Consider the following 144,179-nt stretch of genomic DNA (forward strand, 5'->3'; position numbering starts at 1 on the left):
AATCCTTCATGTATTCAATCAACTCTGATCCTGCTGTTTCTTACTCAGACACTTTCAGTGCTTTTTGAATTAAGCACAAGTCTCCGGCTGGGCGTACAAGAACTTCTACAAATCTAATCCCAAACCTCCTTTCTAGCACTTTCTCCCGCTCACCTACCCCCAAACCACTGTGTGTCCAAGTTGCTATATTCCTCTCTCTCTTTTGTTTTTTTGGCCTCACCGTGTGGCTTGCGGGACCTTAATTTCCCAACGAGCCCCTGCAGTGGAAGCGCAGAGTCCTAACCACTGGACGGCCAGGGAAGTCCCTATTTGCTATATTCTCTACTGCTGTTTCAATGGCGCCTGTGCTTTCAACCCAGGTGGCTCTTCTCCTGTTCCCCCTTGTCTGGAGATGCCTCCTACTTCTACCAGGGTAGGACTTCCATCTCGGCCTGGTGAAATTCTACCTAACCTTTTAAGGCACATCTTAAATGCCAGGAATCCCACGCAGCTTTTCCTAATACCCCTAACCAATTGCAATCTCTTCCCTTTCTAAATAAATTGTGATTTTTCTCAGATTACCAAAAACAAAAAACAAAAAACACCCACCACCACACGCACACACTACAACCCACATGCGTTCTACGTTGGCACACGGATCGACTACTGGGTGCTTTCCCTCACAACACGGACAAAATAAAAGCTCCTAAAGTTAAGGATGGCTTTTATTTTATTTTTTTAACGTGTATTATGAAAAATTTCAAACATATACAAAGTCAACAGAAGGCCCTGTTTATTTTTGCATCTCCTTTGGGACCTATCATAGTGTTTTGCATGTAGCAGAAGTAAATTTAAGTAATTAGGGCCTTAGGCAAATAGAGCTGTCTGTCTGCATATCTGACTCCATGGTTGCTGGATGGTTAAGCTTTTCCTTTCCACACACCAGCACATACAACCAACACACCTGTAGGATCACAGTCAACATGGGTTAAACCCATTTACCAACTTTCAAAATTCAGGGAAAGTGCTTATTCTCAGGGTTACGTCAGAGAGTCAGCAAAGCGAACTGTGTCTGAGAGGATGAGGAGAAAAACTCATTAATATTAAGAACATTTTCTAAGAGAATTCTAATCTGGTTGTGTATCTGTGTGACTTTCCAGGTGAGGCACATTTCTTGTAAATGTGAAATATTTGACCGATAACCTACAAGTGTTAGGGCTCTCTCCACATATCAGAGTCTTAGCCTTTCTTTACCTTGCGTTATTAACTGACACAAAATATCATTTTGAAGAAGCCTCCCTCTTCCAAACCCTCACCTCAGACCCTTAATTCTACTATTTGAGACAGACTTCTAAGGAAATTTTGTGCCTACTTAGCCCATTGTTTTGCTATTACTGTGCGTGTGTGTGTGTGTTTGGGGGAGCAACGAAATCCTTCAAGCAAACCAGAATTCTAGAGTGATAGCTTACATGCCCATGCTGTGTCATCTCCAGTTAACTCAAACTGACTGTACACTTTGCTCTTCTGTGAGTGCACGGAAGATCAATAAATACGGGGAAACTCCAGCCCAGCTCCCCCACTTTCCCATCCGATGCGAGTAGGTCTGAGGCGGTCATGCTCCTGTGACGTGTGTGCCACAGCTCAGGCAGGCAGGTGGTGCGGACCCAGCTCCCCACTTTCCCATCCGATGCGAGTAGATCTAGGCGGATCATGCTCCTGCGATGTGTGTGCCACAGCTCAGGCAGGCAGGTGGTGCGGGGACACCACTCAAGCTTGGCCTATTCAATCCCGAGTCCTGTACCGCGCATTCATGCATAGCAAAACACCATCTGGTCCTATTTTGCCTTTAGCAATCACAGCTGACCAAGAACGATAATAACAGCTGTTGCAAAACAAAAGCCAGACAAAGGGGGTGGGGACGGGGGCGAAGGAAAGGTTAGATGGAAGTCCAGTGCTGAAAAATGCTCCATGAAGTGAGAAATGGGAAAGAAACCATTCAGATGTCTGAATGGACACAGCAGAGGACTGCTACTTAAACTTGAGATATTAATCCATCTGTCTAGAACGCTTTCAACCCTCCGTCGGGTGGTAATATATTGCAGAAATTATGCTGCACGAAGGCATTTAAGCTTCTGTTCTTTGAGTTGGGAGCTAATGACCCCGTGTCAGCTAAAAACGAAAACTCCTTATCTTCTTTCATCATAAGGCAGGACAGGTTAATGCAAAAAAGAGAGTCTGTTTAGCCAGAGTAATAAAATAGTGTGCACATGGCAGGGGAGAGAAAAGGTGTGTGGTGGAGGACCGGGTGAGGGGGGGAGCCTCGTTAATGTCTGTGGACCACTTAAGAGGGAAAGCAGTTAGGCCGTTTAGGTGTCCCGCTAATCAGATACCACATTGCTCATGCCTATTTTTCATTACCCTGATTCATTTCTGACCTGTAAAAGTACACCACGTACTTACTTATGTCTCAGAAATAGGAACCAATCCTGTGTACAAAGTGAAATACAAGTTGACTCATAATGCGCTTATCGGATCCTGAGAATAATATGGTAACAAGGTTGGGGAATTCTTTTCACAATTCAAGCTTTTTGACATTTTCAAGACATAGTTTTGCCTGGTGATTAATGCTTTAAACTGTAGTAATTAAGCTGTTTTTTTTTCCTTGAAATTGACCATCAATGGCTTAGCAGTATTTAATCAGATGTGATAAAACCCAAGATTTATAAAAATCATTTAATAGATGATACAACACCTGCTTCTAACTGCAAACAGTTGAAAACAGACTTCATTTGCAATTCAGTCTTATCACTAGTGACATTTTTTTTCCGAGCAATACTTCATGGGTTTTCAAAATGACAATTACAGAACTAATACACAATTACTGTCACATGTAGTTTAGCAATTAATTTTGAAGACATTTGTCTAAAGGTTTCACAACAGAATATAAAATGGTTCTTATTGTTATGTAATGTTAGTTTCAATTCACAGAAAATCTTTTACCATCAGCTCTGCTTCTGATGGGTTTGATGCAAGCAGCTCATTTCTTTGTGGAATACAATTGCTCCCTTGTAGATGCGATTAGGCATCATTCTTAGACTGTTTGAACACTGATACCTGTCAACTAATACATCTTACGAAAAGCTTCAATTTAGACATAAATTTTCCTACAGCCAGAAATCTATAAATTTATAATTAGAATCTCTTGCTGTTCAATATTTGTACATAATGCAGGGGATGAGAAGATTATGAAATATTGAAAGCTGAATTCATTATTCATAGCCCACAACATACAGTAAATATTCTTTGAAATACAACAACTTTGAGGAATCCATATTCCATTATTTTTTGAATGTCTTGCACACAGTAGCCATGGATACCACTACTCACACCCTAATTTTTTCCAGATTAGGATTCTGGTCAGGGTTAACACTTGCTGTTTTTAATTTTCATTTTATCATAAGCAGTTGAAGACTGTTGCCAGTGGTAATTTGCAATTTTTATCAAGACCTCTTCATTATAGCTTCTGACAGGACAGATGCTGTAATTAATCATGCAGGACAACTGGGGATAGTGGTCACACTGTTCTCAAAGAGGAGTCACTACAGAGCAGGAAAAGGGGGGAAGAAATGGGCACTGAAATAATTATTTTGGCTTAAGAATTAGCATTCACCATCTATTTTAACAGCAATAAAAACACAGTGCCAGCTAGTCCAAGCCCCAAATAGAAGACAAGTGCTTCTTCCTCTATATTTACCTTGCCCTTGCATCTTAACAAAATGATAATCATAAAAAACTTCTAATGGTTCTATTTCTTTTCCTTTTTTCCCCTTTTTTGGCCGCACTGTGCAGCTTGCGGAATCTTAGTTCCCTGACGAGGGATCGAACCTGCGCCCTCGGCAGTGAAAGCGAGGAGTCCTAACCACTGGGCCGCCAGGGAATTCCACTAATGGTTCCGTTTCTAACGGTTTATTTGTTTTTTTACAGGCTCTGGTTTGGGGCCATGCAATCCACATTCCTGGCTATGAATCTCTTATTTCCAGTTGGAAATGGAAGAAGGTGCTTGGGCTCAAACACAGGTTGGTATGGGACCTATTCCCCCCATCTTCTACATATTCAAGGAACCCAAAGTGAAATTTGACATATTTTATTTTGAAAAGTGAACAGTAGTTGCCTGGTTGTTGCATCAAAATACAGTCTGCAGTTTTTACTGAAATGTGTTTATTCTATAGCAAGATAAAAGCATTTTTGTTTTAGTTAAGCAAAATACAAACAACTTAATTGCTGCTATCATAACTCATAAAAAAGTATAAAACAGCATAAAAACACAATAAGCAACGTAGCAATGAATGGTTTATGTCACCAGTGTTTACGTTAAAGCCTTGTTTATGAAAACTTTACAACACATGATATGAAAACTTACAACTTTGAAAGAAAATATTTACATTGATTATTCAGATGTGGTGCGCCTTTTAAATATTCTACCGGTATTACATCATAATAAAAACTCTTGCTCTTTTTTTTTTTAAATCTTAACTTTTGTAATAACTGTCTCCATTTAAGTGCATTTCCCTTTTAAAAATACAGTGTTTTTCATTTTCGAAACTTGTCACTCAAAACACAGAATATAATATTCACATTCTTTTCTTCTAATTGGAATGAATATAATGGGCTAACAGTGGTCATAGATATTGTTACAACATATACTGTGGTTTGATTTGGAGAAGTCATGGGTAAAAAGTGAAAAGGAGTCAATAATTGAAACTAATCACTTGCATTTTTTTTTTTTTCTTCTGGAGAGATTTAAGGAAAAAAAATAAGAGCTTTGGCAAAAGTCTGTGATTTACATTATGTTTTTCATGACAAAAAAATGCCATCAACGATTGACGTCATACAAATGTTTGTATGAAACTGGATTTTCGTATTTCAGGTAGTTACGACTGTGCTTTTTATTTTTAGGGCTTCGGAAGTTCCAATCGCCTTGAAGTGTGGTTTCTTCACTTCGGGAGAAATAAGGCCATTTGCTATGACTCAGAGAGGCCAGTTTATTATAATCATCAGTATGTCCCAGGATTCATTAAACGGTTTGATTCACATATTGTAGGTAGAGCCTGAATAAATAAAAAAAGGCATCACATAAAAGAGCACAGCTTTTCTTGTTTAAAAACAAAGTGGTTTAGAGTCAGCTAGAAGATGATTTTCAGCTACACTGTAGTTCTTATTGCCTATCTAATAGACACTTGAGAGGACCGCGTGATCTTTTACACATTTCTGCATAACCAACACCGACTCAAGAGTTGCAGCCACACATGGTTTACTCTCGGACGCCACTCTCCTCCAGAGGCGCAAATCCGCCTGCCACGTGCGTCTTCAGAAAATACTGACCTGCGATAATACTTGAGTCTGTGTCTGAGACTGTATCTGTGACTGGTGCTGCTGAGAAGCTGGCTGGGGGCTCCCGATGGCGGGGATGGGGGATGTAATCTGGGAGGTGACAGGGGAGTGCTGCCGAGGAGAAGGCTGGGACTGATGCTGCATGTGCTGCAGCTGCTGCAGCTGGAGATGCTGCTGCAGCTGCTGCTGCAGCTGCTGTTGGTTGATTTGCTGCTGGAGGTGCTGCTGCTGCTGCAGGTGCTGCTGCATGTGGTGCTGAAAATGCTGCTGCTGCATCTGCTGCTGGATCTGCTGATGCATCTGGTGCTGCTGGAGCTGCTGCTGCTGCATCTGTTGCATCTGTTGTTGTTGCTGCTGCTGCTGCTGCTGCAGCTGCATCTGATGCTGCTGGGTCTGCACTGAAGGGCTCACTTGGGTGGAAGACGCCGAGCCCACCATGGAGCTGATCAGTGGAGCCCCAATGTTCGATGGCATGTTGGCTGCGATGGTGACTGAAGTGACGATCTGGTTCATGGGGAGTCTCATGGTTAAGGGTTTGGGAGCGATTGACCTAGGGAGCGATTGTTGGAGAGTCTGAGGGGAGGCCGACACCGTTCCGTGCTGAGACAGCGGAGGGCTGAGAAGGAGGGAGGAGGTCAAATTGGTGGACGCCAGGGTCTGCTGAACAGAACGAATGGTCTGGGCTTCTGCTGATTCGGCAGCAGCCTGCATTTTGGGGGAGAAGGTTGGGGTATTTTTAGTATTGTAAATTGATGTCAAAAATGGCCACCATTATTCATGCTTCCCTGAACCCAAGCACTTTGTCATGTGACTTTAAAGCTCCTTCCAGAGGTGGAGTGACACCCCCCACCCTTTGAATCTGGGCTGGCCTGGCACCTTTGCTCTGGTCAACAGAATGTGATGGAAGTGAGGCTTCATATTCTGTCTGTCTGTGTCTGTCAGAACCTACCACCTCGTGATGACAGCCATGTGGCCCAGTTACCCACTCAAGAGCCAGCTCACTGCCAGCCAACTGCCACATAGGTGTATGAGTCCAGCACCAACCCCCTGAGGTTGACTGCACACAGACGAGCAGGACTAGCTGATCCTGCCGAGTCTTGGTTGAGATTTAAAGACCCAGCTAGTTAACTGGCACTTTCTGGGATAAATGCTTATCTTTTTAAGTCATTGGGCTTGGGGCTGGTTGTTACACAGCACTATTGTAGTAAAAGATGACTGATACATATATTTAAGAGTAACAATTCTTTAGCATTTAAGTCTGAACTAATGTCACCAGCAAGAACCATTTTGAAAGACAACAGAGTATAGACTGCCTGAGTTCAAATCTAGCTCTACTACTCAACAACTTTGTGGCTTGGGGCAAGTTAATTCACTCATCTGTTCCTCAGTTTCCTCATCTATAAAATAGTGTTATATGGTATTCACCTTGTATAGAGGTTGTGAGAATTAAACTAACTCATATTTATTAAGCATTTAGAACAGTGCCCGGCCTACAAAAAGCACTTCGTAAATGTTAGCTATTTTCATTAATTAACAATTACTACTACCAGAAAACAACTGTTACCAGAAAACTTCAAAGCCCCGTATATAATAATCAAAGCCACGATTATTTATAACAGTGCTCACTTGAGTATAAGAAAAACATAACTGAATTCTTTAGAGACACTAAATTGAAGTACTTTACAACTTTAGAAATATTTTTAGTTTACCAAATATTTTCAAAGATTTCCAAAATTTAGCAAAGGAGTCATACACAAAGGGAGAAAGTTCAGCACTCATGTGACTGCGTAACCTGTTATAAGATAAACAAATGACCTGGGGCTCAACATGGAGAGAAACTGCCTCATATATTTTGTACTAAAAACACATAATTACCTCCACAAAAATAAATTATTTTAAATGCAACTGGGATTGGAGTAATTCCTCTTAAAGACTATTTTTTCCTCTTATTCTTCATAAAATTTGGTTTTTTTGTAGGGGGTTGTGTATGGGGGGGACCTTGGCGGCATCAAGCTGCCATCCACTCTCTTTAATGATTCTGAATATTTATTTCTAGATTTTTACTACTCACATTTATAAAATCTACTATTAGAAGAAACCTGAGGAGTGACCTTACATGGAGAATCACTCAAGGTAGGAAAAGCCATGGCCGATGGCTTCTGTTTGAACACCTGATCAGCGTAAAGCTCCGTCCATCGGTGGACAGTTCTCTGGTTTTGTACAAAAGCTCAGGGGGCGCTGCATATTACTGGAGGCTCGTGTTCTGAAGCCTTTGGGTAAGAAGAAACCTGCAAATACTCATAATTATCTTTAAAAACAACCATTAAATCACCCACAAAGTAGAATACACACAGTCTTCTACATATAAACATGAACATTATTTTATATACTCTAATATTAAAAAATTGCCAAGCCAGTCTTAAGGAAAAACTACAAGAAGAGTCTATATTTAAACACCTGGGCAATCACACCATTATGCCTATGAGATGCTCCCCTAGTGCAGAATGGAAAAGGGTGGATGGCTGTGAAGAGCTCCTGCTCGTCTGCCGGGTCTACTCCCTCATGGTTGAAAATTAAGTTTCTATTAATTTTGTTGGTTGTTGTGAAGATTAAAAGTGAGAGTAGGGCTTCCCTGGTGGCGCAGTGGTTGGGAGTCCGCCTGCCGATGCAGGGGACACGGGTTCGTGCCCCAGTCCGGGAGGATCCCACATGCCACGGAGCGGCTGGGCCCGTGAGCCATGGCCACTGAGCCTGTGCGTCCGGAGCCTGTGCTCCGCAACGGGAGAGGCCACAACAGTGAGAGGCCCACGTACCGCAAAAAAAAAAAAAGTGAGAGTAGAGTCACATCTTAAGGGAAAGTCGCGGGCTCTGATTGTAGAGACTTAAGTTAAATGCACATGTGATGTTTATTATTTCTAACGTTGAGGCTGAAATCTCGCTCACTTGTAACCTCACTCCTTGGATGAGTTCTTCCGTCCAGGGCACAGAGATCAAGCTTAGGCTTCCCTTCCATGATGGCTCTTATATTTGAGGACCAAAATCATACTGCTCCAAATCTTTGCTTCCATGATTCTTTCAATTATTTAAGTATTATTGGATTTTCGGTCCTTACCATCATGGAGGCAACCTGCTAGAGGGCCTTCAATTGGTCAACCACTGGGAACCAATTCTTTAGACGTGATCTAATCAGCAAGTTGTACAGTCAGATGCTGCTTCCTGTGAGATCACCATATTAGCAGCTATTTCACACTTTGGGTTCAGGTTGAAATTATTCTAAATTTAGACCTTAAGGACTATTTTAGTTGCCTGTCATGTCTCTGACTATAAATTTAGGGTGCTCTCAACTGCACTGACCTAATGAAAAAACAAAACAAAAACACCCTTCCCCCAAACAATTTGGATTTATTCTTTTCAAATTCCATCCTATTGAATAGTTTTTTAGAATCAATGTAATCAATCAATCCATTTGGAAACATTTCCGAATCGGATTTTAGTATCCAATGTAAAACGTTTAAGTTATCCCTTCTAAGTCGGTCACAGACCTGATCAGCCCAATCATGGAGGCTATTTCCAGAACGCCTTTTGAGTTACTGGCTCTTGGCTTAAATCCATGTATGATCAATTATTCATGCTCTAATGCACAAAGATCACCTGCACCTGCTTCTAGGTAAATGAATGAATAAACGATCCACGCGAGAAGTACATGCACATTGTTACTCTATTCATGTCACTCCGTCTAATTAGCCACCAAGTACACCTCAATTCTTAACATCTGTGGCCCACACAGTCTACCAATGTGCAAATCCCCATCCAGAATAGGTATATCTCTCAATGTGCACCTTCCAGAGTCTCAGAAAAAACTTTTGCTACGGACCTGATGAATGTTTTCTCTTTCTAATGAGGTGGGAAGAGTCCTAAGAGCTATACCTATGAGGTATAGGAGTACCTCTCTTGATCTGGTTCTGAGCAGCTGCCAGCGGTGGATCTTACAATTCTGGTGAAGACGAGAAAAGAGGGCTAAACCCTTTTTAAATGGCTCTGCCCGGCAACACTGACCATGCCCTGAGGCCCTATGTGGTACTCGGAGGCAACAACAATGACAATGAAATGGAATCTCTGCTTGCCAGGGGAAATACATCACGAGCAAAAACATTAGTTCACATTATCCTCCCCAAAGCCTCTCTAAATTCTAGAAAGGCTAAGGACAAAGTTAATTAAATGTTAAACATATAAGGTAACAGCTCATGCTCCTTTTGGATCAAGGTAACAGTAATCCAGAGTGACATTTGCTTTGGACTACTGTTGCATTTTATAATACATCAGGGCCCAGTGTATATTCTATGTATAATACATGTATACATGTCTTTTTTAAAGTACTTGGAGCATAATTTTATCTTAAATAAGCATGAGGCTTATTTATTTATATGATGTGGAACAGTTTGGTCAAAAACGCAACATCCTCTATCATATTATATCCTCTACAATGCAACCATGGAAGAATTGATGATCTGATGTCCAAAAATGCCTAACATACTTCTCAGTTTAAATAGAGGACATCAACACAGATCTCAGTCCCTGATGGGAAGAAAGGGGCTGTTTGAAATCTGTCTAAATAGCTTCAACATACATATATAGAGATCAGTGACTCCCGGAAACATCAGCTTGAATGAACATTTATTTTCCATGCCATCCTTGGGGTGATCTCTAATGGGAACAAATAAGTTTATGAGTTGTTCGAGATGCTTTTTTTTTTTTTTTATCAACTCGAAGAGGAGTTGCATTTATGATTTCAATCCTCCAGGGCTCCTAACTCTCTCAGAGACTGGCCGTCCCGGTCTGGGTTTACCTTAGAAACGAGGCTGGCCCTATACGCAGCCAGGGCCTTCAGGTATTCTTTTTTGGCGGCTTCCGTTTTCCTTTTATAGACCTATTAAAAGACCACAATTAGCACCACCTTTAGCACACACATTCTCAGCCATAAAATAACTGCTGGGCAAATTACGTCGCAACAGAACTCACATAAAAAGTTGGTCTCCCTGGCTTTGATTTTTAAATGTAGAAACACACACACAGATATTAAAACAAAATGAAACCCTGCCACCCCCACTGGGGCACAACTCTGACATTTACTATGGCAAACAGAAAAAGATTTCCGGTTGCAGCATAGAATTCATGAGAGTAACAGCTAAGGGCCTTCTGTTCGGGCAGTAAATAAGGTAACAAGGATGAAATTTGCAGCAAATGGTTTAAATTATAGAAAGTTAAGGAACTTCTCCATCCATGTCTTCTTTCCCTCACACCCATTTCTAAGCTGAAACAAACCAGAGGATGAAAAACCAACAATAATAGGGAAAGTGTGTGAAGACAGAAGAGGTAAGATGGAGGCCTTTCAACCTGGGTTTTCTTTTGGAGAAAAAACAAGAAAAATCAGAGATCGTGAAAGATGAAATATTTCCATTAGTGAGACCAGTGAGTTACATAAATATATTCCAGTATATTAAACCTCATTTGGGCTTCCTTTTCTTAAACTGTGCTGTCTGATGGCTGGCTGTTATACCAAAGTGCAACTCTCCTTTTCTCCAGAATTTAAAAGTTAGATGCAGCAGTTTGCCAGCCCCCTTAGGATTACATTTCTAGGGTAGAAAATCAGTCTGCCGCATAGAGCATGAAGCTCAGTGCCAACAAACAGGCAGATTCTACAGCTGCACCATCCCAAGGTAACCAGTTGGTAGGAATGAGGAGGAAGGAAGAAAGAAAGAAAGAGAGAGAGAGAGAGAGAGAGAGAGAGGAAGGAAGGAGGGAAGGAAGAAAGAAAGAAAAAGAAAATCAAGGGTTTTCCACTCCTTATTCCTGAAACAATTATTCTGGTTTATTACTAATAGGGGTCTATTCTTGTGAGGATATGGAAAATCAACGCCCATGAATGGTCACTGGAGCTCATGCAAGGAGCCAGGGGAGGACTGAGCCCCAAGGAAACCATTCTTCTCTCCATTTGTGTGGAGGACTTGCACGGGGGAAGATGGGAAGCGGGACCTTAAGGAAGTGTCTCCCACCAGCATGGCTAATCTCTCAATGCCTCTCATATAGCCACGCTTTCAAATGAACTTGGAATAAAATTTCAAATGCCCGATGACAATAATGAGACACGCAGAGTCAGCTTCAAAGTTTGGAAACCCCCCAGGAGAGCACAAGAGTTCAGAAAGATGATCAAAAAAAAGGCAAGCAGGATGGACCTAATCCCTTTGTAGTGCCTTTTTTTTAACAAAGGGGGGAAAAATTCCACATTATTTAAAATGAAAAGATGATCATCAAAAGTTTATGCTTGCAGGATACTGCCTGGATCTCCTCCAACTCTCTTCTGAATGGGTTCTGAACACACACCCTTAAGGGAACTGAGAAATCCATATAACTGCAGAGTGTTTTGGATTTATGTGTGTGTGTTTTTTAATTCCATAGCTTAGAAAGGCTTTCATGAGAAGCAGTCATATTAAGTGGATGTATTCACTCAGAAAAGGTGTAAAGAATCATCTTGCAATGACCATGATGGATCTTTGCCTCACCTGCTTTTGTTCTTCTCCAAGGCTGTCCCACATAGATGCTACGATTTTTGAGACCTCTCCAAAGGTTGCATTAGGGTTTTGACCTTTAATTGCAGCCTGTGTGTCTCTGAAAAACAGGGCATATGCTGACACTGGCTTCTGTGGCTCATTGGGATCTTTCTTTTTCTTTTTCTTTGGAGTCTTGGGCTTCTTGCCAGAATCTGGAGCAGCTCTTTTCTCTCCAATGGCCTGCAAAGCAGGAAGAAAATTCACTGCCTAGAATGTACTTGCAGAGAATGCAGAAAGACTTACTCAGGTCCCCAATCGTTCTTTTAAAGTTTTGTTAAACATCATCAACAGATGAATCACCACGAAGTGTGGGGGAGGGGTAAGCTTGCTTAGAGTTAACTGGACAGCAGAGATTAGCATTTAGAACATTGATTAATGAGACCCAGAAGTATCTTCAATACATTCGCAACATATGCTCTAAATAGCAATTATGAATAATGAAAAACAGAACGCTCTGTACCGAGTAATGCCATATATATATATGGGCTACACATGTACCCATAAACAAAATATTTTACATTTTCAAAGGTTTTAGAAGTAAACCTAAATACTATTGAGGATGTTGATCATATTCAGATATTTTATATGAGGTTCCTTAGCCATAGAGGCATACCATACGTATGATCGGTCTGAATTGATTTTTTTGAGGCTTGGTCTTTTATTTTACCAGAATATTACTTTGCTAATGGTCTCCGGAAACTCAAATGGAAATTAGCTCTAATCCCTAAGCTCGCACAATAAGGGAAAGGTCACTTTTATTTTCTAAAACAATAAAAACTTCCTAAAGAATAGGATAACAAGAAATGTAAAAATGTCAAAACTCTTAAGTAGAGCTAGAAAGGAAATGGACACTCTTCATAAAATTAAAAACCTGTGAAAGAGCAGCAACAGTAGATACTTAAAATCACCAAGGCTAAAAAGAAGACTAATAAGGCGATGTTTATTATTACATATAGTAAGTAACCCTGCCCACAAGAATACTGGCCTAGAGACGCTCACACATATTCACAATGAACTCTGAAACTGAAACTATAGAGATGATATGGGTACAGTTCCCCTCATTTATATACCACTGAGCTCCAGTATTCACCTGCTACCATCATCTAATTTCAACAGTCATATAACATACTCATCAGAGAAGCAGGGGAAATGATTTATCAACCTTGTTTTATCTCCCCCTAGATTATGATATGACTATATTGGAGATAATTTTGCCGTTAACTTCATCAAGAATGCTGAAGTGTTTGACAGAATCTGTTTTAAAAGCCAGCCTTGGGCAAGATCAACAGAGATAGATTCAAGTAGTAACAGATTGGCTTTTAATGGCCTTGAGTCTTGAATCTTAATTCAAATTTTCCAAGAGTATCATTACTTTCTGAAAGAGGGTCATTGGGAACTTAATCCAATTACTAGCATTCTTAGGGAGGAAATGGATAAGTAACTTTTCTTTGAGAGCTCTGAACCCTCAAGGTGTTAGGAAACCAAGAGCCTACTTGTTGGTGGGCCTGTTGTTTGTACTGAGTGATAACCACACCCATACTTTATACCAGTAGCTTATGTACTTCAGTAGGTGTTAAGCTAGATCTCACCTCTCCTCCAAAATGCCATATTTCATAACTCACACGATTAATTCAATAAAATTCTGTAGACCTCAGAGTCTTTTTTCTAAATCCTCAGAATAAGTGCAACTTGTTTAATCTAGTTAATGAATCTGAACTTGCAAGGGAGTCAGATGTCTGTTCAGTTAGAGCTTCAATTGGAGCCAAGTTTTCCTTCAATGAAAAAATATTACGTAAGCCACATGAAAAAAAATATATACACAGATTTTTCTGAGTCAAACAACTCTATTCTTTCCTTGGAAGAGAATTTGGCACCGTTTCCGCCAACAATACCCTGACCAATGGCAAGATGAAAGTTATTTCCAGTAAAGCTTTTTCTAAATAAGAAGAGTTCTATTTCATTCTTTGTGAAAAAACATTCAAGTGTTGACAACCTTTGACGTCTTTCTTGGACAACCATGACTTGCCTTAATCATCATTAGCTTTTGAGAATAAACCCAAAATGAAGAACCTCACAGTGTAAATAAAAGCTCAGAATTAATTCTCCTAAAGAAACTTCTGCATAGTTGACTCAAAGAGCTGTGAAAAAATGGAGAAATAGCTTTGCCCAAAAGACATAATCAACAATAACGTTAATCTTCCTTTTTCAGCTAAGTTGCTTAAGAGATATACTGGATTCCTTGTCTTTACACAAAACCTAGACCCTGGCTTAAAATGGAACAAGCTAAGAGTCACATAAAAGGTTCTCTTTAGAGGTGACAATTTCAGATTGATACAGAGGTAATTATTAAGGTCAGTAGAAATGTGAGACAAATGAAAGGACTCCATTTGAATTGTGTAATAGCCAGTTATAACTCAGCTGTATCTTATACACATCCCTCGAGTTTCTTTATTACTTTCCACTTCATCCCGCTGAAGTCCTTGTGAGTGTGAACACAGACTGCTAAGTGCATTTCCCCACCTTGTGTCCAGTGGGGAGTTAACATAATGGGATAGACCAAGTCCTCTTTCTTAAAATCCCTGCAACATTTCTCCTCTTTTCAGGTAAACTCCCTCCTCTTTTCATCACCCACAATCTTTTCTAGCTCCTCTTCTTCCATTTCTATTTAAACGTAAATGATGCTCAAGGTAAAAATCAGTGATGCTCAATATTCTGGCCTTGTCTCGCTCCTTGCGCACTCTGAGAAATCCTGATTACTTCTATGTGCTCACATCTACGTGCAGATGGTCCCCAAATCTATAGCTCCATCTCCAACAGACTGAGTTCTAGACTCACACGGAAGCAACTCAAATTCAACCCCTACCATGTCAAACTCTCATCTTCCCCGTGGGGAAAAAAAATAACACTCCTCTCTTCCTAGGTTGAGCCTCTCCATTTACTGATAGCTACGCTGGCTCTCAAACTAAAACCCCGTGTACCTTTTATTCCTTCAAATTCCAGGGGATCACCAAACCTTAATAGATGATTCTTTCTCTTGAATGTCTCACTAAACTGGTACCTCCTGTCCATGCGTTCCTTTGCTAAAATAAAAGCAAACACTTCATAACAAAAGGACGTTTCAATTGAGTTCCTTCTCTCTGGTCCCTCTCTTTATAACACATTCTATATACAGCCCAAGTTATCTTTCTAAAGCATAAATTTGCTTATGCCATTCCTCTATGCAAATAATTAATCAGCTCTCAACTACCAACAGGGGAAAGGCTACCACATTTCAGCCATTTCTTTCTTCAACTCATTTCTTTCTTCCCCCATGTCACACTGCTCATGATACCCATAAATGGACATGTAATTTCATTGCTCTTTCTACCAGAATGCTGGCCTCTGTCTTCTGCCTCACAAACTTTTATGTATCCTCTTAGACCTAATTCAAACATCACCTTCTCAATAAAGCCTTCCTCATATCAATCTCCTAAGCAGAATCGATGACCATCTCAGCACACCAAATACATCAATTATACCTCTAATCACATCTGGAGCTAGTTTTAAACATTGCTATTTGTTCCCAGTGCGAAGTCCCAGGGGCAATAACTCTCTTAGAAATCTTTGTATCACCAAAACACAGTAAAACGCCAAGCACAGAGTAAGTGTACCACACATAATTAATAAATGAGGAACGAGTAATTGTGTACCTACAAGTAAGTTCAGTGAAACAGAATACTTTTCTAGGCATTCAGAAAAGTCATACCTGCAACTAAGTTTTTACTTCACACTGTGCATATTTGAATCACGTGTCATTTCCCTGACAAAAGCAAAGATGTAAAACGATTGGAACTCACTACGTGATAAACCTCATCAAAGGTGCAAGACTGTCCAATGGGGCAGCAGTTCAGCCAACTAACCAGATGAAACTTGCCTACCTGGACATTAACTTAGAACCAGAGCAGTTCAGAATTTCTGGAAAGTCTAGTGCAAGCCTTCCCTTTTGCTGATTTAGGAAAATTAAGCCTACAAGAGTTAAGTGACTTACTCAATGCCTTACAACTAATAGGAGAAGCCAGATCTTCCAATTTTCAGTTGAATACACTTTCCACAGAAAATAAGTAAACATAAAAGAGTGAAGAAAAAAAATTAAACCACCATAAATTCAAATGCTACTCCAAATCCATGAAGCAAAAGAAGGTACTACTGTGAATGAAATTCAAAGACATGCGCATGGGGTGATTCCCAATTCTCTGGTAGGCTATATACTAAAGGCAATTAACTCACTCTGTTGGATTCATCAGCATCCTCTTCATTGATGGAGCTAGAAGGGGAGGGAGTCGCCGATTTGCTCGCTGGAGGTGAAGGAGACGTGTGGGGCACACTGGCACCTCCCAAATTCAACCCCAACTGGGCGCTGAGCTGAGACTGGTTGATGGTGGTGAGCTGGGCAGGAGGCATGATCCCAGAGCGAGCAGCATCCGTCATGTGGATGATGGACCTCATGATCAGGGAGGGATCCTGACGGTATTGTGAAACTTGGGTGTGGCTCTGATCCTAAAGGGGCAACAGCAAGGGGGGGAATTCTTAGTTTTCCCAAACATCAGTGAGCTTACAGGGGTTGGGAACGAAATGGGGAAAGGGGATCAAAAGGTACCAACTGTCAGTTACAAAATAAGTACATCATAAGGATGTAATACACAGCATGGTGGCTGTAGGTCACAGGACTGTATTGCATATTGGAAAGCTGCTAAGAGAATAGATCATAAAAGTCCTCTTCACAATAAAAAAAACATCTTTTTTGTAACTGTATGATGACAAATGTTAACTAGACTTACTGTGGTGATAATTTCGCAATATATACAAATATCCGATCATTACACTGTACACCTGAAACTAATGTAATATTAGATGTCAATTATACCTCAATTAAAAAAAACAATGAACTTATAATGTCAGCAGTTCCTTAGATAGGTTTGACTTGTAATTTTGATAGATCTGACTTATCTCAGGATAGCTATTAATTGTCTAGTTATTAATTTATTAATTAGAAGGACTCATGCCAGAAAGCTGAAAGGTCAAAAGCACAAAGCCCAAATTATCCAGCCTAGTCTGCTGCACCAGAGAACTATCACTGGATGACTTAACTAAGTGATAACAAAACACTACCAGCAAAGGGAAGAGAAACAGCCACCTCTTGCTTCGTACTGAGGAAACTGATGACAAGGAAAGGGTGGAAACAGAGGTCTAACCCTTTCAGGCTCACCAGTTGGTTTGCCATCCTTCTCCTGCACAGTTCTGGTTCTACTACCCTTTCCCCAGCTCTGCAAAAGGGGAGAATCAGTTCTCTATTTTATCCTCCCAGGCATGCATATGCCATATAGAGAGGATGGGCTAGAGAAGCACAGAGCAAGCATCTGTTTGCTTCAGGGCACCCTCTCTGTAAAACCCTCTGTGGTTAACCAGAGGGTCATTCCAATTCTGAATTACATTGTCAACGACACTTGGAAGTCATTCCATGTCCTCAGGATTGGATATCACTTTTTTCATCTTAAACCTGCTTTGTTTTCTTCTGTTCAACCCATCTGATTTAATATACTAATGAATTTTAAAAAATATGTATAAGGAGGAGGTAAAGACAATCAGAATTAGCTTCTCTGAAAGTTACTGCTGTCACTTGAAATGTAGCCTTCTCTGTATTGGGCAGTCATGTAAAAGGCTTTAGAGTTGCTTCTTCTTCTTCTTTTAATTCCAAAAAATCAAAAAATGAAGACATGCTTTTCAAATGACTTACTTTAAGACTTGTCATCTAGAGTGAGTCTGTGATTTTCTTGAAACCAAATTCTCCTGACTCACAGTGACCCAGAATCTAATTTTATACACAAGCCTATGAATTCCTCTTTTGAATCTTTCTGATAAGGCTTATTTTGCTCTTTAAAGAAACAAATGAATTGTAACTTGGAGCGTTTGATCTCTTGATATTAAATATTATAATGCCACTAAATAAGAAGCCAGAGCTATCAGTAGGAAACTAGTTGAATCAATCATGATCGACCATACTACAAAGTATTATGAAGCTTTTTAAAATAATGAATTAGATTTATGTGTATTGACCTAGAGAAATGATTCTCAATTTTGGATCTAATGACATTTTGGACCAGATAATTCTTTGCTGTGGGAGCTGTCCTTTGCATTGCAGGATGTTAACAGTAAACTTGGCCTCCACCTACTAGATGCCAGTAGCAACCTCCCTCCCCTCACCAGTCATGACAATCAAAAATGTCTCCAGACATTGCCCCCTGGAGGGCAAAACTGCTCCCAGTTCTAGAAAACCACTAATCTAGAGTGAAATGCAAGATATAGCAAGTGAAAAAGCAAGTTGCAAAACAGAGTACAGACCCTTTTTGTTTAAAAAAAAAAGTGTATAAACAATGGTTACATTATATCGGATTGGATTGGAGGGGCAAGGAGGGAAGCATCTTAACTTTTTCCATTTAACAAAACAAAAGAAGCAAAAACTAAAACACTCTAGTTAGGAAAAACTAAAACGAGGAGACACAAGTAGTTAAAATAGTCTGTAGCTAATTGCTAGGGTTTAATATTAAACATATAAATTTTCCACTTCTTAATGATTTCTGAGTTATCAAATTCCTGTGGAATCCTGGAGAAATGTGTCACTCATATCAGAAGAACCCCAACTCTTCTTTGTCTCACTGACAATATCCTCTTCCACTACTCCTAAAATATTACCTTCTCCGGGCAGGCATCCTTCTGCAGACTTGTATGGCAAAAGTGGATTTTACGCTACCAGTTTGTCCTAATTTCTTTTTATTAGCATTCTTCACACATTTAGCTATTTCTCTTCAAAAATCTGAGCTGACTGTCCACTCTTCCGCATTCTTTTAAAGTTCCACCATTTCTTGCTTACGTCACTTCCAGTCCCCGACTCCTGGGATTTAAGCTATCTTATTCTTTTCTTTTTATTGTTTTTTAACATCTTTATTGGATTATAATTGCTTTACGAGGGTGTGTTAGTTACTGCTGTATAACAAAGTGAATCAGCTATATGTATACCTATATCCCCATATCCCCTCCCTCTTGCATCTCCCTCCCACCCTCCCTATCCCACCCCTCTAGGTGGTCACAAAGCACCGAGCTGATCTCCCTGTGCTAGGCGGCTGCTTCCCCCTAGCTATCTATTTTACATTTGGTAGTGTATATATGTCCATGCCTCTCTCTCACTTCGTCCCAGTTTACCCTTCCCCCTCCCCGTGCCCTCAACTTCATTCTCTACATCTGCGTCTTTATTCCTGTCCTACCCCTAGGTTCTTCAGAACCATTTTTTTGTTTAGATTCCATATAGATGTGTTAGCATACGGTATTTGTTTTTCTCTTTCTGACTTACTTCACTCTGTATGACAGACTCTAGGTCCATCCACCTCACTACAAATAACTCAGTTTCGTTTCTTTTTATGGCTGAGTAATATTCCATTGTATATATGTGCCACATCTTCTTTATCCATTGTATACATGTGCCACATCTTCTTTATCCATTGTATATATGTGCCACATCTTCTTTATCCATTCATCTGTTGATGGACACTTAGGTTGCTTCCATGTCCTGCCTATTGTAAACAGAGCTGCAATGAACATTTTGGTACATGACTCTTTTTTGAATTATGGTTTTCTCAGGGTATATGCCCAGTAGTGGGATTGCTGGGTCATATGGTAGTTCTATTTTTAGTTTTTTAAGGAACCTCCATACTGTTCTCCATAGTGGCTGTATCAATTTACATTCCCACTAACAGTGCAAGAGGGATCCCTTTTCTCCACACCCTCTCCAGCATTTATTGTTTGTAGATTTTTTTGATGATGGCCATTCTGACTGGTGTAAGGTGATACCTCACTATAGTTTTGATTTGCATTTCTCTAATGATTAGTGATGTTGAGCATCCTTTCATGTGTTTGTTGGCAGTCTGTATATCTTCTTTTGAGAAATGTCTATTTAGGTCTTCTGCCCATCTTTGGATTGGGTTTTTGGGTTATTTTTGATATTGAGCTGCCTGAGCTTAAGCTATCTTATTCTTAATTTTAGTCTCTAAATACATCTTTCAGAAGACTTTTTAAAAGTCCTTTCAGACTTCTTTAAATCTAAGTATTTTAAAATATCTACAGGCCACTCTAGAGTATTTTAATTCTGACTGAATAATAATAAATTAGTTAACTGGCATGGCCATGACATATGAGGATACGACTTACACAGTTTTCTCATTAACTGAGGAGTCACTTTGTTTTCTTTACTTCTATGCCCATGAACATCAGCACGTATAGGTACTTGACTGATGCATCCCAGACCTACAGTATTTCAGAGGAATCTCATGGTCACACAGAAGGCCAAGGAGTTAGTTTTCTTGGCTTTATCAGCTCTTCCTGAATTCCACCTGCAATTTATGCCTTTATGATGGACCTGGTTGCCTGAGAGTTCCTGTTGACAAAGAGCCAAGGTTCACAAACAAGGAACATTGACTGTATGTTTACTCGGGGCCAGGATTTGTGCTAAGCTTAATATGCATTTTCCAATTCAATCCTCTAACTTTCTGAATTAGATACTATTATACCTATTCTTGGCTAAGAGTGATTCCCTAGGCTACCGAGCTAGCTGGTGACTGCTTGATGGAGAAACTGTGCTCTAGGGAGCCACGGTGCCACCACAGTGGAAGCACGTACTGACGGAAAGAGAGAAGAATGGGGCTCTGAGTTCTGCACTGCCACCATCCATCCCCCTTTAACAAAAGCAACTCAGTTTTCGTTTGCTTTATAAATTGAGATTCCTCACAACATTTCACCAAGAAAAAATGGGTTTTCCTGAAGCAGGGACAGTGTATAAACCACTCCTGAACCATACTGGTGGTGGGGCTAAGGTCTTGCCAAAACTTAGAGCCATCTGCATGGTCTTCAGATCCAAAAAATGCTGGCGCACCTTTTCTAATCTCCCACAGGACCATACACCAAGGACCGTTAAAATATTGTCAAGTAACCTCTGAACCACATAATCAATGCATCAAATTGTGCTAGCATTTACCACGGTACACAGCTCTCCAATAATAACTTCCTATATGTAAGGATTACAGTATAAGATTAATGGTGAAAGTTATCTCTTTAGAGAGTCAAGTTCCTTTAGGGCCACCAATTATTAACAGCTTCCTTGGGGAAGCTGACGATCCTGAAACTCTCCAATCATTTTCTATTTTTAAAAAAAGGTAACCTTTAAAAGACACTTCCTTGCATCTTAGGATTTCTACCTAAAAAGAGAAAGATGTCAGCTCAGTTGAAAAGTGTTTATTGAGCACTTACTATGTGCCAGGCCAGATATCTTTGAAAACTAGAAAATTACCATATGATTCTTTTAAACATGACTCTAATTTAGAAGGGACTGATGAATTTACTATAACAAAGTATAAGCAAGAATAATTCATATATACTCCTCCAAAATAGCTCACCATTTTTCCTAGTAGTACTGACATGAGAAGAAAATGTATAACCATGGATATAGCTCTAAGAAATTTAATGCATTTTTGAGACTTCCCTGGTGGCGCAGGGGTTAAGAATCCACCTACCAATACAGGGGACACGGGTTCAAGCCCTGGTCTGGGAAGATCCCACATGCTGCGGAGCAACTAAGCCCATGTGCCACAACTACAGAGCCTGCACTCTAGAGCCCGCGAGCCACAACTACTGAGCCCACGTGCCACAACCACTGAAGCCCGTGTGCCTAGAGTCCGTGCTCCACAACAGGAGAAGCCACCGCAATGAGAAGCCCGTGCACCCCAACGAAGATTAGCTCCTGCTCGCCGCAACTAGAGAAAGCCTGCGTGGCAACAAGACCCAACGCAGCCAAAAATAAATAAATTAATTTTTAAAAATGGTATTACACAGATATAGACTGTATTTCCCCACACTGTACATTAAAAAAAAAGAAATTTAATGCATTTTTGTAAATCATTACGTTTCACTTATTAAAATTAAGCCTTGAAATATTTACCAATGATCACTGAAAGGCAAAGCAACTAGTGGGTTATAAGAGATTGCTATTAGCGCATCCAACAATAAGGACTGAATGCTGGTAGCTTCTTCAACTCCTTTCACAATTATGTTTCATGTGGAGAGTTTACTTGTATCACTTGCTAAACTGTTCATCATTTGGAAACAACTCATTCTCTCTTCTTATCTCACTCTGTCTTCTAATTGATAATATTAGATAAGAGCTTCTCAACCTCTGCAGTATTGACATTTTGGTCTGGGTAATTCTTTGTTGGGAGAACGCATCATATTCTTTGTTTACAATGCACCTTGAGCATTGTAAATGCTTAACAGCATCTCTGGTCTCTACCCACTAGGTGCCAGTAGCCTCCCCTGCCCCACAGGTTGTGACAACCATATGTCTCCAGACATTGGCAAATGTCCCCTGATGGGCAAAATCCCCCCCTTTCCTGTTTGAGAATGACTTTATTAGACAAATATAATGGAAATCATCTTCTTGAGGGGGAGGAGGAGGGAGTGTCCAAAGATTAGGTTCTGTCTGTGAAAACAGAACACATGTGCATAAACAATATTCAAACTGTGATACTGTGAAAAAAATAAGCTAGACAAAAAAAAATTATTCTGGGGAGGGTAGCTACATTTGATTAAGTCAGCAAGAAAGGCCTCTCCAAGATGACTTTTGAGCTGATACCTAAAGAATGAGGAGAAGCTAATCAGGAAATGAGGAGAAAGTATGTTCCTGGCAGAGGGAAGAGCATATGCAAAGTCTGAGGTGGGAGAGGGCTTGGCACTCTTAAGAAATGGAAAGGAGACCCGCAGAGGTGGGAGCCAGGTAGGCAAGATAAACAGCGAAATGCAATGGGATCGGAGAGATGGGAATGGGCCAGATCATGCAAGGTGGGGAAATCAGGGGATGCTTCCCTGCAGAGGTGACCCACCGGGGTGAGGTGTAAAGGAAGAGAAGAAGCTAACTGAGCTAGAAAAGAGGGAAGAGCATCGTATGCAGAGAAGAAGAACTTGTACAAAGTCACATAGCATAAGGAAGCGCATCACGGATAAGTAAGGGAGAGGTCAGCGTTACTGGCCAGGGAAAGCGAGGCTCGCTGTGAAGCTGGAGAGGCAAGTAATGGCCAAAAGTAACAGGCCTTGTAATCCATCCTAGATTTTGTTCACGATGTAGAAGGATGCCACTCAAAGTTTAAAGGCTTGGTACCTATCCAGTGATGTTACTCATTCCAATAAGTATTAACTGATCAGGGGACTTCCCTGGTGGTCCAGTGGTTACGACTCTGCCTTCCAGTGCAGGGGGTGCGGGTTCCATCCCTGGTCGGGGAGCTAAGATCCCAGATGCTTTGCAGCCAAAACACCAAAACATAAAACAGAAGCAATATTGTAACAAATTCAATTAAAACTTTAAAAATGGTCCACATCAAAAAAAAAAATCCTATCAACGGACAAAGGATTAATCTCCAAAATATATAAACAGCTCATTCAGCTCAATATTAAAAAAACAAACAACCCAATCCAAAAATGGACAGAAGACCTAAACAGACATTTCTCCAAAGAAGACATGCAGGTGGCCAAGAAGCACATGAAAAGCTGCTCAACATCACTAATTATTAGAGAAATGCAAATCAAAACTACAGTGAGGTATCACCTCACACCAGTTAGAATGGGCATCATCAGAAAATCTACAAACAACAAATGCTGGAGAGGGTGTGGAGAAAAGGCAACCCTCTTGCACTGTTGGTGGGAATGTAAATTGATACAGCTACTATGGAGAACAGTATGGAGGTTCCGTAAAAAACTAAAAATAGAATTACCATATGATGCAGCAATCCCACTACTGGGCATATACCCAGAGAAAACCATAATTCCAAAAGACACACGCACCCCAATGTTCACTGCAGCACTATTTACAATAGCCAGGTCATGGAAGCAACCTAAATGCCCATCGACAGATGAATGGATAAAGAAGATGTGGTACATATATACAATGGAATATTTCTCAGCCATAAAAAGGAACGAAACTGGGTCATTTGTAGAGACGTGGATGGACCTAGAGACTGTCATACAGAATGAAGTATGTCAGAAAGAGAAAAACGGATATCGTATATTAACGCATATATGTGGAACCTCGAAAAATGGTACAGATGAACTGGTTTGCAGGGCAGAAATAGAGACACAGATGCAGAGAACAAACGTATAGATGACACCAAGGGGGGAAAGTGGCAGGGGCTGGGGGTTGTGGTGTGATGAATTGGGCGATTGGGATTGACATGTATACACTAATATGTATAAAATAGATCACTAATAAGAACCTGCTGTGTAAAAAATAAATAAAATAAAATTCAAAAAAGAAAGTATTAACTGATCGTACTTCATGGGCATCCATCAATTGTGGACAACTTGGATTTAATTATAAATAGTATAAATATATAGCCTAACACCTCAACTTATGTTTTGGAGAGTACTCAGGATTAGTTTTTGCAGTCAGAAAGGTCATTCGGAATGGGCAGGCCATGGACTTCTAACAGGAAGCACATTGCCTTCTATCTATAAGTACAATTCAACGAAGCCTTTGCGCAACAATGCCTTGATGGTTTGTCCCTGTCTTGGTAGGGGGAGTGCTCAGCTGAGGCTTGCTTCTCTCTCTACCTGATGAAAGAGCCTCTTTGTCTTTTGTTTTTTCTAAAACAGGAAACCAAGGAACGGGAAATTTGGGGTAGAGGTCCCCCGTTTTCTTAAATTGCCTGAAATCCAGTCTATTATTGAACGTTAATCATTTGAGTGAACGGTTAAATATCTGAATAATTTTATATTCAAAAGGAAACTTTAAATCACTAGCATAAATTAAAAACTGGAATCACCATAATCAACGGAATGCCAGATAAATACTAAGTAAAGGAAATACTGAATAATTCCATTACAGTCCATCTAAATATGCAGACCTGCCTAAGGTTCTGAGCCAGAGTTCTGCTCTCTTTTTTAAAAAGGATGAGAGAGAGACGTGAAAGACTCATTAGCCCCAAACTGAGACTTCCTTCTTGACTTAAGATTGAAAGAGAACGGAAAGGGGAAGAAACGTCCCTACTGTGCAAATCACCGTGTTATATTACCATGTCCATACTTCATATAAAATATGTGGGGTTTGGGGGGATGGGAATGGTTTGCTCTTATTTCTTTAGCCAAGAAAACTCTCCCTCCTCTACATATTCAAATCTTTTTCACTCCTACTTTCGGGCCTGTCCCTCCACGAAGTCCCCTCAGAATGAATTTCCCTTTCCTTCCCATGCCGGAATTTATCTTTGTGATGCATACTTGGTGACACATAATCACACATCCTCCTGTTTTGCGTTTTTGTTTCTTTTACAAATGTAAGATATAAGCTTTAGAATAGATTTTAAAATTTTAAGTACCACCCCTTATTCTATTTTATCTATTGATATTTTTACTCAGTTCAATGATACTTACTTCCGTCTGAGTCGATTTTATCACAAAGGATTTTTAAAAATCTAACATGCAAATGTATTTAATGCACCTTCCGTCTACATTTACAAGTAAATATTCTCTGTAACAATGTAATATCAGATTTTTATAATAAAGGGTAACATCTAATTAAGAAGCAAATAACCCAAATATATTAGAAAGTGCGACTAAATACATTTTCACTATGTGGTTTTTTAATCAATATTTCTTGAGAAATGGAGTAATTAATTATCAGTAATAAAAACTGCTTTGTATTAATAGATATCAGAGAACTACAAATAGGAAATCCAGTAATTTTATGCTCCATTATTTAGTTATGTCCTATAGCGAGGTTAAAATTTTATTTCCAAATAAACAATCAATCAACATTTACGCATAGCGAGTGCATTCCTAACCCAAATAGAAACTGAAACAAACACAGTCGTGCCAAATATACCAATGATAATTACAGACCTACATACCCTAAAGGTTATATTTATCAAAATATCTGCACCGAAATAGATACTTTTTACTTAATAACTACTCTCAGGGTTATAATCAAACATACCTACACATGAAAATTTTGTGAAAACCAGTCTTCCCCAAAGTTAATAGTTTCTTAGCAAAATAAAAATTTCAAGTTTATCATAAAACAATGGTATTTTCTTATGTACCCTCTAACTCCTTTGTTTTACCAAGAAGTCAGCTCTGTGTTGATTTTATTCAATCCTAAATTAAAATTTTAAAGAGGAATTCCATTTTTACAGCTGTTGATACTTTAAACCTCCTCCCCACCTCCATTTTTATTTAGTATTAAGGTACGTTCTTAATAACAACTAAATATTCTTTCATTATCCTTTCATTCATTCATATATTCCACAAATATAATATTTATTGAGAGCCTCGTGTATTCCAGCCCAGACACTGTTCCAGGCCTGAGGATGACAGTAGCAAACGAGACAGATGAGGGGACAGGACAGGCCGTAAACGAGCAAAGGAGACCGTTTCTAAGGGTGACAAGTGAGGCCACAGTACAGGAGTAACTCTCATCCCTCTAAAAACTGTTTGACCCATCAAGCCAGTTTTATTTGGGAATCTGAGTGATGTAGAATGGTGTGTCTTCTGTCCCTAACCCACAGGGAAATACTGCCAACGCTACAGAAGATTATAACTGTAGAGTATATATATGTTAAAAACAAGATACAGGGAAATAAACCATAGCCTAAAACTTTTTAATAACATGTTTCCTTGAATGGGATAAATCAACCAAGTAATCACGTGTTGCCCTTCACAAGAGCTAATTGGGTTTTGTAGAAGTTTGGAACACGCCCCTCCTTTAATACATGATCCTGAAGTTAACTCAACCTTAAAGACAACACTCATACGTTTGGGGTCAGTAGGCCTCTCCAGGCAGAGAATAAAGGATATTTCTTTTAAGCCGTGTATGGTACAAGGTTATTTGCTCTACCAAAAAAGGCAGCTCGTAAAATGTCTGTGGCTTGGGTATTTGGGGTAGACGATTGTCCAGGTGTAGCAACAGTTAATTAAGGTGGACTTTGGACAGCATGCCTCTTTGAAGCAGTCATCAGACTCCGAAGTTTTGTATTACATGGAAGAGACACTGCTGACCGAGAACTCAGTTTGATAAATGATCGGTCTCTAATGATTAAGAACAATATATAGCACCTAGTAAGTGCTCAGCAAATGTCTGCTGGAGTTAATATGGTTTTAATTATATACTTTGGGCTTGGCACAGATAGGTCCCGTTCCACTCAAAGTGAGTTATTTTACTTATGTAAGATGTGCCTTTTCTATTGTTAATTTACAATAAGAATACGTTTCGACCATGACCTGACCAAAAATAAACATTACTGAGTTAATCATTCAATTTGTATGAGAACTTGTTGGTCGCCCCAATGGCTAAATGGTAATCGTCCTGTGGAATTTAGCACTGCCGCCTCTATTGACAATGGCAATGAACCTGTCCATAACAATAATAAGGGCTTGTTTTAATAGAACGTTCCATGCATTAAACACATTAATGACCCATGAAATAACTGTTTTATCTGTAACACATTAAGCTACATTGCTAAAACGATGTATTAATTGAAAAGTCTGCGATTTCTCTTAACGTAAGATTTTGGATAGTACAAAAATGGCATGAAAGTTATTTTGTGAAAATAAAAATAATTCAGAATTAGACCCCTACTAAATGACTGTACAAAAAAATCAAAACTTCTAAAATAAGCCTGGTAATTTTAGGAGTATTATTTTGATACATTCTTATTTTTCTGATCAAAAATGATGTCTGTCTGGATTATGACATAAGAGCTTTGTGAATATTTTAAAAGCTGGTACTTTTCTTCTCTGTGTGCATACCTTCTGTAGGACTTTTTTCTCTCTCATTCTCTTTCCTTAACGGGTACAGAGACTGCCATACCCAAATTTAGCTCCCTTACTTCCATCTTTGTCAATTTTCTAGTACTATGTTTGATATTATCAGAGCACCAGTAGTGTTCTCTATAAACATGTGCTATCGCAATTAAGTCCAAAGCAACATCAAACAGAAAACGTCGCTCTTCCAAACACGAAACATAATGCACGAAGAAAAAATATGTGAATTATCAGTGTGTTTTATAAATTCTCTTTTGGGGGGCATACAAAATATCAGACTAGAGACAATTATGTTACTGTCTGTTTCTTGGATATCAAAGAGAATTTTGAAATTCATCAAAGCTAACCTTCTGTTATGTACAACAGGCTAAGCTGAAAAGAATGTTAACAAGTTCAATTTTCATTCAATCAGCACTACTGCTCTCTGAAATGTTTCATTGCAGGAAAGAAATAAAAATAATCTATATGGTAATTATGAGGATGAATCCCCCAGTAACTTTCAGCTACATGAAAGGTCAGTTCTATTCAAGATATTTTATCAGTCCCCTGCACATACTCCTGTCCTGTCATTTTAAATCTGAACAGCATTTTATTTTCCCATTTACTGCTACCTGCAGAATTAAGTACTTAAGCCAAATAAGAAAAAAAAAAAAAGAAATGTTGAATGCTGGCAAAGGCTATAATAGCATAGAGATAAATCGTTCAGCTGCTCTCTCAAGCCTCTAGGGCTGCAGATTTTTCTTCTCCTGGTGCACTGTGGGTATTCAAAACTTGTTCAACATGATTTCATTTCATTTCAGGCACTGCCTGAGAAAACTAAATTACAGAATCAATCATACAGAAGGTCAGAGTGAGACTTCATTACAAGTATTGCATGCTTGCATGAATATCTTTCATTTATGACTGACCCAATATGTCACAATAGCTGTCTAGTAAAAATAATCCACTTTCTGAAATTGATGTACTACTGATGTCAATGCTACTCAGCAGGCTGGGCAGATTATAGAGAGGTGTTAAAAAAAAAAAAAAAGAAAGAAACCTTTTGGAGCGCACGTTGTAGATTTTTAGGATTGCAATCTTTTGTAGATTAAAATAATTTCCAGATGATCATCTAAACTGACAATAATGCTTAGAGGTAACCAAACTATGACTGTTGATTTCAACTTGCCAGCGACACCCTGTGTGAAAATACACATATCCACAACAAGCAAATCAAGGTTGTTCTTTGAAGTCACAAATGCATCGACTTTCAATTTTTTCAACAATTCGCTTTTGAATACCAGGGCATTATTTGCATATTTTGAAATGGGAATGCTAATCATTAGACTCTTTTTAATCCCCCCTTTTCTTTTTTGTTCCTGCTTTCTGTTTTTTAAATATAATGGCAGAAACTTAAGGAAGATAAACATGTTGTGCTGGTTGCCAACAAAAATGCAGCTAATCAGTAATGTGACAAACTGTCACTCTTTCTAAAGGAAAACCAGTGAAGCTCTGAAGAAAAGCTGGTTCAATACCCCATAAACAAGCTGGCTTTTCTTCTTATATGAAAGTCTTAATTCACCATAGCAATCCTTAACAGACAGCCATATTCATTTGGATAATAAAACTTCTTACTTGCATAAGGTATGATAGCCGGTGCACACTGGGAAGCCGAGTGCATGATGTATAAAGTATTATTTATTATTTTTCTGGTGACCTTCCTAAGGGAAATCTCCGAGGAGCTGCTGTGGAGCATTATGATGTCGCCAGCCACCTCGGTACCCGGAGGGAAATATAGAAGAACCTTGACATAACCTATTTTTAACCATGCCTCTGGCGATTCTGAATTCAAGTTTATAGGTGAACATGTCAGGTAGTACATAGAACAAAGCCAACGACACATTGTATTCATCATAATTCTGTCCTGGTACATTTTATTTTTTCCAACATTTGTGATTTAAAATCCCATGACATTTCTTCAAGGTGAAATTCTACTAGAATTTTCAACAAGATTAGTTTGTTTCCAGCCAAAATAAATATCATTTGGGTTCAGCAAAACTTCAGAAAGGCTCCAATAAATGTGATGAGGTCCATGTAAATACCATGACAACAATTTGCACTTGGCTAAAGTACTCATACTTTTAAAAATCAATGAAATAATTCAATGGCTTGAGTGATTAGCAATACATTACAAAAGAAGCATTAAAAATTGAGTCCTCTTTTCCAATGCCAGCCCGTGAAAGCACTGTTCTTTAAGTGTATGTGAATATCATAATTATTTTATGATTCCATCTTTAGTTCTTTCCAATATAGTAAATTCAATTGACCATGAAATGAAATTTCATAGTCAAAATGCCTCCTTTACACTTTTTTTATAGCAGCAATAACAGTTTTATAGCTTTAAGGCAAGGTAATTCATCAGATGTTTAATTTAAAGGCAGATTCTTATATTATTAATAAATATTTACCAATTTAATAAAGCACACATTTTAGCATGCATTATATGGTCTTTTACCTATTTCCCTAACTCAAATGAGCCTCGCTGAGCATCTATGAATAATGGTGAACCCTGGGCAAACTCTCTTGGTGACTAAACACCCTTTTTATTTTTATTATTTTCCAGGCACAACATTGCAAGCCTCATTATAGAGGAACAGAGGACAGAACCCTCCCTTCCAGTGTCAAAGGGACAAAAATGTAAGAAAGTTCACAGGAAACAATTATTTGTGATGGCGAAGAACGTTTATGAATACTTAATGACCATTTCCCGACTGTTCCCTGCATTCTTTTCTGACAAAAAAGTAAAAATAAAAACCCTGATGTTCAGCTCAGACACAAAAGATCACAGGCAAAGAAAATTATGTTGCCGCAATCCTATTTGGGAAAGTAATCTTATATTTCAGAGAGCACGCTGAATCTTTGCACTGCTAATCCACTACATATTCGGCAATCATCTGTTGTTATCTGGGGAATTAACAATGAAACCAATAAACATCGCTGGCATGGTCATAATGTGCACAGAAATATGTAAACAAGCAATAGGAATTGTTTTTTGTTATACCAACACATCTGTTTCATTTTATCAGGGTTAAAAAAAAAGCCCTATAAACTATTAATCTTGTTTTAAAATGTCTGCCTAGTACCTCACCTAGATAGACACAAATGCACTACATACTATGGTAGAGAAAAAAAAAAACAATCCCAGCAGATGAGCTTAAAATACTTAAGCAGATTTACTCTGGTGATTGCTAACTATAATTGCACACTAAGAAAAACAGAACCAAAATTATTGCATTAGTAACCTTGGCTCTCTGGAGGGCCTTACTCGATGTTTACGACAATAAATACCACAATTAGGCATACTTCACACAATAACCTGCTCTATATTTTTCTCTGCTGGTTATAAGCAATTATTCTTTCTCCCTTTCTCTGTACCACTGTTTGATATTTCATCTCAGGTAGGAGCAAATCATGTATCATAAACGTGATGCTTTGATCCAACAAATGCAAAAGACCCGGGCACTTGATAAGGGCTTCCATTTCTAAAAACTCTCCTGGGCAAACTTTCGACTCAAGTACACCTCTCTGTCAAACCAAAGGCAAGGGGAGATGGGCTGCTTTCAAACCAATGAATCAGACTTCTCAGAAACTCATTTCAAACCAGAAGGATCTTGTTGGGTCCTCCTCTTTCAAGTCAACCAACCCAGCGCGCTCTTGTCCCACACCAGGGATTAATCCACTACCTGCATTTAAACGGCATTGGGAGGAACAATCCACACGTCCTCCGGTGGATAGGCACGAGCATGTTATGACACATGGGCTCTCAGATCTTTACCCTGAGAAGGACAAACGATAACTAAAACACTTTCAAGCAGTAAATTTGCTGCCTACCATATGCAACCCACTGCTATGAAGCACGCCATCTTGTTCCACGAGATTTCTTGAGATTGTAATGGAAGGAAGATCCAGGCTTTGAGGGGGAAACTGGGGCGTGAATTCACTTCCCTGGGAAGGCAACGGATCGCTGAGGCCTTGAAAAGGTAGAAGGACATCAGGCATGCCCAGAGCGGGGTCCGACTCTGGAGGTGGCGTGATCGGGGGTATTTCAAACTCCTCATCTCCGAGGCTTGGTGTATGGAACGTCTGCTAAAGGAAACAAAATACAGATATCTTCATATTCTCTTCCTATATCTTATTTCTCCTTGGAGGGAAAACGAAAGATTTCGCATGAAAATACTACAGAGCTAGGCCAAATATTGATTTCTCAAATGAAAATACCTTAAACACAGATTTCCATATATAAAGTTTTGCTGATCATTCTGATTAAAGATTTGAGTCTCATTATCATATGATTTTAATGGAGTATCAGTATTAACAGTTTTTTAATGCGTACTTAATTAGCAACATCTGTCTTTGTTGTTAGTTGGAGCACCAAGCGACATTAGATTTGGCTATATAACAAATTACCACTTTATTGATATGTTAGTGAAACGGTTCAAACGCTTACATTATCCACATGCTTCATCAAATGCTGACGATTTTGTGGAGCACACATACGACATTAATCCAGAAGTGAACATTACACATATTTACTTTCTGCCACAACATATAAAACAAGTGATATTGAATGTATGGTTTGCTTTTTAAATTTCCTTATTGGTATATCCTCAAGTGCATGGATGCTTCCACGGAAATTGTTACTGTTTGTAATAAAGCATTTCATATAAGGATTATCAGAGTACATATATCCACGGCTTTTATTTAAATTGTAAGGAGAGTTATTTTCTTTTATAGGAAGATTTTGATATGTATTTATCAGAACACTTTTCTTCCAGTCTTCAGCTTTTTTTTTTTTTTTTTTTTTTTGCGGTACGCGGGCCTCTCACCGTTATGGCCTCTCCCGTTGCGGAGCACAGGCTCCGGACGCGCAGGCTCAGCGGCCATGGCTCACGGGCCCAGCCGCTCCGCGGCATGTGGGATCTTCCCGGACCGGGGCACGAACCCGTGTCCCCAGCATCGGCAGGCGGATTCCCAACCACTGTGCCACCAGGGAAGCCCCAGTCTTCAGCTTTTAAAGACCATAGAACGAGCATAGAGATATATTGATAGAAATGTTCTAATTCCATGGATGTTGCTCAATTACCTAGACATGTGTTACTTCTCAAGACCTAAGTAAATAATGCATTGTTTTCTTCACGGCTACTTAGATTCTCAAAGATAGTGTTTTCACATAGGGCCTTGGGATGCAAATCAGGGCTGCCTTGCTGAACCCCATGAATTGTCTTTCTTAAAATAGAACTTGGATTTTGTAGGGAGAAGGGTCAAGGTCTAGAATATTTTTTTTGTAGGGTGAAGGGCTTCAGGGACAGCTCAGATACTTTTTATTCCTAGCTCAGAGGGTCAACATTATAGTTCATTCATTACTAATAGCATTTTTTGAAGAATGAATTGGTACCACATAATTTGAATCTGTTGTAACTGGTTAAAAGAACTAATTAAGAGCTGAAAATCATCCTTCTTCAAGCTATCAATGATGATGTAACCTAAGAACCATCTGAGAGAAAATAGAAACAAACGCAAGGGGAAAAAAAAAACATTTCTTGCCTATAGAACCTGTCAACTACTATTTGTATCTCACCAGAAATAGAGGTCACAAGCTATGGGAGTTTATGGCAGACAATTGAACATCTTGAGGTTCTTAGCAGATTCAATAGATGCAAAACATTAGAGCATAATAACACATTTGAAAGCTAGAATGAAATATTAGATTTTCTGACATATTTATTCCAATAATGACCCCCCCAAGGATGTCAATTTCTGACTGCGGTACCCCGAGTTCTCAAACACAAAGGGATGAATTGGCCACAAGCGTGGTTGGCTAATGAATGTAACCCTATGGCTGCATTTGCCGTTATTTTGGCACTAATGTGGTCTAGTAACAGATGCAACTGTAATTTGTGACTCATTTGCTACCCCATTACTGCTTAATGAAATCTAACATATCACATTAACAATACGGATAAACACTCATTCTTGATATGTGGCATTTGGCTGTTTTCATTACCACTGTAATTAACACTTGAAATATTATTTCAATAAATATTTAAAGTACTTTAAAAATGGTCAGGGTAATCATGACACAGACAGAAAACATAAAGCAAATGTGTGAATTTCAAACTCAGAGCATCCTGGTCCCCGTAGTGTTATCTACAGGGCGATACCTATGGGAAGGGGATCGGTTTCAGGCACAATTTCGACTTTACAGCATCAAACCTAAAGTCTTCCTGAATTAGTCTGTACTCGTTAAAATGTTAAAAAAAACAAATAAATTTACTTTTAATGCAGTGATTGGGAAATCAGGCACATACTATAACATAGTGCATTAACATTTACTTGGGCTTTATTTTTTGTTCAAGAAAAGATGTACAGTGAAATAATTATATAAGATTACTTCTTAAATTCTAACATGTCTTAAGTGAGGCAGTTAAAATTAAGGAGGTTGTCATTTTTATTTCTGCTAAGGAATAAAGAGAGATCTTACATATTATGTGTTCCTCCAGTATATTTTTTAAAAGACAAATTAATTCTGAGCTAGAATTTAATATATTACTATTTCATAACCGAATAAAATAATACCATAATATTACATTATATAACTAAGAAAATGCTAAAATTTTAAATGACTTTTAAAGAGGGGTAATCCATTAAATATAAAGTTAAACATTCCTTAGAGAAAAGAGTCATCGCAACATTGGTTATCTGAGATAATAAAAATAACCAAGAATGGCAGCAACCAAAGAAAAAGACATTGACTTTTGCAACTGGGCCATATGACCAATATCAGATTAATCAGTTAGAGTTTATATGATTACTTTTTGCAGATATTGACTTTCCAGTGTTTACCTTGTACATGTTAAAGTAGTATGTACATGATTAAATACCATCTGTACCGAAATGTTCAAAACATTTGTTCCTTTTGATAAAAATGCAAATCTGGAGAACTGTTGTATCAACATATAACAGCCAATGTCTGACACGGTGAATTATCACAGCTGGAATTAAATTGTCTCTGAACAGCTGCTGGCAGTAGAGCTTTCATCAATGTTCGATTCAAATGGAGGGAAAAAAATCCTGCAGAATGAAACATCATGTTGTCCTTACAGATGGGGTTTGTGCTCATTATCACAAACAACACAGCAGCCCGTGCCAAACAATATTCCCTTATCCAGGCAGCATCCTTGGTTAGAGAGATGATGGTCACCGCAAAAATGATTTATCTACGGATACCCTTAGTCCTCGATTCCCCAACTTTTTCTACTAATTTCTCCAAGTTAATTTCTTCCATACCACTTGCTTCCCTGTAACTGAGATCATTTACGAAGCCATTATGATTTTCATTCTCTGGGGTCAAGCTGGTCCAGTTTCCTACAGTTGAATGTATTTGGAAAATGAAGACTTTTTATTACAGGAATCACAAGAGGAAATGTTCCATTTGGACCAATTTCACTTCTGCTTGTGCTTGTTTTAAAATCTTAAATCTCACAGTCTACCATTTTTAAGAAACCATTTCTTTTTTTTAAAATTTGTATTGGAGTATAGCTGATTCACAATGTTGTGTTACGTTCTGCTACACAGCAAAGTGAGGCAGTTATACATATATATATGTCGCTCTTTCTTGATCTAATCAAGATGGAGGCTGTTCTGGAGGGCAGGCCAATGAGACCAAGACAGCAGCCTTAAGTCACTAAGTAGGGAAGGGCAGTGAAAACAGCAACAAAAATATGTTTGTTCCATGGGCACTGGTAAACTGCAGACAAACTCAGAGCCACCATGGTGTTGCATTTCAAATCCATCGACTGATTTTCCTAGCTATAGCCGAGTCTTGGAGCATGCCCATTCATTCATTCATTCATTCAGTACATATTTATTGAGCAACTACTATGTGCCAGGCACCGTACTCGGGTGTGGGAATCTAACAAAAACACTCATTTTACACCACTCTCACTGAAGACCCCAGAAATTGTAATACTGTTCTGCCACACTGTTCCTAAACCATGTCAACTTAATGAAATTATCCCCAGAGCTGTGTGAAGTTTAAATATTTTCTATTAGGAGTCTCTTCCATCCTAGTTTCCAAATATAGTTTGGATAGATATTCTATCCTTTCTTATATACTTACTTTTGCTTGCATCTATACTCTTTTCATCAAGAGATGTGTATGTGAATTACTAACGTTCCTAACAGCCTATGAACGAGTGATAAAGACTTGTCAGGTTATTTTCTTTTCCAATAGGTTTTTCTCGTTTTTCCTCCAAAGTCGTTACCTCGTGCCACGTAATAACAAGATAAATTCAATACTTGGCTTTTTCCTTCAAGCCTGTTAAATGATCTAAATAACACACAAAACATGAACAGATACATTAAGGCAGACACCTACCTCGCTGGCTGCAAAGAAAGCGTTGTTTGCTTCAGCCATATTCATGTAGTTATTGTTATTTCCAAACTGAAAGAAAACAGATCGTTTTATGTTAATATGCAACATCATAAAGAATTCTGGGGGTTTACTTACTGCTTAGATGGGATTTGGAAAGAATGTTGGTGTTGTGAGATAAAAGGGTGGTTTCACTCGGACCCAATGTGAACTGTGACAGATTTCAGAGCACTATGCTATATGCTGTCGGCTGGTTCCCTCAGAAAATAAAGCACCGAGTTAAGCTAACGCGATAATTCTAGAAAATAGTGTTGTTTCTCAACGAGACTAATAGCAAAGGGAGACAATTGTAAACATTTGGCCAACTGGTCACTAGTGGGTGTTGTTTATCGAACTGGCATTTGTCAGAGGTTAGCAGGAAAAGAGTTTCCAAGAAAATCACCCTGACACATTTTTAAAGCATGTTGGGATTTCATAGCTTACTTTTCAAGAACAGATGTCACAAGTGTGGGTAGGTTAAAATGTGAATTAGAGTGAATAGAATTCAATTCCCAGGACTCAAATTCTATTTTCCCGTGAATGGGGTGTGGCATGAATATAAATAAATAATAAGACTAAAGAGTATTTTTTAAATCTCCAGGGTTTAAAACGATATCTATATCCATCAGAGCTGTTGAAAACAGTGGTATTTAATCTCTCAATGTAACATTAAGTGCAAAGAGGTTTAACATATAAGCGGGATCCTATGAACACAGCAATTTTTATTTAATTCCCTAACACAATAGCCCATTCAGGCCATCACAAATAAGACTGTATCAGCATTTCAGACATAAGCTCTTTCCTTCTAGAGACCTGTTATCAAAATATAAAACTTGGATTTTGGCAGAAACGTATTTTCAGGTTCAGATGGTCTAAGTAGGAACGTTTTGTTGCTTTAAACATTCTCTTATCAGTCTGGCAATGTGGAAAGGCTCTGTGAGCATAATTATCCGGAGCTATATTATTTTCATGATTTTTAAATGGTAAAAGAATGCCCTTCTTTTTATAAAGTGTATTATTTCCTTCCTTTCATGCATCAAATAACACATAGGTTTGGTCTCCACAGGGTGAAATGTATATCCATTCTCTATTATAAATAGAGCTAGTAATTATTTAAAGTAAAAGGCACAATTTTCCCAAAGAGATAGGTACACAGATAGATACAAACACACAGATAAATACAGAGAATAAATATAGATACAGACACATAGATATGAAAGACCCACATAATCTTCCTCCCAATAAACCCACAAGCACTTATTTCTGGGAGGCTCTCATCCTCTGACTCTGAACCTGTAGGATTCGTTCACAGAAGCGGGACTGACACGCTGCACTTTCTCATATCAGGGATCCAAGAACCAAGCAGGATTTATACGGAAGGCTCTAAGGGTTCCAGAACGCTGTTATGGTCTGCAGAAGCCAAATCCCACCCTGTAAAATCCCACCTAAATACATCCTCACACAATGAGCCCTCAGATTCATTTGGATAAGTATCTTTATAAGGATTTATGAAAGATGTATTTGTGGCGCTTAAGAAAGCCCTTTATCTAGTTTCTCTGAAGGCACGTGATATCAAAAACACATGGCGATGGCTTCACAAATGTATACTTATCTCCAAACTCATCAAGTTGTATACATGAAATATGTACAGTTTTTTTGTAGGTCCATGATACCTCAATAAAGTGTTTTAAAAATCATTTTAAAAGTAAAAAGAAACACGTGAGCAGGAGCATGAACACACACACACAGAGTTTTCCCCCATTTTTTTTTTTTTTTTTTTTTTTGCGGTACACGGGCCTCTCACTGCTGTGGCCTCTTCCGTTGCAGAGCACAGGCTCCGGAAGCGCAGGCTCAGCGGCCATGGCTCATGGGCCCAGCCGCTCGGCGGCACGTGGGATCTTCCCGGACAGGGGCACGAACCCGCGTACCCTGCATCGGCAGGCGGACTCTCAACCACTGCGCCACCAGGGAAGCCTGATCTTGGAATTTTTGATGAATGAATGATTTTAGAATTACGATCTCGGGCCTCCATTTAGAATGTTCTTTTTGGAGATTTATGAGAACTTGGGCCACGATGTATATTCCGCATACCAATTCCTGACTCAAACCTCGGGAAAGCCTGTATCACAACTTTACTGTTATTTAAATGTAGGTTTTGTTGGGGAATTAGAAATCCATTTAAGGCAAACAGCTCATTATCAGCGAGCATTTTTTTTAAAGATTAAACTCACTTATTATCTAATAGCACCTAAAACAACAAAGAAAAATAAAATGGCTATTTAACGAAGGGCCTAAACAATTCAAAAAACAAATTAAGCTTAGAGTGAAATAAGAACTGGGTTAGAAATCCTCTTCTGAACAGTTAGTATGCGAATGTAATTACTGAAGAAACCACAGCTAATCAGCTGTGAATTGTATCCATTAATTAGTATTTGCCCTGGAGAAATGAGAAAAATCAGTAACAACGCTGGCACGGTGGCGCACTGATGAGCCACGAGACGGCTCCCACCGTGGTTCCTCAAGCAGGTGGCTCCAGTGGTCCACGTAATTTGAAAAGCTCTCACCTGAAGTACTGAGCTGGAATTACAAAGCACTCCTCGAATATCTTTTGTATCTATATAAGGCCTTAATTAATGGCTTTTAATTTGGAAACACTCGGCGATCAGGCGGGAACAGCTATAAATCATTTCAAATGGAAGCAAAAGTTCCTATTTTGTTTGGGGTAAAATATCTCCTCTGCACAGATGGATTCAAACGTTGACTTGTTGCAATCATCTTTCTTCTGCGCAGTGGGCTGGGCCCCTGGTTTAGAGAGGAAGGGTGGTCAGAAGAAAAAAAAAATACAGGATGCCCAGTTAAATTTCATTTTTAAATATACCACTTTTTATTTTAGTATAAGTATGTCCCTTGCAGTATTGGGATTTACTTATAGAAAAAAAATTATTCTTTATTTATGGGGGATTCAAATATAACTGCATGTTGTATGTTTTTATTTGCTAAATCTGGCCACCCAACTGCCATGGTGGACCTGATCGGGAAGAAAGGGATCCCACGTTTCCCTGGCTTTACCTTATCGAGTAATGCTAGCTTAATTTTATTTATTTTCTTTTAAAACATGACCTCTGAATCTTGTGTTGCTTGTTTCATGTAAGAACAGGTCCAATTCTGAGAGAAAAAGTGATCCTTTGGGGCAGATCTCTAATATAATGACCTCAGAACAGTTAACTTTAACTGAATTGTGTACAATTAAATTTATGTTCTAAGAGACCATGACATCGGTAAACACATTATATTACAAAAACCCTAGGTCCACGAGGGAAGGGGCCTTAATTGCGTTCACTGCTGTCTCCCTCAGAACTAACAACAATGCCTGGCATATGAGAAGCCCTCCACTATTTGTTGAAGGAAGGGAGAGAGGGAGAAAGGTCGATCGCATTTTAACTTCAATGTATCATAACCAACTAACTATCATAACCAACTAAATGGAGCGATTTTATCCCTTACTTTTTTTTTTTCGGTACGTGGGCCTCTCACTGTAGTGGCCTCTCCCGTTGCGGAGCACAGGCTCCGGACGCGCAGGCTCAGCGGCCATGGCTCACAGGCCCAGCCGCTCCGCGGCATGTGGGATCTTCCCGGACTGGGGCATGAACCCGTGTCCCCTGCATCGGCAGGTGGACTCTCAACCATTGCGCCACCAGGGAAGGCCTATCCCTTAGTTTTTTATGATGATAATGATAATAAGGGTTTACGCAGTGAAGTCCTCTACATAGTTTCATTTAACTTTCCAGAGTGGGACCAAATGTAATTTATTTTCCCAAGAACCAGTTAGAAAAACATAATTACTATCCCTATTTTACAGATGAACACACTGAGGCTTTTCGGGGTCAGGCAACTTGCCCAAAATCACAGATACAAGCAATGAAGTCTGACATCCCTCCTGCTGCATAATCTGTATCATTTAGGTTCCAATCGCAGCAAAGAACTTGAATATTTCACTCAGTGATCAATTTCAAAACTTTATTTTTAACGATCTTACTCAAATCTTGAATTTCCCAGAGGGTATCTCATTTACTAAGTCTAGTAAAACGTTCCTCAAGAAAAGGGTTCCAAAGTCAATAAGTTTGGGAAAGGCTGCGGATCACCGCCCTCTCTTGGAATGAGTCACAGTGCTTGCTGTAAAGTTAAAGGCTCTGAGAAGTCCTGCAGTTCACTCTTCAGCAAATATTCTATGCCTACAACATGCAAGACACTGGAGACAAAATGACACAAAAGACAGCAACGTTCCTACTTGGACACACCTGACTCTTCTTTAAGTGGGAGACGGTAAACTTCCTTCCCAGGTTCGCTGTGGAGCGCTTCCTTTTCGTTTCCCCCACGACACCTTGCGGGAACACACTCTGGGAAACCTTGTTCCAAATCCTTTATTGACAGTACTTTCTTACTCTCCCTGGATCCTTCTTATAAAAGCTAATATCGTAATTTTGCACCATGGTAAAATTTACGCATTTTGCGAATCAACTAAATGCGAATTCCAACATTATGTGATTCTAAGTCACCTAAATTTGGCCTATTTCCAAACTTTTTCGATGGTAGCTCTCCACTGATGTTCCTTCCAGGATCCCCTACACGATGATATAAGGTTCTTCTATGCGATTTCAAGAGTCAGAACAAAATATTTCAAATAAATTAAATGAAACTCAGGTGAAACAGAGAGTTAACCACTCTAAAGAGCATTTAAAAACATTATGAAAGAAATAGGTCAATTCCAAGTGTTTTAAAGACCTCATATATATTGGGAAATGGTCACTGTGAGGCAGGGGCATTTATGAGGTGCTCTGGTGATGATCGGTCCTTTCCAATTTGATAGGCTCTAATAGGTGTGATTCCCAAAGATACATTCCCAAAAGATATAATTATAAAGCAGTGCTAAAACAATTACTCTGCGTGTCGAACTTCTGTATCTTAATAATTTCACAAAAGAACATCTTCATTGTACTTGGAGGTAGGTTTGCTTTCACTGCTTGATGAGTAATTATAGCTTTGGCAAATACAATTTATGAAGTACATCAATTAAAAAGGAGCATTGCAGGATTAAAAAAAAATTATTAAAGACCATCGTGTTTGTGGCCTGACAAGCCATGTGAAATGCCAAAGTAAATTAATGGAGATTGTTAAGTCTAGCTCGTCCAGCAAAAGGCTTGGAAGACAGTGAAACAGCAGACAATAACCCATCTGTAATCACAAGACGAAGACTTCAGCCTGATGAGTCCACACAACATCATTTTCACTGAAATTATTTTGACACCCATGTGAAGAATTGTATGGGCTTCTAAAAAAGCAGCATTAACTACAGGGTATCAAACAGCTAAACGGCACAAATTTAATCCTAAAAAAAAAAAAAAAAGATAATCCTTTGAATTCTCTTTTCTTTTTTCCCATTAGATTTGTTAGCAGACACCATCCAATTTGATGCCTCAGTAAGGACATCTGTCAAGTTGCTTACACGAATGAACTGTGCCATCATGGATCAAGTGTGCCAAGCATGGTCACATGATAGAGAAGGCTGCACTGCTAAGCTCACACACTCTCGAAGCCTCTGTTAACTGCCCCGCGGAAAAGAACTTACCAGACGTAACCAAGTTTTAACCATTTTCAGCAGTGGTAATCTGTTTCAAGATAGAAAGCCCAGAAGAGTGAACACAAGCCCAATATGGTGAATGATAATACTACTGATGATGATCAGAGGTAAATGTGGAGGGCCATACCAGGAAACGGAGAATGACTCGGTCAATAAAGTCAGTCTGTACCAAAGGTTAGGGGGTCAACAATAGGCTAGAAACAAAAAACTGCAAACAATGGACTATGAGGTATAATTAGCAGAAGAACAGACATACATATACACACATAATTCTGCTAATTATACAATTATATATTGAGAGAATTATGCACACACATATATACAATTATACACACTTACATATATACATATGCACACATACGTTAACAAGTTCAACTACAAAGCAAGTTTTTTTTTTAAAGAAATAAACTTTCAAAAATATTATTTACCTTTGCATACACTAGAAACTCCTAGATAATTATCTCCCAAGCACCGGACTCACATATACAATTGCCCACAGCACTTCCCCTTGGTTGTCAATAGGCATCTCAATCATGTGAGCAAAACTGAATTCCTCATCCTCTCCCCCAACCACTCCACCCGCAGCCTCTCCTCATCTCCTTTGATGGGGAAGTGACTCAGTTCCGGTGATTCAGGCCAAAAATCATCCTTGAATCTAGTCTTTCTCTCTCCCTTCCCTCATCAAGTCATCAAAGGACTCTGTTGGCTCATCTTTCCAATTATATCCAAAGCTGACCGCTTGCCACCCCTCCGCAGGATTCAGGCAGGCCCCAGCCGTCCGTTCCCTCCTGCATCCCTGCTGCAGCCTCCTGGCAGGTCCCGCTGGCTCTGCCATGCTCCCACCACAGTCTATTCTCAGCACAGAGCCAAAGAAATCCTTTGAAAATCCAAGGCAGATCACATCGCTTCTCTGCTCAAAACTCTGCAATGGCTGCTCATTCACCCAAGGGAAGAAGCCCAAGTCAGTACAATGGCCCCATTTCTTCTCTGACCTTTGCCAGTGTTCTCCCCCCTTGATTATCCTACCCTAGCCCTGCCGGCCTCCTTGCTGTTGCTTCAAGACCCGGACACATTCCTGTCTCAGGGCCTTTGCACTGGCTGTTTCCTGTGCCCAGACTGTTGTCCTTCCAAGTGTCCCCATGGCTTGCTCACTTCCCTCCTTTTGAGTCTTTTCTCAAATGTCACCTTCTCTCTGACCACGTATAAAATTTCTTTGCAGCCCTCCTCCACCTCTAGAACTCTACCCTTCTTTCCCTACTTGATTTTTTCCATAACACTTTTCAACATATTTCTTGTCTTTCTCCCCCACTAGATTGTAAACTTAATAAGAATGTGTTATCTGTTGTTTACACTGATGTCCCAGTGCCAAGAAGAGTGTTTGATAAATAGTAGGTGTTCAATAAATCTCAGTTGAATGAACAGACAGATGAATTAATTTCTAGATGTGAAATGATGGTATGTAGAATTGTCCTCCAAGCCAAGCAGGGCACAGAATAAGCACCTGAAATTCAAATAAAGAGGATAAACCAAGCATCTGTTACCACAGGTCCCTCCAAAAACCACGCTTATGGGGAAAAAGTGGTAATAGGAAGAATTATACATTCTAATAAAATGAATATTTGAAACACTAGAGATACTTAGCTTGAAAAAAATGCTTTATTCTAGCAAATGCACTTACCCTTTTCTAGAAAAGATAAAGAGGCCTTGGAGTGGTAAGGATGGATGCCTTCAGTGGCCAAAAACAAGCTGCAGTGAAAAAAGGGGCAAAAAGAAAAGAGAAAGCCAACAATCTAACATCACTGGGGCAAGAATCTGAGCATTAAATTTGATAGTTGACTTTTTTCTCATTGAAAAAAATCCTGGTTTTTGAAATTTTTGCTTTGTAGTCTAGGTCAGAGTTTCTCAAAGTGTGGTGCTAGGGACCACGGAATAAGCAGATGTCTGGTAACGGTGCAGATGACCTGATCCCCACCGTGGATTTACTATATCAGAATCTCTAGGCAGCAGGAACTTAAAAATCTGTATTTTTTTTTTACGGGCTTCTCAGGAACTCTAAAATACACTCATACTTGAAAACGATGAGCCTGATTAATTTTAGGCTAATGGGTAGAAATTTCTTTTTTAAAAAAACCTTTCCGTATACTGCATGTTGATCTTCCCGAAATGCTGATATAGCACAGGATGTAGTGTTTAGAGTAATAAAGGCTTCGTTCAATTATTTACAATCTCTTATTACCTTTCTTGCTTAGAGGAAAAAGTAATCACTTGTGAGGTGACCCCCCCCCCTCCCCTCCCCTCATGACCAGAAGGACTGAAACATCCTAACTTGGACCAAGTAGGAAATGCAAGTTCCACTGTTAGATTTTTCAACACGTTCTGTGGACCCACACAAGAAACAACAATGCTTAAACATATGGACTCTACCCAAACAGGGAGGCCTTTGGATTTTCATGATCTGGACACATTTGAGTCTGTGAATTGCATAGCCATCTGGACTAATTAGAAGTAGCAAGAAAAAAAAAAGAAAGAAAAAAAAGTCCCAACAACTTCTGAAACCCAACTGCACTTGTTTAATATCAGAAAAACAAATATAAGTAGGGGAGAGGGTATTAAGCTTCTCAAATCAAGTTTTCTTTTTAGCAAATATGGAGCAATCTTTGGGACTGGCCCAGCAACCGAGCATCACCAATGTTCAGAAAATAGGAAAAGGGCTGATTTTCCTTAAATACACACCAAAAGGGGCCAAATATGCTGTGGCGTGACCGTGCCTTTTGTGTAATTATAGTTTATCTCACTTCCTCCCAAAAGCCTTACCAACACTTCAGTGAGTACCTATTAGATGCTAACTAAAAGGATATGGTTGGGGCTAAAAATAGTTATCAACCGAAGGGCCAGGTCAGTGAGTGACACGGACAAATGGTCTGCAAGTTTAGGAGACGAATCAAAAGGGAATGGCCTTTCTGAGGAACACGTCTCGAACCAAGGAAGAAGGCATTAGGAGGGGGTGTCCCAGGCAGAAAGGATGGGGTGAGCGAAGCTGCAGACCTCAGTGTGTACTGGCTTCTTTCCAGGAACAAACAGAGACCTTTCTGGCTGCAGGGGAGGGGTAGGTATGGAGGGAAGGTGGGGTCAGCTGGGAGAGACGGTCTGCAGCCAGGCTCTGGAGGGCCCTGAAGGACAGTCTAAGTATGTTGAAATGCACTGAACAGGAAGGTCCAGGAAGGATTTTGTTGGAGGGAAGAGGTAGCGAGAGAGATGTAAAGCCCGCCCCCGAGCACATAGCTAGTGGGAGGTATGCAAGATTGGTATCAGGAAAGACAGAAGCTGGGAGACCAGTTAACACGGCAAGCCTGGCGCAAAGTTGCAGATGCCAAGACTGGGCAGAGGCAATAGAAGGAAGAATGAAATACAGACAGCACTTTGAGATCACGAGTCAGACTAACCGGCTTTGTGCTCCAATCCTGCTGAGCTAGTTATGGGATGGTAGGCAAGTTACCGAGCTCATCTTAAGGACAAGTTCAAACCCCAGCTGGGCTACTTGCTAGCCATGTAATTGTGCACAAGCTAGTTAGCCTCTGTGGACTTCAGTTTTTCCATCTCTACTGCTGGGATAAGAATACCATTTGCCTCATCCGGGTTTTTTTTTTTTTTTTTGCGGTACAAGGGTCTCTCCCGTTGCAGAGCACAGGCTCCGGACGCACAGGCTCAGCGGCCATGGCTCACGGGCCCAGCCGCTCCGCGGCATATGGGATCTTCCCAGACCGGGGCACGAACCCGTATCCGCTGCATCGGCAGGCGGACTCTGAACCACTGCACCACCAGGGAAGCCCATCCGGGGGGTTTTGAGAACTAAATGGGTTAAAGCACAAAAAGCCCCCTTTTCTATCTGTACTCTGGGCTAAGGTGACATTTCAAAGAGTCTTGCAGAAACCAAAACAGACCAAGCATAGCTGTTTTACAAACTGCTGTGGCTTATATGACAGCACATGAGGGTGTTACTACCTAAAGAACTCCAGTGGCTTCACAGTGATATTCAGAGTAAAATCCTTACTCCTCCTGTCCATGGGCTACAAGTTCCCACATGATCTGGCTGCTGGTTCCTTCTCCAAACTCCCGCCTAAGAGGGTCACTCTCGCCCGCTCAGCTCCAGGCGCTCTGCCCCAGCTGTTCCTCACTCCCTTCTCCAGGCCAGTGCCTGCTGCCCTTCCTGCCTGGACTGCTCTCCCCTCTGTCACTAGTTTATGTAGGTTTCTGCTTAATGTCCCTCCCCAGGTCAGTTTAGCTACAATGGCACATACACCCCCATCCTCGGTCTTTTGTCTATTCCCTTGCTTTATGTCCCTTCACAGGATGTGTCACTGCCTGACTTCACCCCATTTGGTCGTCTGTCTCTCATCTTACTAGAACGGAGTCCGTGGTGACAAGGAATTCGTCTGGTTCCACGTGGTTTCCTCTGGTCCCAGTGTAAGTATGGCTGCCCCCAGTAAGTATCAGTATTATCAGTGGAATGCATGAGTCAATGAATGAGCCAGAAAGATCCAAGTTCAAGTCCCAGCTTTACCACTTACATGCTGGGTATCATCAGGTATATTGCTTCATGTTACCTCTCTGAGCTTCTGCTTCCCCATTTTTTTTTTTTTTTTTTGCAGTACGCGGGCCTCTCACTGTTGTGGCCTCTCCCGTTGCGGAGCACAGGCTCTGGACGTGCAGGCTCAGCGGCCATGGCTCACGGGCCCAGCCGCTCCGCGGCATGTGGGATCTTCCCGGACCGGGGCACGAACCCGTGTCCCCTGCATCGGCAGGTGGACTCTCAACCACTGCGCCACCAGGGAAGCCCCGTTTCCTCATTTCTAAGGAGGAAAGGATACAACTTCGTGGGACTGGGCTACGTAAGGAGAAGTAACGTAAGACAAAGCCCCCAGCAAAGGGTCTTATATGGAAGAGACACATGATTTAAAAAAAAAACACACAAAAAAGTTGAGAGTGAAGAGCCTAGAAAGGTAGGAATTTGGTAATGTGGGAAAAATAAATGGATCATTGAAACATTTCATGCAATATTTATTAAGTGCCTACAATATAAAAGACAGTAGATATTGGGTAAAAAATATGTGAATAAGACTCAGTTTCTACCCAAGAACAGCTTTAATGGAAAAGATAGGTAGGACGCCACATGACAGGTGCTGCACTCCCCCTCTGGAAAGTCAGCAGAAGTTTTCAAATAAGAGGAGCCATTTAAATGGGGGTCATGAAGGATGTGTAGGCACTTGCCTATGAGACAAGAGCATTCTGGTAGAGAAAACTACTTGTCATAAAGTTGGCCTGGCAGACAAAGAAACGGGGATGCATGCATTCTTGGCAGAGAGGACAGAGGGAGAGTAGATATGGGAACCAGTAAGTACAGACTGCTCTCTGGAGAGGTTTAGCTCAGACATGCTGTATGGATAAAAGGCCACTTGCAGATGTTTGCAAGTAGAGGAAAGACTGAAGACAGAGGAGAAGGAATATCAGCCGACAATAAGCAGAAGAAAAGTTTCAGAGTGTAACTTGCAGAAGGTAAGAATAATGTTTTTTCTGTGTGTCTTCCATTGTATTTGACAAACTGTGGGCATCTTTTATATCATGATAGCAACTTGTAAATTAGACGTGCTTGGTCTGTTTTGGTTTCTTGAAAAGTACTGAAATGAGAGCTAAGAATAGCCATTAATCCGGAGAGAAAAAGTGGCTACTTTCTTTGATGTCACTGTAAGAACCAGAAAGATCCCTGCCCTGTCCCCCAAAGATCTGACATTCACATGCAAATTTCCGTTACCGGTAGTGCATCGGCTGGGTTTAGAAAGGGCTGTGTCTCGTAATAAATTCTAATATCCCTGGGAGGAAGAACAACTTAGTTCTCATCTGTCATGGGCACTTTAGTGTGGATTCGTTTATAATAAGTAGATCCACTGATGCACACAGTAGGTATCATCTACAAGGATGCTCAGGAAACACCACCTTGGAATGCGGAGAAAAGGAAGGGAACCCTTCTGCACTGTTGATGGGAATGTAAGTTGGTGCAGCCACTATGGAAAACAGTATGGAGATTCCTCAAAAAATTAAAAATAGAACTACCATAAGATCCAGTAATTCCACTCCTGGATATTTATCTGAAGAAAACAAAAACACTAATTTGAAAACATATATGCACCCTGATGTTCATTGCAGCATTATTCACAATAGCCAAGATATGGAAACAAGCTAAATGTCCATCAACAGGTGAATGGATAAAGAAGATGTGTATGTAGTAGTATACAACGGAATACTACTCAGCCATAAAAAAGAAAGAAATCTTGCCTTTTGCAACAACATGGGTGGACCTAGAGGGTATTGTGATAAGTGTAGTAAGTCAAACAGGGAAAGACAAATACCATATGATTTCATTTATATGTGAATCTAAAAAACAAACAACAAAAAAGAACAAACATAACAAAACAGACTCACAGATACAGAGAACAGAAGGCTGCTAGAGGGGAGGTGGTGGGGGGAGGATAGAAATAGGTTTCTGGGAGTAAAAGGTACAAACTTCCAGTTGCAAAACAAAGGAAATGAGGCACAGATACGAAATGTACAGTGTGGGGAATACAGTCAATAACTAGGTAGCATCTTTGTATGGTGACATCGTAGTGATCATTTTGAAATGCATAGAAATGTCGAATCGCTATGCTGTGTAACAGGAAATAACATAGTGCTGTAGGTCAGTTATACTTCAAATACAAACAAATTCATGGAGAAAGAGATCAGATTTGTGGTTGCGGGGGCGGGGGGGAGGGGGAGAAGGAATTGAATAAAGGTGGTCAAAAGGTACGAAATTCCAGTGTAAGATAAATAAGTACTAGGGATGTAGCATACAACATGATAATTAACACTGCTGCATGTTATATATGAAACTCATTAAGAGAATAAATCCTAAGAGTTCTCATCGCTCGGAAAAAATTTGTTTTCTATTTCTTTAATTTTGTATCTGAATGAGATGATGAATGTTCCCGAAACTTATTGTGGTAATCATTTCATAATGTAAGTCAAATCATTATACTGCACACCTTAAACTTATACCATGCTGTACGTCAATTATATCTCAATAAAACCGAAAGAAAAAAAAAGAAAACAACACCTTGGAAAAGCCTTCCTTGGCACCACCTTGCCCACCCCTGGCTGCACTGGATTCTCTTCTTCCAAGCTCTGAGGCAACCTGTACATCACTGTGCTAAAATGATCCATTTTCATATCTCCCTCGAGGGCAGGGGCTGTATGTGACCCACTGGCCATTGCAGCACCACGGCCTGGCCCACAGGAAATACTCAACTGATATGGCCTCAGTATCAACTCAGGGGTCCTTGCAATTGGCAGCTTCGGTGTGTAGCTAAGCCATTATATTTTTGGGCACATGACTCAGTCCACTTCAAATTCAGGTGAACCACTGTGAGGGTTTGTCAAAGCACTGCCAAGTCTTAAAACAAAATAGAAATGGAAAGTCATCTAAGATAAAATCTGAGTTATTTTCCTTGTACTGCCAGACTTTGTAGTTCACGCTGCAATCAAAAGACTAAGGACCTCAGAGACTTTCCACTGAAAGCAAACTTTCAGGTCTCTAATGACATGACATATTTATACTGAATACCTTCAATCAGTCTCCCGGGCCTTGCTTCTCACACAACCCTATGAAATTTCAAATGTAAAAACGGAACCACACATTAAGCAAAATGTTCCTCAGTATTTTTAAATGAAAACATTTCAACTAATTACAGCATTTCTCTAGTTCAGTAACCAAACTCTACCAACCAAAGGTAAAACAACGTGTTCTCTAATTTCAATCAATCCCTCTAATTATGAGTTAGTATGAATTCCGTCAAAACATCAATGATTTTCTACATTGTCTTCCACTCTTTGATCGCTAAAGTATAAAATTTAATGCTCCTAAACTGTGTCATATCATGTCTGGGTGCCTAAAACAAATATACTCATATAGAGATGCAGATAAAGCTATAGATATACAGATACAAATACACAGATATACGGATCAGTGGTTCCCAACCAGGGGCAATTTTGCCCCCCAGGGGATATGTGATCCTGACTGGAGAGAGTTTTTATTGTCGTGACCAGAGTGTTCTGGCATCTAGTGGGTAAAAGCCAGGGATGTTGCTAAACATCCTGCAATGCACTGAGCAGCTCCTGCATCAAAAAATTATCCCATCCAAAAGGCTAAGAGTGCCAAGACTGAGAAATCCTGATACAGATCAGTTCATACGTTAAGCATAAACAAAAGCTATTTAAAGTATTTTAAAATACGTATTACAGGATTATTGCTTCTACACTCTCCAAACACAATCAGTGTTCTTTCTTCAAGTGGGCATTATGCTGATTTTGGATATATCTACTTATAAGATTATTGACTGCAATTAAGGATTATCTTAAATGTGTTTCAAATATGTATCAACTAGTTGCTTGTCAACTCTGAAGCTTTCCATTTATATAAATACTCAGTTGCGTGTTTCTTCCCTGTTTTGAATAAGTCAAGAAGTAGAAATAGTTTAAGACGTTTTTCTAAGGCTAACATTTTAAAAAGAGCAATAAACCTCTAAATTCTTCCCGAAGAATGATAAGTGACTTAATGTGTTTATTTTCCAGTCTCAGTCATATTTGTTACACCAAATACTGGAAGCCCGCTTAACTCAAAAATCACCAATGATAAGAGTGGGCCAGCACACATAATACATAATCATTTAAATCAAACAGGATTACATATGATGTCTATAAATGTCTATTAATTCACATCTATCCTTTCCAAAAGCTTAAGAACAAGTCTCAGATACTTGATAAGAAATTATAAGAGTGTACGAGAACCCTGTTTCTGTTCTGGCTACGGAAGCATGTCAAGGCTAGTGCTTTACAGTGTAGGGTTGGGAGTTTTCGCTCACACTGCAAGAATATCTTGATTACATACATTTTTCTGTGATTTTATGATTGCCTGAATTCTGCAGGGACAACTTTTTACCAGATGGGCGATCGTATAGCTTTCATTAGTTCTCTGTATCTTACCAGTTATGTTTGCTTATTTATCTAAAACCTTTTACTAGGAAAGGGCTCACACGAGACTCTAAATCCCACTTCTGATAAGGTCTTGGGGCAGGAGGGAGGGAAATTACATTCCTCCCAAACAGCTATCCCGAAATCCTTAACTTAAGATTTTATACCTTATATTTATTTTTAAAGGAGGTTCCCCCCCACTTCTAGGCCTATATTTCAATTCGTTTGAGTATGAGGCTAATGGATTTTTAAACATAATCATAAAATAAAATCCCTTCAAAGTAGGAACTGTTGGCTTTCATCTTGAAGACAAATAATGGAATTCAGTCAAGATGTCAGTGTTAATCTGGTGTATAACTCAAACTTATTTTAGCATTTTACATAAAATAACCATGAATTTAAGTATCCCTAAATAAGGGAAGCATTTTATTCTTGGAATCCCAAACAGTCGTTGTACACCAGTACATTCAAGATTACCTTAACATTTCTTTGCATGAATTTAAAAAGATGTGATTATACAGCAATTTATAAGCAGCTATTCTTAAATCATATATCAAATTTTACTCACTTCAGCAAAATCCAAATTCTATTCCAGAAGAGTGACTCAACTATATGAAGGCAAATTATATCAAGTTGTAAAGGCAAAAGTTACCCCAAGGGAGGTAAGACATGTAAAAATCTTAAAACAATCACAAAGGGCTATTAGCTAGGCTGCATGTTAAACTAAAAACAGTATGTGCATCCTATCTAAAAATGTACTCATTCTCCTGCTAGCCACAGTTAAAATGCAACCTATTAGGGGAGGAAATTTTTGCTCAGAAACTTCTTAAAAAAGACAAGCTAGGGGGCTTCCCTGGTGGCGCAGTGGTTGAGAGTCTGCCTGCCGATGCAGGGGACACGGGTTCGTGCCCCGGTCCGGGAGGATCCCACATGCCGTGGAGCGGCTGGGCCCGTGAGCCATGGCCGCTGAGCCTGCGCGTCCAGAGCCTGTGCTCCGCAACGGGAGAGGCCACAACAGTGAGAGGCCCGCGTACCGCAAAAAAAAAAAGAAAAAAAAAGGTTAATGTTGAAAATAAACCCTGTATAATAGGGCCCCTGGGATAAGGAACAGATTCCGTGAGGGATGTCCATCTGGCACTGGCCACGAGCTGTTCCCTTCACTGTGCTGTCTAAACACTCCATACACAAAATAAGTGCTCACAGAAAGACCATGCCCCCCAAAACTACACCTACCGCCCAAACTGTTTCACTTTCATCATGTTTTAATGACTTTCATCAGATTATAAAGAGGTGAAGCTGAATATCCTAATGAACAACTAGGGGGGAAAGGTACATATAAAAGGGAAACTCTCAACATAAAAGATGATGCTTCTACATGGGAAAATAAACCCTCCAGAGATAACAGGAAACGTATTCTATTAAGTCAAAGTTCTTGACCCCTGCACTGACCAGAAAAGAAGGGCTGACAAAACACCAAGTGTTCATCTCATTCTGGCATTGAACAACTATCAACTCCCTGCACGTGCCTTTTGAAAACAAGAGCTACAAGGAAACCCTCACCTGCTTTCTCTCCACTGTTGGGCAAAAGTTTTTAAAGTTGCTTCCCCTACTAGTCAGGGCACTTTTTAATACAAGGAAGGTAACTTTACCAAAGAGACAAGATTTAATTTCTAATGGCAGAACCTGAAGTGGATGCTGTAGATGGCCATCTGGAACTATATCAAGTGTTGATTTGGGACAGATATTAACCACGGAATGCTCACCCTGGTCTTGAGAAATCTGAATGATGGAAGGTCCAGATAACAACATGGAGTTTTACAAAGTAGCAGTTGTACTGAAGTAGAAAACATATCTTTGACGATAAGCACAACGTCACATATTTTAAATGGAGCCTAACAGTCATTAAACCTTACGAACTCCAACAGTTCATAACTCCATTAGCTAAACAAGGTCTTCCCAAGAATGATACTGCATCAAATATAAACATTCTAGAAAGGCTGTATGTCGTGGATTTTATTTTAAACAATTCTCAAGTGGTTTTAATGTCGTAGGATAATGGTCCTGGTTTAATAGAAAACCATGCTTCAAAACCATATACAGTGTGAAATAATTTTTTCTTTTTTTTGTGCTTTCTAAAGTTAGCACCTACTAGTTCTGTAATCAGAGAAACTGTATATTTTCAATGGAACTGCTCCCAAGAAGGATTTCTTTAATCTCTATCAGCACAAAGCACATAATAAATAAAAATATTGAAAAACAGAAACAGCAATAATCAATTTTTACTGTTCATTCATTTACTCATTCTTGCAACAAATATATTCTGAGAACATCTATGTGCCAGGGAGTTTGCTTAAATACTGAGAATATGACATGAGCCAAAAATGATGGTTCCTGACTCCGTGGAACATATAGTCTGGAGAAGAGAGATAAGATAGCAATTAAATGATTACAGAAATATTTGGTGAGACTTCACCTGGGAAGTATGCCTTGAAGAAGGACACAGGGTACAGAATGGATTACAATAGATGCTGGTAGACCAGAAGGAAGACACTGCAACAGACGAGATGAGAGGTGATAGTAGCATTAACTAAGGTGGGAATGGTGGGGGTAGGGAAGTGAAGATGGGGAAAGTTGAGGAGTGGATGGAATCCAGGGATTTCCCCTGGACTCCATAATGAGTTGAGAGGGGTGAGGGAGAAGGGGCTGCTATCAAGGAAGATGGCTAGGTTTGGGGCTCGTGTAACTGGAGGGTTGGCAGTGCCATTCATCCAAACAGAGGAAGCGGAACAGAATCAGACTTGGGGATGGGGGGTGGGCTGAATCATGGGTGCATTTTAAATGTGTTGAGATTGAGGGACCCAGAAACATCTGTAGTTTTATAATAGGCAAGAACAAGCGACTCCATATTAGATCTGTTCTACTGCCTGTGCTTCGTCATGCTGGCTCTGCACCTTTTGTAAAAAAAAAGTTGCCTACAGCCTGCAATATACAGGATAGCCTAGTCTCAGGGCTCTGACCTTTAAGAGTCCATTCATATAGAGATAAAAAGTTGCAGAACAGAGAATAGCATTTGGTCTGTTGGAGGTTTACAGGAACATGTGACCTGACCTGTATGGACAGCTACAAGAACAAAGGATTCCGAAACCAAGAAGTCTGCAACAACTAATCACACCTCTCCCTCACCTTGCCTTTAAAAGTGCTTTGCTGAAACCCTTAGAGGAGTGCAAGGTTTTTGGGGCACAAGCCACCTGTCTCCTTGCATGGCCCTGCAATAAACCTTTTCCTGCTCTAAACTCCGATGTTTAGGTATCGTTTGGCCTCACTGTGCATTGGGCACACGAACTTGTGTTTGGTAACAACTGGGATTGAGGGACCAAGAAACATCTGTAGTTCATGGGAAAGGTCTGGAATAGAGAGAATTTTTTGTGAGAATCTTTGTAAGACTCACAGGTGCAGATGTTCAGTGAAGCCATGAACATGAATAGCACTGGGAAGAGAAGAGGCCTAGAACAGAACCTTGAGCAACTCCAATATTTAAAGTCCAGGATGTTGACTCAGCAAAGGAGCCTGTGAAAGGGTGGCGAGGGTTGTAGAAGTGCAGCCTAGAGAGAGTGGCATTCCCAACGTCAAGAGAAACTACAGTAAGAAGAGAGGAATTGGCCCTGTTAAATACGGCGAAAACTTAATTTCAACGTCTGTTGGATTTAGTGACACCAAGACACTTTGCTGTTCACAAAAGGCACTTAGCAGAAAGATGAGGAAGGGGTAGTACCAGCTGCCCTCAAGGGGTTGTGAAGACAATATAGACACGCAGGCAATGACATGGAACCACGTCCAAAAGAAACTCTAATACTCAACTCCAGTTTGGGTGGGAGAAGAGGAAAGTGGAGAAGCAAGAGGGAAGGTTGTGGCTACAGAAAATTTTACTTATATAAAGAAAATATGATGAAACTTATTTAATGTTTTAAATCAATGTTGTAATAAACAAATGAACAAATAAGTAAATAAATGTGACGAACGCCTACCCTGCAATCTTGATTTATTATGGGAGGAAAAATAATAAGCATTATGCTCTTAGCATATAAATTATCCCTCAATAGATAAACAGAGTCCAAAAACATCTTTAAAGGAAAAACCCTTAGAACAAAGGGACAAAAAAGATTTTCTTATAATAAAGCAGAAGATGTATTTTCTGGGATTAGTGAAAAAGCCTTGTTTGCCAATGATCTGGAAGAGCTGTATGGCCCAGAAACTGTTGGTTTCGGGCCATGATAAGCACACGGCAGTGCCATGCCTTACCTCTCCACCTCACATCCCTCCCCACCGGAGCAGCTGAGTCATAGATGAAAGAAAAGGAAAAGGGAAGACATCCGCTTCATCACGAGTGGTGGCAAAAGGGAGAAAAATGAGCTTTCCCAATACCCTTTCACAGCTACGAAATGTCATATGTTAAAAGGTATTGTAGATTGATTTCACCGCAGTACTTAATTCTAAAATAGGGGTAGCTCAAAATTAAACATACATGTAATGGAGCAAGAAATACTTCCTCTCTCCAGTTTTATTCACCCACACCCTTTAAAGATGAGGAATTATCCAGATGTGTTCAGAAGGAAAGGACATCTAGAAGACACAGGGTTAAAGGGATTGCTTCTATCTCTAGGACAACAAGTTTGGAAGCCTGAAACTGCCACTGTCACATTATCTTCTCAATATTGTTTTAAAAACAAGAGAATCAGACTAGATTTTGTAGTTGAAGTTAAGGAATGAAATATTAACTGGAAATTGGAGGAAATTTCTAATAAATATGAAACCACTTCTCACAAAGCAATTTGGTTGTGATAAATGTGGATGTTGGGGCCCTTTACAACTCACAGTTTGCCTATGAAGCCATCAATATGAATTCTTACAAGTCTGTAATTTTTGGAATCAAAAACTTAGCGACTAATAGAGAAAAGTAAAATTTCCTCCAGATTCTGATATGTATAGCGAAATTCAGAAAGAATGCCATTTGCAGCAACATGGATGGACCTAGAGATGATCATATCAAGTGAAGTAAGTCAGACAGAGGAAGACAAATATTATAGGATATCACTATATGTGGAATCTAAAAAATAGTACAAATGAACTATTTACGAAACAGAAACACCCTCACAGACATAGAAAACAAACTTATGGTCACCAAAGGGGAAGGAGTGGGGGAGGGATAAATTGGGAGTATGGGATTAACAGATGCACACTACCATATATAAAACAGATAAACGATAAGGGTTTACTATAAAGCACAGGGAACTATATTCACTATCTTGTAATAAACTATAATGGAAAAGAATTGAAAAAAATGTAGATATATACATGTGTGTGTGTAACTGAATCACTTTGCTATACACCTGAAATTAACACTATACTCCAATAATTAAAAAGAAAAAGAATGAAATTCATCCACCTTGAATCTTCCGCCCTTCATCTGAGGTCCTGTGAGCTCTATTAAGCAAGCAAAAGATAAACTTCCAGGTCCCCGAACTTGAAAATGAGTAACTAACTGTACTTTCTCCATCTGTAGCCTCCTGGTATATATTTTCTTTCTTGAATACATCCCACTCTTTCCCAGCTTCAGGCCACCTCCTCCATTTGAAACGCTGCTTCACTCCCATCCCAACATAACCCTGCCCCCAGCTAATGGCCTCCTGTTGAAATTCCATGCTTTCATCAAGATGCAGTGCAAACACCTCCTCTCCTGCAGGATTCTTCCCAGCTCAGGCTACCAGAGTTGCTGTCTCTTTCTTTGGAATCTTCAAAGCCCTTCCTTCCCATCTCTTTTATGATGCTCAGCATGTGCTGATAATGACGAATTCTTCCTATGCTTTATCCCACCACCCACATCTCCTACCACACTGGAAGGTCCTTAAGGGCAAGGACCATCTTGTCCCCTCTGACTCTTTTGCAAGACAAGCTGCCTACAATGCGTTATCCATAGAAGAGACACAATAAGTATTTGGATTTACTTTTTCACTCTGACATGAACTTTTTTTTTTTTTTTCCAGTGGAAGAGAAAATATCAACTGAAGAGAAAGAAAACCAGGGTCATAAAAGTAAAGCATAACAAGGAAAAGGGATTCAAATCTTGACATGTTACTTGGGTCCCAAGAAATAGACTCCCCCAAATTGTCTGCAGATCTACAAAGACTGACTCATTTATTCAACAAATATGTACAGAGCCTTCATTACAGAATACACACACACAAAGGACTATGGGAACACAAGCACCAAAAATATGTATCTCCCAATAGGTATGATCTCTATATTATTAGGTTTCTGATCTCAGCAGAGCCCCTGCAAACACTCAGCAATCCCTTGTAACTGCTGATCCATTTCCCAGAGCATTTCTGCTGAACCTCTCCCCTCCCCTCCAGCTCTCAGCCAGTCCTCACCTACTCCTCCACTAGAGAACTTTGTCCCTTACCAAAGAAAGCAGAGGTCCTCAACTGAATTCTTCAACTGTCTACGCCAAACCAGCACCTCAAATCATCCTTTTCCTTCCTTTGCCAAGGAGAACGTGTTCTTCTGCCTCTACTCTACGTCCCATTCCCATCTAGACTGACTCTATCAATTTACCTCTCGTTTGATTCTTAACTTTTCCCACTTCACTGCTTCCTCCCTAGACTTATAAAAATATTCAAATCCTTGGGGGGAAGGGGAACCAAAGACCACTGAGACCACTGAGCCCCTCTCAAATTAATCTCCTCCCCTCCCCGCCATCCCCACCAACCCAGATTCCACCTCCACACTTTGATCTTTCATTCACTCCTAAGGCTTCAATCTGTCTTCTTTTATTTAATGAACTGCTGTTGTTGAGTCTACTACCATGGACTCCTGGCCACTTCCCTGTAGTATCTCTGTCTCAAATAATCACTTTTCCTCCTCTGACACTTTCAACCATTCCCTTTATGAAAGAGTATTTTTCATTTGGAAACTGTGACTCTCCGCCAGTTTTCTTATCCCTCTGAAGATTTCTCAGTTTCTTAACACATGCTCTGATAATTCATCACGTCCAATGCATCAGCCACCACCAACACTCTCCAAGCTAAATATCTATCATTGTACTGAGTTGCAGTTTTCCAATTCCTACTGAATATTGCAATGGATGTCTTATCAACTCAAATTCAACACATGCAGTGCAGAACTAATCTTGACCAATCTCGGCCATATTTCTCCCAAGTAACCATCCCAAACAACAACTTTGATCTTCTCTCTCATCTTCCACATAAGGTCTGCAGCTCTGCCAACATCTTTCACATCGCTGCTTCTAATGGCACTGCTAACCCTCACCAACCCTCAGACTCCAGTTTCTCTCTTTCTAATCCATCCTCCACATGACATCTAGAGTTACCTTTCTCTCAATGTATCTTCTTCTTTCTTTTTTTTTTTTTTGCGGTACGTGGGCCTCACTGTTGTGGCCTCTCCCGTTGCGGGGCACAGGCTCCGGACGCGCAGGCTCAGTGGCCATGGCTCACAGGCCCAGCCGCTCCGCGGCATGTGGGATCTTCCCGGACCGGGGCACGAACCCGTGTCCCCTGCATCGGCAGGCGGACTCTCAACCACTGCGTCACCAGGGAAGCCCCTCAATTTATCTTCTAAACAGCATTTTTATTACATTATTTTTAAAAAATGGAAGATACTGAAAAGCATGACAAACAGAAAAAGCCTTTCTCATAACAACATGATCATTCAATCTTTTGGTGTAATACTTTCCCAATCTTTTCTGGTTTTCCTTTCCACAATATACATAATCTTTAAAACAAGATCAGGATCAAGGTGTATATTTAATACACTTTTTAAACTTAAAGATATTCCACAACCATTTTCCTCACTGTTACCATCTAGGAGGGGATTCTTCACAGCCACGCTGGATGCCAAGTCGTGGCTTCAGTATCATTTACTTCACCCATTCTCAGTGGGGTTAGCCTTCCAGAATGGAACTCTGATCGCGCATGCCCCTGTGGGGCTTAAAATCCTTCAAGGCTGCCCACAGCTTACCGATTACAAACTTTCATCAGTAGGGACAAGAGGCCATTCACAAGTCCACACCACCTTATCTATACAGCCTCATTCCCTTCTGCTTCTCTTCTCTGCTGGCTACCTCACCCTCTTTATTTCTATGATCTTTCACTTCTTTGGTTCTGCCAGTCTCTCTCCTAGAAGTGCCCTTTCCTCTTACCATCCAACTATCCCATCCATGCCCGGCTGTCTTTCACACTAAGTATGACTGCTTCCTTCAACCTTCTCCCTAATTAGGCTTTAAAGCCCTCCAGAAGACATATCATCTTATCGCACAGCTAAAGACTTACAGCAGCCCCTCGAGTTTGTGTTAAACACGTGGGGACAAAGGCTTTTCATGGGGGTCCGTCACCAGCGTAGGACTTAGTATGTAGTATTTATAATAAGAGCTCAATTTACTGAATGCTAAGTATGTGCCATGTCAGCTGTTGTTTGAGCTTCAGAGTTGCAATTGTATATGTATTTGGATAATTATTTGATGGACGTGCTTCACCCGCCCATTGACTGTAAATGTCACATAGGAACTGCATCCCTTTTTGCTATTTTGTTTTGAGTACTGGATACACTGTGTGGGACTAGACAGCTGCTAAATAAATATTTCCTGAAAAAATGAATAAATGACTCCATGAGGTCACTGACAGTGTGATCGCCATCCTTAGAGAGTGGAAATGGAAGTACAGACACTTTAATTGAGGTTTCATATAAAAAATCAGAAGATGACACATCAGTATGCTCGAGTGTCCCATAATAATTTTTCGGAAGGTTTCTTGTTTCTTGTGAAAGAAGGCACTTTCAGCCATGCGCCAAGCTGCTTTCAGGGCTACATGCCACGTTGCTGGGTGCAAGAGGAAGTTTGGCTTTTGAAGGGCTCCAATCTGACCAGTTCTGCGGGGCCCCCTTGACACGACAAAGCCTGACTTTGAAATATTATTCCCTCAGTTGTTCCAGGCTTTATAAATTACATCTCTTTCTCAAAATGGATCTGTATAATGAATCTTGGTATCGAATTACTTTGGCAATATTTTTAAAACTTTTTAATGGCGCTGCTGTTGTCAGTCACTTTTAAAGCTACACAAAAATTCCTTAATTTTCCTTTATGTAGAACATTCATGAGCAACCGAATTTTCACACACTGTATCTGGGACCTAAGACAGATGGCCAATCAAAATAAAGTCACTCTTCCTCTTCCCTATTGAGTCAGGGCTCCAAACGTTACCAGGTGTTATCGGATATGACGAGAAAAATGAAAGGCCATATCTTTGCTTCTGATTTGCAGAATGATGAAAAGCGTCTTTATTTTTTTCCTCAGGAGTCGACTCTTTCAACTCCCAATTTTGTTTTCATGAGAGGCACAAGGTAGATCAGACAACCCAACTAAAAAAAAAAAGTTCACCCCAGCTTTCTTTCTGAGAACAGTCAGATGAAAAGAATTTTTCTAAAGGCAAAACAGGTGGATTTTTCCCCTTTATACTTACAAGTGAAACAAACATGTACTTTGTACTTTCACTGAACACAGAACAAGTGGACAGAAGCAAGCTTCCCTCTGCTTCGTTAATACTCACACCTGCAAAGGATTCCTTTCCTGCAAAAGGCAGAGGCATGTGAAACTAGTGACTTAAAACTGGAGCAAAGGAAACAGGATCTCAGTGCAGTATTCCAGACAACATGTGAAGAATAATGTACAGGGGAGAAATAAACGTGAGGTAATGTTAAGAAATATTTAAACTTGGACACACAGTCCCCTCCCACTGCGCCCCCCTCCCAAATAAAAAACACACACTTATACGCCCACATGCACATCCACCCTCTTTTTCTCAGTAAATAGCTCTCTGGAAAAGTGAGAGCTACAGTCTTTATTCAAGTTACGCATATTCATAAATTGGACCGTAACCTAAAAGTAGTAACGGTGAGTTCTCAGGAGAGGTTAAAAAATAAATGCACAAATAAACTACACGGTGATGAGAAGCCATAAAGCCCATTTTATACCAAATATCATCTGAAGAGAATTACTTACTGGCAAGAAGACAGGCAATCGGTTATAAATATTTGACCCCCCCCTGAAGAGTCTCTTTTGCCCTTCCCAACCTCTCTTTTTCTCACGAGAAAATTTCCTCAATTTCTTTATTTTCACCCCAGGCCATTTCAGAATCTTCTTAAAAACTGTGTCTTGTTTAGAGAAGATGCCTTTTCATCCAAATACTCAGCACCTTTGCTTCTATCTCTTGAAACCCCACCTTTCCTACAAAGTGTCCCCCTTCGTATGGAAGAAAGATGGTAATTATTTCCCAAAGTCCTAGCCATTTAAGCCCACAATCATCCAGACAGCTCTTCTGTCATTGCCACACTTCCTATCTTCAATGTCAATACTTCAGATGCTTTTTCAGTGTTTATAACTCTCCCTGTGTTTAAATGCTCTTTAAACATTTATCTTCACCAATATTGAAAGGCTTGAATTTTATACCTTAGGAGAACAGATATTTATTTTCTGACTGATAATCCAAAACTCCCCTACAACCCTTCCACCCACAATTTTAAGAATAATTTTATAATCTTTTCTTCCAACTCCCCAAAGAATCCTCTAATACTAGCAAACAAATCTGCTTGTCATGTGTGGCAGCTCCAGCTAATTATTTTCTAAAAGTCAGGCTCCTCTCTCCATGGTATAGAATTACTGGCTGTTTCTAAACCCCTTTTGGCCGGGCCGTGCAACTAGCTCTCACCAATGCTCTCACCGCTGCAGAAGGAATGAATGTGTGTCACTTCTGGAAGAAAACAGTTGAGAAGTAAGTGTGTGGCTTCTCCACCTACTTTCCTTTCTATCCCAGCTGGTTGCTGGCACTCAAAAGAAGACGACAGAATCTCCACCAGCCTAGCTTCCCTGCCAACGGGACCAAACTTGAACTGCATGGGTGAACAAGAACTACACCTCTATGATGAGTACCTCGTTACATATTTGGGGCTATTTGTTAGAGCTGTTAGGCTAGTCTGACTGTATCACCATCTCCTATTTGCGCATTTCTGATCTCGTAACTTTTGAGGCCATCTCGATGGTCCTCCATGACTCATTCAGTGTCCATCTTGACCTGCAAAGCTCTGATCAAATCCATCTGTCTAATAAAAAGTTCCACCAAAGACCACCCTCTCAACACTTGTATATTGTTTGTATTACACTCACTCGCATCTGGTCAAATGACTCTTTCAGTCCCTCCATCAATAAATATTTATTTAGTACTCTTACATCAGATGCAAAGTTATTTGTCAACCTGATGATATCATACTGGAGGAGAGAGGAAGTTTTTTTTAGTTTGCTTGCTTTCCTGTGACAAACCGTTTACCTGTGTGATACACCAGCGGGTTCAAGAGTTTATGTCAAATGGCCAACAGTGTGTCATTAGCTCATTGACGACAACACCCTGCTCAGCACCATATAGGGAGGGCTGGTTAATAGATCTCCCATAAAGAAGTTTTTCTCCTAACAATAGGATGACTGCCTGCTGTAGCTGAAGACGGCATGCGTTTGTAGCCCGCAGCACCTGGATTCAAATCCGACCCACCAGCTGGGGTGATATAAACTCCTTATAAGTTCCTTAAATCCTCTAAGCTCCTGTTTCCTCATCCAGAGGACAGAGATAACACTGACCCAGACCTTGCAGGACTGTCGACCATCTGCTGATAAGAGATGTGAAGAAACCCCTTTTACCTTTAAGACTTTAATATATATTGTGATTTTTAAAAATTTTTATTGGAGTATAGAGTTGTTTTACAATGTTGTGTTAGTTTCAGGTGTACAGGGAAGTGAATCAGTTATACATATATCCACTTTGTTTTTTTAAGATTCTTTTCCCATAGAGGCCATTACAGAAGTATTGAGTAGAGTTCCCTGTGCTATACAGCAGGTTATTAGTTATCTATTTTCCTTTAAGACACCTTTACCTTTACATTACCTTCAAAGAAGTCAGGAGTTCAGAAAGTACTTTTGGAAGCAGAGATCTTCCTATCTCCTCAAAATGCAATTCCCTGATACCTAATTTTTGTCTTCCAAACACACTTCTTCAGAAGATATGAAGAATCGCCATGTGACCTTCCTAATAATGATCAGGAAATGAAAGTACGTACTAACCACTCTGGACCCGCTTTCCCAAATCTCACTAGTTCTAAAACATCTCACAGATAGACCACACTAACAGTAACATTTCTTGGCATTGCCGTACATTTCACGTGGATCACAACCTTAAATAAGGGAAGTATTATTGTCTCCTCTGCTTGCAGATGCAGAAGCTGATGCTCAGAGGAGTTAAGCATCTTGTTCAAAAGTCACACGGTGCGTGCACGTGTGGTGGACACACGATTTGAAGCCAGGCTAGATCCTGCCAGATGGCGTGCTCTCAGCGACCACCACAGTGCTTATGCACACCCCTGTCCTTCCACTACATGCTGGCCCGTTGATAATCTCCAAATTCTTGCAGCAAGGCACTTGATCCTGAAATCCCCCACCCCAAATTCATCTAGAAATGCTCGAACTGACCATGTTGGGAGGGTAAAAGAGGATCTGTAAACGTCTATTTGAGTAGAGTGATACCCGAGTATTACATTTTCTTCCAGTTATTCTCACTAGAAGTTTGGTCTGAGAAACTTTGAAAACGACCTCCACCACAACAATCAAACCTTGTCACCACAAACCGCAGGCCGTAGAAAGAGGTGCTATATCCAGTTTTACTAAATGCTGTTCACAGAAGAGTATGGAATTCTACTCGTGAGATTCTTGCATTCTTTTCTAACTAAAGACTAAAAAGCCTGCACAAAATAGTAACTGGGAGCTTTAAAAAAAAAAAAAACCTGTAAAATACCATATAATCAAGATTGTTTAAATGTATAAAACTGTCACGTAGATTATCCTTTATGCAATTCAAATGAGCCTTTGGGAGACAGAATTAACTGAGGGCAAACAAGAGCTTAACTTTAAAAGACAAAGGCTTGGCTTATATCAAGTTGACAATTCCAGATAAGATACTGCATTATACCAGGTTATATACTCGCAATAATAATTTTTGATTGGCATATCATTTGCCACTAACTACTGCTTGGCTTCCACGGAGCACACGCAACATACTATAAACTGTTATGAGAGATGTCTTTGTATTGTTCAATATTTACAGGGTGCGTTATTTTATAAATGCTCGAGTTGGCATAAGCAAAAAAAAAAAAAAAAGGCATTAAAACATTTCAGATCAAAACGATCCCCTTCGCCTTTCAAAAGAAGTACTTTCTAAAGACAGGTGACAATTCTGTTCAGAAATTTTCACACCAAGGCTAAGTAAATGTTCAGCAGTAAAAACAGAATTGCTTTGTTCAGCTGCACAAACAGATTTCTCTATCGCCTCTATTTGCGTATTCCTGAATATCCTCTTTCAGATCCCACTTTTATGGGAAGCAAAATCAATTTTCTTTTGGACAAAAAAAAAGTGAGATCTGGTCTAATGATTTTAATCTTTTAAATAAACATGAACTGAACTTGGAGCACAAGCTTTTCTCTTAAGAAAAGATCTTTGTTGTCCAGAAAGATCTCTTTCAACCTATGAACAGTTAATGCCAGTGACAGTCTAACCTGGGAAAAAAAAAGGAAAACACGTATTTATACCCCTGTTCTTTTAAAAGAAATAGCGAACGTTTAAAAACACACACACAAAAACCCTGCAACCAAATGATCCTGCCCCAAATGTAGACTGATGTTAAGTTTAATTTTTGAAACAAATTAGGTTCCCCAATTCAATTTTAAACAAATAGAAAATGAGAAACAGAAAACTATAACATAAAACTTTTATTGCTACTTTGCTAAAAAAGCACACTCATGTTTATGAAATAGAGTCTCCCTCAGCCTCCAAAGGGGAATTATTCTAAAATTCGGCAATACTTCGAGATCCTCACAAACACCCGCCCAGAGTAGCTTTTCCAGGCCTGTTTCAGCCCTGCTAATAGTTATTGTTTGTACAACTGTAACTAAGTACATTACCAACCAGTTGTTCAATCTATATAAATTTAAGAAACACACATTGCCAAGGAGTGACTCATATATCAGTCTATTATATGCTACAGGGCTGACTGTTTTAAACAAATCACTCTGCCTACAGCTGAAGAATAGAAGCTATATACAGAGCAGAGGTTATTGTCTAATTTAAATCTTGGCTCGCTTCCCAGTGCTGTACAAGATTCCAATTTGTGGAAATGTTGCTCTTTGCTACTGCCAGAAAGGCTGCAGAAAATGGTATTGGGAGCCTTCCAGAAATATGTCTGCAAAATGCCAATCAACAAGTCACTAAAGATTAACAGTACGACTGTACCAAATTAATTTAAATTATAGAAACATATGGCTAGGATGTTTGCTTTGCACTTAAGACAACACCAACCTCACAAAGAGCTAGGTTTCTTCCACAGTATAAAATAATATCCCAATGTTCAGATTCCTGCAAAATGTATCAGCTAATAAATCGGGATGTCCTTGCAGAGCCAATCTTTTCGAATGTTTGGGGTTTTATCTTTAATATATTCAAAACATATGAGAAAATAATTTGTGTAACAAGGTATTTTTCTCCCACAAAGATAGAAAGGAAAAAATCAACATTATTCAGTGACTGAAAACAATTTGCTCTATAATGTGACGAAAATTCTAGCTTTATTGAGATTCGCCGTAGAACCCAGAGGATGATGCGATCTATTGCACATTATTCCCAATTCTAAAATATGATATTGGGCTAAGAATTTAATATATAGCCAAGAGAAATTCACCAATTATATGACCAAATCAGGAAAATCAAAAGACAACACAATTTATACCCCGCCAGCTGCTCTCAATATATATTATAGTCATGCCGCTTCCCCATTATTTTCATGGGAATCTCTAATATATACAATCATGTCATCAACCAAAAGGGGGGAAATCAATGGCACTTTAAGCCGTAGTTATACATTAGTGTACGCTGTATCTCAACTGAATAGGAAGGGAACTGTTTTATGTTTCTCTCCACTGCTTTTCTATTATTGCCTAGCTAATGGAAATACATCAAACAAATGTTCTACAAGAGCAATAAATATTAACGTTGACCTATCCATCTGGGAGAAATGAGAACAATACTGCTCACTTTTAGCCCAAATATGACACTGATAAATGAAGCGATGAGATTCCATCACACTTTCAACAACCTGGGCTGGAAGCCCCCGCGTGATCCTGGTACTGGCAATTTTCTTCATTCATCTTCATTAGGCAGTCACTTGACCTGCCTCCCAACATCCCTGTCAAATCAGAACCTTTGGGGGGCTTGTTGTACTTTCTAACAATGTAGCCTAAAAGTGTTCTTCAAGTTGGCTTTTTTTTTTTTAAGCCAGAGGAAGGCCTGGATGAGCATGAAAGAGGGCGCAAACAATTCCTCTGGAAGCAAAGAGACATCAAATGTCACTCATGATTAAAAGGGAAGCCGCGGTATAAAACTGGTCATGCAGCCTCTGGCTCGCCAGCCGGAGCATCACCCTGGTGGCAGGAAGGCCTCCGAGTGTGCAGACCAGCACTCCCTGAGCCATAAAAAGACAATTATGTATTCAAATGAAGAATATATGTGGGACCTTATCACAGATGTAGAAATGCTTTCCATTTCCTTCCTCAATCACAGTTTCAAGTGAGCTGGAACAAGAAAGGAGGACATTCTTACCCTAACACAATGAGCGAGTTTCATCACATTAGCGGTTTTACATTACAGTCCATTATTTTCTATTTCAACAGCATAACAAGAGAGGTGCTGATTTGATTATTCCGTAATAGTGAAAATGAATACCAATGCAATATAAAATTGCTATTATAACACAAAGCTACTAATATGATTCACAAGACCCCCTGGAAATTAGGTTTTATAACTATGTTCACAGGGGAAAAATTAGAAAGCCAGTAGGCAAGAAGGGGATTAGGTGCTCCCACACCAGTCTTAGCGATGCAGAGAGCTGCTCAAAGGAAGCCAGGCGGCATTTACGTGGGAACGACACGCAACACCCCATCCTTGTGAATTATTTGAAAGGTATTCCTTCGTTTTTCTTCATGGTGTGTGTTCCAAATACTCATGATATTAACTAAAGCTGTGTTCGCCTATACTATTGATGTAAAGTTTCTGATTCAAGAAAAAAAGAAACCCAAAAACCATAAGATAACCAACAAGGGATCTACTGTACAGCACAAGAACTATACTCAATATTTTGTAATAACCTATAAGGGAAAAGAAGCTGAAAAAGAATAGATGTATAGATGTATAACTGAATCACCGTGCTGTAACTAACTAACACGATATGGCAAATTGACTGTACTCCAATAAAAATTTTAAAAATTAAAAAAAAATTAAAAACCATAAACGAGAGGATTCTAAACAAAGGATGAAGAATCCATCACTTCTGGAATCAAATTTTTTAAGACCAGGGTGATTCTAAAAATCCATGATAAACAAAATGATGAAGTAAAACTGCCTGAAGGCTTTTGGGCAAAGGCCCTCTTTTCTCCCTGTCCCCCAGCCCAAATTAAAAGGATATAAACTTCGCTGGATTATTTATTTCTAAACCAATCTCCTCTCTAGCAGTCTGGAAGGATCTAAGACCCACCTCAGGATACTCCTGGCGTATGGCAGGGCGCACACCTGGACTGGTGGTTCTAGCGAGCTGAAAATGTGCTTTCCCTATGGTCTCAAATATATACCTGCCCAGACAGGTAGAGGGTGAGCAGAGAAGCACTGAACAGCAACTCTAGCATCACCCTAGGTACGAGGTAAGGATGCATGGCCCTTCACAAAAGCTTTTTCCAAGTCAGTTCTCTGTCAGTTTCTAAGAGTGTATAAGATGTCTGAGACAAACAGAAAACCATGGGAGGCATCCATCTTTGGTTTAACCATAAAAGTCACTGGCTTCAAAGTGATAACTATGAATTTCTGCTCTGGCTCCATGTAAGAATAGATACTATAATGTAGGCCAGACGTTTTCCATCTTTGCAAAGACAGGGCATTCTAGAACTGGAAAAGGGTTTGCAGACCATGGTTTTCCTCTCCAAATAAAAGAGAGTATGCTATATTTAAGAGATTTAAAATAAGTAACTCACTAGTTGGCCTAGAAAGTCACATTGTGTCAAATTGTACCCTGTATCTGCACGTGTCCTTCTTGTGTTTAAACATCTCAGTTATTGGAGGAGGTGGCAATATGACACGAACAAACACCAAAGAGTATGTAAATAAAACGTGTACATCCCGTGCATATCAGCTCCTCAGCATAGGCCATAACTCCTGACACAGCCTTATATTCAACAAATACCCAGCTAACTGACCAGTACTGGTACTACCTCATCAGCATTTGATCACATGAACCAATAGTATCACACAGGATGTTTCACAAAGATTTCTGGAGAACATTAAAATGCTGCCACATTTCTCAAGCTGGGTACCACAGAAGCATTTCCAAGTGTGTGAAGGCTGAAATCTATACTCCCACTAGGTATCAAGAGCTGATCTCTAAAAACCTTCCAACGACTGTCATTGCATTTTGCTTTCTCACCTCCCTTTTAGAAGAATCCATATGCCAATGTGTCTTAATAACAACAGTTAATATTTATTGAGCACCTTCTGTATGTTAGGCATTCTGCTAATCACTTCCCATTAATTATCTAATTCATCCTTCACAACATCTTTACGAGGTAAAAAAAGATCATATTTTATAAAATCTAGGACACCACTGATTGTAAAGTACAATCCAACTACAGACATGTTAAAATGTGAATAAATGTGTGCCTCAGTCAATGAAATATGGTATTTTTATTATTACTATCCCCATTTATAGCTAAGGAGGCAAAGCTCAGAGAGGTTAAGTAACTTGTCCACAATTGCACAGCAAGAAAACCTGGACTCAAACTAAGAACAGTCTGATTCTGAAACCTTATATTCTAATTAAGTAGTCTCCAATTATTTTTTATTACACACCTCTACTAAAAATATTCTCATAAACAATAATAATTAACCCTTTCATTTACTTACCAAGTTACCAGGCACAGTTCAAAGCCCTTTCCATATGTTAATTCATTACTTCCTCACAACAACCTCTGAGAAAGGTACCATGACTATACCCATCCTACGAACTGAGGACCTTGACCAAGGCAACCTGGTGGTGCAGAAAGCAGGCTCCACACTCTTGAGTCACTGAACTGTCTCCCTAAAACCACTGGCATCCACTGGCAACATAAGCAGGTTTATTTAGTTATAATGTACACACCTAATTACCACCATTCTGACATATTATGCATATTTTAAAACATATCAAAAATTGTAATTAAAAAGGATGAGAAACACAGAATTACTAATATTTTCTTCTCCAATCCTAAAGTCACTCCCTGAGCTACGTGAGACCATACTGGGGAAACTCCTGCAAAAAATTCCTTTTGACAACCTTCCTTATCTAGAATGATCTATAAGAGACAACCACACCACCAACTAAGGCTCCCTCTGCCTTCCTTCCTGGGGTGGCACGGACTTGTCTCACCATCCTGCAATTACTTGAGGGAAGGAAGCAACAGAAAAGGGAAGGAAGATATCAGTTTCCTGTAATTTGAATACCCACCAAACAAAACGTGGGTATGTCAGTGAGTCCTGTCAGTAAAGTGGCCATATCTTCCCAGGTGGCTTATCAATGCATGGTTTTCTGGGACACTGCAACTCCACTTTTTCCTGAAAGTTCCTTCTAACCCAACAATAAGACAAACAGTCAAGCATTTCCTGAGCGCCTACTGTTTGCCAGCCCGTGTGCAGTACCAGGAACACACACACACAAGCTGCAGCCATAAAAAACAGGAAGAAAATCTAACATGTCTAGAAAAAGCTACACTCTTTCATGCTTCAAGTTTAACTCTTACTTCTAAAATGTCTTCTCTTGTATATTGGCCAGGCCAGTTTCCCACAGGATAAGCAGTAGTAAATATTATGCAGATCAAACCTACAAGAATGGGTCTTCAAGAAAAGAAAATAATTTTCAGTTAAAATGTAGAAGGCTATTCTCAACAAAAAGGACAGATTGAGAAACTATTTCAGTAGCAAAGAAGGAAAATTACTATTGATCCTGGCTGCCACGTCTAACGAACACACTGAGGTTTTTAAGGGTAATCTTTAGTAGTGAAGTTCAACCACATAAATTGATTATGCTGTAGTCAAACTGAAGAATTCCAGAATGAGATCTTAAATATCACTCTTAACAAAACTAAAAGCAGAGGAAGTGTTTCACAATTATTACAAAATTTTCTGGAGAGACTAAGATAAGAATTCCATAATATCCTAATGAAGACTGAACCTTGGTAACTCAGTTTCTGGGAATTTCAAAATATTATCAAACAGTACTGCTTCTTGCTTTAAGTATAACATTGGCTTGCTGGTATAATATTAATATGAATAATAACAATAACAGTGCATTTTTATATGTTACAGAGATCAGCAAACTTTTTCTTAAAGGACCAGATAGTAAATATTTTAGGCTCTATGAGCTATCTGGTCTGTATTGCAACTACTCAGCTCTGCCTGATGGAGCATGAAAGCAGCCACAGAAGACAGACTTAACATAAATGAATGAGTGTGGCTGTGTTCCAATAAAACTTTATTTACAAAAGCAGGTGACCAGCCCACAGGCCACAGTTTGCTTACCTCTGGTTTTAAATTATTACTTGTATCTATTTAATTTTTTTAAGCTTGATGTTTATTGGGATCATTCCACCATAAAAATTATGTTTGCTCATTAAAGAAATTTAGAAAGTATAAAAATGCAGAATGAAGAAAGAGCCTTGGGCTATGACGTCAAACAGGGTTGGGTTCCAGGACAGCTGTATGACTCTGGGCAAGTGACCTACCATAACAAGGTGTCAGTTTCCTCACCTGTAAAATGGAGATGATGACGGTCCTGACCTCATACTGTCATTCCTTGTGAGGACCAGAAAATGAATATATGTAAAGCACATTCCTTCTACCCACCCTATCACAACTGTTGCTATCAACTTTCTTCCAGCTTATCTCTAATGATATTAAAAACCCAGCACAATGCCAACATACCTAGTTACTCATATTGAATGCACGAGCAAATGAAACCAATGAAAGGGAAGGAGAGGGCAAAATGTTACCTTAGTTTCCAAATCAAAGTATAACCTGGATCTTCTAATGTTTTACAAGAGAGAAAGGCAACAGAAAATAATAGTTAATATTTCAACTGTATTGATAGATTTTCCAGAGCAAATTCTATATAATTTGTTTCTCTCCAACTTTCAAAGAATAAGAAACAAAAAGTAAATGAAAAGAGCTGTTATTTTACAACATTACTTGAACCAAGGGATGCATTTATGGGAACAACACACATATTGTAAATTAACCAGTTTCAACACTACAAAACAATACTCCAAGGACAAAAGTGTGAGATAAGTGATTGCACATCACTCCAAAGCCTGATTTATTGTTGTTCTTGAAATCAAGTGGTCATATTCTGGTATTTGTTCTCTACTACAGAATCACTACTTTCATATTCACTACAGCGTGAGATGAGATATTTAATAAATAATAGGTCTTGAAAGTCCAGGGATTAAGTAGTTTTTTTAAGCAAAATTGAACATCAGGGCAGCATATGCCAACGATTCCTAGTTGTGCAACAATTTTTGTGGTTGGGAAAGGACAAAAAGGCCCGGCGTATTCCCTTAAGATGCTCATGTTCTAAAATGAAGAGAATGAGAAATGTCTGTGTGTACACAGGGCTACACACACACACGCATGTGCACATATGCGCGCGCGCGCGCACACACACACACACACACACACACACACACACACACTGGTTGGAAGGCACAGTCATGGCTACATTCTTTCCCGCTCACATGACAACACTGCAAAGCACAGGTGAGATTCAAAGGATGGAAGGGATGTTGTTTGTTACACTGTTGGGATAAAGGAGCCTCTTAAAGACCTATTGGGATGGACAAGCAGAGGATCAAGCATGAGAGACAGAAAGGCAAGGCAAGGGACTCGATCTAGGGAAATGGACAGTGGAGATGAAAGAAGTCTGACAGAACAGCAGTGATATATTAAAAGGAGAGAAACTTTTAAAGAAGCAGGATAAATAATGAAGATCAGGTAAGGAGACCAATACATGGGAAAGAAAAAGCCTGGCTAGTCATCCTTGAATCTTACCTTTTCGCTACTCTCATTTTAGTCATCAATGCAGTTAAGATGTAATGATTAATTTATGCCACCAATAGTTCTGATTTATTAACTTCTCATTCAAATAACAACAACTGGCTAAGCCATTTTTTTCAGAGGGATTACTTGTTTGCTTGTTTCTTTAGCTATAATAAATTCTGAATGCCAGGGTCTCCAAACTAAACATTAAACAAACTGATTGACAATTTGGAAGCACAGGAATAATTACAGATTATGCTAGACAATGTAACTAAATTGAGTTTTCATAAAGCTGATGACTGGATTTTGCCACAAAAATCACCAACTGCTTTGGCGTCCAGAGAACGGCCTCATGGATAAGCCCCAAGTTCCTTCTGGAGAATGCAAAACAGTCAGAATCACAATCAACTAGCTAATAATTTTATATCACAAGAAGAATTAAGAATCTCTAGGAGAATCTCAATTTTTATCTAAATCTATTTGAGACCTCAATGATGAATTTTATTAACTTAGCCCTGAATTGACACTCCCAGTCAGAATTACAATCACCAGAGGAGAAGGGTCTCAATATTAAATTCCAAGTCTATTTTATCTCCATCCAAGAATTATGGGAGCAATGCAATTAAAACTCTTCTCACGCTAAAAACAACGCACCAAGTGCCTCTGGTTTCAAGTCTTAGCAGGCACATGCCTGAAACACACAAACTGCTCAAGCTTCATTACCCATGTGCCCAAAGGTCTAACTACCGAAAGACATGAACAAATACAACAGATGAAGAGGAGCATTTTCTCCAACTGCTAGAAGCCAGGTCCAAGGCGAGAAAAGAGGAAAGAACAAGAAGGTAAACAACCTCCCGTAAGTAAGAATTCAAAACACATAGTCATCAGAGACTTCATCTCAACCCAACTCACCACGGGATGCATCAGATTGAATGGTAGACAGATTAGAGGCATTATGAAAGGGCTACAGTGCATGACTCAAGGGTCTCGTGGATTCTTGGCCTTTCTTTTGAAGCTCACAGGGTCATGGTAGCCAGCCCCCTACCATAAGTTGTTTACCACAAACATATCGGTCAGGTTCATAAAGTAATCAGAGACTGAAGGCAAGGTGCAGGTAAGAGAACTTTCATGGGGGGTAAGGGGGATGGAATTATTGTGGAGGCCTCCAATGATGAGATACCACTTATAATCATTTAAAAGATACAAAAACATGATTAAATCACATGTTAACGTTCTCCTCCTTAGAACTCTGACTTCCCTTAGGATGTCCTTCTAAATCTACTTCATCTAAGAAGTGCTGCCATTTATAATGTAGAATTGTTTGAGTCAAGTTCTCAAAGAGGTCATCATGGAGACTAATGGATTTAAGTGGTTGGAACCTGTGATTAGAGTCCTCCACAGAGATCTGAATTTTCCTCACACTGTTCAAAGGCTTCCAACAAAGTGGTCATTGGCTCTCAAGATGATGAGATTCACATAGTTCATATTTAATGCTAAAATGTGTGGCACCCCACTATTTAACTGGGGTACACAGCAGACACGTAGGATATACATAATAATGTTTTCAGAGTTACAGAATGAAGTTGGCAGCTTTCCAGATAACCAATTTTACTCAAAGACTGTGGTGGAGGGAGGAGTCATGACTTTTGTATTACAGCAAACGTGGAGAAACTACGTTAAAAAATTGCAAAAACTGTGTTAAAAATAAAACAAGAGACTTTAAAGAATTGCTGGCAGCTAAGTGACCTTGAAGAATGTGAGTTCTCTGCCTTCTTTTCCATCGGGGGGCTTCTGTGATAAAGTGTTAGGAAGGTGAACCTTATAGGAGTCATGAAGTCTTCATTTCAACATTTATGCTTAATTATTTGCACACAATTCAGTAAGCAAAAGAAGCCACAAATAAGAAAAGAACTATTTAGGAAAACATTATGTCAAAAATAGAAAATGATGTATACAATTATTTCCATATTAATAGAGCAAAGAAATGCCATAGGTGACCCAAAGTATCAGTTCATCCAGAACTGGTACTAAAGTCCAGAAGTTACACACTGAGGATTGGATTTATACATTAGATCATTTTTACAGTTTATCTAAGATCTTAATTACATTTTACTAGGGCTAATACTATCTTTTTTCCTTTCTTTTTGGTATCTAGATTATATTACTTGAAAATAGTGACTTTCAATCATGTTAGGTGGTAGAAGAAAGCCCAGGAAGGAGTGAAAGTAAATCAGAGGACTCAACTCTATCACAACTAAGCTATGGAGTTTGCATAACTATAACAATATTATGAATGAGTTTCAGGCTTGTTTCTGAACATATTTAATATTTGATCGAAACTACTGAGCACTTTTGACTAAGCACAATAATCAAAGAATTATGCTAACATAGCAGAACTCCTGTAAGTTTCCATTATATAGGAAAAGTTTCCCTTTGATTTAATTAGATAATTAATCATACAAGTATCTGATGACATCAATACAAAAGCTGTTTTGGAGGAGACGTCTAACATCTTGGGTGGGAGTGTAAATTAGTACAATCACTCCGGAAAACAGTTCAACATCATCTAGTCAAGCACAAACCCTACCCTAAAACCCATGAGTTCCACTTCTAAGCAAACACATGGGAGAAACTCTTGTATGCTGCACTTCGGTACAGATACAAGATGTGTGCAGTGATACTGTTCGTAATAGCAAAATGTTGGTAATAAAGTCAAGTGTCCACTGACAGAAATGGTATATCCATACAATGGAATAGTGTACAGCAGTGAATACCAGAAAAGTACAGCCACATGCATCAACTTAGATGATGCACAGTATAATTCCATTGATTTAGAAATAATCAATTATTATAAAATAAATAAAATATATTATAAAATAAATAAATAAAATAAATATAAAATAAATAAAAATATTATAAAATAAATAAATCAATTCCATTGATTTAGAAATATGCAAAATTAAACAATATGTTGTTGAGAGATAACTAGATGTGTGGTAAAACTATAAAGAAAAAACAAGGGAATGATAAATGTAAAACTCAAGAAAGTGACTGTCTCTGGGGGTGGGGATGGAGGGAGCTGCAATTGAGAATGACATGGAAGAGGCTTCAATGTTATTGATAACTTCCCATTGAGTTGGGTGTTGGGCAGATAGGTGATGGCTTTATTATTATTCTTGAAACATACTCATTAATTATACTCTTGTATGTGAAATATATTAACTTAAATTCACACATATAGTCATATATACACACATATATCATATATATATATATAACAATTAAGAGGCTTACGATGCACTAAAAGAGTGAATAAGCCCAAATCTCTTGCACACTGACAATCAAAAGATGATTGTTATTGAGGAAGTAATTCAAAAGGAAGCCTTAGAGTATTTCCAGAAATACTGGTTCTTGTGATGTTCTTTCAACCCAAATAATAAAGTTTAGGAAAGTTCCACTTTGTGTATCTTTCTTATAAGCTGAAAATATGAATAAATGTTTACTTGGAATTATCTCTATAACTATGCTTGAAGCTAATGTTGCAAGTAAAGCTATTTATATAGCCTCATCATTGGTCTGAACGCTTATCACTGCAGTTTTATTATAAAGAACATCTAATAGACTTCTTTCCAAGCTAAGAAAAAAACAGTACTATAATAAGGTATCGTACATTCGTGGGTAAAAATACTCCTTTTAGAGAACATAACATAATTAGTTTCTATTCCAAGTCTGTCAGTGTGCACTGTTAACCTCTGACAACTATACACGAACCTTTTAATTAGTATGTTATCTTTGGTGCAATGAATAACTTGTACCTCACGTTCTAGGCAAATTAAAGATTTCCCACTAAAGCCAAATTCTTCAGTGCAGTTCTAAAAGTGTTTTGCCATTTAAATGAAATTTTACCATTCCGACTTCTTACTCCCAAAACACATAAGCCATTTTTTCCGAAGCTAGACAGCTTTTCGCTATCAACGTTCTTTCAAATATTTTACTTAAGACAGAGAATCTCATATTAAATTCAATTTCACACTTGCCAATCACACACACCCACTCACAATTCCTCTAGATGATGCAATGTGGCCTAACGTGTATGTGTGTGTATGTGTGCAAACACACAATGCTTAAATACGTATAAACACATTAACTGCTAGGTATTGGTTAAAACAGATTTTAGCCTATTACCTTATTATATATTGAACATAATGGTTGATGTTAGCAGTTCTACTAAGATAATTAACTTTTAAACAGGAATTGGCAAGTTCAAAGTCTATGATCCACAGCAGTAGTTCTCAAGCTGGTGCTATAACAGCCCAGTCATGATATTTGCGAGATGCATCTAAAAGGATCCCCAGTCCCACCTCCACCCCCAGAAACCAGAGCTATTTCCTGCTGATAATGGTGAGGAGGGAGCATCTAAGTACAAAGTCAGCTATATTCCTCCGATGCCTTGAAATCCATCCCCCCTTATACTCAAAAAAATATCTGTTGCGTTTCCAAGAGAAACAACAAAGACATAAGCCTTGGTAAAAATGATGCCACTTACAAGATAAAATGCGAGGCTCTTTTTCACGTGTCTTTCCCTTTTCTCTTATGACAAGCATGGATAATCTCAAAATATTTGTGTCAGTAAACTGATTACAATAAAGTGATGGCAAGACATTAAAGATTAAAGAAGAGAAAGGAATAAAATTACATAATACTTAGAGGACAAGGGCCTTAAAAATCTAGACTAGGTCTGTTGAGCAGAAATATATACAAAAATTATATATTAGAACAAAATAAAGATGGATTTAGTAATGCTGGATTTAAACTGGAAATAGCTATTTGAACTCCTGACCTTGACCTTTTCAGCACTCACCCTAAAATGACCTAGCAGGGGAGTCATTTCTTCTTTCCAGAGGCACTTGAATGGCACAGCATACAAATTTTAGACTCTAATACTATTCTCGACTAAAAGGATTCAGAACTCCTTGGAGAATAGCTGATTCCATGTGTTGGGATAGGAAAAAAAATCAAGGTCAACTGGAACTCGTGGCTCTCAGAAAATAAAAGTGCTTTCAGGAATGCCTGGGGTGATGCTGACAGGACCAAGAAGGAAGCTTAAGAAGACTCCCACAGTTCATGCTGCGACCATCTGAGCATCAACCTGAGAATACGAATCATAATTAATTAGAACAAGTACAGCCTATAAAAAGCTCTGAGTTCAGGATGCTAGAATAGAAAAGTTAATGTAAAGTATACCCAAAAGAAAGATATTTGTAATACAAAAGAAGAGTATGTGAAGATATCTTAAAATCAATTGTAATAGGTGGTGAAGTGTTCGCAGATTTGGATGTTCTGTTTCTCCTATTAGGCATGTGCTTCCGTATAAAGTACGGGTCTGCATTTTTCATTATGTGTGTTTGTAGGAAAGAATGAATACGGGAACTCTGAGTAACCCAAATAGTCCTAGAAAAATACGAACTATTCCAAGGAAACATGAAGAATCCCAGCAACAGCTGGGAGAGTGAGTCTTAAGGTCTGAAGAAGTTCGAGACTTTTTTTTTTTTTTTTTTTTTGCGGTACGCGGGCCTCTCACTGTTGTGGCCTCTCCCGTTGCGGAGCACAGGCTCCGGACGCGCAGGCTCAGCGGCCATGGCTCACGGGCCCAGCCGCTCCGCAGCATGTGGGATCTTCCCGGACCGGGGCACAAACCCGTGTCCCCTGTATCGGCAGGCGGACTCTCAACCACTGCGCCACCAGGGAAGCACCCCCCCAACCAAAAAAAAAAAAAAAAAAAAAAGAGGAAGTTTGAGAACTATTAGCCCATACTCCAAAGACTCAAAAATTGAGTGTACTTGAAAAAAAAACCTCTTCAGTGTAAAACTGTGTTTGACTGTATAATTTCAAAGAATGCTTAAAACCAAGCAAGATAGTTAAGGCCTAACTGGATACATTCAGGACTCCTGAGGAAGGCAGCAGAACACACGGAGAAGTGAACCTGGAATCGGAGAGTCCAGGTTCAAGTACCACTTCGCCTATTTTCCATTGTTTTCAAACGTTAATACCTGTCAGACCTCCCTCCAGGGTAAACATGAGGATCAAATGTAAGATAATATATGCAAAGTGACCATCCCTGTATCTTGTGTTTGTTTGTTCATATATACAGAACCATCTGTATTTGGTGGTTCATCTTTAAGACAGTTTGACTATGAAAAGAGTAAGATATTTTTTATTACTCTACCCCAGAAATCAGGACACATTCTGGAAAAGACACAGAAATACGGGCTCCAACTGATTTTCCTTCAACTGAGTCAAGGGAATAAAAATTTGCCTCAGAAATAGTTGCCAAAACACCATGAAGGTTTTTGAAGGAAAAACTACAAAAGCTGATGGATTGTGTTCAACCCTCTCAAAAACGATCCCAACCCCCAATGCTCTATAACCCAGAACTTTACTCCAGGGATATTCCACCCAACATGAGCCTCTGTTTCCTATTTACCCAGAGCATAGTTACTGCTCAGTACATCTATTTATGCATCAAATGCCATATTGATTATCACTATGCTATGTGCTTAAGATGCAGCTAGCAGTGAAAGAGACCAAGGTCCCTGCCCCTGATGAGGGGCGACAGACAAAGATAGGTGACAATAAGTAAGAATTTCAGGAAGAAAATAAAATAAGATTATGTTACTAAAAAGGCCTTGTGGGAAGGATACTTTTGAGCGGGGGAAGAGGAAAGGCTTCTGGGAGGAGGTGACATTTGGGGCTAAGACATCAACAATGAGAAGGAGCCAGCCTTACCAAGAGCTGGAAAAAGATCCCTTGCAGAAGAAAGAACAAGCAGAAAAGCCTTGAATTAGGAATGTGCCTGGCATGAGGCTGGAAGGAAGGAGAGAAGAGAAGAGAAAAAGGAAGAAAAGAAAGAGAAAAAAGAGATAAGAAAAAAAAGGTAAGATGCCTTAAGCAAAGGGAATGCTAGGGAGGATTATGACATGAGCTTGGACAGGATGGAAAGGACTATAGAAAATGGTGTGAGCGAGGTAAGCAAAAAGAATAAATAGTACCCCTCATAACAGTCAATAGTAGATCAATTCTCTTTCTGCAATTCCGAAAACTATATACGTACATAACGCCATATTGTGCACCATAGCAGTGGATCACAAGGAAAGAACAGCTATAATGCAAACAGACAGCAACTGATTCTTTGGGGAGCTTAAGAAAAATGAAGTGGACATACCAACACGAAAGGCTGAGTAAATCACAGCTTTTCCCAAAGCACAATATTAAGGCTGTATGCTGTAGAAAAGGCAACTGGATCTCCATTTTCATTCCTGCCCACTGAGAGCCATCACTACCGGTAGCACCATCTTCCAAACAACTGGAAATACAATGTTACCTGTGTTCCAGAAACATTTTGTGTTATGATACCTGGTGATGTATGATATATTTATCACAAAGAGATGATAAATAACCATTTCCTCTTTGCATATTCAATGTACAGAAATAGCTAGGACCAGGCCCACACTTCACAAACATTCACATAATTAGAACTGTTACAAGGGTAAAGGCATGAGTTAAAATTACAGAAGCCTAGATGAGAGAGAAATTGGAAACATACTGAAAACTATTTCTTTCATCATTAAAATGGTATAAGAAATGCCAAGGTCCTAGCAGAGTACCTAGGGTCCTATAAGGGCTCAGTAAATGTTGGTTTCCTCTCCAAAATAAAAGTGACATGATTTTTCTGTGTTGCTTCTATTCTAGTTCTAAAACTAAAATTCTACTGAGTAAAAGCAGAGTGACCTAGAATTGGGATGGAAAGGCCAATCTAAAATTGAAAAATCTAAAACACAGAACTTTTACTATGTTCACTACTCATAAAATACTTAAAAGGAGGGCAGGGAATTTACATATATTCTACACGCTTTACATTCATTAAGACTTACAATGGTCCTGAGGTAGGTATTACTATCCCCTTATTTCTGAAGAAATCATGGTTCAGAGATATAAATAATATAAACAAAGGAACCAAGCTAATAAATGGTAATCATGGGAGTCAAACCGAGGGCTATTAGGCCCCAAATCTATGTTTTTCCACTATATCAGACTGTTTCTCAAATATAATACAAGTTTAGCAAATTCCAAATTACTGAGGCCTAAATAGATACCTTTTTAATTAAACATTGTACGTCTTCTCTTCTGTTTCTGCGTATCATTTCAGCCATAATTCAAGAGCCAATGCTTACAAATTTAACTCCACATGACTGGTTTTGAGTAAGATCCCAACTGGTACTTAACCACTAAACTACTCAGAGCACCCTTCATTCATCTTTAGAAGAACCATTTAAAAACAAGGAAAATAGGTACTGTTTTCTCAAAATGGTTGTAAAAGCTGAGATAAGAACAGTACTCACACGTTCAATTACGCCCGAAACAGAAGGCTTGCGAAAACTAGGGGAGGGTGAGTATAGTGGACGAAGGCCCGTGAGTTGAGAATCTAAGAGGGGATATTTATATGGAAGATAGGAATTACCTTGGAGGACGAGCTAAGCCCCAGAAGAAAAGGGGCATATAACTTTAATAGAAGAGCTAACTTTATAGAAGGACCCAAGAGAATACAAGTTCCATGAGACTGGGGCTCTGCTCTGTCTTGTTTTGTCACATAGTAGATACTCAATAGGTTACTGCTGAATGAGTAAGCGAAGCAAATGGATAACTTAAAAGCACAGCTATGAAGAGTTTACCAAAAAAAAAAGTTTCAAGAGGGAAGAGTCATGCCTGTGTCCCTGTCCTTGGTGCTGAATAACTGTGTTTGGCTAGGTATGACGGTATCCTGAACCCACTTCACTGGTGTCCAAATTCTACTCATGTTTCTTTGTTTGAATTCTCAACTTTATTAAATTTTAGAAAGAGTCTGTTTTTTGAGCTGCAGAACAAATCATTTCATGACTTCTGTTCGGAGTTGGCATAGCTGACTGCGTGTACTTTCGACAGTTCTACCATGTTTGACACTTATATTTTCCCTACTCCCACTGGGAAGTTAAGCGTTATGTGTTTCTCATCCTCCCCTGATGTTATACTTTAGTTTAAAAATAACAGTCATTATCACTCAATTATTCAGTGATCAAGTGTAACACCAGGTGCAAACAAAAGTTCTGACAACACTAAAACATGCCCTTGTTACTGCAAAGGATTTGAGAGCTTGGCATTTATGAAGCTAGTGATCATGTTACTCTAAATTTGAAGAAGGTGAAACAGAAGAACAGAATAAGCTGATTTTTTTTTCTTTTTGCCCTTTTAACTTCCTTTTTCTTGACAGTAAGGGTACCTATAGCAAAATGTTACTCTTGTAAATCAACTATACTCCAATTAAAAAAAAAGTTACTCAGCTTTACTTCATCACTGTTCTCATTGGTATAATCAACATATAGAATGTTTATTTTAATGATCTTTACAATCTTCTGAACATGATAGCTCTAAAATAGCTACAGCTCAATCACTTTGGTTTTTCTCTTTTCTTTCCATTTATAATCCATGTGTGTGTGAATCTGTATACACACACTTATACAGATACACCTATACACACCCACATAAATCAAACATGCACACATATATATGTAAAAAAAAAAACTCAAAGAGTTATATATTTCAGAACTGAAAAGTCATTTGAGCTCATCTGATTAAAGCCTTGGTACTACTGCAGATGACCTCAAATAACTTTCAAATTCCACACAGATATCCAACACGGTCATGGATATGATACCTAAGAAAATCAACCAAAGATGAACATCAATGTACTTAGATTTAAAAATCACCTCATTTAATATTTTTAATTAATTCTCAAATTTCAGGAAGGAGGTCTATATAGCCCTGTGGATCTAACTAACATTATCAAAGAAAAATTACGATATTTTTCCCATGTAGAAATAGACACACAAGTGAAAAAATTTAATTGCTGGAGAAAGGGATCTGGATGCATCACTTACATGTTTTTAGAAAAATCTGTCTCATTCATCAGCAAGAATGAAGCAGAAAAGTTGGCAACAGAGTCAATTATATTATTTTCTAAGTAACATATAATTTGGGGCTTTTAAAAATCCTTTTTCCTATAATTGATATAAAGTTTTTACTCAAATTCTGACATTTCCTCTTTCTGGTAATGACTCAACATTACCAAAATGTAGCAAAAGACTGAAAAGACAGAACATTTATGCTAACCATAAAGGTTTGCCAATATGGATATATCTAAACATTTACATACCTATTGATTTAACCTAGTTCTCTTAAACATAAATGTGTATCATAAACAACATGCGGACAGAGAGTGGACCAGTGGTTGGGAGTACGTTGTGCTAAAGGGCACGAAGAAACCTTTGTGGTGATGTCAATGTTCTATGATCACGGTGATGGTTGTTCACAACTGCATATATTCGTCAAAATTTAAACTGTGCACTTAAAATTAGCATATTTTATTGTATGTAAATTATATCTCAATAAATCTGACAAAATAAGACCCCAAACCCTAAATGTACCATGATGCCTAAAGAATAATTTCTATCGAGTACCTGCCAGGTACAAATATTAATTATGACCCAACATAATACCAAGAATGCATTAAGTAAATAGTGATTCTCCTATTAAATACACACACACAGATTATATGTTAAGGAATAGTAAGTACAAAAATTAGGTTAGACACTGTTAACACAGAACAGAAAATGGATTTCCTACCCCCTGCCCTAACCATTCCTTACCAGTGCTCAGTCTAATTTAGGATAGAGCTGGGGGAACTTCCAGCAGTGTCTTAACTCACTTCCTCTAGACACCACCACTCAAAGCTTCCCTTGGACACTTCAGTCTAGTCTCATTGACAGTCATCATTATTTTGACCAGGAAAGAAGAGTGGCCCACCTCCAGCTATGCCTCTGCCCCTACACTGAAAGAATTAGAGAAAGAGACTCAAATCCTGCAGAAGGAGGTAGTGGCAAGCTAGGGTAGTCTGCTGTGGCAAAATCTTCTCCTCTTGTCACGCTGAGAGCTCCCTTCACCTTGGCGGTGCCCTAGCCAGCCCCCGAGAGTGTCTATAAATATGCAGGAGAAGAGAAAAGCACTAATAATGATGAATGTTACATAATTAAATAATTTATGAAGGATAAAATATTGGAGCCACGGGAGCTGTGAAGGAACAGATAGGCTACATGTATCTTATCTGCAAGTTCAGTATTTAAGTTCTGACTGTCCTCTGCTGTCACACCAAAAAAAAAAAAAAAAAAAATTTGGGAACCACCCAATCTTTTCCATCAGGTTAAACACACCAAGACCGCTTTGGAAATATATAGGAAAACATACAATTAAGAAGAAAAATGATATTTAAAAATATAAACTATGAAGAGTATGAAAAAAGTTTCTATTTATTCCACCCGTGATCCTTCTCCCAAACCCCTAAGCAAAGGAGACGCAGATTTCTGCTTCCAAAAAATGATTTCTTGCAAACCATATAATACCTATGCTTTCAATTTTATTTAATTAAAAGTAGGGCAAAGTAAAAAACAGGTGCCTCTGCAGATGGAGTATGCTAAACACATGTAACACCTCTGATAATGCGGAATCCCACCCTCCCTTTGGAATTTAAAACATCCCTAAAAACCTGCATGTCAAATATTACCAAATATTTAGAGTCTAAAAGGATGAAGTTCGTTATTTTGCACGGTAACGCATCTTCAAATAATATTTCAGTCTCATTTTGAAGAACTGCAATTGATATCTTTTCCATATATATTTAACCTCCTACAGATTTATTTGATTCTCAATAATTACTATTCTCTGGTAAAAGGCATATGTTATTACAGTACCCTACGCTCCCACAAGCTGTCCATTCAGTGTATTTTAATAAATCTCTGCCAGAGCTGTATAAATTTGATCCTGTTTAAATTTAATAAGGATCAGAATATATCAAAGCACAAATACCCATGGGAGAAATAGATATTTTGCATAGTTATTGAATGGCCTATTCAGGGATACAATATGTAAGACCCAGACCATCAACCTTGAATTAAAAAGAGAGATTAATGCGCTTAAAGCCGGCTACTTGTTAAATAACATATGAAATTAGTATTTAATAAAACATCTTCTCTATATTGCTGCTAATGGTATCAGTCCTAATACAGCTTTAATATCAATATTCCCGTACAGAACTCTAATATTTACAAGAATTGCCAGCAACATATTTCTTAAATATCTACATTTACTTTCATAAAACACAATACTGTGTGGCACAGAGATGGAAAGTACCTTACAGTCACTTAGAATCGGGGGATTTAATGTCCATCTGAAGAATATAAATAAAAAGAACAACTGCGTTACTTGATATATTTCTCACAGATTTCAAGCGTGACGAACAGTGCACTGCTTTTCCAAACATTCTCTTCTATGGTAGGATGGGATGTTTCTGATCTGAATCATATTTCAATGATCATTAATATTCTGCGGTTAAGTAAATCACTTCAATTCTTTGTTCTACCAGAATTTACACTTGAGTGTAAACACCAAGGACAATGACTAATGAGCCTGGATTTAGAACCTGGAAGAAGTCAGAGAAGGGCTAAATGTCAGTTATCAGGAAATCCTTCCTCGCAGTGAGGACGATTAAGAGACAACTATTGCCAAGAAGATCAAAGAGAAGCAGTATCACTCAAGGCACGTAAAACCAACCTTTTCTAGCATTAAATGTCCTCGGCAGATGGATGGACTAAACTGTCTTGAGTCATCTACAAACAGTTTGGAGACTACAAATTGTTTAAAGCCCATGAAATCTACATCAGCTCACGCATGTTATATTGAAATCTACACTTCCTTATTCCCAAACACTTTCATCTTATTTAAACTAGAAATGCAAGGATCAGTTCACTCATCACACAAAGTGAGAAAATACACTGTCGATTGAGCCACCAAGATCCATTAGCCAACCGTACCAGAAGATTAGGTCTCTCAATGGGACAGGTGGTTATCAGGTAACCAAGGCAATGTGGCCTGCTCCTGAGCCAGGGTGCCCCCAATCGCTTCTCACTGTATCCTCTGTGAGCCCCTGAGTCTTCCTTCTCTACCACTGTTGTCTCTTCTCTGCTGGATTGGGCTGCATGAAAGAAGTGAATCCTAGCTGAGCAAAATAAAAGGATGTGATGGTTGGGCAATCAGCCATTTTTCACACTGAGAAGACAAGCTTAAACACCAGATATCACTTCTTACAAGAAGTGGTAAAATGACCTACGAATACCATGGCCTAATGGCCGATGGAAACTGGAATATGGGTCTAGATATCGCATGACAGATACGCCCAGTTTTATGAAGCACTGGTATATAAGTTCCAAACATAAAAAGCAAATCCATAGGAGTAATTAGCACATTAAAAAAATCCTGAGATAGTATCTCTAAATCCATTAAAAAACTGGCTCTTGGTTGAATGTCTTCAGTTTGCCAATGAAAGTGATGTCATTTATTACAACTTTCCTGAAGAGCTTTTATTCTAAAAGATCAGGCTTATTAGCAGCTGAACTAGCACCTTATCTTACGCAAAATACAGTTACAACAAATAGAGATGCAACCACTACCAACTGTTAATAACAAGCCAAAGCTGAGAAACTCCATTAAGTCTTGTGTTTGTTCTGCTGGTGCTAATACACTCACCTCAAATCACAGTTCTTCACCCTAGATCAGTGTCTGTCAAATTTCAATTATTTGTATACCACCTTTATGAACTTTTCCCTTTAAAGCAGGTCCACATTCTTCCTTCTCCAAAATCTTGGGGCCAGAGGGGTTTTACAGTTGAATGTTTTTAAGATTTAGAAAAGTAATACAATGCATATTCCATCTACGACATAATACCTCTAGTGGTCTGGGGCACCATCCCATAATCAAATAGACAAATATTTCTGCAGCAAAATGTCTGAATATTCACACAAAGGGAGATGAATAGAGAATAAAAACAGCCTCGCCTAAGTTCGGTTCAGATTTTGTTGCAAATGTGTTGCCATAAATTTTTTTAAAAACACTTTGTTTTTCAGAGCTTTCAGAATTTGGGAATTATGGATACAGCATTGTGAGCCTTTATTTCTCTTTAACTCAGCCATCTGAATAAGAACAATTGTGCTTTTTTGTGAACAAAAGGAAAATTTATATCATAAGTGGAAAACCAGTATTTGCCATAAATAGAACATAACCACCAAAAGTAATACAATAAAAGAACAGTGATGAATTTCATTCTAGCAAGCCATTAGCTACAGAAGGTTTGTGACCAAATCCTGTGTTTCCTCCCTGCCTCCTTTCTCTCTGCCTCTCTCTCTCTCCTTTATCCCTCCTTCTCTCCCTCCCTCCCTCTGCTTTCACCTCTCCCTCTTTCAATCTCTCTGTTAAAAAAAAAAAGAGAGAGAGAGAGTAGCAAGTATTAGGTGTTAAAAACATAGTGGTACCACACTGAGACTTTTCTCATTGATGTAATAAGGAAGACTGAAAGGGAAATGGAAAAGAAACCCTTCCTACGTAATTCAGTGTGGTTTAATGACATATCCTCTTAGCTGAGAATCATATCACGTCCCACCAATGGTAGAAGCTCACCACCACCTACCTCGCTTTAGTCTTACACAAACTCATCCCAGTGTTTGTTCCCGTCCCCGGCCAGCCCTACCTTCATCTTGTCAGATGTTTGGAAACACACGGAGGTCTTCAGTACGCAGCTGCGAAGAAACTTAAGTTGTGTAAGACCACAAGGGTCCACGAAGCGCTTCATTTTACCTGAAACCCACCTTATACCTGTTAGATGTGTTCTGCCTTTGTCTATGGCTGCCTGTGTGGAAGACACTGTAATTACCAGAGTAGGCAAGCATGACTGGAGAGATCAACTGTGTGTACACAACTCCGATGGCTGCGAGTATATTCTCCTCGATGGTCCCTGGTCCCTTCAGAGGCCTCGGGATGGATCAGAGCAGTGGTTGCTCAGACTGAGATCCTGTGACAGTAGCATGAGCATCACCTGGGAACTTGTTAGACAGGCAAATTCTTTGGCCCCAGCCCAGACCAACTGAATCATGGACTCTGGATGTGAGACCCAGCAATCTGGATTCTAACAAGCCCTCTAGGTGATTGTGATGTTCATTAAAATTTGAGAAGCATGGGGGAAAGCAGCACAGGCTCTGAACCAGCCTGCTGAGTTTGAATCCCAGATCCACCCGCTCCTAGCCTGTGACCTTGAATAAGTTATTTAATCTAGCCATGCTCTATTTCCTCATCTGTAAATTGGGACCTTAATAGTACTTACCTTATGAGTTGAGGATTAAATTTATTAATAGATGTAAAGTGCTCAGAATAGGTTCTGGAAATATTCCACAAATATTCATATTCCAAATCTCCACATAAAACCTTTACTTACAACTAACAATGATATTGCCTTTCTCCAAACAATAAAGACATTTAATAACTATGTTTTCATTTCGTGCTTAAAATTAAGGTTCACAGGGCTTGTCTCCTAAAGAATTGGGAGCTCAAGTCTACTTCAGCAGAGGTAGCTAAATGACAGCCCACAGGCCATACATAATCCTTGGACGGTTTCAAATTAGTTGCCAACATTTAAAAATTGAAAAATATCACAGAATCAAAATTTCTGGATCCCCTTGAAAACTTTGGAGCTCAGATAACACTGGCCTCTAACTCCCTAGAGCTATGGTTGGCCAGAGTGGAGTTGCAACCATGCCCTTTAGAGGGGCCCGTGTTCTGCTCATACGGTCCCCAGCCACACACAGGCAAGTCAGCTGCAGTCACGTATCATCTTCCTGGTGTCTATGACAGGTGGGTTTGTGAGCCCTGTCCTCCTGCAAACTCCAAAAGCTTCTAGTATGTTCTCTGTGCACAGAGTAACCAACCGTCCCAATCTACTTGAGACTGAGGGGGTTCCCAGGACATGGGTCTTTCATGCTAAAACTGGGAGAGTCCCAGGAAACCCACAACGAGTTGGTCACCCTATCCGTGCTGATCACTCCCAAATCCACATGCCAGGAGTCTTTCCTGATATTCTGGTCCCCATTCCCCACTACCATGGAAAATATTTCCCCTGCAAACTCCACTTTTACCTGAAAAAACACTTTCTTCATTCATTTGTGCATTCCACAAATACTTCTTGAACGTCCCCTCTATAGCAGGCACAGCTCTGGGCAATGGGGATAAAGCAATGAAGAGATAGAAATCTCTGCCCTTACAAGGTTATGTCCTAGCACAGGGGAGACGGGCAATCAGTAAAAGAAATGTGCTATATGTTATAAGACCAGATGCGTGGAGAAAAATGAAGAGGGGAAGGGGGACGGGGAATATCATGGAAAGGGAAGGGGGTTCATAAAAGTGTTCCCTGAGTAAAGGACATTTGAGAAAAGACCTTAAGAAGACGAGGGAGACATGAAAATATCTGTCGAAAAGGGGTTTGGGGCAGGGTGAAAGGCCCTGAGATGGGTGTGTGTCTGGAGTTTCCGACTGTGGCGGGAGCAGAGCGAGCCTCACCTAGGAGATGAGGTCAAAGGAGATCATGGCGGCCACCCAGCTAAGACTGTTTAGGCCTTTATGTGGACCTTGGCTTTTAGTGTGTGTGAGTCAGAGGGCCACTGGGGAGCTCTGAGCAGGGGAGTAATAGGAGTAATAGGACCTAGCTCAATTATTTTTCTAGAATAGCCATCAATATAACAGTTGTTTTTTCTTCATATCCAAGTAAGTCAGTTCAAGGAAACTCCTGTAATTTCAGCGTCTTTCCTGTTAAAGACACGAACCCTGTTTAACATCATGGGGTCCTTGGGCAACAAAGATTGATGTAGAACCAGACAGTGAAAAGAAAGACTTACCTCAGTTCATCTACTGGGATTTATGGACTGCAGGCCAATATGCTTTTGCACAGGAATATTTGTGTTTATGAAGACATTCTGATGAATGATACTTTTTTTTCCCGTTCATGAAAATTTCAACATAAAAGAACCCAGAATTCCTATTTTGAAATCCATTGTGCCATTTTTATTCTGCCTGTATTTTAATATAGCATCAATATTTAACTACTCATTAAATGAAGTATGACTTTTATAGTGAAAATGTCAGTCTTTGCAGTTCATTAAATTCATTTAAAGTATAGCTGCTTGATTTTTTTCCCCCTGGAAGAATAAAAAGACTACGAATTGAAGGCATAAACTTTAAATTTAAGCATGTGTTTTCTTCAAAATTAACATTCAGGATCTGTAACATTATTCATAAGACCAAGGGAGTGTTTGCATCTTCCTGCATTTTACTTAGTGACTGTCGTCTTTACAGCGTACAGAGCTGTTTATCACAGTTGGATATGACCAGTGGAATGTCACTGTGGACATTAAGATGTCATAAGTTATTATGAATCTCTGGAATTCTGCATGTAGTATTAAAAAAACATCATCTTGAACTATGGCATCAGAAAAAATACACCCTGGAAGATGTGAAATTTAATAACTTGCTGAATCCAATAGGCCCTAAAAGTAGCCTATTTCAGTTTTTAAAAATCATTATGATATGACATTTGGTCACCTGAAAGAAAAGGATATATTAGGGGTGGAATTTGAGAAATGAATTATAATGAATTTTTTAGATGTTTGTGATTCCTTCTTCCTAAAATGACTATAATTTACACGTATGGGGCAGTAAAATGCAAATGATGTCAGATCACCACCGGTACGTGTTCACGATGACAAAGTCTCTTAATGAGATTTCAGAAGACTTCAGCATTTCTGAACAAGACATAAAGGAAATGAACACCCCCAGGTCCACCTCTTCCAACAGAGGCTAAAAGGGACCCAAGTCTCGTGACAGGAACACACACACACACACACACACAGACACACACACGCTGCCCTGTTACCCTCCCCTCCCCCCCAGGCCACCCCTCATGCCAGGTCCACCCACGCCCCAAAACAGAAATCTAAGCACAACCCCTGAAGCAAAGTGCCTGAAAGATAAAACTCAAATTCTGAAGCGTGCAGGGAGAGACCTTTCGAAATCCAGCCTCTGTCTTCCCCTACGGGTGTCCACAAGAACCCCCGTCCTCTGCCTTGTCAAGGCTCCATGACTTTGCGTGATGCTGCCTCCTCCCCCCGGATACCCACCCTGAAGTTCTGTTAAGGTAAAATTCCCAAAACAATTTCCTTACCTGGAATGATCATTAGAAAAGAAAAATTTTACTTTGTTCTATTCTGGTTTCAAAAGTCTTAAAAGGCATTATATTTGAGAAAAAAAACAAGGTCTGGGGGGGGTGGCTTTTGAAAAAGAAATATGCAGGACCTGACTGCCACTGTATGTGCTGAACTCACTGCACCTAATCAGCTACAGTAAATAAAATGACTGGGGAATCTTTCTGATGAACCCAAAGGTTGATGACTGGAGGAGGAGGGCTATCCATGTATTTGTTAAAGTGTAACGATCCACTTGAAGAAGTTTGTGGGGTTGTTTTCTCTTTTACTTCTGCCCTTTTCCCTGAAGCCCTCCTACTGGAAAGGAAATGGGAAAAAAAAAAAAACTTATCTGGAGTCCAGAGCACCTACCTAAATTACTAAGACAGTAGAACACATACAAAATAAAATAATAAATCAAATTCTACTCCAGGCATCTGGCCGCTTGCTAAGAAGCATGCAGCCTGCCATCAGCAACGTTACCAGCTACACCTAGAGGGGCAAACATTAATTTCAAATCAGTGGCTTGTCAAGCATGTATGAATGTATTTCATTGCTTCTTTGTGATCGGTGACAGTGGACTGGTAGGTTACAAAGGCAGTAACTAAAGCGAGGGCCTCTTCTCACGCCTCTGCTGCTTTCCACCACTGGGAAGTCCATCCGAGTCCCACGGAGTGTAGTACACATGCGTGCGCGCACACACAGACACACACACGCCCTTCCAACATTTCCCAATATTTATGCGTGCACGCACACACAGACACACACACGCCCTTCCAACATTTCCCAATATTTTTGTATTTTCCCCGCTCCCTCCCTTCCCTGTTATAAGTATTAATACTATATTAATTTATAACACAAACCTGCCAGGTAAATCCAGAAGGAAAAGAAAATGAAAAAATGTACGATACATCCCCTTGAGAGATACCCACAACTGAATTATTTGTGCCTCTCTTTAAATCGCAAAAATTTTGGTCTGCCCATAAAGAACTAAATGTTCATTTGTTTTCATTTAGATCTTCCAGGATTGGCTCTCCAGGAACTGCCCATATTGGCCAAAGTAGCTACTTTTTATAAGCTACTGCTGCCTCTGAGACATTCTCCCACATTCCCATTGGCTTAAGTATTCTCGTACTTTTCTCAAATTTGTAGCTGCCCAAGTTTAATTACCCCTGAACAATCCAGTCATCGACAGCTAACTGAAAGAGTGTGGAGTTTTTCTTCCCCCATAAATCTATTCATTGAGATTCCACCAAGCCTGGAATGTCCAGGGAAAGATTCAATAATCAGGGGAGAAATGAGTTGCAGAAACTCAAAGAGAACAGAATAGCCAAGGCAGGAGATTACAAAGCCAAGCGATGAGGACTCACTGAATTAAACATTCTTAAGCAGACTTACATACATAATGAATTGGTCAATTCTGTCCAATGTTTCTGAAAGAGATTACCCTTCCAACAAGCCAAACGAGTGTTCAAGGATGGTAGCTCGGATGGATTCCCGAACAAAATAAGTGTTAATCACTTTATCTCCCCCGATCTTTTTTTGTGAAGAAGAGCAACTTTTCATTTCCATAAAGCCTTGAACTCGTTGGCTGGTAGGGGATGGGGGTGGAGCTGCGGTTGAGGGAGGGCTGGTTCGAGGATGCAGACAATGAAGTCCCTGAAAAGGGGGATTTCCTGACAATAAAACCCTCCTGATCAGGGCAAGAGAGGGGACATTGTTGTCTGCAGCGCTCCCCCTTTCCTTTGGGAATTCCAAGCATGGTGGAGAGGGGAGGGTCATGGTGACAACTGCTCTGGGAAGGATCAGCCAGGTAGGCTTTGCGATTTATTGCTTGCGAAACGCTGGACCACCACAAAACATTCGTTCTTTTAAACACATTGCTACGGGTTCCTTAAGACATCCTGTCAGTTTAAGGAATGTGTAAAGTAATCAGCCTATAAAAACTTTAAGCAAAGGGTCACCGACTATTAGCAAAAAACCTCCCAACTAGTTATGACTGGAGATTTTTCTGTACACCAGACACAGTGCTGGGTTCTGAGGACAGAGCATCCAATAAGATAGACATGGTCACTGCTCTCAGGAGCTCACAGTTTAGAAGGCCGACGCTATTTCTTAAGCGTCTATGCGCGCCATACCGTACAGAGTAGCCACTGCAAAATATCTGAGGGATGAATGAAGAAAAGACTTCTGAGCTTGGGGTTCACGTGGCTCAAGACTAAACAATAATAATAACAACTAGCAGGTAGACTGGGAATGACCAAATATATGAAATAATCAACTGGAGTGTGCCCCCCAAGTTAGAAGAAATGGGACGAGAAAGAGAAATAACCCTGACACCCAGATCCTATCTGTTATTTCATGCAATCACTGCACAGAACCAGTCATTGGTGGTGTTTTAACAATTCACTCCAAATAGCTTTGTGACTGACTTACTTCAAGTATCTAGAGACACAGGTGAACCCTAATTGAGCCAAGTCCCAAGTTCATGAACACTTATTCCAATTATTCCCTCTAGTGAACACAGACCTTCTCTTCTCAATCTGCTATATCACACAGCTTTGCAAATTCAAAAGTTATTTCTATTAACCCAGAGAGAGCCCCAAACAAAAGAGAGAGAAGGAAAAAGAAAGAAAACAGTTGCCAGATGTCAAGACAAGTGTTGATTCTTTTACCTGGTCCAGGGACTTCCTTCCCTGGTGACTCCCCCCCAGATGGACACTGGCCTTCTTAGCTATTCCGAGGCACACACAGTGAGGGAGCATCCTTTTAGCTCCATCAGGCCCTAGAGAAATAACTGCCCTATATTTAGATAAATGCCCTTTGTAACGAAGGAATGATTCATCCCAGTTAGCACTTTCTAAATGACAAAGCCACAGAGTTTTCCAAAATATTCCTCTAGCTCAGTGGTTCCCAACCAGGGGCGATTTTGCCCCCCAAAGGATATTCGGCAATGAGATGGTTTTGGTTGTTTTACTGGAGGTGCTACAGGCATCTAGTGGGTAGAGGCCAGGTTTGCTGCTAAACATTCAAAAATGCACAAAAAGCCCCAAAACAAAGAATTATCTGACCCCAAACATCAATAGTGCTGAGGTTGAGAAACCCTGACCTAGTTATACATTAAGCAAAGAACAGAGGGTCCACATATAAATGTTTAAGGTGTAAAGTCCTCCAAATAGTTCTGTTCATATGTCGGGATATTCTGGGGCAAGAGTCTTTCCCCACCGTCTATGTTCCACAATCTATCCGTATCTTAAGAAATTTACCTGATGTTCGGCTAAAAATAATATCCTAGAATAATAACGATGATAATATGTAATATTAATGAAGTGCTTAGTATATAGACAGTTAGTCAATATTTACAACAACCCTATGTTATAGATGGTCTACCATTATTCTCTACAAAGTAAGCTTATTTATTGCACACAATGACCCACAGAGCAGCTGGGTTTATAAGCCTCTAAAATGTTAGTGCTACGGGGCAGAATTTTCTCTGTTTCGTTCACCAATGTCTATCCACCACCCAGCAGAGTAGAATCCCCATTTTAGAGATGCGGACACTGAAAGGCTCAGGAGCGAGCTGGAGATCACAGAGCCCATACGTGGTGGAAAGTGGCTCAAACCTGGCCTCTGCCCACACACCCTGCCAGCCTGCCAACTGCTCGATATTTGGAGTCATTAAAATCCATTAGACCTCTTGGGCCAACCTTAGATAAACAACCTAAGGAGGAATGAGTCAGGCTGCTTTCCAAAGTTACCAAAATAAAGTTTCCCACTTTTCAGGAAGCTGATTAAACAAAACAGTGGCACCAAGACAATGGTAAAGTACATCTGCATTGCCATGAGTCACTTTAAAGCAATCTAAGCGGGTGGCTGGTTTTATGAGAGGTTAACTGCTTCTCTTAATTTGGGCAGGGCTCACGTGGCATCAGGAAGGCTTCCCTGAGCCAAGACAGCAGGGCTTTCTCAAAGATCAAATGCCCTGGGTGTGCGCAGAAGCGCTTTCCAACCCCTAGGGAGCCAATTCGTGGATCCTACGATGCACGTGCGGACCAGTCTCCACTTGACAACTGGTCCAACGGACCCCCAATGCTGGGGTAATCTTAACAGTCTTCAGGTAAAATTAAAACTACATCAACTCAATTAACATAGATGCTAATGATGGCAGGATGTGAACATTTAGGAATTAGTACTTTTTGAATGATAAGAGAGCTCAAACACTGATTTGAAGGCTCAGGGGCTATCCCAATTTCCCTGTTTTCATCATTTCAATAGATTCCCTAACTCTGGGGAAAATATCCTAAAGGAGAGGAACTCTGGCAAGCGCTATAAATTGAGAGTTATACTCGTCCTTGTAAAAAGACCAAAAGGGGAAGGGATACGTTTGTTTTTTATTTTTACAATATTGACACAACCGGTAGACTTTAATTTCCTAAGTGGAAATTTCTCTTGTAGAAAGATACTCGAAGTATTCTTGACACTATGCAAACATGCTCATTGTACTTAGAAGTATTTTAAGTATTAATTCATAAGCTGCTTTTCTCCACAAAAGAATTGGGTGACTTTTATTTGTTTTTTGGGTTTTTTTGCGGTACTCGGGCCTCTCACTGTTGTGGCCTCTCGCATTGCGGAGCACAGGCTCCGGACGCGCAGGCTCAGAGGCTATGGCTCACGGGCCCAGCCGCTCCGCAGCACATGGGATCCTCCCAGACCGGAGCACGAACCCGTGTCTCCTGCATCGGCAGGCGGACTCTCAACCACTGTGCCACCAGGGAAGCCCCTGGGTGACTTTTAAAAGTACAATTGATTCTAAAGAGAGAGGTAATATTTCTAAGAATCAAGGCAAAAAAACCCTAAAATAATAAAGCCAAGGTGACTAGCACTCAGGAACGCACATCCTATTCTTCTGGATAGTTACTACATAAGTTTCATGCTGGACTCCAAGCCTCCTGACAGCCAACGCAAAGAAATGAGAATAACAAGATTAATAACACCCATTAGATAAAACCAAGTGATGTTTTTTCCAGCTCTTCCTGATACAGTAACCTAAAAAGATCCTCTGGTAAGTCATCCTAAAAAAAAAAGACACTATGAATGTGTAATGGACTATAATTAAACAGAACCCCCAAAAAAGGACGTTCATGAAACTATTATTCATAATTCCGCTCAATGCGAAGTCCTAGGAGTGTGTAATCAACACCTGAGAGAGACCCAGTGAAGGCAAATGTGGAGTGGGGTGTACAACAGTGTGTCGTCCTAAGCATTCAGCTCTCAGGCTGGCAGACTCACTTTAAGTTAGGTTATCTGGATGAATGGATACACTGCATCTTCTTCAGGCCATTCTCCATAAATATATTATTTCTTAAAACAGTTTTTAATAGGGACTGAGCACCAGATTTAAGGGACTTCCCTGGTGGCACAGTGGTTAAGAATCTGCCTGCCAATGCAGGGGACACGGGTTCAATCCCTGGTCCGGGAGGATCCCACAGTCCGTGTAGCAACTAAGCCCATGCGCCACAACTACTGAGCCTGAGCTCTAGAGACTGGGAGCCACAACTACTGAGCCTGCGCACCATAACTACTGAAGCCTGCGTGACCAGAGCCCATGCTCCCCAACAAGAGAAGCCACCGGAATGAGAAGCTTGCGCACCACAACGAAGAGTAGCCCCTGCTCGACGCAACTAGAGAAAAGCCCGTGCACAGCAACGAAGACCCAACACAGCCAAAAATAAATAAATAAATAAATAATTTTTTTTAAAGAAAGGACCATCATTTCTGATAAGAAACTAAAGGACAAGAATTCTGCATCAACCATCAAGTATGATGGCCAAACATCATCAGAAAAAAATTTCCCAGAAAGTTAAATTCTCATATATGGGTTATGCTACGCTGGGAAATTTTAGTAGTCAAGCAATGAGGTGTTGTCTATTGTCCAAAAGTTATCTGTTAACTTAGGGTTGAACTGGCCTCTTTAAAAAAAAAAAATACCCTTTTCTTTTTCCTCTTGACATCTGGACACTGTTTTTTGTCTCTCTTTCTAGATAAGAATCTTCTCGATCACTCTCAACTATTGTCACCCTTCTTGTCTTCTTTTGTCACTCTTCTTACTTTTCGTATTAGTCTATCAGAATTGTTTAGCCTGACTTGGTTTTCCTTCACTTGGTTTCTGCCCTGAACTTCCACAAGTTTCACCTTAATAAACACACAGGCTCAAGAATCGTAGGGAAGCGGGATGGATGCCAACTACAACCTGCCATCTTGCACCTGCTCGAGTGCCACTGTTTTCAAAGTGTCTAACCATGAAGAGATATTCAGATGATCAAAATGGTACGTATCACAACTACAGTGTTTCCTAGGAATCTAGGATTAAGACAAGCCATAAAAAAGGGAATGTGTAGTATGAAATTTAGCCCACTGGCAGTTAAGAACCTGTTAAGCCAAAGCCAGAATTGGAAACAGTATTTGAAACATTATTAATTCAGACAGAGCAAGGCTATTATGCCACCAAGAAAGTTATCTACTGTGAACAACTGGGCTTTGAGGGCCAGCAAAAAGAGCTATTTCAAATTAATATTTTCAAAACAACTGATATGTCTAAGCAATGCACGAAAATATTAAGACAGGCAATCCTACTTTGTGGTGCTGATCTATAACCACGGAAATGACCCTGAGCAGAACTCTAGTGTTTAATAAAATTCAACAATCTTTTTCTAAGGCATTTTGTTTTTGCTTAATGTGGTTAACTTTGATACTAGATATGGAGGGTCTTCAATGTCAAGTTGAGGACAAAGCAATTTATCTTGTAGGCCAGTACTCCCATATCTATTATGCATACTGGATTAATTTAATTGATATATACATACATTTTTTAATTTTAATAGTTTTGCATTTATTGTATGGGTAATTTTTACATGTTGCCAGCAATACAAGGTTCCCTTATGCAACGGTGATATAAGTTAAAAAGTGAGTCAATGTAAAAAAATTTTTAATAAATAATACTGGTGGTATGTAGATACGGCCAAAAGGAGGTGGCAAATCTGCGAAAGCACCGGTATAAACAAAGACGAGCCATTGGAAGTGCTTTTAGAGGGAGAATGATGCTTAGACTAATATCCTTTTGAGGGATCAAACCGAAGTGGAGCGCAGATTTGATTGCAGGCGGGAGAAATTTAGAAAATACAGAGAGTCAGGGAGGAGCTTGTGGCTATGGTAGAGGCCTTGGCTAGGACACTGGCAGTGGAAAGAAAGAAGACAGACGCAAAAGAGGTCATGAGAAGAAAAATGAAGACGGCATGAAGAGCTACTGCCTTAAGAGAATGAAAGGGGCCAAGTAATCACAGTTAATATTTTGTATCCGAAAATGACGAGGGCATTGAGAGGAGTGGTAAAAACTTGAAGGGGAGCTCTGGGGCAGAGGGATGCAGGTTGCCATATGGCTTATGTTTGATTTAAACTGATGGCAGGCAGGGAAGTGGTGATATCCTATAGAGAGCTGCCATATAGGGGATGAGAAATGTAGATCAAGCCAGAGATGAAGGTTTGAGGCCTTGGGGAAGACTGCGAAAAAGGCCCCAGTTCTTCCACCTCCCTGTATCCACGCCCCTTTGTCATGTGATTTTGCAGCAGCTCCTTTCAAGAAATGGAATCTACCTCCCCTCCCCTTGGATCTGGCTTTGGGCAGTAGAACGTGGTAGAAGGAACAGAATTTCTGAGCCTGAGCTCAAGGGCCCTCTGCACTTCTCAGAATGCTACTACCATGCAGGCACTTGTGTACATCTTGGCATGCTGGAGGGGAGAGACTACACGTATGTGCAGCAGAAGCAAGGGGCCCCAGTGGACAGTCAGCCAATCTCCAGAAAATAAGCCTCACAGCCAACCTGCCACTGCCCACAAACACATTAGAGAATCCAGCCAAGATGAGAATAACTGCCCCACTGGGCCCAGACTAAATTACTGACTTGCAGAATCACAAGTAAAACATGTTTTCTGTTTTAAGCCACAAGGTTTACTTTGTTACGCAGCAATAGATAGCCGATACAAACAACATCAGAGAGGGAACAGCTAAAGGCAGAAAGCAAGATCCACATACAAAGTGAAAATAATACAGGGGCAAAAGAGCAAGAAGCCAAGCTTTGGGAGGACATTCCCATCGCCTGGGAAGAGGAGGGAAAGCCGCAGACAAGACAACAGAGCAGGAGTACCCAAATATGTCAATACAATATTTGGGAACCAGAGACATGGGAGATCACAGGACACAGAAGGATAGTCATCAGAAAAGCATAGCCCCAGGGCTCAGAGCAGGATCTAGCTTAAGTAGGCACTTCACATTCTTGCAGGAATGAATGAAGTTTGATCCGGCAAGGCAGAGCTCACAGGAGAAGAGGAAAAAGGTAGTGTCAGTAATGCAAGGAGGAACAGAAGCAGACTGCAGGGTGTTGAGGTGGGCCTGAGTGGGAAAGACGTGGAAGCCCAGGGAGAGACTTCTTGTTTGCGCCATTGTTCAGAGAGATGTTAAAAAGGGGGTCCACAGAGTCAGACAGAAGAGTCGATGTGGATGGTCCTTTCTCTAGGACTCCCAACTACCAGCATAGCCAGGACCAACAGCAACAGCATCACCTGGGAATGGGTTAGCGATGCCAACCTTCCGGCCCACCCAGACCCGCTGATCCGCATTTTATCCTGACCCCCAGCTGACCCGCATGCATATCCCTCATAGAAGCACTGCTCTGCGAGGTCCAGAGACAAGGAAGAAAGAATGTTTAATTACATCTTGAGAAAGTCATTCTGTTTTGAACTCCTTTCAAGCCTCCAGATAAAATCAAAGCCAGAGTCTCAGTCTGGTGCTAACACATCTTCCACACCTCCCTAACACTTGCAAATCCCCCTTTTCAACAAACAGAGAGCAGAGCCTGAGGCCAGCAAGGTCTCCAGTGAGCTCTCCAGAATACTGTTTACTCCCCTGGTATTTATCTTTAGGATTTTCTTCTATGTCTGGGAAGTGATAGGGTTTTCCATTTGAGATGGTCTTCATTTCACATTAATTTATGTAAGGGAAAAAAGTGACTTAAACAAAACCATGACATGTACTATAATGTGGATTGAATGAGGAGACAGCCAAAGCCGTGACAAGTGAGGTGGCCCTCAACAAACTGTAGATTGGAAAATCTGTAGTGGAGGTCAGAGGACATCTGGGCACATTTGAAAGTAGAAAAAGGACTAAGACGGGAAAGATGGGAGCTGTCCGCAGAACCAATATTCAACAATCAGAAAGGGAATGACGCTGTTGGGGGAATTTCTCCCAAAGAGTAGAAACTGCTCTCCTCTGGGTCTGGATAAAAGAGAGAAGCGGTTCCTACACGAGTGAGGATGACACGTGAGCAATTCCTAGCAGATAATATCAACGTTCCTCATGAAGCGAAAGATGTGAGTTCCCTCCTAAGAGTGAGGGGAGAGCTGGTCTGACTGTGACTTAAAAAGAGTGGAGACGACTTGGACTCTCCGTTTGGAGAATGTCCAAGAGAATAAACAGATAAACAGAAGGACCCAAGCACACTCAGAGAGCTTTCGTTTTTAGAAAGGAAAACGGACACAGTGTTCAGTTACCCTAAAGTTGAGAAATGAGGCTGACCAAGGGCTGACACAGCCTACACAGCAAAAGGAGAGGGGGCTGAGGAAGCTGCCGTGTCTTTGCCATCGAGGTTGCATGGTCAAGGGTAAAAGAAGGGGGCCAGAGGGTTAAGTGAGGAGAAAGGGCGTAAAGAACTGCAGGTTTCTGGGGAAGAAGATTTGGTGAATGTGTGGATACGATGAGTCACAGGTAAGCTGGGTTTGATCAAAAAGGAAACCCATCAGTTGAAAAACAATCTAGTTTTAAAAAACGCAACTGAAGACTGACTTGTGCGCAAAACTCTATTACCCAGAGTTAGGACCTGAGAAATGGCAGTGTAAAAATTCAAGAGGTATTTTGAAAAGAAGAAAAATTTGGGCCTAAAATATAGGTAATGAATTAATATTAGGACATCGGATTTGCAGTTCCTACAAAGACACAGATCAATCATCGGGTATTTTAAGCATGCCCAAAATAAAACCCCAAAGCTGAAGAAAGGATTGAAAAGATAGCACAGTGTATCTCTTTCACCAAAAGAGGACCCTCCAGGAGCAAATAAAACCGAAAATATTGAACGAAGTTTAGCAAAATACAATGTTACAGTTTGTTCACGAAATCGCCAACTTGGAGATACCCAAAAGGGTTCCTTGGACCTCACCCATCACTCACTCATAGGCACTCACCCCTGCTTCTGCAGTAACTGAGTGTTCCCTGGGCACGTGGCCAGCCACAACGTGGCAGTCACAGGTGTGGCCATGTGTCTCAGTTCTGGCCAGTGAGAAAGAAGCAAGTGTCCTGTGGCAGCCTCTGGAGACCTCCCTTGACCACATTTCCTTCCTGCCGGTTGGACCATGATGATGACTGGCATTCTACCTTGGACCATAAGGACAAGGGTCACATGAAAGTTAGAGACAGCTTGGGTCCCAGATGTCTATGAAGCCTGCGTAACAGCCCAGAACTACTTATCTCTGGTCTTCATTAGGGACAAGAGAAAATCTATCTCATTTAAGCCACTGCTTCTCAAGTGGTTTGAGGGGTGTTACTGTTTGTCTGGGGGTTTTTTTGGTTTGTTTTGTTTTTATTTGGCCGCACTGCACAGCTTGTGGGATTTCAGTTCCCCAAGCAGGGATGGAACCCGGGCCCTCGGCAGTGAGAGTGCGGAGCCCTAACCACTGGACCACCAGGGAATTCCCTCAAGTTTTTTTTTCTGTTACTTGCAGGTGAACCCTAACTAACAGGCCCTTCTTTGCCTACATTGAAGTTTCCCCTTCCTTGACCATTTCTGGAACACTTTCACCAAACCAACCATTGGCTTCTGCCTAGAACATCTCCCTATGTACACATATTCACACACACACACACACACACACACACACACACACGAATTTCATGAACACTCACATATGCACACCTGCTCTCCTACCAAACTAGAGGTCTCTTGAAGGCAGACCACATCTAATCTCAGCCCCTGACAAGAAGTGCATTCCTAATAAATGCTTGGCAAATAACAATGATGACATTTGCATTAAATAAGCACAGGCTATTTCTGGTTTCCACAAAGAATAAGAAACATGGACAACTCAAATCCTCAAAAATTGTCAAGTCTCACTTCATTTAGCAGTTTAATTGGACTTTTTTTTTTTTTTTAACTACCTCATGCCCACTTCCCTTTGCTGTGACATCAGCGTTTTGCTCTCTCTCTGAGGATCCATTGCTCCCGACTCTTGGCCTATGTGGTTTCCATGGGGCTGCCAGTATGCACCCCTGATCCTGAGATGGGTATGTGATGTTGGGCCTGGGCACGTGACCCAAGTCTGTCCAATGAGACTCAGTGCAGAGGAGGTACAGAAACAAGCAGGGAAGAGAATCTCCCCTTCTTGGGGAAGCTGAGCTGTGCAGGTGTGACCTGGAGCTGCTACTGAACATCTTCCCACCACGCAAGTTTAACCTGACTGAGAGAGAAGCCGAACAGATGAAAACACTAATATAAAGGAGTCTTGACAGCATTCCTTTGTAACACCTGGATCCAGCTATGCCTGAAGCAAAACTTATAATCCCTTTTCTATTTAACTCATTTTGAGGACTTTTCCCCACTTGGAGTCCAAAGAATTTTTACTTATACAACAGTTTAACCACTTCTCCATTAAACATTGTTGTTAGAATTTTTTGAGTAAGCCAAATAATGAGTTGAGTTTCTCCCTGGAGACAGGCATAAAGGAGTAGCAAAACAGTCTACTAGTACGCTTTATGAGTACTCAATAGTTCTAAATTTAACTCATCCTTTTTTCGAGAAAAACCAACTTCCAACCAAACATACATATTTCACAAAAGTGTTCTAGTCAGGTCAGCATTTGAGACTTCTCCTTCCTATATCTAGAAGATTTTTTAAAAGAAAGTGGAAAAATTTTGTTATTCTGCAGCACACCAAAATCCCTTGCTCATTATAAATTAGCTGTAGAAATTGCTGGAAAAATCTCACATTATAGTACAGTTACACTACATCAATTTAAAATATTTTGAAAACTCACTTCCATTACAATATTTAATATAATTCTTCTATATATACAATTTATAGTCAGTGTAGAAAAGGTCACATTAAACTCGCAAGATATGGAATAGAAGGGCCCACCTTAAAATCTATCTCCTCCAAAAGAACGAATCTATATCATTCAAATATGTATTTAGAGTGAAATCCAAACACTTCTTGATGTTGGCCAATTTCTTTAATTTATGGATTATCAAGACATGACAAGTATTCTTTTATAAACAAAGTAAAATTAAATTAAGATTAAAGATAGAATGTTAGTCATACAAGAAGGGACATTTTCCAATGGCTAATGTGTTTTATACAAGAGTGGAACATATCTAAAAGAACATGGCCTCCCAAAGGAAGGGATTAGGATACAAACCTAGGAAACAAAGAAAATAAAATGACCTACTACAAAGAGAGAAGATAAAACCTGTCAGAAGCTCATGCAGACCTTGAATAAAAGCTTCTACTCCTTTTATTTTAATAGGGTTTTTTAAAAAGAGTGCTGAATCCACCTTTAAAATACACTGAATTTATAAGCATACTTAGCAGAAATCCTGTCCTTCCTTATTAACCACACTCAAAACAGATTCCCCAAGATACTTATGACATCATGAACATGTCACAAAATCCAGTTTGAAGTTGCATCTCTTACACAAAGAAAAACACATGAAATGTTTTAATTCATAAATGGCTGACGTGGTTGTAAAGTATGGTATTGCAAATTTTGCATTATTCCCACTTGATGATAGCCATTTAAGACTGTTTCTTTCCAAATAACTGTTAAGCTAGAAAAGATATATCATCACACACACACACACACACACACACACACACACTCCTTTTTTTGTTTTTTTTTGCGGTACACGGGCCTCTCACTGTTGTGGCCTCTCCCGTTGCGGAGCACAGGCTCCGGACGCGCAGGCTCAGCGGCCATGGCTCACGGGCCCAGCCGCTCCGCGGCATGTGGGATCTTCCCAGACCGGGGCACGAACCCGTGTCCCCTGCATCGGCGGGTGGACTCTCAACCACTGCGCCACCAGGGAAGCCCCACACTCCTTTTTTATACCATCCTTGTCATGGTACAGTAAGATTTCCAAATTTTCGGAGTTTCACGTGTTAGGTCCTAAAATACTGCCTCCCAAACTGGGAAGTTGGATTACCAAACACCGCACCAGCCTACCCTCAAGACCAAGGATGCGTCCTTGCCACCCCGTCTCCTTACTCTTAGAGAAATGACTTCTGTTTCCAGCGCTTTATCACTTACAGGAAGCCTCCGAGTTTGGTTCTCCAACCCTGAGCTCTCTGAGTTCCAAGGCACGGGTAGGTTCCAGGGCACCTACTTGACATCTCTGTGGGAATGTTCCACCCAAATATCCCATATCAGTGTTATCTTTCCTTCAACCCCAGCTTCTCCTCTGGCCTCTCTGCTTCTGTTCAAAGTCTTAACATTCATTCAGGTCCCCAGTTCAAACACCCTGAGTCGTCTCCGCTTCCTCTTTCTCTTTCCTAAGCTACAGAGATGCTCTGTTCCGTGCCCTCCTCTCCTTCACGTCCATATTCACATCTCCTTAGTTCAAATCTTTCTCACACTTTTATCTTGACTGGCTAGTGGCGTCCTCCCTGGTCCCCGCTGACCGCCACCTCCTGTCGGGCCCCACGCTAATCTAGTCAAAAAGTCAGATTCATCTTCACAAAATTCAACCCCTACCACACGCTAGCCCACTCAAAATTCTTCAAACGTGCTCAGCAGCAGACACGGGTGTCCTTCCAACAGCCTCCTTCCTTGCTAACAGAGCGTAACATCAATTATGCTCATGTGACAAGTGTCCAGCCCCAGGGGATGACATGGGATTGGTCTATGCTGATCACAGCAGTCCCCTTCTTCTTTGCCAATGACTGTCCTAGGGTGGGCATGTGATCCGTTTCTGAACAGTAAGATGAAAGAGTCTAGTGGAACTGTTTCCAAGAAAGCTATTCTTTCTTAATAAGAGATGTGTAGAAAGAGAAAGTGCTCCTTTACTGCCACCCACACCACTGCCCTGCTTCTCATTTCACATGCTATCATGTGAGGATGTGACGCCTAGAGCTACAGCAGCCAACCTGTGACCATGAGGAGAATGTTGAAATTCCAAGGATGGCGGAATAAAGAGAAAAGTAAAGGGGGTCCTTGAAGACATGATTGAACCATCCAAAACAGCCTGAAATGGCCCACCTAAAGACTTACTAGTAAACAAATGTCTTTAGGGTTTATGCACTGTTTATTGTTTATTCTGTTACCTGCAGCCCAAAGCATTCTAGCTGATAAACTTACAAAGAACAAACTACTTCCCTTACCACTGAAGGCCCTCTGTGTCATGCTACTCACAGTATGACATCATCACCTGAGAGCCCCACCCCAGACCTATGATGCAAAAACTCTAGAGGTAAAGTCCAATGGTCTGTGTTACAGAAAGCACTCTGGGTATTACTCGTGTATGCTCAAGTTTGAGGAGCATGGCTCTATAATATGATCACAAATTACTCTTTTCCATTTCATCTACCATCCTACATACCGCAAGGAACACTGGGTCTGTATTTCTCTGATGACAGTGACCTCATTTCACTAGGTCTGAGCATCATTTGATGCTCGCTTAATTTCATCTCTTTCTAATCAAAGTTTTCAAACTCGAAGCCTCCTGGGACCTACCTGAGAGGTATACAGAAGGCGAAGTGTGAGGTGGAGGGAGTGGAGAGGGCCACGGTGAACTGTGGAGTACACAGCCATCTGAATCAGGGCAACTAGCAGACGATGCCACGCCAGGGTACAGGTCCAGTATTTACGATGAAAGAAAAACTGGAAATCCAGATTTATATGCAAAGATTTTTAGAAACAGACAACTAATTTATTTTTTTAAATACTGGTGCAAAGTAAACAAAACAAGTCCTCAAGTGGATTCAGTGTCTCCCTGACAGTTTGTGACCTGGAGTAGACAGTTCTTGAAATAACCACACGTACTTTGAAGGCTGTGGCCACGTACAACCATTGACTTCACCTGAAATGACTAAAATTAACATTCTTTGGCTAACTGTATATTAGGCTTCACTGAGCACATGGTTCTCATCAATATTCCACTGGTTGACGTGGAAAAATGGGGAGTTTCTGGACCTCAAGCTTGTGTCAGCAGGACTGCTTTATCCAGTAGTCACCATAGACTGGACACCTAGAACTATAAGCTTCTCAGGAGCCTACAGAAATGTTTAAAATGTAGAAAAAAGTAATTGGCCACACAGCACAGAAGTAAGCGTGCGTGCACGCACACACACACGCTACAAAATTAAAACTAATAGATGCTCAATTAAATGCCTACAAAATACAAACATAAGCCACCTAATCAACATCAACTCAGATATGGTATCATGTCATATTGTATTAAATGCAGGATGTGGAGGGGAGCCCAAATCAATAGGGCTTAGGAACTGCCAAGGGCCTCAAAAGGCCCTGAGTGCCGACCAGGAACCAACCATTCTGTCCTAGGTCTTGTCTTCTTTATAGCAATCACAAACTTCGTACCCAGTTTTACTGCCCCTGGACATTGCTCACTTCAGGATCCTCAGCCTAAAACAAAGTTTCCAACCAGAGCTGCGTGTTGGAATCACCTGGGGAGCTTTTAAACACACTGCTGCCTGGATCCCATCCCCAGAGATTCTTACTGAACGAGTCTGGGGTAAGGCTGAGCTTGAGTATCTTCTACAAGCCTCCTCCTACCCGACCATGGCTGAAGCCAGGGCTGAGACCCCACCGTTCTAGAAGCATTTCCAGAAACATTCTCTGAGAGAGTCATCTTTCCAGTTAGGCCATCTTGATTTTCTTTCTACTGTCTTGGCTTGGAACAAAGGAAGATCACAGTACCATCAGTGGACTGATCATCTAGAACAGGGGTTGGCAACCTTTTTCTATAAATAATAAATGTTTTAGGCTTTGCAAGCCATGCAGTCTCTGTCACAATGACTCAACTCCGCCACTGTGGCATGAAAGCAGCCCCAACAAGATGTAAACAAATGAGTGGGGCTGTGTTCCAATCAAAGTTTATTTATGGACACAAAAGTCAATTTCATGTAGTTTTCGCAGTCACGAAATATTCTTCTTCTTTTGAATTCTTTCAACAGTTGAAAAACACAAAAACCAACCTTAACTTGCAGACCATGACCTGTGGGCTGCAGTCTGCCAGCTTCTGACCTAGAATAACTATTCCATTGGTTTGAGACCATAAAACTAACGAATGATAGAATCCAAATTATTAGATTAGAACTACACTGAAAGTGGTTAAATTATACCTCCTCCACTCACTCAACTGAATTATCCACATAGTCGAACACTGTAGTAGAACTGCCCACAGAGTTGAACGTAAACTAGAAATGATGTATTTAAAAATGATTTTCGAATCCTCATCTGCATATGAGTTTGTTAAGACAAAAGTTGCAAAGGAGCAGTACACAGGCATGCTTTGAGGGTCCCACATAATGATTTCACGTGTTTGTTAATTTGCAGCCAATACTTAAAATTCAGGATACTTCCCATAAAAACCCAGATTATCATTTTCTTGAAAAAAAAGAATTGCAGAATGTGGAGATACTGGGTCAAATGTTGGCATGGCAACAATCTACTAATGCTGAGCAAGGCTCCCCCTTTAAATGGGGCATGTTCTCCACTTGACCACAACCTCTAGCTTCATGGAGGTTAACTGGCTGTCCCTACAGACAGAGTTTATGACCCTTGCTCTAAGGTCCCTAGAAGAACCTTTTACTTCTTTCACAATGTGGTTTCCACATCTTGGTTAAACACCTGACATGGAAATCTCTCAATTTGCTCTCAAAATTCAACACCCCCATACTCCAGACCCTAGAAATAAAACCATGAGTTCTCATGCTAGTGCAAGATATCAACTTAAGGAGAGTTTCAATCAAATCCCCCTTCCCTCTCAATATGTTCTCAACTTGAACCATGGGCTCCAATAAGGTAGACCAATGACAAACCACCCTTTGGGTCCTCTTATTCTTCAGGCTAGCCAAGGTAGAGGCCCATGAGGTGGAGGGAAAGTGCTCACATCAGAACAGCTTAATTAAGCAGAGTGATCAATAACACATATAATAATTAGGAAGCAATGTTTGGGCCAGATGGAGTTACAACAGCATAGGATTATTCTACATAGGGTAAGACGTCAATAGCTGTATTTTGAAAGGGGGTGGGGAAGCCCTAAGAATATGCAGAAAAGCTAGTAACTAGAGTTTAGTCCAAATTCATTATTAACCCAATGCGTGATTGTACCTGGCTTACACCCACATTAAACGTAACAGTGTATTTGGGGGCGGGTGGGTGAGGAGAGCTGGCTTCTGACCACTACATGCCGATTGATACGTTGCATATTAGCTTCTTACTGGTGAAGACAAATTGAACCCAGGGAAAGAAAAGTTCCAGATATATAGACAATGGGTCACTAATTCACTTGAATAACATAAAGCTTTTTTTAAAAAAAAAAAGATATAGGTGTTAGTTTAATTTGTTAGCTGCATCAGAAAAAGAAATGTTCAAACAGTAGATTTTCCACTTGAAATTAAAATGGAAATTAGCCCTGAGGAAATAGAGATGACTTTGAGTTTATACATCAGTGGCTGGTTCATGAATTATTAACTGATTTTAATGATCCTGGCTATATTTTATTTGAAGTTATTCTCCTACTTGCAATGACTTTTGAACCCTCAAAACTCTTTCATCCATTCTCCATAGACAGAGTACACACTTTCATGAGCGCTGACATTTAAAAAGGATCCATATACTCACAGAATGTGAAGATAATACACATGCATATAAGTTATACAAAGGACTCGGGTCATTTGTTAAAGAGAGAAATGAATGAAACCCTATTATTCACGGTTTGTAAATAAATTTAACGATAAGCGCTAACTTTTCCCTTGTTAAGCCTGGAGCGGAGGGTTCTGTATTTCTTCTAAAGTTTCCCAGATGGTCGTTAAAACAAGAAAGGGCAGAAACAGACTTTCTTTGAAAGCCATCACTTCCCATCCGGAAAGATAACGCACATGATCAAAAGTTAAGTCTTAAAAGATTAATGATTACAGGTGTTTTCAAATAAGATACATGCATGTCTTTGTACGCTGGTTTTTACATTTTCAGTATAAATCTATTGAATAACGTCACTTCAGACACACAAGTTAGCTATGAAATGAAATGCTATAAACCTTTAACTAGCACTTGCTGTTTTATACCCATGAAGTTAATACTTCTTCTTCTACTGCATTCTCCCCATAAGGAAAAATTATGGGGAGTAAAGTTGGGTTTTTCACTTCTGAAATTAAGAGTAGGGAAATACAGTATCGTGGCTCAATTTAAAGATTATTGTATTTTTATCTGCAAGGAATGAAATGCAAACATCCCTTAAAATAAGTACAATCTGATTTCTACCAATATTAAGCACTGACTTTCATAAGTTGGGTACACAGAGCACTTAAGACGACAGATTGCTGAATAACTAAGAAACCGAGTTATTTCAGGCGAATCGCTGCATTAGGAAAATATGACAGCAATCCATCTTGCATCCTCACTCCTGAAACTGAACAAGCATCTCAATAAATATTGTCTGTTTGCAAGCTTTCTAGGCGCTCCCAGAAGTAAATGTTCTGAGTTTAAATTGACTCGAAATAGCCTTTCTCAAAAAATAAAAAGAGACACACACAAAACACCCACAATTTCCTCTGGTCCCTTGAAGTACCCTTGGGATCCTAGTGAACAGAGAGATTTGCCACGCATTGCAGTGACTGGATTAGTACAAAAGGTTTCTATTTTGGTGTCATTCGAGTGTTGCTGATCTTAAATCAGAGAAAGAAGTAGTTACATTAGGCAAGGTAATAGCTTCCAAAAATAAGAGCATGCCCAGCTATACAAGGCTTGAATACACAAGGCTAAGTTGTAAGGAGATAAATAATACCCCACTGGAACAATTAGGTGGATTCTCAGAAACACTACATACTTAATTAGGCTGCCTAAGTCCCTAACTGAGCATACATGGGAGACTTTTGAAAGCATTTAATAACTTGAGTAAATCCAAAATCAGAGGCCTGAAACTAAACCTGAACCCTGGCTACAGGGATAGGCCTCTTCTTGCTTCTCTTTCAATGCTTAATGTTATCACTCTAGGAATTTTGAGAGCATGAACGCCCACCATCACCAAAGGGTTAAAACACACTGAATGATGTCCCTTCCTTCTATACTTGTTGGGAGGCCCCTCCGTGCCAGGCGCAGAGCTGGGTGATGATGACACAGGGCAGAGGGGTGAGGAAGAGAGACCCTAATGGTGTTTCACAAACTTCAGCACTGGAGTTGGGAACGGAGTATAAACAAACAGAAAGGAACACGAGCCTCCATCAGCCACGGGGCACAGCAAACTGTTCCTCACTCTTAGATACAAATCCTCCTCTTCCTGCTATGTATTCATTAGTTTTGTATAGCACCTTTCTTTCTGCAGGCTCCTTATTTCCTCCTCTGTTATCCAAGCAATCATAAACAAACTGCGATTTGAAAGAAAAAGGAGGGGAGGAGGGAGGGGCAGGGGGGAAGGAGAAAGAAAAACCACATTCAAAAGGCACAGGCCAGCCAGAGCACAGCTCTTTCTCTGAATATCGCCCTCGGGGTGATGTTTCCTCTAAAGCTTGGCCTTGGGGGCTTCAGGAAAGGATTGAGAACGGGAGTACGCGCTGCGCTGGCCCAAGGGCCGCGGTTCTCGCACCGACTCGCCGCTCCGAGCTGCGGCCAGCTGCCCTTCTGAGATCCACCTTTAGCCACCTGAAACGCTGGGTCCTCGAAGTTGGAACAGGGGGAGGTGAAGGAGGTGGGGTGACCCAGGGCGTGGTGTGGAGGTCTCTAACCCTGATCTCCCCGAAATGCCAAACTTACCCCTCCCCCCAAAATGAAAGATAAGAAGCCACTAGTGCTAACCAGGGAGGGGCGGGCACCTCCATTGCATGGTCCAGAGCGCCCTAGCGAGAGGGCAGGAAAGGCCACCTGCGGGGGTCCCACCACTTCGCGGCTCCCCTCTTCGAAGACCCCATCCAGGGCACGCTCAAAAGTTAGTTCCTTTCCTTCGCTAAGCGGCCCTGGGTCCAGCTCTCGGGGGCGTGGGGGAGGTGAGATGGGCTGGGAGGGGGGCGGCGAAGTCATCAGACCACGAGATGGGGGACTCCTGCGTTGCCCCCTTCCCCCCGCAAACTCAGGGGAACTGCGATCGTGTTTACTAATAACAACAACAAAGAATCACACGCGAGTCCCCCCTTGCAGTTCTTGGGCTGCTCTTCTTTGGGGCAGCCAAAGAGCGTCGGCCAGGTTGCGGGGGGGGGAGACAGTGGGAGGAGAGGCGGAGGAGAGAGGGGAGCGCCGGCTGAGGGACAAAAAGGGGGGTGGGAAGGGGGCAGAAAGAGTAGAGCGGGAGAGTTGGACAGAAACGAAGGCGCAAAGGGAAAGGAGCGGAGAGGGGAGAGAAAAGTGAAGCAGGCGGAGATCTGGACCGCGGGGCGCGCCCGGGATGGGGAGGTGGCCCCCGACCCGCCGCCCCCCGGCCCTGGCCCGGCCCGGTCACCTTGCTGTAGCCGTAGTACCCCAGGCACTGCGCGAAGTCCAGGCCGGCGGGGTCCCCGGCCGCCGCGGGGTAGAATCTCACATCCATGCCGGAGCCGGGCCCGGGGCCGGGGGCCGGGACTGGGGCTCGCCGGGACCGGTGCCCGCCTCCTCGAAGCCGCTAGATCCACCGTCGGGGGCGCCCAGCCGGGGTTGTCCGGGGGCGGCGCGCGGGACTTGGGCCGGAGGGGCGCCGCGACCGGGAGCCAGAGGAGCCCGGGAGCCGCGGCCGCCGCACACAAAGGCGCGGCCACGCGAGCCGCGAGAGAGCGGGAGGCGGCCCGGGGGACGCGCCCCGCCGGGGCACGAAGGCAGCGCTGCGCACCGGCCGAGCGCCCGGGGCGCGGGGCGCGGCGCGGGGGCCCGGGGCGGCGCGGCGAGTTCAGGTGCGCGGGGCGAGGCTGGGACGACGACGGCGGCGGCGGCGGCGGCTGGCCCCGCTCCTCCTCCTCCTCCCCGGGCGGACTGAGGAGAGGAGCCGCGGAGACAAGGGGCCCAGCCCCTCCCCTCCTTCTCCCCCTCCTGCCTCCCTCCGCCGCCGGTCCCCTCCCCGCGCCGCCGCCGCTCCGCCCCTCCCACCGCGGGCAGCTGGCGCGCCGCCCGCCCCGCCGGTGCGCTCTCGGCCCGGACCGCCTCCGGGCGCGCGGACCCCGCCCCGCCGGCCCCTGCCCCGCGCGGCCCCTCGCGGCTCACCCCGCGCCTCGCGCAGCCCTCGACCGCCCCGTCGCCCGCGCCGCGGCCTCCCCCTCTCCGGGGCCCCTCTTCTTCCCACCGCGCCCCCCTTCCCTCTCCGGTCCTCTTTGTCCCCGCTGCCTCGGAGCGCTCCTCGCTCCCCTCCTTCCCTCGGCCGCTTCGGCCAGTCCCGTGCCCGGTGTGGACCCCCGCCCCCTTTCGGACCACCGCTGCCCTGGGCCCCCGGCTCCTGCCAGCAGCATCCGCGCGCCGTCCGCTCCCTTCCCACCACTCCTCTTTCCCTTGGTTTCCACTCCTCGTCCCCATTCCTTCCTCGTGGGTCCCCCGATCCCTCTACCCCACTCCGCCTTCCCCCACGAGTGTCCCCTTCTTGGAGGCACCTAACCCAGCAGGTAATCTGCACGATTGCCTCCGAAGAGCCGGGAGCTGGGAGCCCCGTGTACACCTGTGGTGTTTTCCAGGAGGGGTATGGGGGCCTGACCTTTCACAGGTAGGCAGACTTGAAGCTCCCCGGGTTAAGCCTCATGTCGCTTCTCTTCGTATTTTCTTTGCTCTTGTTTGTATTCGAAAGGCATTTGAGTAACTGGATCTAGGCGGATCACTCACCGCTCTCTGAGAGAAAATGTCCCTATTTTCCTAAAAGGTTCTGGGTGATTAACTTCTTCACAGTGCACTCACCCACCCCCCTCTTGATTTCTTTCTCTTTCTTTAAGCTACATCTTCCCGCCCCCCCTTGCTTTGGGTTCATCTGACAGTTTGGCCCTCAGCCTTGGCGAAGGGAAGGGATTTGCTACCAGATGAGAACGTTAAGGAGAGGCTGTGAGATTTGCCCCCCTCCCCAATATGGTTGTCTGGTAACTACTTTAACAGGAAGGGAGAAATTTACAAATATTTTAGCTGACACTCACTCACACTTTCGTCCCTGATCACACTTTGCTGGCCCACGGCCTGAAGTTTTTCAGACAAGCATCACAGGACTTTCTCTTCATTTCGTCTGTTCTCCAAAATAGGGACCCTGGCTTGGTGACACCTTGTGTATGTACCTTTGCCCAATATTATCGTTCTGGAACCAAGCAGGAAAAATAAACTTCAATTAGGCGAAAGTTTGTGTATTTGCTCTTCTCTTAGCAGAGTCGGGTGTTTGGAGACTGCGTGAGAGAGCGGTGTGTATTCAGGAAAGGAACAACTGCTTACGTTGTCGCTGGGTTGACTCCAATCCCCCCCTCCTGAAAAAGCTTTGGTCTCCTCTCCCGAGTCTCCATTTAACGTTGACAACCCAGCGGCGCTCCCTAATGGCCCAGCGGGTTGCACAAATTGGCAGTGAGCTGAGATATTATCAGGACAACACCCCATTGAGCAGGTTCTTGAAACGCAGAAGTGGAGGCCCTTTCTCCGGGCCACTGGGCGCCTGTGGCCTTTCCACCAATCAGAGCTGGAGGTTGCAGTGGCCACCTGTTGTCTCGCAAGAGTACATCTTTTAAGTTTCACTATTAGTATTTAACAATGGCGTGGAGTGCAGCATCTGGCCACAGGCGAGGAGCAGCCTGCTGATCTGAGGTACCAAAAAAGAAATTATATATTTTTTCCAGATAGTTGTTAAAAGGAGCCCCCAAAAGGCTGGGAAGCGGAGTTTTTCTTTGCACACTCACATTCCTCACCTTCTGCTCATTCTGTCGTGCATCTGGAGCAATCTGAGCTTGATTACAGAGGATGAAGCAAAGTATAATCAAAGTTACATAGAGACTGAACCTGAAGTTGTAATCAGACCTCGAGGATCAGGAATACAAATATTCGCACTGGAAACCCCACTAGCTGCGAGACGGGGAATTGCATGTGGGCGCCTGCGTGGCACTGAACGTTGAGCTGTGGAGACTAGAAACTGAGGGGACAACCTTCTCCCAGGAGGCTCCCAGGAGGCTGAAATGCCCGCTGCTAGGGATACCACCTCCCGGCCATTGTTGTGGGAAAGGCTTGCTCTTAAAACCCCCCTCCCTGTCACAATGCAAATGTCTTGGGGAAGGAAACAATATTCGGTCAGTCAATATTTTAAGATGATGATGATTTAGGAAGTAATGTAAGCGAAAGTTCTGAGTGTAGATCTTGATTAAGGAGAGAGGAAAAAAGAAACTGATGAGTCTGAAGATACATATGTTGAGGCACTTTGAATGAAAAAAATCACTAGAACAGAAACAGTCATTTGGGAAGGCTGCATACCGACCACGTGATTTTGCCCACAGTCGGTCTCCGTGCACTCAACAGATACTTTTTGCATGCTTCCTCTGTGCTGGACACTGTTTTAGGCACTTGTGAATGATAAAGAGGAGCCCAAAGTGACACACATGGAAGCCCTCAAAGGAGAATTGGACCCATCACACTCCTACACACACACACACACACACACACACATACATAGTCACCCGCATGCAGGTACACATGCCCTGTCCCATCCAGGTACCTGGAGATCCCGTCATGACATGGCTACTGCTGCTATGGGGAGAAACAATCTGACAAGCAAATTTGCATCATGGTATTTGTAAAAGAAAGCTCCAGGAAGGGGGCCAGACACTCTGCTCAAGAGCCCAAGCAGGATCACTGCTGTATCCCAAGAACCTTGGACCACGCTTGGTACTTAGGTGGTTTGCAATAAATAAATATTCATTTAAGAAAGGAAAGTGAGAAGGAAGAACAGGGGTGGGGGGGAGGGAGAGAGAGGGAGGGAAGAAAGACGGATGTTTTTGTAGTGGAATATCCCTCCCAGGGAACCGGGTCAAGGTAAGATTTGAAAAGAGTGAGCCCAACACTTCTGATTGGGAGAAGAACAAACTACCTGAGGGTTGGGAGAAGAGAGCCTTTTGCACCCTGCTGTTTTAGATCTTTTGTATACATTAAAACTAGAATTATATGTTGTTTCATTTAGAGCTGTTCTAATTAACCATTGCATTCAGAATGCCCCCCAATTTTAAGGGTGCCAGTGGATTTGAAGCCCATCCATTAAAAACTTAGAATGATGCTTTTAAAAATTTAATGCAATTGTAACTGTCATGCTATTTGTCATCGTAAGAGTGTCACCTTTTTCAGGCTGTCAGCGTTTTGTTTCTGAAATGCCACAGACAAAGGCTTCCTTTGTACTATGTTAGCCTTGAATTTGAAGAAACCTCCAAGAACATATCTTAAATATGCTTTGAATTTATGCTGCACGGTGCTAACGGTCATTGATTTAGAAGAGGGCAGTACAAGAATCAGTTCTGAACCCAAAATACAACTTCTGGGCATAAGAAAATTCCTGTAAGGTTTTTATATGATTTGGGTCCAAAACGTCTGTCTTATTAGCTTGATGTTTGTAACTGGATAGTTGGTGTCGTCCAAGAATCTCTAAAAAATGGGGGGGGGGGGGCGGAAATACACAAACTTTACATAATAGGAACACCATTTTTACATCTTGACAGAACTCAAAAACTTTATTTCTCTACTTTATCTGGCTCCAAAATTAAGCAAGAAAGTCCCCATGAGGACTGCATTTAAACTTGCTGCGTTTTATAACTAAAGATCTGAGACTCCCACTTTTAGGGATCTATGAACAGTAATTTAACTTGTGTTCTGCTTCCTCAGTTGAGGTGAGGATTGTATTAAACATTACATACAGTTTAATTTTCTTGAGTTTTGGTCATGAAACGTTCTACCCAAATATTATAATCCTTGTTTGCAATATGTAATGCAGCCAAATTAACAGCAGCTCCAAGTGGAATTGAGCAGGGCCAGAGCTACTCAAGTTTCTTTTCTTTTCCCATAATAACAGCTAATGTATTATATTCATAAAATGTCTTATACTTGGTTTTATATCTGAATTGGGCTTCATGTCATAAAGCATAGCATTTCTATCTAGCATGAGTTCTTAGTGTTTGTATTAACTCATCTCCATGAAATTTAAGAGAGTTTCATGCCGAGAATCAACTCTTCACGTTCATAGTCTAAATCACATGCAGATAAAATCAAGTCAGGACCTACCAAGGCTCTCACAATAGTGAATGTACACATGGTATAGAGGAAGCATTCTGACCTTGGGGCCCTCATTACACGTCTCCAGCGCAGGCTTGAAAACTAATCACCAGGAGAGAGTTTCACACAGGAATTATAGTGTGAAAATAATCCCCAAGCACTGTCATTGTTAGTTTCAGTTTTCAGTGAATCCAAACTTTTCTGGTCTGGAAATGTGAATTATTTTTATAGTTTTACTTAGGTCAAGAAATACACACACACACACACACACACACACACACACACAAAAGAAATACAGACACATGAGCAAATGGGGAAAAAAATAAGCAAACTTTTCATTCATGGTAATAAATATATTGTTATGTATATGAGGTTGTTTCTCGTATTACAACCAAGTTTGGCCATATTGGTTTCTGTGCTACCAGGCACAAGAAGAGCTCTAGAAAACAAATCATTTTCCCAGCTGAGTCTGACTTTAACTAAGAATAGATACACCCATAGGTTCTGACAGATATATAGTAATTATAGAATGGTAACCCCCAAAACCTTAGTAGCAAAAAAAGTACTGAGCTGAGAACTCATTCCCGGAAATGTAGCAAGTATTTGCTTGCGACCTAAGTAGCTCTTCAATAAAGCTATTTTAAAAACCAATACACTCCACACAATCAGGAGGTGTGCAATTTTCAGTGTGTTTACACCCTGCCTTAAAAAAATATATCCTGTGTTCACAGAAATCCTAAACTGTTGTCCTGCCTGTTTTCTGAAATGTATTCTATTTCTTCTAAAGTGAAAGAATGACCTCTTTTGCAGGAACAATTTTCAGAGACAGCGTGTTTATCGAATGGTTTCTCTGCTTTCATAAAAACAATTTATTTTCACTGAACTCTTCAAGATAAGCATCAAAGCCAGGAAGAATGTACAATGAAGTTTATAATTACACTCCAGAAACAAATACTGGGTAGTTTTTATTTTGCTCGAGTGAAAAAGGTTTCTTTTCCCCCAAAGAGACAAAGGTAGTGATGGGGGAGGAGGTTTATGCAGGAGTGGAAATCAGGAAGCTCAGAGGATTTCCAGCAAGAGGGGCCCTGCAGTGTCGCCCACAAAGCCCACTGGCTGAACAATGAAAGCGGAGGACCCAGAACTCTCTTAGCGATGGGTGGGGGTCAGTACATTTTTTAATTCTTCACCAAAGGACAGCTATTGGGGCCTTAAGGAGAGAAAAATCATCAGACAGATATTAATTAACTCCTTCCATGACAGATCTATATACCATTGTACATAAATAGCTCCCATAGTTGGAGCCTCTGATGACATCCTTTCTTTGATGAGCACCCATGTTTCTAGGTTTAATTTATAGGACATGTTATTTTTAATAACCATAGAGCAATAAAATGGTAAAAAAAAAAAAAAAACCGAGAAAAGAACTGAGTCTAATAAAGATTCTGTTTCTTACGAATTGGGAAACCATTGCATTTTGATCACAGAACAGCCAAGGACTAGCAGCAAAATAACCTCCCCTAATTTACATAGATCTGTGCGTGCCAAACAGACGAGTGTTTGCTTTTCAAGTAATAGTGCAGGTGCGTATCCTGCAGTAACGAAATCTCTAACTCATCAAACCGTTTCACCAGAGTGGGACATGCCCTCTTTTCTGGAACTGTTTCAAGCTTTCTCCCCAGCATTCCAGCCACCTGTTTATGGAGTTCATCCTGGGGAGTAGATGCATGGAGTTAGAAACAAGAAAATGAAAATAAATGACCTTGTTTGTTATTTATAACAAAGAAACTCAGCAAAATTAATGCCCTGGAGCTTGACCTCTTGACCTGGGAGAAAGAGCCACCTCATGGCTTTGTGGCCAATGAACAATAGTCCAGCAGCTCCCATTGTCCAGCTAGGCTGACTTTTGGATGGTCATGAAAGCCATATATCCAAAATATTAAATGTTTTACAAGTTAGATTACAGGATTTGCCTTTTGTTTTGTTTTAAAAATAAAACATGTTTAAAGAAGCGAAGCTAGTTAGCAAAAGAGCTTTTCTGTTTAAGGTGAGCAGGTGAAATCGTTTTGTTTCATCTACTCAGTGTGTCCTGTGTCAACAGCATGTTGAAGAAAAGGAAAATATTAAAAGTTTCGAACCAGGACTCTGAGAACTGAAAAACGGTTACGTATATAATAGAAATCAAATAGAAAGATGGGCTTGGCAAGTGGTTCAGGGAAAACATCGTGTTTCCTCCTTTTACGACTCTCAGTGGGAAAGGAGAGTGCAACTTCCTTCTGTTACATAAATGCAGTGTGGATGGTGTCCCCTAGAGTTGTTCAGTGAAATAGCACCGCCTTTCCCTTCTTCCACTTACCTCAGCCCACACCCCAGAAACCCAGGGCAGGCAGGAAATGAAGGCTCTTCAGAACTGATGCCTGCTTGAAACATCTTGAAGCAGAATCTCTAGTAAAAATGACACTCTCCTACCTTGGGTAGCTAGTCCTAAGGCTGGCCTCTGCCACCACCTACTGCCTTCCTTCCTGCTTTTAGTTCCTTCCCTCGTTCACCTACAACACATCCCATGAGTGTCTTGGATTCTTCTAGACCTTAAATCACAAAATCCAAATTTAATTTTTCACCTCATATTGCTTATTTATTGCTCTATCTGTCCAGTGCTACTATGCCTTTAACTGTTTTATTTTTCCCCAGGAGCAAATAGCTGGTTTTTTTTAAGGATTCTCTACTGTTCCTCAAATATCTTTTTCACTATAAAATGAAGCCAGTTTCACAAGCTACACAGATCACCATGCAGACACTACCCCAAGTATTATAGGCCATCCCTCCTCCCCCTTTTTTCTTTTCTGACCCCAAGGGGTGGTTCAGCACCTTTCACTGGGGATGCTACCTTCATATATCCAGAGAGAGCCCTACAACCCCTTTTTGTTTTCTCACATACCCACAAAGCAACAAAAAAATTATAGCCATAAATGGTCCAACTTTCTGGCTAACATCTGTGGGACTAGCCAAAGCTCAGTCCCAGGGAAAAGACCTTCAGGAAATTTTTGCATTTAACTGGTCTAAAGAAACCCATTCCGCTGTCCAGAGCCACATGTCAGCTCTTGTTTAACTGAAAGACTCTCTTAATCTAGGAACATCACCAAATGATTTCCCACTGTGAGCTTGAAGTACCAAGTACCTGCGCTTAGTGGGAGAGATAGGGTAGAACGTTATTACTCCATCTTACCGAGAACTGAAACTCACATCATTTATTGTTCAGATTTTTACTATGCCTTTCTACATACCTGGTGCTAAATTTCCAGAAATGGAAACAAGTGTGATCCCTGTTCACACAGTGAAGATTATAAGACACAGGGAAAGTATTATAATGATGAAAAAATTTTTTTCTTACTTGTTTTTGGCTGTGCTGTGCAATGGCATGTGGGATCTTAATTCCCCGACCAGGGATCAAATCTGTGCCCCTTGCAGTGGAAGCGTGGAGTCTTAACCACTGGACTGCCAGGGAAGTCCCAGTGATCAAATATTGTCATCAGGGTCAGAGGAGAAGCATTCCCTCCCTAATGTAGCCAACAAACGTTTATTCACAGATATGATTGCAGATAACATGTTGGGGTGTTGCTTAGAGAAGGGAGAGATTGTTTGAGATCAGGATCATCAGGGGAAGCTTCATGGAGAAAACATTTGAAAGCAGGAAGCTTTGGGGGGAGGCAAGAGGGAGGAAAAAGTGTCCTGGGGAGGGAGCTTTTGAACACACAGTCATTAAAAAGAAGAGCTCATGTGTGTGGTGGGGACATGGGGTTGTGTCAGCCATCTCTTGGATAGATGATGCTCCAGTAACAAATAACCCCTAATATCTTAGTGGATAACCACTACAAAAGACTGTTTCTCACCCACATTTTTGTCTACCAGCAGCCACATTTTCACTTCAGGGCCAAAACTGACACAGAAGCTTGTATCTGGTCTTGTGGCAGAGAAAAAAGAGGTAGTGGAAGCATGCTACGCCTGTCGAAGCTTCTGCTCACATCACTTCCAGTCACTTTTTACTGGTCAAAGCAAGTCAGATAGTCAGATGGCCAAGCCTGATGTCAACGAGACAGAAAGTACGGTACTCCCATAGGGAATGGTCTGATACGGAGGGGCCCCCAATATTTTGAGAAAATGCAATCAGTGACAAGGGAAGAGTTTTAAAGAGACTTATCAAATGTCTCAGGCAGCAAGTTAAGATTGTTTAGCCAGAGCAGTGAGTGAATATTGAAGAACTTGGTGAGATAAGACGCTGGGAAGTTGTAGGGGGGAAGAGGCAGGATGAGAATGTAATGGAGGTTTTTTTTTTTTTTTTTGCAGTACGCAGGCCTCTCACTGTTGTGGCCTCTCCTGTTGCAGAGCACAGGCTCCGGACGCGCAGGCTCAACGGCCATGGCTCACGGGCCCAGCCGCTCCGCGGCATGTGGGATCTTCCCGGACCGGGGCACGAATCCCCGTCCCCTGCATCGGCAGGCGGACTCTCAACCACTGCGCCACCAGGGAAGCCCGGTAATGGAGTTTTGAAGCCCAGGCAGCTGAGTTAGATTTCATGCAAGAGTCTACGTGGAGGATGACATGAAAACATGGCTGGGTGCTCTGATCTAAAATTTGCTTTGACTCATATACAGCAGCCTTATTTAACATTTAATGAGTTTATCCTTTGTGCCAGTTGTGGTGCGATGTAGACATTTGCATATGTATATTTAAAATTTTAATCCTCATGACATCTCTCTGAAGTAGATAGTATTATTCCTTTTTTTTTTTTTAAGTTGAAGAAGTAAGCTCGCAGAGGTTAAATGACTTGCTTAAGGACACAGAAGGAGCATGTAGGAGAGCCATGATGCAAATTGAGGTCTTTTCTTTCTACTGCATCACTGCAGGGCAAAGAAATAAAAATGCCACCTTTCTTTAGTATTCACTTGTTATTCTTTATCTTCTCCTTAAACCCACAGTCTGAAAGCAATGTTAACATGATACTTTTTCTCCTCAAGCAGAAGCTGTCATTAAAATGCTGTGTCTATAACCACTCCTTGCATAGAACAACTTTATAAGTGACTAAAGAAGAAACAAATCTTTACTTGAGTTCATTTATTATAAAATCCTATGGCAGAGACAGTTACCGTTTTCAAAGTGTTCATGTGCTGCCCCCTCCCCCAACCAAATATTTCCCAACCCTTTTTGTCATTAAGCAAGGGGTCATGTGATCATTTCTGGCCAATGGACCGTGAGCAGACATGTGTCACTTCCAGGCTGAGACAATTAAGAACTGACATGCATCCTCCCTATTTCTCTTGCCCTGCTGTGTTGTCATTGGAGACCAGGTGTTTCAAATGTCCTAGGTGGAAGCTAGAGGAGGGCCATTCACGCCTCAGAATTTACATGAACAAAAACACATCTTTGTGGTTTTGAGCCAAATCAGTGTTTGTTACTGCAGCATAGCCTAGCCTATCCTGATCAATACAGATCCCCCTGACTTTTAAGTGACACAAGGAAAGGCACCGTATCTGTCTCGATTATTCCCAGATCCCTACTGCTGAATACAGGGCCTGACTGCTCCATGGTATGTGCTCACGAAACATTGGTGAAGGATAATGAATGAATCCCAAATTGAGTATGGTCCCTATATGCTATTTGTTTAAGCCACCTGTGAACTGTTTTTGAAAATGAGCTGTTGATCAGTCTTCCTGAAATACCATTGCATCTTGTCACTCCTCAGATTAAGATCTTACTATGTAGTGAATCAGTTTTAAACTCCTCTCCCCAACATGCAAGGTCCTCATAATGTGACCTAGGTTCCTATGATTTTACATCTCTGATTTTATATCTCTAATCTAGTCTATCATTACTCACTGACATGTGCCCACTAGTCATTCTTCCATTGTTCCAGGAGTAAATATGTTCTTGAGCAAATTATTTGAAGTCTCTGAGCCTCAGTTTCTCATTCTTGTAAAATGTAGCAGATGAGAGAATGTAGACAAAATTTTTAAATTATGCAAGATTATGAAAACACGAACATCCAAACTTATTTTTATTTGTTTTTGTTTGTACACATTAACAAGATCAATAGATTAGAGGAGAGATATTAAAGAAGTATTTCTATTTCAGCAACATATCTGTCAAATTTTTCTATAATAATCTTGTACATACAGTTGTGATCTAGGGAACATTGGTAAAAGGAACCAGAAAGACACTGTCGGTTACCTACTCCAAATTCACTTCCCCTTCTTTTTGCTTAACCCTGCCTCTGTTTTATGTAGGCCCTTTCCTCCTCCATGGAACCAGAATCATTCAGGGTTGATCCTATCACGATGTCCCCATTTTTCACTGCTAGTGATTAGTTTAGTCATTGGCTAGTACGCATTTCTGTTTGATGAGATGTGCAAAAGAGTGCAGGAGGGCTTCTAAGAAGCGTTTCTTTGCTCTTAAAAGGAAACACTCAAAGAGATATAATAATTTCTTCTTCTGGACTGTGTCATGTCTGGAAATGTTGCAACCATCTTGTCAACGTGAAGGGATCTAGCCTAAGGTCAGAGCTGACATACTGAGATAAGAATGGTGAAGCAGAAACATGCAAAGAACATAGATTCTTGACAATGTCATGAGTCACTGAATTAACCAACCCTGGAGCTCTTTTTCCTCCTGCTTTCTAGTTATGTGAAATAATGTATATTCCATCCTTTGAGCCAATTAAGTCTAAGTCTCCTGTTACTGAAAGCAGGGACACCCACCTAACTTGCTGTATTAGTTTGTCAGGATTGCCGTATAAAATACAAAAAACTGGGTGGCTTAAACAACAGAAATGTATTTTCTCACAGTTCTGGAGGCTGGAAGCACCAGATCAAGGTGTTGGCAGGTTTGGTTTCTCCTGAGACTTCTGTCCTTGGCTTGCGGATGGCCAGCCTCATGCTGCCTCTTCTCATGGTCATCGCTCTGTGCTAGGGCATCGCTGCTATCTCCCTGTATGTCCTAATCTCTTCTTACAAGGGCAAAAGTCAGATGTGTTACAGACCACCCTAAAGTCAGATGTGTTACAGACCACCCTAAAGGCCTCATTTGAACTTAGTCACCTCTTTAAAGGCCCTATCTCCAAATACAATCACATTCTGAAGTACTGAGAGTCGGGGTTTCAACATATGGATTTTGCGGGGAAGCACAGTTATAAGATTTGCTCAAGCCAAACAGGAGTTTACTTTCAAACTATAGAAAAATTCACAGAATCAAAGTGCAGGTTATAAAGTTAGACCTCATGGGAACTGAGAAGCCAACAGATAGCTATTCTTTTCATCTTTTTCCTGCTTTCTGTTCTCAAACTTCTATTTCTCTCAGCATGCATGCTTTGGTTCTTTTTTTTCTCCCTAAACATCAGCCCCCCACTCTTCTGCTTGGCCCATCATAGATGGTCCACAAGAGCGGCCTCAGGCCCCAAGTCACATGACCCTCCTTAGAGCTAACAGACTCAGGCTCCATGCCTCTTTTGAAAATCTTTTAGTTTTATTGAGATATAATTGACATATAGCATTGTATAAGTTTAAGGTGTACAGTATAATGATTATATGTGTGTGTGTGTGTCTGTGTGTGTATACGTGCATATATATGTATATATATAGTTGACTCTTGAACAATGTGTGTCCTAGGTCTCTACTCTCCTGCACCCCTCCCCCAGTCAAAAATCTGCATACTGCTATCTCTGCCTCCAAAGCAAAGGAATTGATAAATGACTCACCCACCCAAAGGCAGGAAGCTGAAACAGTTTGGATAGAATCAGGACTCAAACCCTAGTTCTTTCGATGCCACATATTGTGATCTCTAATCAAACTCAAACTTTTCCCCACACTTAGTTAACTTAAAAGATCTGTAAAATGATATTACAGGTACTATATTTGTTGAAAAAAATCTGTGTATAAGTGGACCTGTGCAGTTCAAACCCAAGCTATTCAGGGGTCAGCTGAAAATACATTGTGAAATAATTACCACAATATATTTACTTAACATCCTTCACCTTACATAGTTACAATTTTTTTCTTTTGCTGAGAACTTTTTTTTTTTTTTTTTTTTTTGCGGTACGCGGGCCTCTCACTGTTGTGGCCTCTCCCGTTGCGGAGCACAGGCTCCGGACGCGCAGGCTCAGCGGCCATGGCTCGCGGGCCCAGCCGCTCCGCGCCATGTGGGATCTTCCCGGACCAGGGCACGAACCTGTGTCCTCTGCATCGGCAGGCGGACTCTCAACCACTGCACCACCAGGGAAGCCCCTGATGAGAACTTTTAAGATCTACTGTCTTATCAATTCTTTACCAAACTCTTGAGATAGAAAATGTGATTGGTCCAGTTTGCTCATCCTTAGTCCAATCTAATGTGGCCAGGTACATGAAGGTTGGGTGTTATGGTCTGTGACTTAGTTCACCAAGGAGAAGATTTGAATGGGAATAAAATATTTGGTAGCTCTAGTGGAACAAAGGAAATGTGGACAGGTTTATTCTCTAGTCAGGTGGATGTTAAGTAGATCGAATGATCATACACAAAGGATGTTGATTTATTATTGACAACCTGAAGAACCCGTTAGTAAAGTCTCACTTTGTTCTGTCCCTGATTCTGATATAAAAAATTTTTTTCCAACATTTTCATAAATAACTTAGATTAGGACATAGAACACCTGGCTACTGAATTTTCAGTTGACAAAATGATGGAAGCGTTAGTTAATATAGTTGGAGACAAAATTCAGACTCAAAATAATCATAAAGGACTAGAAACCTGGGTAGAATGAATAAGTTGAAAATTATCTCAGATGAGTATTCACTTCCAAATATGGATTTCGTATTCACTTGAAAAGCAATGGAATGGAGTTTTCAGATTGAGCCTTTATATAAATTGTAGCACCCTATATGGGTCTGTATCTCTCTCTCTCTAAGAAGGAAGTTCTTTTTAAGTTAGTTGCATGCCAAAGTTAGTTTGGAAAAGTCAACGTTTTCCTAAAATTGGAAGAGTCCTATAATTTTGGTTTCCCCTGTTACCAAGTAGATAACAAGAAGCAGTAAGTACGTTTGTGTCCCCACAGGTAACGCACCAATGTAGATAATCACTGAACTAAGAGGTGCCTCCCTAATGTAGCTTAGTAGGGAGAAGCTACTGTAATACAGCATGAGTCTAACCATAATACACTCTCTCCACGTACAACTTGATATTCTGTAATCTTGGCTTTCTTAAATTAAGAAACAGAGATAAAGACAAGCCCACTTTCCAGCTGCTTTGTCTTTTATGCCATTTTTGTTTCTTTAATTTTTTAAATGACTTTATAATTTCCCCTTATATATGAATATACCCTCATTGAAAAGTGAAGCCCAAACATTACAAAAATATCTAGTATAAAAAATGAAATAGGGACTTCCCTGGCAGTCCAGTGGTTAAGACTCCGTGCTTCCACTGCAGGGGACAGGGGTTTGATTCCTAGTTGGGGAACTAAGATCCTGCATGCTGCACAGCACAGCCACCAAAAAAAAAAAAAAGAAAGAAAGAATGAAAAAAAGAAGAAAAGAAATAGTGCATAATGGGTAACCAATGTAAATGGTTAGGTGACTCCATTTCCAGATTATATTTCTGTGAATATTCTAACAAATTATTAATATTTTTATTTTATTGAGTATAGGCTCATACTACACATGTTCTTTTATAACTTTCTTTTCCCATGTAACAATATATCTTGAAGCCTGTAATGGTAGTCTTGTTTGCTGTACACTAATCCATCACCCAAGGACAATTAGAAAAGCCAGACAAAATATTTGATTGATTTGGGTTGAAGGCATCAAAGAGCTACCAAGCCTGCAAGGATTTGAGGAGCTAAGACCCTTGAGAAAAGGCAAGAGCAAAGATGTGAGTTCAATATTCAGTCTGCTTTCCCTCTCAAGGCCTTTATCTGATTCACAGGCAGTGTCTGGATCCGAGAAGCTGAGCAATACCTCTGGCAGTCTTACAATACTGAGGAGGAAAATGGGAGTTTTTCCAAATAAGGAAAAGCATCCCATGTTTTCAGTTGGCATCAACAAAAGGCTATATCATAGAAATAGAGGTGAACCAGAAATAAACCAGCCCTCACAAAGAGTGAACTCCAGTTTTAATAAACTCAATCCCTGATTGGACTAGGTGATTTGCTTCTACTCAGTTTGCTAGAAATAAAAGCAAATCTTCTTTGTAAGAAAATAAAGTTACCCAGAGTCTCAAATTATCTTAATTTTTTAAAAATAAACAACACCTGGCAGTCCAGTGGTTAAGTCTTTGCCTTCCAATGCAGCGGGTCGGGGAGCTAAGATCCCACATGCCTGGGGGCCAAAAAACCAAAACATAAAACAGAAGTAATATTGTAACAAACTCAACACAGACTTTAAAACGGTCCACATCAAAAAAAAGATAACTAAATAAAATAAAATAAATAAAAAAATACAACATCTGGTATCTAATCTGAATCTACCAGTCATTACAGGAGGCAAAGCCACATGGCTGAAGAGAATGATAGAGTGTACAGATACTAGGGTTATTAGACATGAACTTAAAATAATCCTGATTAACACCTAAATGAAATTAGACTTTCAAGAATTACACTTTAAAGAATCAGAATTTCAGCAGAAAACTGGAAATTATAAAAAAGGAAATAAAAACTATAATTTAAAAATAAAATAACTGAAATTAATAAATCAGATAGATTCAACAGTAGTTTAGGCACAGAGAAAGGGAAGATTAGTGAACTGGATGCTATGTGAGACTAAAATAGCTGAACTAAAGCCGAGAAAGGAAAGAAAAAAGATGAATGCAGTTGAGAAGCTAGTAGACACATGGACGTGGTTTTTCTAAAAAGATATTTAAGTATAGTCTCAAAAGATGAGAAAAGAGCAAATGGAGCAGAAATAACACATGAAGAAACAATGGCTAAATTTTTTTCAAAACAAATAAAAGATGCCAATCTACAGATTAAAGAAGGACTTTGGACCTCAACTAAGATAAATATAAAGAAATGAATACTTAGCACATTATAATAAAAGTACTAAAAACTAGGATGAACAGAAAAATCTTAAAAGAAAGAAACGTACTTCCTTTAAAGGAGTAACAATTAGACTTACAGGTGACTTCAAAATGAAATGTCATAAGACAGTGGAATAACATATTCAAAGTGCAGAAAGAAGATAACTGCCAACCTAACATTTTAAAAAGAAAGCTTCAAAAACAAAGGCACAGTATGTAAAGGTATCAGCTCTTCCCAAATATTTATGCAGAATAAATGCAGTACCAATCAAAATCTCAGTAGATACTTCTTGGAAACTGAGAAGTTGACTTAAAAATGTCCAAGAATAGCAAGACCATCTTGAAAAAGAAGAGGTTGAAGGAGTTACACTACCAGAGCACAATATTTATTATAAAGCCATAGTAATTAAGACAGTGTGGTATTGGTGTGAGGATAGACAAATTGACCAAAGGAGATAATTGAGGGTCCAGAAGGAGACCCACACACATATGGACACGCTTTTTATGAAAAAGGTGTCACTGCAGAGCAGTGAGAAAGGATGGTCTTTTCAGAAACTGGTTCTGAATTCTTAAAAATCCATATGAAATGAAAAAAAAACAAGAGTCTTCATTCATACTTCACCTCATATACCCAAAGTGGATTATAGATATACATATGAAAGGTGAAACAATAGAGTTTCCAGAAAACAATACAGAAGAATATCTTCAGGATCTTGGGATTAGCTAAGATTTCTTAACAGAATATAATAAACACTACAAAGGAAAAGATCAGTAATTTGGGCTTCATTAAAATTAAGAATTTCTCTTCAGTAAAAGGCATTATTAAGAGAGTGGAATTATAGAGTGAGAAAAGCCAATTATAGAGTGAGAAAAAAATTGGAATACTGAAACTAAAAGAGACATATCCAGAATATATAAAAACTCCTACAAATAGATAAGAAAAATGTAGAAAAATAATAGACAAACGATTTAAACAGTTATCTTTCAAAGGGGTATGCAAATGGCCAACAAGCACATGGAAAGGTATTTAACCTTATTAGTCACAGGGAAAATGTAAAGTAAAGCTACAAGGATTTACCATTGCCTACCCACTAGAACAGCTGAAATGAAAAAGACTGTTAATAGTAAATGAGGTAAGGATGTAGAGTAAGTGAGATTCTCATACTTCTGGTGGGGATTATAAACTGGTAAAAACCACTTTAGAGACTCTTTGACAGTATATGTAAAATTGAACATGGACATACCCTGTGGTCCAGGAATTCCACTCAAAGATATATGCCCAACATAAACGAATACATATGTGCACCAAAAAATATATTCCAGGTTGATGCTAACATGTCTTACACACTATCCTAACACTATTTGATTTTCCTTTTTAACAAAGAAAGGACAGTCCTCAAGCTTGGACCACTCGCAGATTATATCCTGGTATCTCTTCTCTGGGGTTCTTAGGGAAGATGCCACGGCTCCTTTGGAGATCTGGTGAAGCCTATGGACCATATATCAAAATAACGTCTGTAAATGCCCACAGCAAAATGCCTAGTATCACAAAGAAAACAATACACCCAAGTAGAGTTCTATCCACCATCCCTTTGGCACTAAGGTTTGGATCACTGTATTTATTTTTATGGTTACTTTCTATGTGTGGAAAGTGATACTGGTTTCCATTTACAGTCATGACGTACAGTGTATGTTTGAAAGTTATTAAAAGAGGAGAGATGAATTAGAGAGATATATTAAATAAATTAGAGGAAGAGATATGACCAAAACTGTGAAAGTGCTGTATCATGATTGAGTGAAGAATGCTGACTTACCCCAAAGAGGTGAGTTTAGTGGTGGGAATTTCAAGCACCACTTCGGGCTAGTGATTGCACTAGACCAGGCTTGGAACAAATCTTACTTATCTATCAGTCGGTCAGTATCTATTGATTGAGCAGCCCCACCCAGTATAAGACACCCCTCCAGGTGTGAGAATAGGGCAACGAACAAGACAGATGGATCTCAAGGCGTTTCCATTCTAGTGGAAGGATACAGAGACCAAGAGGACAAAAACGTTCGATAATAAGATAACTTCCGATGCTGATACTTGCGCTGAAGGGTCACTAGAGAGGAGTGACTTGGAGTAAAAGTGGGGGAGTGAGGGTGGGAGTCTTGATCAGGCTGGGTCAGAAAAACACACCAGGCCTCCACTCCAGTAGTGCCTGGAAAAATGCAGAGCGGCAAGCTGGGATTTCTGGGTCATTACCGTGAGGAAGGGAATAAACGTGAGTTCTGTCTCAGCGGCTCCTCTTGACACCTGGGTAAATGGCTGTTTACACAAGCACATCACCCAGCCGCTCCCTCAAAGGTAAATAGCTGCTTCCTGCCTTCCCTGCTAGCACAGATTGGGGCCCCGGAACATTGTGTACCCAGGGGAAAGAAGAGGTATCCTCCATTCATGTTTTTGTTAATTCATTCAAGCAAGATTTATGAAGCACCTCCTAAGTACCAGGTACAGTGGTAGATACTTGGGATATAGTATGGAACAAGAAAGAGGACATTCCTCCCCGGACCTCTGTCCACTGCACTTAGAATCCAGGGCTGTCCAAGCTACAAGTGCCTCAGAGACCCCAGGCCAATCCTCTCACGGTACAGATGAGAACATCAAAATCTGAGGAGGAAAGAGGACTTGCCCAAGATGCTGAGCTGGGTCATTGCAGGTTTCAAGCTGGTCCAGTCTCACTACTCCTTTGTCAACTGTGCTTTCGTTACCTACTCCTTCTGAGGTTATCTCGGACGGTATTTGAATAGACTCTTCCTGTTAGCTCAGTGCGTTCTCTGTTACCAAACTATCATGACTTAGGGAGAAACCAGAGGTACCTCCAAGTACGCTGAAATGTAATCCAATTCTAAGCCTAAATTACCACATGGACTACTTGGACTGGCTGAATTCGTCTTATCTTTACGTACCTTTTCTCCAAGTGATGCTACTCAATTTCAGTTTCCCATGTTGAAATTAGCACAGCCTACAGTCAGGACAAGCCTACATTACATTTAACTACACCTTTCATTTTCATAAAGTCATGTATTATCCATTGTTTCCTGCATATGTTAAATCAGCAGGTGTTTACTGAGTACCCACTGTGCGCCAGGCCCTGTAGGAGAGGCTGGGATTTGATGTAGGCCAAAGATAAACATATCCCTGAACAGATCCTGCCTTCATGGTCTAGTCTGGGAGGTAAGCATTCATCAGATAATTGCATATATAAATATAAATTTACCATTGTTAATAGATGCTTGTGTTATTTCATGGACTCCAAGAAGCAGATGCTAAGACAGGAATAAACATGAAGGAGGTTTATTTGTGAGTGAGACTAGGGAGGGGGATGGAGAAGCCTGGGCGAGCCATCAGGCAGTGATGCAGCTCTGGGAAGGAGAGAGATAGGTAGTCTTGGGCTGCAGTGTAGTTCTAAGGAAGACCAGGCAAGGCCAAAGTTACCCATCAAAAGAGTCTTAAGGTCTCAAGAATGAACCTGCCTTTGTATTCCTGTTGTGCTCAGTCATGGGCTGGGAGCGGCCCATGGGAAGTGTGGCCTCAGCAGAGGGGTGGTGGTGGTGGATTCACAGTCAGCAGTTTGGGATGTCAATTACACTCCCCTCAGTGAGAGATCTAAGAAGTGCATTTTCGTGGCTACCATAAAGCTACAAAGGAGCAGAATATGGCAATAACATAGGATAAAGTGAAACTTGATCTGGTCTAGGAGGATGGAGATTCCCTGAGCAAATTACCTTTGTGTTGCGTAAACGAGGTGAAAGTTCAGTGTTCCAGGGAGAAGGAACAGCAAGTATAAAGGCCCTGTGGCAGAAAGCATGGGCTGGTCAAGAAACCAAAAGAAGGCCAGTGCAGTTTAGTGATGAGTGGAATGTCAGGCTGGAGAAGTGGGCATTACTGGGGAGCCCCCAAGGGTCTTTCAGCAAAGGCCATTATTTTGAACATACATCTCAAACTCATCATGAGAGACATAGTGTAGAAGCTGGGCCTGGATTTCCAGGTGATTTAACTGTAGCATGACTGGTGGGAATGGAAGATTGGAGAGGCCAGGGCCTTGGTGTTATATACTTTTTTTAGGGTTAAAGCAAAGGTTACAAACTGGTGACCTCCATGACAAATATAACTTAAAGATGTGTTTAATTTGGCCCAGGCAGTAGTTTAAACCTTTTAAAAATTTGTTGCTTACATTGAAAAATTGGGTCATTCTACACAAAAATCTAGCAAAAAAAGTCAGATCTAGCAAAAATTAGGCACACATTCCTGCCTGAAAATAATTGTCTGGAAAAGAATAGAGGCTGTTTCCTTCAGACAGGGCCTATCACATGGTAGTTGATCAATAAACATTTACTGAATGAGTGCATAAGTGAATGAAAATACAGAGACCTATGGGTCAGCAGGGCCTGTGGTAAAGGAACCCCTCTCAGCCTGAGAGAGAATGTGATTTAAGACTAAGTCCAGGGTGTGCTGGTAAATGTTTAACAACCAACTCTTTGGGGGAAATAAAAGAGGCCTGATTTGTAACGTTTGCCAGTTTTTAATGCTGTGAATATTCCCACCATGGCCAATTTCAAGCCACCGACATGATGTCACTCAATGTGAATTTGAACATGAGCCCCATCAGGGCTCCCGAAAGGGCCCAAGCTCACCACTCCTGCATGTGAGGCTAGAATTACTGAAATACCGACCTTCTGGAACAGTGCCTGGAACATAACAGGTGCTCAACAAATGTTTGTAAACCACCAGCTGAATGGGTTGAAGCCCATACATGGAAAATCAGTGGGAAAAAGGAAAGCATAAGAAGGGGGATAAAAAATTGGGGTGCTGACCATGAGTCAGGGGGAGGTTGTCATTCTTTTGACCATTAATCATCCTTTGAGATTTTCAGATCTCTCATCGGTCAAATGAAGGGGAAGGGTTGGGTGATCTGTCTAAATCCTCTTATAACTCCATGATGTAAATTAGTGATTTTCAGCCATTATTAAAAAGCATAATTATCTTTTCAAATAAAATATCACAAATCCGATAAAAGGGGATATACATCTGTTGGGAGCCCTGATCCCCTAACTAGTTAGTTTCCCCTGAAGTCCCCTGTAATGGTCTCTCAGATTGGTGACCTCCAATGAACTCCATCTCTCTAGATCCACACCCCTGTGAAGTCCCTTCTCTTTGAATCTGGGCTGAGCCCATGACCTGGTTCAACCAATAGAAGACAGCAGAGGTAAAGTTAGGCCAGTTTCTGGCCTAACTCTAAGAAGGCTTGGAAGCTTCCAGAACTCTGAGTCATAACCTGTCCAGTTACCCTGCTGGGGAGACCACATAGAGAGGCAATGGAGGGCTCATGGGGAAAGATAGTGGCCCTGAGACTTAACGGAGTGACAACAAGAGACCCAGCCATCCCAGTGTGCCAGCCCCCAACCCACCTGCCAGCCGAATGCACCTCCAGGAATGATCGCAGGCAAGACCAGCAGAATTGCCCCACCAAGCCCAGGTCAGATTGCAGAACTGTGAGCAAATAAAACAGCTGGTGTTTTTGATTTTGGCTTTTTTTGCGGTACGCGGGCCTCTCACTGTTGTGGCCTCTCCCGTTGCGGAGCACAGGTTCCGGACGCGCAGGCTCAGCGGCCACGGCTCACGGGCCCAGCCGCTCCGCGACATGTGGGATCTTCCCGGACCGGGGCATGAACCCGTGTCCCCTGCATTGGCAGGCAGACTCTCAACCACTGCACCACCAGGGAAGCCCAAAACGGCTGGTGTTTTAAGGTTTTAGATTGTTACAGCTTAGATTATATTAAAGAAGCGAGATTACCTAAATAGCCATCAACGCAAAACTGATCCTTATAATGGAGAACTTCACAACTGGTAAAAGGAGAAGGCAAGTCTAGGTTTACTGGTATGAAGTGATCACCAAGATTTACTCTCATATGAGAAGGCAAGATTCATGAGTCTGGAAAGTATAGTGCAGGATTCTGCCAGTACTACAGGGACATAGGCCTGTGGGCCTGTGTGTGCACATGTGTGTGCTGTGTGTTTATGTGTGTGTGTGTGTGTGTGTGTGTGTGTGTGACTGTTAACGCATAGAGTATTTCTGGAAAGGCACTCGTAACAGGATGGTAGACTTAGGATGGGGGGGGTGCTTACTTTCATTATCTATCATTGTGCACATATTTTTACCATGTTCCCATTTATTACCCATTCAAATTATAGAAATAACATTTTGACAAAAAAAAACAAAAAAGTGAGCTGTACTAACATAATGTTGCAGATGACAAGCTTCAACACTACGGTAACACTCTATGATACGAACCTTGATGACTGAGGGCTTTGACTAAATTTTGCTCAGAAATAGTATACAAAAATAGAGGAAATAATTAAAAATCTATCTGATCAACAAATACCCTTGTCACTCTTTCCATCAGAATGGGAGATGCTAGTGAGGAGGGAGTTCTTATCATGGGAGAGGTCTCAAGTTCTCTAGTGCTTTCGGTTCAGTTTTCCAAGAAGCAGGTCCAGAGTCAAGGATTTTAGTGCAAGTAATTTATTTGGGAGGTGATCCCAAGAAGCACCAAAACAGGAGTGGGAAAGCGAAACAAGAAAGGCAAGAGGGTCAATAAGGAGTGTGTCAATGGTTGGCGCTGTGGGCAGCTGGGACTCAATCCCCCTGGGGACCTCCAAGAGCCAGGGTAGAACTTGTTGAGTTGTCCCACCCATAGAAGGAGGAATATGAGGTATTTATCCTCTGCTCCTGGTGGCATCAATTCTCCAGCGTGTCCAGCCTACCCCACGTGCAGGCTAAGTGTTGGTGGTAGGAAGTCATCCACGAGCAGAGGACGCGAGTGCCAAGGGGGTAGGGGCAGGGCACCATGAGCATCAGGTTACCCAGAGGCAAAGCTTGTGGCAAGAGCCTTTGTGCCTAGGGAGCGGGGAAGGAGAGAGAGCCACACAGGGAAGTGCATTGCTCGATGACACGCTAATTGCTTAGTTTTACTGGATGTCTTCCTTTTTTTTTTTTTTTAAAGGGAAGGTTACCCAATTACAAATTCTAGATTTGTTTTTAAATTTATTTATTTATTTATATTTGGCTGTGTTGGGTCTTCGTTTCTGTGTGAGGGTTTTCTCTAGTTGCGGCAAGTGGGGGCCACTCTTCATCGTGGTGCGAGGGCCTCTCACTATCATGGCCTCTCGCTGCGGAGCACAGGCTCCAGACGCGCAGGCTCAGCAGTTGTGGCTCACGGGCCCAGTTGCTCCACGGCATGTGGGATCCTCCCAGACCAGGGCTTGAACCTGTGTCCCCTGCATTGGCAGGCAAATTCTTAACCACTGCGCCACCAGGGAAGCCCCTGGATGTCTTCTTGAAGTCCATAGGAAACCACCTCTTCTCCATCCTATGTGTCTGTGAGGAGGAAGGAAGAAGGATGTCCAAGGGACTTCAGCTCCTCTGCACTTCTGGGTCGTAGGCGTGAAGGTGCCTAGTGGATGTCATAGCGTTTTGCACTTCAGTGGCAGTAGGCAAGTCCTGGGGCAGGACATGAGCACCTCAGTGAGCCCTTCCACCTGTAACAGGTGATCCAGCTGTAGTGATCCAGATGCTGTAGCGATCCAGCTTCATAACTATGGGAGCAATGCGTTCCCATGTTGGGGCCGCCTAACTGCTCATGAGGTCAGGATGGATTTGGGATGGTGCACAACTGCCTCTGGTCCAGGAGACAATGTGGGAGACTGAACCAAGTGCAGGGGATGTGTCCTAAGACGCACAGTCTTGGAGTGCATTGTACCAAATTATGCTACTATGTGAATGAGAAATTTCCTTAAAAATTTTAAAGGTAGATTCTCAAGGCTAGAGACATTGTTTCAATATTGCTTCCTGACAGTTATATGGTAGAGGTTATTAAACAATGTTGATAAGCACATAGAAAAGAAAGAAGTAATTACTAAGACCCAATATCGGTTCTCCAAGAGCAGATCATACTGTACCAACGAATTTCCATTTTTGATAAAATTATTCCTCTGATAAACATTGATCTAAGCAAGGCTTTTGATCATGTCACTCATAATGCTCTTGTGGACAACATGCTGAAACACAGGTACGATGACTGTACAGTTAAAAAGGCATTTGTTGGGAATTCCCTGGAGGTCCAATAGTTAGGATTGCATGCTTTCACTGCCAAGGGCCCGGGTTCAATCCCTGGTGCAGGAACTAAGATCCCACAAGCCACGCAGTGTGGCCAAAAAATAATAAATAATAAGTAGATAAATAAATAAAAAGGAATTTGTTGGGGCTTCCCTGGTGGCACAGTGGTTGAGAGTCCGCCTAACGATGCAGGGGACGTGGGTTCGTGCCCCGGTCCGGGAAGATCCCACATGCCGCGGAGCGGCTCGGCCCGTGAGCCATGGCCGCTGAGCCTGCGCGTCCGGAGCCTGTGCTCCGCAACAGGAGAGGCCACAACAGTGAGAGGCCTGCGTACCACAAAAAAAAAAAAAAAAAAAAAAAAAAGGGCATTTGTTGCTGACTTCAACCCACCATACTTATATTCAACCTAGAAGTCTCTAGAGATATGCCATAAGGTTATTGTCTTTATATCTGCTATGCTCAATATCCTTTCTTCGGTAATTTGGATAAAGACATAGCAGGCATACTCACCCAATTTATGGATGGCATAAATAGGGGAGGAATAGTTGGTATGTTTGATGGCAGAATAAGGATTTAAATTGTACTGACAGTTCAGGTTGCTAGGTCAAAATCAACCATACACAATTTAAGTGTAATAGAATCTGTCTTTAACATCAAAAAAAGTCAACTACGTAAATACAGGGTCAGAGAGCTGGACTGACAGCAATTGACTCAGAAAAAATCGGAGGATTTTAATTAACCCAAAGCTCAATATGCCCCAACAACAGAACTGCTTTTTGTATTTAATGCAATTTTAAGCAGTAATAAAGTATTACTTTCAGTTGAAGGGCAATGACGATCCTAATAGAATCTGTGAGGGGCATATTACATCTGGAGTATCATTTGCTCAGTTCTGGGTGAAAGAGTGAGCGATTATATACAGCAGGGATTCGGAATGCATGTCATACAGAAATGGTTATCAGCACCGAGGACAAATGAGAACAAAATGATAATATTTTCGGAGAATAATAACGACCTCCATCTATTTGAAGAGCATTCAGGTGTAAAAGGGAGTAAACCTAATCTTTGTTGCTGTATGTTTTAGTGCACTATTGCCACATTAATGCTGCAGCTTATTACCACATCTGTTTGCCTCATAGGTATCTGCAGGTGAGCTGGAGTTTGTCTGATCTGATGTAGGCTTGGCTGGGCTCTGCTTCAGGTCATGGCTTGGGTTCAGTTTTATTCTCCATGTTTCTTTGTCTTTGAGAATCAGTAGGTGCCGTGGGGAATATTTTTCTCATAGTGATGGAAGAAGCACAAAAAGGCACACAAAAATCAAAGCCTCTCTGGGCATCACATCCAACAATATTCCGGTTGTCCAAATCAAGCCATCCCAAAGTCAAGGGTCAAGAAATTACAACGAGGCCATGGGAAGGGAACTGGATGTATTAGTATTACAAAGTAGTAAAACCAGTAGTTCAACTTATCCCACCCCAGACTAGTAGGGCAAAACTAAATTCAGTGGGCTAAAGAACACTGATTCTGGTATAATGTAATAAAAAACTGAATGATCATTGAAACTGTCCAATGATAGATGTAAACTAGCAAAATCCTTGTCCCAGATGAAGTTAGAGTCCAGTGGTCCATTTTCCGAGAACATCATAAATGGAAATCCAGTATCATTTAGGAAGTGAGACACTGAGCCAGCTGGTAGCTTTCCACCTCTAACATCCTTCAATTCCATGATTCTGTTCTACCCCACATGCTTCTCTCCAGACTCTGACATCCTGAGGCTATTACTCCCCAAGCCATCCCCTGGGAAGTTTAATTATATATGGCTTTTGTGTGTCCCTGATGGTTTCACATGAGTATTCCTTATCTTCCCAATTGCTTTGGAAGACTTTCAGTCGTACAGGCTGGGTCTTAAACTTCTCTTGCACTGTTTATAGCCACTAGCTCAGCGTCAGGCACCAAGTCCTTAGCAACGGCATTGAACAACCACCCAACCCCCAGCCCAGCCCAGACAGTCCTGAACAAAATCCAGACTGAACTGAAAGCTACAAAGAGGGGAGAATGGCAAACAAGAAGAGCAGCTTGTATCCACAGATGTCCCATGGGACAGTAAGCTTGCTGAGGGCAGGAACGTACGTGCACACAGAAGCTTTATGAATCTTCAGAGATGCTCCATAGTCCCTTGCTACATAACTGAACCCTCTCCCTCCCAGCCATTGTGTCTTGAATGCTATTTTTATCCTATTGTAATGCATGCAGTGGCGTGCCCCACTTATTTTGACTTCTGAGGATGTTCATTTCCCCAGGATCTCCAAATATGTCAGGTTTTCACTGAGGGCTACAGAGCCCTCATAGGTGTAGAAAGCATATAAATATGTGCTAATGGTTTAGATTCCTAGAAAAATGTATATCTATGAAGGAAGCATGGATTAAGCATAGCTAGTATGTAAGATTTTGTCTGCCTATCACCTGCCATAAGGCAGGATGGGAAGTGAATGTGTCAGACAAACCTGGGATCAAATACAAGCTCCAACATTTACTGCCTATGTGACCTTGGGCAAAATATTTAACCTCTCTGAGCCTTAGTTTCCTCACATGTAAAACATGAACCTTCTCCCAGGGATGCTCTGTGGACCAACGCTGGTAAAAACTGCAATGATAATAACTATCACTATGAGGGCCCACTCCACAGCTGGCCCTATTCTAGGTATTTTACATACACTATTACTTTTAATCTTCACAAAAGGGTGATGAGGTAGGGGATTGCATTGCTCCTGAGGCTCAGAGAAGTTAAGGAACTTACCCAAAGTCACACAGCTCATGCGTGAGGGTTGAACCCAGGTATTTGACTTGAAAGCCCGTTCTGGAACATATCAATTGCTCAATATTTCTTGTTTCCTTTTTCCTTTTCTTCAGTTATTTGATGCTATTCCAAAATCCTCCGTGTGGTTGCTGTAGGCAATCTTTGCCTTAATTCTATAATGCATCATTCCCTCTTTCTCTTTTCTCTGCTTGGTTCCCAGGTAAATGTTTAGTATTTTTTAAATGCCCGTATATTAAATGTCCTTGCTAATACACAGTTCTTTTAGACTGCCCTGCCTTGTTTGGATTAGGGAGAAGTGGAAGGGAGTCAGGGAGAAAGGCCCATGAACTCCAATAGCCTTTGTAGCTTTTATTCTCTGTTCTCATTTCAGAATGCTGTGTCATTCCGTGATACCCTCCTCTCAATCTGCCTTTTCCTGGAGAACGCCAGCCTGATTTCACTTCCCTTTTAAACTATCCACGGCTCTGTGTGGGCCCCGATCACTTCAGCTGTATTGCACTGGGCCTCACTAATGGTACAATATCCTTTTCATCAGAAGGTATCCAAAATGGCACAGTAGACTTTTGTACACAGCCAGAATCGCCGCATTCATCACAGATACCATGCACTGATCCAACGAATACCCTCATTTTCTCTTTTCAGGAATGGCTGGTGTCAGCTTTCATCCTGCCTCTTACGAACCAGGAGCTTATTTTCTCAAAGTCTTGTGACTGTTGTTTTCCAATCTCTGCCAGTTTCCATTTCTGCATGACATCAGTTGACCGGGATGCCCCTACCCAGGACCGGGACCTGGGTTAATCAACACTTGGCATTCTCCCCAAAGTCTGTTCTGCATAGATTTCGAAAAACCTGTTGCTCTCCTGTTCACCATCTTTCCTCCATAAGTAGAGTGTAGTGGACACATCATTCTCTTTCTTTGCTTCTTGCATAGCTTCACCTGCTCATCATAAGGCAGCCATTCCTATTGCGAGGGCTGATAGATATCCTACGATGGCGATTTAGCCTGAACCTGTCGGGGCCACAAAACATGCTCTAGAAAATTTAAAAGAACGATATAATAAAAAACCCCGCTGTGACCTTTTCTTGAAATATGAACATAGCAAAAAACTTGAGAGGAGGGTTTCCCTGGTGGCGCAGTGGTTGAGAGTCTGCCTGCTGATGCAGGGGACACGGGTTCGTGTCCCGGTCCGGGAAGACCCCACATGCCGCGGAGCAGCTGGGCCCGTGAGCCATGGCCGCTGAGCCTGCGCGTCCGGACCCTGTGCTCCGCAACGGGAGAGGCCGCAGCAGTGAGAAGCCCGCGTACCGCAAAAAAAACCAAAAAAACAAAAAACTTGAGAGGAGAGAGCCTGAAAGTAGGTTAATTGCTGTTTAATTGTATATAACAAGAGCTCTCATTGATGGAGCCCATAAGAATGCCAGGGCAGTCTCCCAAACATGTTCTATACATTATATCATTTAATCTATATCACAAGTCACAGAGGAATACATTATTTTCACCCCAGATTTACCAAAAAAATGAAGGCTAAAAAGGGTTCAGTCATTTGCCCAAAACCATGCAGCTAGTGAGTATCAAAGGAGGGATTTGAACCCAGGCTTTGGCTGATTTCCAAGGCCACGAGTTTCACTACTGTTATCCAGTGCCCCTTGCTTTTTGCTCCGTGCACCAACCCTCTGATGTTTCTGTATTTGCCTTCTGGTTAATGTTTAGTCCCTCTTTCCTAGTAGCACGTCAAGGGTGTGGCATGGGCTTTCTGCTTCCTGAATAAATGTTTGTTACTCAGTTTAAACCAGCCCTACTCCTTTCCAAAGAGACATTAAAATTGACAACCCTAAGCTGAATTGAGAACCCATGCACGATTAGCTACGATGTAGGGTTTTGTTTTCCCTTTTACATTGTTGAAGCTTCTTTAGTAGCAAAATGACCCAAACATTATTTAACCTTCAGACAATCCCAGAGGACCTGGAAGACACCCCCAAACACCCAGGAGGGGTCACTGGGGATGCAGGGATTAAGGGAAGACCCTGACATAGGATTGTTGGTGGAGGGAAGAGAATTGTGGACAATTCTTTTTCTATTGCAAAAAGCAACGTCGCGGAGGGAACGTGGGCTTTCAGACCCAGGCCTGTGGGATGACCTTGGGCAGCATTCTGGGCATCTTGGCCCTCCTTGGCTTCCTTAATGGTGAAATGGAGATGGCCATAGGCTGCCCTAGGAACATCCTGTGGGTTTATGAGATTTTTGTCTATAAAGTACCCAGCACATACTTGGCACATTGTAGATGCTCCCAAAACCGAAGCAAGAATTCTTCTGAGAGACTAAGCTTGCCTCACTCTGAAGTCCCATGTGACCCAGGGTTTACGCTCAGCCTGATCTCTAAGCTGCTAAGTGAACCTGGACTTGTTCATCCTATTGCTGACTCAATATCCTGCTCGGGAAATAGATCTCATCATCCCACTCTGCCTTTTATGGATTTTGACAAGGATAACTGAGAAGTCCGTGTAGCATTTTGAAAATCTAAAATACTATTAGATCACTCTTTTGTTCACACAGTAAAAAGAAAGGAAGGAAAGGAAGGGAGAAAAGGAGACAGAATCCAAAAGTGATGTTTCCAAATTTGCAAAGTGAGTGAGATTGGTGTTTGGTACTTTTGGATCTCTCCTTTCCCTGCCCCTTTTTCCTCCATTAAAAAGGGTGGGGGGGGGGGGCTTCCCTGGTGGCGCAGTGGTTGAGAGTCCGCCTGCCAAGGCAGGGGACGCGGGTTCGTGCCCCGGTCCGGGAAGATCCCACGTGCCTCGGAGCGGCTGGGCCCGTGAGCCATGGCCGCTGAGCCTGCGCGTCCGGAGCCTGTGCTCCGCAACGGGAGGGGCCACAACAGTGAGAGGCCCGCGTACCGCAAAAAAAAAAAAAAAAAAAAAGGGTGGGGGGAGTGTATTAGGATTCCCCCACGCAGACAGAGAGACACACACACCCTTCCCGTTATCCTTCAAATTATGCCACCAAGAAAACTGCTTACTCTGCTTTTATGCCAATTGACCTCACTGCCTCAGTTTCCTCATCTACTGAAATGTGTTTAGTAACAGCTGCCCTGCACACCTGCCGAGTCATCAGAGGAGCCCAATGGATAAGGGGGTGAGGAAATGTAAGCTAGTATTCAAATTGAGGTGAGAGACTTCCTGGTAGAGAAGGAGCAGTGGGCCAGGAATGAGCAAATCTGAGTTGGAACTCTCATGTTGACGGTCAGCAGCTTTGTGACTTTGGGCAAGTCACTTCACCTCTTTGGGCCTCGGGTCCTCATCACGCAATGAAGCAGAGCACAGCCTGGCTGCTATGCCTCTCCGGCTTGGAGGACCCATGAGCTCTCACGTGTGGGGACACCTTGAAAACTGTGTTTTCAATTTGTTTTCAATCTTTTCTCACACAGGAAAAGCACAGACATGGAAACTCCCTATCCTTGTGCATTTTTAGGAGAATCTGAGGTTCCTTTGGGGTTCTACCTTTCTCCAGCCTCTGACAAACCTAGAAGTAGGGTGATGGTAAGACAGAGTGGGCTCTGGGTGGGGAGTACACACCTCACCTAGAAGGGACAGCAGAACTCAGGGCCAACAGACAGTTGGCATGCATGAGTAGAGGTCCAGGGTGGCCAGATTTGATTTTTCAAGGAATGACAATGATCTTGAATTTTCTTAAATATAAAATCTAGCATTTAAAAATAAATTGTATAAAAACTTTAATTTTTTTTAAAAATAAAACTAAGCATAGGTCACTGACTCTAAAAAAAAAAACAGTCTCAAAAATAACAGTAAACAGCATAAGGAAAGTTCTCCTGTCTTTTTCAAAGGGCTGCAAACCATAATCTGGTGCATGTGTCCTGTGTTGCAGATTGGGGGCTGAAACCTAAAGAGTGGAAGAAGGCTGCCTGGCTGGTGGGCAGTCAAAGCACTGAGCTGGGACCTCGTAGCTCAGATCAGCATCCCTTGTTCTTCGCTAGTTACAACCAGGTCTCCTGATTTCCTGGGCAGGTCTTGTTCGACCACATGGGCTTCCTTTTCTGGAAAGGCTATGGCAGAAGCGAGAGACAAATGAAGGAGAAAAGGGGAGAAGGAGCTAGTGTAGAAAAGAGAGAGGAAGAACCTGCCTGGCACGCCCTAGCAAGTGCTCAGCATGCCCTTCAGAGGAGCACAGGCGGGTACCCCCTTCCTCGGGCGGGCTCCAGCAACCCCAAAATGACAGTGCACCCTGGTCAGGTTTGGCTGCTGTCCCCACGCAAGGAGCAGAACGCATGCAACCGCCAAAGTCCACCTTGTGGGGCTTGGTGCTGCTGTGTCGTCAGTCTCAAGTACTGACCAAGAGTTTTGGAGGCATAGCTTCTGATGGCTTGGCAGGGTTGGCTCCATTCCCGGAGCCTGCCACTACACCAGGTGAAGGGGAAGTAGATTGTGAAACACTCTGGATATTATCACAGGTTATTAAAAGAAAGCAACAACCGCCCAACCTGATTGTGCCATGTTCCTGATAGGAAGCAGAGAGAGGGAGGGGGTCTTTGATGTTCTTAATGACCCTCTTTTCTTGTCTGACCCTTGACCCACCTGCTTTCTCTGGGGCAAATCAGGGGATGTAACTTGCTTTCTTGATCTCCTTCATCCCTTGCCCACTCCCCACCGCAGGGGCCCAGGTAGGACAGTCAGCGCCCTGAAGTCACGGCTTTGGTATCTGTTGTGCAGGTGCCTCTGTCTGAAGCCAGACTCTTCCACTCACCAGCTGTGTGATTTAACCTCTCTCTGAACCTTGCCGTCCTTAGCTCCAAAATGGGAATGAGAAAATTAAAACAAAAGAATGAATGTAAAGCATTTCCTTTAGGATGAGACACATGAGAAGTAGTCAACAAATGACAGCTATAGCTGGGGGCGCAGTGGTCTCTAGAGCTTCTAGACTCAGATTCCAACCAGAAAGTTGGAGAAGCAGTCTAGCACAGCATCCCAAAGTGTACGCTCTGGGGCCGAGCTGCCCAAGTTTGGCTACCCTGACTACCACCTTAGTGAGTTACTTTAACTCACTGTACTCCTACAGCCTCACCTGAGATGGAAGTAATAACAGCCTCACGGGGCTGTTTTGAGGATTGGTAGAGCCAACCCTGGGATGTGCTTAGCCTTACACCCACCATGAGTGCCTAATGGATGAGACATATGATTACCGAGGTGGGCAATATGGAACACAGACCGATGCATGAGCTCAGCCCTTGTCATTATGGAGCTCACCGTCTGGGAGGAGACAGAGTAGACACACATGAGACAGTTTACAGTGAAGCTGCTGACACCCACCCATGTCCTCTCAGGCCTTAGCCTTGTGGTTCACGTGCATTGCAGGGACCCACCTTCCAACTGCCAGCCTCTGCAACTCACCTGAGATCCTTCTCTGGCATCCAGAGCCTGCTCTGCCCACGTGTTCAGCAGGGCAGAAATCCCTCAGAATTAATGCCCCCCCGACCCACCACAACCCAGGGAGCAGTCCTCAAGCAATGGTTGAAAGGAGCTGCTATAAAAATACCCCGGGTCCCTCATGCCTCAGTGAGATAACTGCATGCACATTCTGTGTTGGCTCTCTGAGTTCCCCCGACAGGATTGAGCCCCAGTTGCCCACTGGCTTGATGACACATCATTTATTGGCTGTCTTCCTGCCTTGTCCCATTCCCTGCTTCCTCTCCTGGTGCTTCCTGGGATCATCTCCAAATAAGCTACTTGCACTTGAATCCTTGTCTTAGGAACCATATTATGATAGATACAAACTGCAGAGCCAAGCTGAATATCCCAAAGTGCTATGATGTTTGTATAGGCTGCAGGTGCCAGGAATCCGCGGTGGGGACCTGGAGAGAGGCTCTTTGCCGTGGTTTCCCTTGGTGGGAAACTGCTGCGCACCTGAAGACCTGAAACCTGCGCTCCACGAATCCACCCTCAGGTCCTTGTTCGGGAGCAGACTTCCTTAGCAATGTCCCTGGAGCCATGGGTAGACTGATGCAAGAAGCTGGGATTGTGTCTCTAGGCTGGGACCACATCCCCACTGTGGGCTTCTCAACTCTAACACAGCCCCTGTCGACAAGAAGCAGCACATTCCAGCCAGGCAAACTGGAGTTGTCTCTTCATTGGTTTTCTTTTTTTTTTAACGGGGGGTAAAATATAAAAATACTTAAGTCTCCTGGCCATTTTTTCTGTAAA

The 144,179-nt window shown here is 41.1% G+C and overlaps 1 protein-coding gene across 2 annotated transcripts; it reads right to left on the reverse strand.

Annotated features, from left to right (window-relative positions):
* Positions 1-5,346: 5,346 nt before the first annotated feature.
* Positions 5,347-111,321, reverse strand: TOX3 (TOX high mobility group box family member 3; the record flags this gene model as incomplete). 2 transcript variants are annotated; one of them, XM_082676701.1, is made up of 7 exons in its annotated part: positions 5,347-6,075; positions 10,217-10,297; positions 11,931-12,158; positions 16,245-16,514; positions 31,731-31,982; positions 36,277-36,342; positions 111,235-111,321. In XM_082676701.1, the coding sequence occupies 7 exons, from the start codon at positions 111,319-111,321 to the stop codon at positions 5,347-5,349; spliced, it is 1,713 nt and encodes a 570-aa protein (XP_082532827.1). The 2 variants fall into 2 exon arrangements, with proteins under 2 accessions (XP_082532827.1, XP_082532826.1); XM_082676700.1 differs by having other exon boundaries at positions 31,731-31,985.
* Between the last annotated feature and the right edge of the window lie 32,858 nt (positions 111,322-144,179).

The sequence above is a fragment of the Grampus griseus genome (genome assembly GCF_964374135.1).
Source record: "Grampus griseus genome assembly, chromosome: 19".
In the NCBI taxonomy this organism is placed as follows: domain Eukaryota; kingdom Metazoa; phylum Chordata; class Mammalia; order Artiodactyla; family Delphinidae; genus Grampus; species Grampus griseus.